The following is a 144,179-nucleotide window of genomic DNA, read 5'->3' as shown; positions in this document are numbered from 1 at the left end:
GTGGCACAGTGTAGAGGTATACTGTATATTGTGGGGCACATTGTAGCGGTATACTGTATATTGTGGGGCACAGTGTAGCGGTATACTGTATATTGTGTGGCACAGTGTAGAGGTATACTGTATATTGTGGGGCACAGTGTAGAGGTATACTGTATATTGTGGGGCACAGTGTAGAGGTATACTGTATATTGTGGGGCACAGTGTAGAGGTATACTGTATATTGTGTGGCACAGTGTAGCGGTATACTGTATATTGTGGGGCACAGTGTAGCGGCATACTGTATATTGTGTGGCACAGTGTAGCGGTATACTGTATATAGTGGGGCACAGTGTAGCGGTATACTGTATATTGTGGGGCACAGTGTAGAGGTATACTGTATATTGTGGGGCATAGTGTAGAGGTATACTGTATATTGTGTGGCACAGTGTAGAGGTATACTGTATATTGTGGGGCACAGTGTAGAGGTATACTGTATATTGTGGGGCACAGTGTAGAGGTATACTGTATATTGTGTGGCACAGTGTAGAGGTATACTGTATATTGTGGGGCACAGTGTAGAGGTATACTGTATATTGTGGGGCACAGTGTAGAGGTATACTGTATATTGTGTGGCACAGTGTAGAGGTATACTGTATATTGTGGGGCACAGTGTAGAGGTATACTGTATATTGTGTGGCACAGTGTAGAGGTATACTGTATATTGTGGGGCACAGTGTAGCGGTATACTGTATATAGTGTGGCACAGTGTAGCGGTATACTGTATATAGTGTGGCACAGTGTAGAGGTATACTGTATATTGTGGGGCACAGTGTAGAGGTATACTGTATATTGTGTGGCACAGTGTAGAGGTATACTGTATATTGTGGGGCACAGTGTAGAGGTATACTGTATATTGTGTGGCACAGTGTAGAGGTATACTGTATATTGTGTGGCACAGTGTAGAGGTATACTGTATATTGTGGGGCATAGTGTAGAGGTATACTGTATATTGTGTGGCACAGTGTAGAGGTATACTGTATATTGTGGGGCACAGTGTAGAGGTATACTGTATATTGTGTGGCACAGTGTAGCGGTATACTGTATATTGTGTGGCACAGTGTAGAGGTATACTGTATATTGTGTGGCACAGTGTAGAGGTATACTGTATATTGTGTGGCACAGTGTAGAGGTATTCTGTATATTGTGTGGCACAGTGTAGCGGTATACTGTATATTGTGGGGCACAGTGTAGCGGTATACTGTATATTGTCTGGCACAGTGTAGAGGTATACTGTATATTGTGGGGCACAGTGTAGAGGTATACTGTATATTGTGGGGCACAGTGTAGAGGTATGCTGTATATTGTGGGGCACAGTGTAGAGGTATACTGTATATTGTGTGGCACAGTGTAGAGGTATACTGTATATTGTGTGGCACAGTGTAGAGGTATACTGTATATTGTGGGGCACAGTGTAGAGGTATACTGTATATTGTGGGGCACAGTGTAGAGGTATACTGTATATTGTGTGGCACAGTGTAGCGGTATACTGTATATTGTGGGGCACAGTGTAGTGGTATACTGTATATTGTGTGGCACAGTGTAGCGGTATACTGTATATTGTGTGGCACAGTGTAGCGGTATACTGTATATTGTGGGGCACAGTGTAGAGGTATACTGTATATTGTGGGGCACAGTGTAGAGGTATACTGTATATTGTGTGGCACAGTGTAGCGGTATACTGTATATTGTGGGGCACAGTGTAGTGGTATACTGTATATTGTGTGGCACAGTGTAGCGGTATACTGTATATTGTGTGGCACAGTGTAGCGGTATACTGTATATTGTGGGGCACAGTGTAGAGGTATACTGTATATTGTGGGGCACAGTGTAGAGGTATACTGTATATTGTGGGGCACAGTGTAGAGGTATACTGTATATTGTGTGGCACAGTGTAGAGGTATACTGTATATTGTGGGGCACAGTGTAGAGGTATACTGTATATTGTGGGGCACAGTGTAGAGGTATACTGTATATCGTGGGGCACGGTGTAGAGGTATACTGTATATTGTGTGGCACAGTGTAGAGGTATACTGTATATTGTGGGGCACAGTGTAGAGGTATACTGTATATTGTGTGGCACAGTGTAGCGGTATACTGTATATTGTGGGGCACAGTTTAGTGGTATACTGTATATTGTGTGGCACAGTGTAGCGGTATACTGTATATTGTGTGGCACAGTGTAGCGGTATACTGTATATTGTGTGGCACAGTGTAGCGGTATACTGTATATTGTGTGGCACAGTGTAGCGGTATACTGTATATTGTGTGGCACAGTGGATGCTATATGTGTATAACAAAAAATTTTCATATGAAAACTTACAGTTACTTGGCTCGGCCCTTGGGGGTCTCGGACGCCACTTCCACACTTTGGCCGGGGGCTCGGCGGAGCTGATGTGTTTTATCCTAATGAGAAAGATTTCATAATAAGGATTTGGAGAAGGGGCAGAGGGATAGCGGAGCAGGGAGAGGCTGGTGCTGCTACTAGGGGGTCATACCATGGGGGAGTAATAAAGCCCACCATAATGCCCCCCCCCCCCCAAGTAGAAATAATTCTCCTTATAATGTGACAGTGCAAAAATACCCCCTTTTAATGCCCCCAGTTGAGCTAATGTCCCCATAGTGCCCCCATAATGTGCCAGTATAAAATGCCCCATATATAGTGCCCCAGTAGATGCCCTCAGTGTCCACCATAATTTGTAAGTATAAAATACCCCTTCTCAGTGCCCCCGTAGATGACCCCATAGTACTCCTCTCCCCCTTCCCCATAGTACCCACCATAATGTGTCCCAGTATAAAATGCCCCTATACAGAGCCCCCCATATAAACTAACCGTTCTTTGTGGCCTCAGTAGATGCCCCTATAGTGCCCATCAATAATGTGCAAGTAATAAGTGCCCCCAATGTGCCAGTAATAAGTGCCCCCACTAATGTGCCAGTAATAAGTACCCCCATAGATGTCCCCCAATAATGTGCCAGTTATAAGAGCCCCCCACCATCATGTGTCAGTAACAAGAGCCCCCCCATATCATGTGCCAGTAACCAGATGACCCCCCCTATCATGTGCCAGTAGCCAGAGCCCCCCTTATCATGTGCCAGTAGCCAGAGCCCCCTTATTATGTGCCAGTAGCCAGAGCCCCCCCTATCATGTGCCAGTAGCCAGAGCCCCCCCTATCATGTGCCAGTAGCCAGAGCCCCCCCCCATCATGTGCCAGTAGCCAGAGCCCTCCCCTATCATGTGCCAGTAGCCAGAGCCCCCATCATGTGCCAGTAGCCAGAGCCCCCCCTATCATGTGCCAGTAGCCAGAGCCCCCCCTATCATGTACCAGTAGCCAGAGCCCCCCCCTATCATGTGCCAGTAGCCAGAGCCCCCCTATCATGTGCCAGTAGCCAGAGCCACCCATCATGTGCCAGTAGCCAGAGCCCCATATGCCAGTAGACAGAGGCCCCCCCCATCATGTGCCAGTAGCCAGAGCCTCCCCTATATCATGTGCCAGTAGCCAGACCCCCTAATATCATGTGCCAGTAGCCAGAGGCCCCCTATATCATGTGCCAGTAGCCATAGTCCACCATATATCATGTGCCAGTAGCCAGAGCCCCCCCTATATCATGTGCCAGTGGCCTAGTGCCTGCAGCCTATCAGAGGAAGGGGAAGGGACACGCCTCTCCCTCCCCTGCCGCACAGCCATCTGTATGGTTGTCCTGAGGATGGCGATACAGATGACTATGGAGATGAGCGCTTCCACAATGGAAGTGCTCATCTCCGTGTGACTGTCCTGCCGCCGCTGCCCCCACGAAAATATAGTTAGTTACGGGCCGGCGCGGGGGGGGGGCCCCTAAGGACTCGGGGGCCTGGGGACAATTGCCCCCCTTGCCTATATGGAAGAGCCGGCCCTGGTTTTAGTCCCTAAGGGGGCTAATAGTTAGTAAAAAAAAATAAAAAATAAAAAAACACACCAAAATATTAATTATAAATGAAAAAGAAAGATTTACAAAAAAAAACTACACGTTAACAATAAACATATTCATTTTCATCAGATTTGTGTAGGAAATGTAATTATTTTTTTTAATGAAAATTCACAAAATATCGGTATAAATTATCGGCTATCGGCCTGAAAGTTCACAGATTATCGTTATCGGTATCGGCCCTAAAAGATCAATATCGGTCGATCCCTACCTAATAAGGGTACTGATTATAACTTGCATAGCCTTTTCACCACATTTAGTCCTCGGGGGGGGGGGGGGGGATTGGATGCCTCTAAGGCCTTTGACAGGGTGGAGTGGAGATCCCTCTGGAAGGTCTCAGGATGGGTTTTGGAACTAAGTTTATAAATATGGTTAAGCTTTTGTATAAATCTTCTCGGGCGAGGCTGAATATTAATAAGGTGCATTATATTGGGGAGGGGCACTCGTCAAGGATGTTCATTATCCCCATTATTATTTGATATTCACATTGAGCCCCTGGCCGTTAGAGTCAGGCAGGATCCTATGATTGAAGGTTTTGGGACATTGGGAACAGAGGATCGTATTTCCCTATATGCTGATGATGCTTTATTTTATATACAGCATACTGACTCTACACTCCTGAGGGTTATTCGAGTTGTTAATTTCTTTTGTGAGGTTTCGGGTCTAGATATTAATTGGTCTAAAACTATTCTTATGCCCCTGGATAGATGACAACCCTTTACTGAGGAGTTGCTTAGTAACATGAGGATCTCCGATTAGAATATTTGGGTATTATTATTCCTGCTAGGATCCAAGATTTCCTACAGTTGAATCTGATCCCATTGATAACTAAATTGAGATCTAAAATAAAGATATGGCTTCGTCTCCCGTTATTTAGAGCCGATAGAATATCTTTGGTGAAGACGGTGATTTTGCCCCAATTATATCCTCGGGAACTCCCCAGTATGGATTGAAGATACGTTTTTTAAACTGATTGAGAGAATTATCAATGATCTACTCTGGGGGAGAAAGCGAGTAAGGCTTAAACTGGAGCATTTTTATAAGCCGATGGAGGATTAAATCTTCCCTGTTTCAAAAGGCTACTTTATAGCATCACAGTTATGGTTGGGAGAAAAGTCCACTTTGTAGAACCTTGGTAAAGATGTTGCCACATGATAATATTTTAGCTTTATTGGAATCCGGTCAATTAATTAATCCCCAACAGGATTATAGAGCTGCTGCGAAGCTACTTATTAAGTCTTGGAGTACTATCAGAGTTTGGCTGGGGATAATGGGATCTCTTTGCTGTAGGCCCCTTTGGCATAATTATTATCTACAGGCTGTAGACGAACTGGTTGGGGATCAGTATTGGCAAAATAATAATATTTGAAAGTGGCGATTCCATTAATGGTAGAGTCCTGGAGTTTGAATGATCTTTCCAAGGTTGGGTGCCATAAACATAAAAGGATCCTTTTGCTAAAGATAATGTTTTTGGAAAGACTTTTGATTGCACAGGCTTGGTTCTCATCTAATGCTCCAAGCATAGATACACGGCTAAGCCTCGTTTATAAGATAAAAAGTTATGAAAAAATCTTATATAAGCAAAGAAACTCTGGGGATAAATGGCTTAAGATATGGGGAGAATGGAAATCTTAAAGGGATTCTGTCACCTCCCCTAAGGCAAAAAACGATTTAAAACCAGCCATGCAGCACAGCTTACCTGGATTAGGCTGTGCTGTTCAATCTTGAAATCCGTCCAGCAGTTAGTTCAAAAAACGAGTTTGATCAATGAGGAAATGCGTCCTGAAGGTGCCCAGAGGGGCGTTTTTTTCTTCTGAGAGAGCCCAGTCCCGCCCCTTTTTCAGTGCCCAGCCCGCCTTCCTTTTACTTCCTAACCGCCGCCCCCAGCCTGCCACAGCCTCTCCTCCCTCTCCTCCCCCTCCCTCTTGCCGAACGAAGTCTCGCACAGGCGCAGTACCCACTGAGGGCTGCGCCTGTGCGATCATCAGGAGACTGAGGGCGGCAGCTTCATCTTCGTCACTGGGCATGCGCCGAGCCCAGTGACGTCCGATGCTCGCTCTTCCCTGCTGAGGGAAGAGCGAGCATCGGACGTCACTGGGCTCGGCGCATGCCCAGTGACGAAGATGAAGCTGCCGCCCTCAGTCTCCTGATGATCGCACAGGCGCAGCCCTCAGTGGGTACTGCGCCTGTGCGAGACTTCGTTCGGCAAGAGGGAGGGGGAGGAGAGGAAGGGGAGGCTGTGGCAGGCTGGAGGCGGCAGTTAGGAAGTAAAAGGAAGGCGGGCTGGGCACTGAAAAAGGGGCGGGACCGGGCTCTCTCAGAAGAAAAAAACGCCCCTCTGGGCACCTTCAGGACGCATTTCCTCATTGATCAAACTCGTTTTTTGAACTAACTGCTGGACGGATTTCAAGATTGAACAGCACAGCCTAATCCAGGTAAGCTGTGCTGCATGGCTGGTTTTAAATCGTTTTTTGCCTTAGGGGAGGTGACAGAATCCCTTTAACGATTCCTGCCTCAACCTTTCCAATATCTCCGTTCCGCCTTGTTTGTCGGCGGGGATAGGAGACGCATCGCAAAGGCAGGGGGGGGGGGTTGAGAGGGAATTGGGGGGGGGGGTAAGGTATAAGGGGAAAAAATGGAAATGATTATTTTGATGTTTCATTTTGTATGGAAATATTATTCCTTAATAAAAAATATAATAATAAAAAAAAAAAGGTGTCACAAAGTTTTCTCATAGGCTTGTTTATAAACTCTTGGCCCTGATCCGTCTGAAGCTTCCTGGGGTTCCGTCCGCTTAACGTAAATATCTGCTCAAAAACAGCTGCCGCGGTCGCCCCAGATTTATTGGAAAGTCCAGACACCCAAGCATATTTTGAAAGAATATCAATGACTGTTATTAAGTTTTTTACACCATTATTTTTTTTACAAAAATCTATCATTGATACAAGATCGGCTTGCCATTGATCATCTATATGAGACACCATAACGTTGTTTCTTTTAAATGATTTTTTAACCGGTTTGTGTAATGTGTAAGTATCTGTCACGTCGGGGAGTGGGGAAAACCCCCCACCGTACAATGTCAGAGATATAAGGTAGCAACTAAGCCTGGATACTGGGAGAAGGTCACCTCCTAAAGCATCCCTAAATCTGGCCCTAGTCTCCTATCTGTATGAGCTGACCCTGATGGTAGGAGGGCCCATACGCCAGAACCTCAGAACCTTGAATTACCCTGAGGTAAGGAGAAAGGGACAAGAGACCAACTGGTTCATCCACAACACGGATGAACCAAAATCTCCCACAGGCCTAGCAACAAAGGACAACAACACCAAGGAAATGACAGGTAAGTAACCAGTGGCCAGAAACAACTGAACCAACAACAACAGTAAATCTGGTCACTTTCCTGCCGCAGCTGCTGGAAGACACCAAGGAAGAACACAGCTGAAGTAACCTGGAACCCAAACAGACACTCTGCCATCCAAACACCTTCCGGATGCAGTCCGTACTGACAGACAGGAACCAGGACTCCAGCAACTGCACATCCTAGGAAAATGGTTCCTTTCCGGAGGGACAACACACACAGGGAAACTTCTTACATACATGCAGGGACAAACACAAACAACATCCCAGACATGTAACAACAAACAAGACGTACAACAAACCCTGAACATAAACCCACACCGAACATACAAGGGAGGTTGGGTACATAGAGGATACAAGGGAGACGAAGGAATGACATTGCTAAGAGACCTCGATGTCCAACAAGGTGGCCCTCAATGACTGGGCAGATGGAATAGCCACAGAAAGGAGCATAGCTTCCAGCCCACAGCAAGGCTAGAGCACAACTCACCTCCAAGCTACAAGCAAAGGCTAAATAGCTAGAAGAGACCACACCCTGATCTAACTAAGTCAGGATATTAACCCCACGCACACCACACAGCAGGGAGACAGAACTTAAAGGGGAAGTGCACGTGCAAACCACAAACTACATGTTGCCACAAGCAATGAGTCTGCACGGCAACCGCATCACCGTCAAACACCAATATGACTGTGACAGTATCCTTGTTGTTTAACCAATTTTTTACAGAGTCTTTTCTTATTCAAAATTTTTGTACTTCTCTAAATAATGGTTCAACGCCGCCATAAGAACCAACAGCTTTTGGCGTGTAGTACTGTTTTCTCAATATTTTGTCGTTTGCAGTCATTTTAGCAAAGTTTTTAGGTACCGTCTATCCCCGGATGTGACCTCGCGTTCCCTACAGCTGAGGGTTTGGTTCAGTGTGTTATAGTCTTAAGTAAAGAAAATATGTCTGGGCACTCTAATATGAGGAGTCACATAGGATCCATTAAAACATTTATTAATAAAATAAAATAGATAATTATAGTAGTGGCCAGAATACACTAGGTAACTGTCACGGATGTAGTAGGGGAGAACACCAAAAGACAACAAGAAGGAAGGGAAAAGACACTAGGCCTCACCGCTAGGGAAGGAAAAGGGTCACCACCTATAAAACCCTGCTCCTGGCCCTAACTCCTATCCGTATGGGCACCTCTCGATGGTAGAGATGCCCATACACAGGAACCTAGAAAACCCTGATGGCCCTCGGATGCCCTAGACTTAATGACAGGGCAGAGACAACCCGCTCCTTCCCTGGTGAAGGAACCCGCGTCTCACTGAGGCCTAGTAAACAACAAGGGGGGGGGGGTGAATACAAAACACAACAAGCGAAACACTTAACTTCTAAGGATGATGGATGATCAGGACTTCAACTAGAACCACACTCCAGCTCTTCCAACACCAAATGAAGCTATCCAGAGCAAGGAGTGATGGGTGAAGTCAGACTAAATAGGGGGGAGGTAAAGGTCACATGATCAGGAGATGTGGACATACCAGCAACACACAAAGTGAAAACCAAAAGAGGCTGTCAGATCACTAATGTGCAGATAATCTTTCAGACCTTCTAAAACCTGTCACCGGTGTGACAGTAACACTCCAAATAAGCATATATAATAACTACATAAATGGATAAAAGTCTCTAGATATAAACAACTATAAGCCTTTAGTTGGTGTCCTTTAAGTAGACGCGACCTCGCTGTTGGGATTCGCTGGTGGTAGTGCGCTATAGGGTCGGCGTATAGGATACTACAACTAGAACGATCCTATACGCCGACCGTATAGCGCACTACCACCAGCGAGGTCGCCTCTACTTAAAAGATACCAACTAAATGCTTACAGTTGTTTATATCTAGGAACTTTTATCCATTTATGTAGTTATTATATATGCTTATTTGGAGTGTTACCCAGTGTATTCTGGCCACTACTATAATTATCTATTTTATTTTATTAATAAAGGTTTTTAATGGATCCTATGTGACTCCTCATATTAGAGTGCCCAGACATATTTTCTTTACTTAACGTATTACTTGTGATTAGGGTGTATCACTGGTTTGGAGCACCATGTTCCATCCACAGGAAAAGGAGAGCCATCCTTGACCCACTTTCTTTTGTTATAGTCTTAGGTACGTGGGCATGTGCATATCTACCATCGAGATATGCACATGGGCATAGCAGCTTAGGGAAAGTGTTTTAGGGATTGCTAGGAGGTAACCCCTTTGTTCCCTAGCATTTGGGGCCTAGTCAGTTGTTTTGTTTGCCTTGTCATGTTCTGTTTCCTTCTCTTATCTTACCTACCGTGATATTATAACCCGCTGCACTGTCATTTTTTCCCTTGCTGTTTTCAAAATGGAAACTGTTAATGCTTTGGTTGATCGCATGCAGGGATTGTCTTTGGAGGTGGCTGACCTCCGCAATTCGGTTGCACGGTGTCAGAGTACTTTGGCGTCTGGCGCCGCCAGGGGAAACCAGGTCTGCCAGGAACCTAAGGTCGCTCTCCCTGATAGGTTTTCCGGGGAAAGTGATAACTTTGTCCGGTTCAGGGAGTCCTGTAAATTGTATTTTCGTCTGTGTCCAATCTCATCTGGAGACGAAAACCAAAGAATAGGGATGATTATTTCTCTGCTAAAAGGTGACACTCAGTCTTGGGCTTTTTCTCTGCCGACCGGTTCACAGCCCCTCCGGTCGGTGGATGAATTTTTCGGACCCCTGGGTCTGATTTATGATGACCCTGACCGGGTCTCAATGGCTGAATCTAAGTTGCGCAGCTTGTGCCAGGGAGAACGTACTGCTGAGTCGTATTGTGCTGAATTTAGAAGATGGGCGACTGACTCGGAGTGAAATAATCGTGCACTCCGTAGTCAGTTCTGTCAGAGGCTATCTGAGAGATTGAGAGATGCCCTTGCATTTCATGAAAAACCTGATTCTTTGGAGGCGGCCATGTCTTTGGCCGTACGGATTGATAGACGTCTTAGGGAGAGGTGCAAGGTTCCCTTCGGGCAGGGGGTTCTGTCTGGTGGAGAATCAGTCCCTCCTGTCCCTCGGGTACTCTGACACCTGAATTAGGGGCTGGAGAGGAGCCTATGCAGTTGTGTCAGGTTACTTCTTCCTCTGGTAATAGGAATTTTAGGAAGCTGAATAGACTGTGTTACTTCTGTGGTAAAGATGGTCATTTCGTTAATGTGTGCCCTTTTATTAAACCTCGAAGTATTAATGAAAAACAAATAGGGGATTGCTTCAAAGGAAAAAAAACTCCCTTACTCTTGGTAGTGTGAATGGGAAGTCAGAGCAGGCATATTCGTATGCTACCTGCAGTACCCGATTCCTTCTGCCTGCCGTGGTGGCGCTAGACTCTGGAAATTTTGAGTTAAAGGTATTTGTTGACAGTGGCGCAGGGGTTAATCTTATTGATTTTCAATTTCTTCAAAGTCATGGTTTTAAAACTAGCGCATTGAGCAAAGGGATACCAGTGTTTGCTATAGATTCCGCCCCTCTCGCAAAGAAGTCTAACTCAAATAGTTCAGGATATTCATTTGAGGGTGGGTGATTCTCATGTTGAGTTCATTTCTTGCTTTGTTATGAAAGGCTAGCCTGCTCCGATGGTTCTGGGTTTACCATGGTTGATAAAACATAACCCTACCATTGACTGGAAACCAGACAAATCAGTAATTGGAGTGAATTTTGTATGAGCAACTGTCTTGGTGCCTCTATTTCGCGGGTGTCCACTAAGGTGTTGCCTCAGTTTCTTTCTGATTTTTCGGACGTATTCTCGGAGGGTGGAGCTCAGGAGTTGCCCCCTCACCAAGAGTATGATTGTCCAGTCAGTTTTATCCCCGGAGCAAAATTGCCAAAATCTCGGTTATATAATCTTTCTCAACCTGAAAGAGTAGCTATGCGGAAGTATATTGCCGAGAGTTTGGCAAAGGGACATATTAGACTATCTAAGTCTCCTTTGGCCGCTGGCTTCTTTTTCATAAAGAAGAAGGACGGATCCCTTAGACCGTGCCTAGATTTCCGGGAACTGAATCTCATTACTGTCCATGATCCTTATTCCCTTCCCTTTATTCCGGATCTATTTGATCAGAATGTTGGTACCAAGGTGTTTTCTAAATTGGATTTAAGATGAGCTTATAATCTTATCAGAATCAGGGAAGGAGATGAATGGAAAACGGCCTTCAATACCCCCGAGGGTCACTTCAAGAACCTAGTCATGCTCTTTGGTTTAGCTAATGCTCCAGCAGTCTTTCAGCGCTTTATCAATAAAAATTTTCATCATTTGGTGGGGAGGTTCGTTGTTATTTACCTCGATGACATACTAATTTACTCACCCGGATCATTTGAGACAAGTGTTATTGATCCTTCGGGAGAATAAATTGTATGCTAAGTTGGAAAAATGTGTGTTTGCGGTTCAGGAGCTGCCATTTTTGGGGTAGTTGCTTTTTGCCTCCGGTTTTCGTATGGATCCCGAAAAGGTCCATGCGGTACTGGAATGGGGCCGGCCGGAGAATCAGAAAGCCCTGATGCGGTTTTTAGGATTTACTAATTACTACAGAAAACGTATCCTGAATTATTCCACCATTGTCAAACCTTTGACAGATATGACTAGGAAGGGCGCTGACTTCTCTGTCTGGTCGGAGGAGGCATTACAGGCTTTTTCTGCTATTAAGAAATGTTTTGCTTCTGCTCCCATTCTGATGCAACCAGATGTGTCTCAACCCTTCATTGTGGAGGTTGACGCATCAGAAGTGGGAGTCGGAGCAAATGGCGCCCGTGTGCTTTTTTCTCCAAGAAACTCTCGGCCGCCGAAAGAAATTATGATGTTGGGAATAGAGAGTTGTTGGCCATCAAATTGGCCTTTGAAGAGTGGCGTCATTGGCTAAAAGGGGCTACCCATCCGATTATGGTATTTACTGACCATAAGAATCTGGCTTACTTGCAATCTGCAAAGCGTTTAAATCCTAGGCAGGCTAGATGGTCATTGTTTTTTACCAGGTTCAATTTTGTGTTCACCTATCACCCTGGGATTAAAAACATCAAAGCAGATGCGTTGTCACGTAGCTTTCCAGGGGGGATTCGAAGGATCCCGCTCCAATTTTGGCTGATTGGGTGGTGGTTTCCACTCTTTAACCCGAGCTGGAGCCGGAAGTGTTGGGGGTTCAAGAGGAGGCACCTGATTCTTGTCCTCCAGTCAAGTTGTTTGTTCCTTGCGGGACATCCTGGAAGTAGATCCACTGTAGATCTTATTTCCCGGAGATTCTGGTGGCCAGGGTTGCGTAAAAGTGTTAAGGGTTATGTAGCAGCTTGTGAGACCTGTGCAAAGTGAAAGTGGCTCACACTCGGCCATCAGGATCTCTTCTTCCTTTGTCCATCCCATCTCGTCCTTGGACGCATTTATACATGGACTTCATTACTGATTTGCCGAGTTCCTCTGGGAAAACTATGATTTTGGTGGTAGTGGACCGCTTCAGCAAGATGGCTCACTTTTTCAGGTTTGCCCAATGCGAAAACTCTCGCTCAGGTTTTTATTAATAACATTGTGAAATTACATGGCATTCCCTCTGATGTGGTGTCTGATAGGGGGACGCAATTTGTTTCCAGGTTTGGGAGGGCGTTTTGTTCACGTCTGGGTATTCAGTTGTCTTTCTCTTCGGCTTTTCATCCTCAGTCGAATGGTCAAACTGAGCGCACTAACCAAAACCTGGAGACCTATTTGAGGTGTTTTGTCACTGAGATTTAGGATGAGTGGTCCTCGTTCTTGTCTTTAGCTGAGTTTGCCTTGAATAACTGTAGGCAGGAGTCAACTGATAAGTCACCATTTTTTGGCGCATATGGTTTTCACCCTCAGTTTGGTACTTTTTCTGGGACCGAATCTTCTGGGATACCGGAAGAGGAGAGATTCTCTTCCTCTTTGTCATCTGTCTGGTGGAAGATTCAAATTCATTTGAAAAAAATGGGTGAAAGATATAAACGGATGGCTGGCAAGAGACGTATGACTGGTCCGGACCTGTGTGTGGGTGATTTGGTGTGGTTGTCCACTAAAAACATTAAGCTGAAGGTACCCTCTTGGAAATTGGGTCCAAAATGTATTGGCCCTTACAAAATCTAAGCCATTGTCAATCCCGTGGCGTTTCGTCTGGAACTTCCGCAGGCTTGGAAGATCCATAATGTGTTTCACAGGTCCTTGTTGAAGAAATATGTGGAACCTGCGGAACCATCTCCTTTGCCTCCTCCTCCTGTTTTGGTTGATGGTAATCTAGAGTTTCAGATCTCTAGATTTCTTAACTCATGTGTTCTGCGGGGTTCCCTTCAGTACCTTGTGCATTGGAGGGGATATGGTCCCGAGGAAAGAATGTGGGCTCCGGCTACCGATATTAATGCTAGTCGCCTTGTCAGTGCCATTCACAGGGCACACCCGGATAAAGTTGGGCCTGGGTGTCCGGAGGTCACCTATAGAGGGGGAGGTACTGTCACGCCCTGCCCTGTGGGTGTTCTGAGGATATCTGTCAGAGTTGCTGCACGTGACTCGATCTGACAGTTTGTTTTGTTGTGGGTTAGAACTGAATCCCACCTCCTCCCAGGTGTTGTTCTTTAGGTAATTGGTGAGGCTATTTATTCCTTCCTCTCCCTATAGCCTTTGCGGGTTATAGTTCTGCCTTGTGTGAGCTCTGGAAGTTTGGTGGATCGTCTGCTCCAACACATCTCTAGATAAGTCCTTTTCCGTTTTTCCTTCTGTGTCTGTTTTTACTAGGCCTCTAGGGTGACGCTAGCTCCTTCGGTTGTTGACGGAGCTTGGTGTCTCTTTACCTCTTCCCTACAGCTGAGGGTTTGGTTCAGTGTGTTATAGTCCATGTTCCATCCACAGGACAAGGAGAGCCATCCTTGACCCACTTTCTTTTGTTATAGTCTTAGGTACGTGGGCATGTGCATATCTACCATCGAGATATGCACATGGGTATAGCAGCTTAGGTAAAGTGTTTTAGGGATTGCTAGGAGGTAACCCCTTTGTTCCCTAGCATTTGGGGCCTAGTCAGTTGTTCTGTTTGCTTTGTCGTGTTCTGTTTCCTTCCCTTATCTTACCTACCGTGACAATATCACTTGGCGTCACAAACGGGATCTCTTACAACATCTTAAAGGAACCCGTGGCAGCACACCGTTGCACATATGTGAATAAACTTTCCATAGCGGGTATAAAATTTACAAATTTGTAAGTCACTTAATAATTTTTATTTATTTTTGCTTTGAGAATCATTTTATATTCTGTTTTATATTGTGTGCAGTTAATTTTTTATTTTTTTTGTCTGTATATGTTGGTCTTAGGCTACATGCACACGACAGAAAAAAATGGACATCACACGTCTGTTTTAAGACCAATGGTAGTCTATGGGGTTATTCACTTGGCAGTTTTTTTGACGGCCGGTGAATAATGGACGTCAAAAAATAGAATATGGTCTATCTTGTCCGTTTCTCATTGAATGGGTTTTTAAAGTCTATTTCTCAGAAAGTCATGAATGAAAAAAACGTCTGTTAAAAATGGACAGTTTATCAGTTTATCCGTTTATCCGTGTGCATGTCGCCTTAATGTCAGCTTCATTAATTAACGTTTGCTTCACCTCGGCCCAATTTATCTTACTGACGGCCCTATTGTAATTTATGTGACAGTTTTCTGCACCTCTAAGGACATTATATTTGGCTCCTTTATCAGTTCGGAGGGGCGTCCCTAGTCTCCTCCTGCTCCCCGCTCTGTCTTTTCCCGCCAAATTATCTGTTTAAACTGAAGCTCTCTGTGTTTATAGTGTATTGTACCTGACGAAGGAATCGGTACGATCCTGAAACGCGGTTTGTCGCACCAATAAAGTTCTCCTGTACCGTTCCTGGAGCTGTGACCTCAGCAGTGTTGCGATCAGCCTGGATTTATTCTACTAGTCTTCTATCCTTACTGTAAGAGCAGTGAGACTATGGAGCTCTCCACCAGAGGAGGTGGTGATGGTCCATTCATCCTACAGGTTCTAGAGGGACCTCAATGTCTTTCCTGAAAAATCTAATATCACAAGTTACCTCTGCTAGGACTTGATGGACCTGTGTCTATGTAAAGTTGATGATCTGGATTTGGATCTTATGCCGATCTATAAACTATATAAAAAGTGGGGAAATTTTTTTGGGGGGCAGCGCTAGATGATATTATAAAGAAAACACTCCTCATCCATGTGCTGCCCCCCTGGACTCAGGGAGCGTCTAATAACCTGCAAGGACATAGGCGACATTTCATCCCCTAATCTTTGTACGGACAGAACTTTATTGTACTGCAGTTTTGTAGGTGATTTCTCCTCTTCTCCTTACTGGTTCTGGAGGAGGATTCTCTCTATGGACAGGAGGAGTCACTACAACTACTCCACCAGGATCCTCACCAGATCCCGTCAGTGATCACTCATCATTGTCTTCCTCAGTATGAATCAGCAGTAAACACAATCTCTGAGCTGCAGGGGTTAATTCCTCTACAGGAGCTCTCCGCCCTCTTATGAAAAGAGACTTTTCCACTTTCCTGCTCCTCCGTACCACAATGGCGTCTGCTGATCTGAAGGCCGAGCTGGACTGCTCCATCTGCCTGAGCCTTTATACAGATCCTGTATCCCTGAGATGTGGACACAACTTCTGCCGCTCGTGTATTGTGAGTGCGCTGGATGCGCAGGAGGCAGCTGGAGTGTATTCCTGTCCTGACTGCAGAGCAGAATATCCGGAGCGTCCGGCCCTGGAGAAGAACAGGAAGCTGGGGAACATAGTGGAGCGTTTCTTATCTGCTCAGCCTGATATGGAGGAGACCAGGATTTTCTGTACTTACTGTACTAAGTCTCCTGTCCCGGCTGTGAGGACATGTCTGCAGTGTGAGACCTCCATGTGCCATAAACATCTCGGAGCCCATAACAAGTCAGTGGATCATATATTAACAGAACCCACCAGATCCTTGGGCATCAAAAAATGTTCCCTCCACAAGAAGGTTCTGGAGTTATACTGCCCGCAGGAGGCAGCTTGTGTGTGTGTGTTTTGCTGTCTGGTCGGCGAGCACAGGGGACACCAGGTGGAACTTCTAGATGAGGCGTCTGAGAAGAAGAAGAAGAAACTGAGGACATATCTGGAGGAACTAAACCCACAAAAAGCAAAAATTCAGACTAAACTTCAGAATCTGCAGGATCGTCAGAGGAATATCCAGGAGAAGGCCTCTGATAAGAGGAAGAAGGTCAGGAAGTTATTTATGGACATTAAGGAGCAACTGGAAATGGCAGAAAAGAAAGCGCTGAGCGAGATCTCCAGGCAGGAGGAGAAGATTGTGTCCCAGATATCTGATCTGATCAAGAAGCTGGAAATAGAGAAGGACGAGCTGTCCAGGAAGATGCGTCACGTGGAGGAGATGTGTCATGTCACCGACCCAATAAGACTCCTACAAGAAAGTGACATTACAGTATGTGGTCATGGAGATGATGAGGACACAGGGGGAGATGGTGGAGAGGGCAGGTCTGAGGATGGTCTGGATGAGGTTCTGATCTCACTGACCTTACACCGATCTATGAGGGATATTGTCACCAATGTCACATCAGAGCTCGGGCTCCATGTTCCAGACATATTGCTGGATGAGGACACTGCTCATAGACGTGTGAAGATATCAGAAGATCTGAAAACAGCAACAAGAACAGAAGAAGAACAGAACAGACCAGAATCACCAGGAAGGTTCCTGGATCGGTCCCAGGTGTTGAGCAGATGTGGCCTCTCCTCAGGAAGACATTACTGGGAGGTAGAGTGGGACCTGATAGGAGGATGTAACATCGGACTGTCCTATCCCAGTATAGAAAGGAAAGGACAGCAGTCTAGTATTAGATGTAATGATAAATCTTGGTCTCTGGTCATGTCTGGTGCAGGATGTGAAGTGTATCACCGCTCAGTCGGATCCCCCCTCAGTGTAGATAGAACATGTCCTAGACTTGGGGTCTTCTTAGACTATGAGGCCGGGCGTCTGTCCTTCTATCAGCTGTGTGACCCCATCAGACACTTACACACCTTCACCGCCTCCTTCTCTGAACCCCTACATGTTGTCTTCTCTGTGTGGGATGGAGCCTCTGTTAGAATAATAAGCTGAGGCCGATGCGTCCACGTCCGTTATAATCTCCGCCTATAAGTCACTATATAGCGCTGTATGGGCGGAGCCTCCGATCACACAATGTATATGGCGGCTCTATGGGGGGGGGGGTTACTGTACGATTATTTTATGTTCTGTTAAAGTTGTGTGAATTTTATTCTATATTTTGTATATCTAGGACTGTAATGAGTTAACTTCTTCTTTTCCAAGTGCCTTCCTCCCACACCTCTCTCTTTGTCTCAAGCTGGAGAGGAGAGAGAGGGGGGCAAAGAGCTGTGCTGTGAGAAGTGTCTGATTTCTCATCTTTCTACAGGTGTCCCATAGACTGTGGTGGAATGCGTAAGCCAATCATATGGCTTGATGATATATATATGTTATTCACTGCCTATAGAGAAGCACCTCTTTGAAGTGTCACATATGACGTAGGCAGTATTCTTGTTAGAATAAACTCCATTACAAAATGGCGACGATAACCAGATGTTTACATTAGTTCACATTCCAAAGTAGGACCCAGTGCGCAGGAGCCAGGGTGCTATCTCCTCTCTCTTATCGCTTCTTCCTTTTTGACCAATGAAACAAAGTTTTAAGCCTCAGTGAGGACTGCCCTCTTCTGAAGATGTATATACAGCTTAGGCCTCATGCACACGACCGTTGTTTCGTTCCGTGTCCGTTGTTCCGTTTTTCGTGATTTTCAGCAGACCCATTGACTTTCAATGGTTCCGTTAAAAAATCGGCTAAAGGCACTGTTTGGCATCCGCGTCCGTGATCCGTGGTTCCAGTCTGTCAAAAAAATATGACCTGTCCTATTTTTTACGCGGACAACGGTTCGTGGACCCATTCAAATCAATGGGTCCGCGAAAATCGCGGATGCACAACCGTTTGTCATCCGCGTCCGCGTCCATTTTATTAATCTTTTTCATGGCAAAACTGTCTGCCAGATTTGAGCCCAATAAAAAAAAATATATAATAATTTCAATACAGGAAGGAAGCTTCTGGTCATAGGTTATCACATTGCAGTTTACTACTGACCTGTGGTGATTGTTGTTTGGTGTAGTTTGCTGGTGATTTGATTGCCCAAAATTGTGACCATGCCAAAGTGGAACGTTGAAAAGCTGATAACTTTGGTGCAGGAGAGGCCTGAATTATGGGACAGCAGGCTCAACGTCTATCAGGACAGAGTCAGAAAGGATGTCTCCTGGGAGAAAGTGGCCAGGTCCATGAGGCGCGTGGAATGGCAAAAAGCCGATGCCAGAGGCCGGGCAGATTTAGGTAAGTGCCAGCAATGTCATTGCACTGTCCTGGTCCCTGTCTTGTCACTATTGAACTTGCTATTAATTACATGATGTGTTTAAAAACTGCATACGAGCGTGGAACACGGAGGTGAGCGTTCCGCGGTATCCCAGCCTGGCATCCTCTTTTGTTGCTATGATGTGGTGTGCTTTTTGTCGACCCTGAAGTACAGTCAGACCCTGGTATAGTTCATACGAGTGTATTACGGTACTGCAGTGGCGGCACTAGGTGCACGGCGTCCTAGCAACCAATAATGACATGAACTCCTGTTCTCACCAGGATGCTAGGCCGTGATACTGCCGAACGCTTAGCTCCATGTTCCTAAACTGTTTGTTTTTTACATTCACCTCCCTTATATTATATATGCCTATATATGGATTTTACATTTTAATTAATTCGATAAAATATACCCTACTCCTACTATGGGGTGTTTTTGAAATGCCTGGCCCTAGCTATGATACTGTAAACTGTAGTAATGGATACTATGCATGTGCACCTGCTAGTTGGTGGCACTTGTTCTAGTTGCGTATGCAATAGTTGACACTTAACGCATATTGTGCATTATTTTACGTACCAATGCCTAGCACGATTATTCCCTGGCTTCATGAACGTTTTTAATTAGTATGTCCAAACTGGCAGTACTGTAGCATGTGTTCTATTTTTATTCATTATGGCCGAATTATCCTCCGGTTGTTGCTATTTTTTGGATCATTTTTTATATTGAATTGTAAAAAAGGTCAATTTTATAAACCAGACAAAGTTTAAACTTGAAATTATTTTTTTTCACAATAGTGAAACAAACAAAGACTCGGTGGAACAGCTGCCGGGATCAGTTCCGCCGGGAACTGAATGAGCGGGGATGAAGTGGCGATGGGGGTGCCTGAAAAAGGCCATATATATACACCGCGCAATTGGAGTTTCTGAAGCCGGTGATGGATTTGAGGCCGTAAGTATATTTATAATATGTTATTTGACTATTGATCACCTCTTACCTCGGTGTATGTGCTTTTTTTTGATCCAAACTAAAAATGGGTAAAAAACCACACTCTTTCAGCAGTATGACGAGACAACACAAGCACATCGCACATGCCCTGCCCTCTGCCGTCTCTCTTTATCCTGTGTGCCACTTTATGTTTAATATATAGTCTTTTAGATATCTGATGGGATAGAGCGCTATCAGTGCTTGAAATTAGAAGGGAGATGACACTTGTGCATTGCACGTTTTTTATCATCATACTGCTGATTGACATCCATTTTGCCTGTTGTTTGGCGATCGTTAATATGAGAATGTGTACCTTTACATTGGATATGTTCGAAATATGCTAACGATTGGCCCAGGCCTTACCAGTCATAGGTGCGTGAATAGTGTTCCCATTTTTTTTTTATTTATATTTTTTTGTTTTTACCTTATATTTTATTATCAGGAACTCGTGACTATGAAAATTTCCTTTAACATTATTCTCTAGTTGTATTTCAATTTCCGAAAATGTTTGGCATCAGTTATTATTAAAAATGCTCAATACTTTGTACTATTATACATTGACTAATGATGCACCTTCTGCATTCCTGGTGCAGTATTTGAAGATAAACTTCCACCCTGACCTTATGAAGCATTCGAAATGTTCTGGAAGTAGTATTTTGGAAGCTTTAATAAACCAAAACGAGTGTGAGAGTGTACAAACTCGGCCACAATGCCGATGTGGAGAATTTCAGCACTTGGTTAGCTCCTAGAATGTGTTCACCATTTTTCGCACAGGACATCCACAAACCTCTATCAGTGTTCTGTTTTTTTTATGTTAAAAAAAGAGTACTTGCTCACAATAGGATTCATCAGTGATTATTTAGTGTTTATATGGATATGTTAAGTTTTCATCTCACGAGGATATTCCTCTTTTTCCAAAGTTTGGGCTTGCACAAACGAGTAGACAACTTTTTTATATATTTTTTATTTTTAAAAACCTATTGAAAATCCTGAATGTACAACATAAATTTAATATATGATTATCTATAATGTTTCCATACAGTACTGTGGACAGCTTGGAAGACGATCCGGAGGATTCGGATGCTGGTGGGAGTGAAACTCCGGCAGTTTTCTCACCGGAAAGCAGCCCCACCCATCCCCAGGCTGAGGAGCCACAACAACCACCTCTGGAGCCGCCAACCCTTTTACAGGGGACCCAGGAAACAACCCAGCAGCCTCATCCAAGGCGGAGACGCAATGTCCCTCAGGCTTCCTCGGCACCAGATACGAGGGAACAAATAGACGCCAGAGTGATAGAATTCCTGGCCAAGAGGAGGAGTGAGGGCCCGGAAGAAGCCGTGGTGAGGGGGCTGGGTCCTTTACTCAGGGGCGTCCCTGCCCACCGATTGAGCCCTTGCGTGGCGGGGATTGCCATGTTAATAGAGCTGTTCTCCTCCCCCTACGAGGAAGATATTGTCTCCGAGATCTACCACGTGAGACGCCGGATACTTGCGGCACGCGCTCAACATGTTTCCGGCCAAAGTCAACCCCAACCCTATGGCCCACCTGTACCTGGCCCATCTTACCAGGTGGCCCCAGAATCCAGCCGGCCAGCTTCACAATACTTTCCACAGGCTGCCACCTATGCCACTGCCCCACTGCCACAGCAACAGCAGAGGCCTGGCAGTTCTTTCCAGCCTGGTCCCTTCACCAGGGATTTGTTCGACCTGTAATTTGGTCTTCTAATGTTTTTATTTTATATTTATTGAATATTTTCTTTGGCTAATTTGTGCCAGCATACTTTTGGTAAAATGTTTTGGGAGACCTTTGGTTTCCTTCATTTAAAAAATAGTCAAAAAGAATGTGTCTTGTATTTATTTATAAAGCCTAACAAAATGTGATGGTATCCAAAACCTATAAAACTATGGGATGATGCTTTACAAACTACTCAACCATTTGTGGATGGAGAAGTAGCAATACAAATTAGATAGGGCAGTGATGGCTAACCTTTGCACTCCAGCTGGGAACGAATTTCAACTCCCAGCATGCTCCATTTATTTCTATGGTGTTTTTTTAACAAATCAACGAAGCAAGGGGGGCATCTTGGGAGTTGGAGTTTTACCCAGCTGCAGTGCCAAGGTTAGTCATCACTGATCTTGCTCTTTTTACTAGGTGTTGGGACCAACATCTATTTGTACGTGGAGCAATGGCAAAAAATAATAGATGAGAGTAGAATGCACAAATGGCCAAACACACCTTTTCTAAAATATTTTGTTGGGGAGAAATATAAGATTATCCTAATGTTTGAACTGAAAACCTATTGGCTATGTGCATTTTCAACCATCAACACTTACAATTGTTTCTTTTGGGTTGCAAAAAAGCATATCATGTTTGAGGACGACATGTAGAATGTGACAGTGTAAATTTCTAATTTTCAACTAGTTTTCAAATATATATCATTCATATTTCTAAAGACACTTCAAAAAGACACAAACAATACTTGTAGTAGTAAAACAAGTTTATTTTACATGGTGACGGCCACTTATTAAAAAACATTTTTAGAGGTATTAGAAGGTTTTTGGAAACATACAGGGAGTGCAGAATTATTAGGCAAATGAGTATTTTGACCACATCATCCTCTTTATGCATGTTGTCTTACTCCAAGCTGTATAGGCTCGAAAGCCTACTACCAATTAAGCATATTAGGTGATGTGCATCTCTGTAATGAGAAGGGGTGTGGTCTAATGACATCAACACCCTATATCAGGTGTGTATAATTATTAGGCAACTTCCTTTCCTTTGGCAAAATGGGTCAAAAGAAGGACTTGACAGGCTCAGAAAAGTCAAAAATAGTGAGATATCTTGCAGAGGGATGCAGCACTCTTAAAATTGCAAAGCTTCTGAAGCGTTATCATCGAACAATCAAGCGTTTCATTCAAAATAGTCAACAGGGTCGCAAGAAGCGTGTGGAAAAACCAAGGCGCAAAATAACTGCCCATGAACTGAGAAAAGTCAAGCGTGCAGCTGCCAAGATGCCACTTGCCACCAGTTTGGCCATATTTCAGAGCTGCAACATCACTGGAGTGCCCAAAAGCACAAGGTGTGCAATACTCAGAGACATGGCCAAGGTAAGAAAGGCTGAAAGATGACCACCACTGAACAAGACACACAAGCTGAAACGTCAAGACTGGGCCAAGAAATATCTCAAGACTGATTTTTCAAAGGTTTTATGGACTGATGAAATGAGAGTGAGTCTTGATGGGCCAGATGGATGGATTGGTAAAGGGCAGAGAGCTCCAGTCCGACTCAGACGCCAGCAAGGTGGAGGTGGAGTATTGGTTTGGGCTGGTATCATCAAAGATAAGCTTGTGGGGCCTTTTCGGGTTGAGGATGGAGTCAAGCTCAACTCCCAGTCCTACTGCCAGTTTCTGGAAGACACCTTCTTCAAGCAGTGGTACAGGAAGAAGTCTGCATCCTTCAAGAAAAACATGATTTTCATGCAGGACAATGCTCCATCACACGCGTCCAAGTACTCCACAGCGTGGCTGGCAAGAAAGGGTATAAAAGAAGAAAATCTAATGACATGGCCTCCTTGTTCACCTGATCTGAACCCCATTGAGAACCTGTGGTCCATCATCAAATGTGAGATTTACAAGGAGGGAAAACAGTCCACCTCTCTGAACAGTGTCTGGGAGGCTGTGGTTGCTGCTGCACGCAATGTTGATGGTGAACAGATCAAAACACTGACAGAATCCATGGATGGCAGGCTTGTGAGTGTCCTTGCAAAGAAAGGTGGCTATATTGGTCACTGATTTGTTTTTGTTTTGTTTTTGAATGTCAGAAATGTATATTTGTGAATGTTGAGATGTTATATTGGTTTCACTGGTAAAAATAAATAATTGAAATGGGTATATATTTGTTTTTTGTTAAGTTGCCTAATAATTATGCACAGTAATAGTCACCTGCACACACAGATATCCCCCTAAAATAGCTAAAACTAAAAGCAAACTAAAAACTACTTCCAAAAATATTCAGCTTTGATATTAATGAGTTTTTTGGGTTCATTGAGAACATGGTTGTTGTTCAATAATAAAATTAATCCTCAAAAATACAACTTGCCTAATAATTCTGCACTCCCTGTATAGCAAATCCATTAATGATGTTTCTAAAATTGGAAAACCAAACATCTTGTTTTGGTCCAAAAAGATTGATTAGCTTTTAGTTCCAAAAAACCTCAGCCCGCAAGCCCACGTCAAGGGTCCTCATTGTCTTGCGAGTCCCTACACTCAACTATGTCTAAAATTACATAAGCTATCTGGAAAACAAAAAACAAAACTAACGAGCACAGAAGAAATCAAACACTACCACGAATTGCGTCTCTCTGCCATGGCAAGGACCCCTCTGGGCTTAAAAAGTAGTCTGCATAGAGTTCTCGAACTGCAATGCCTGCAGTCCCAGGTCGTCTATGCAGGGTCCAATCCAAGCCCAAACCTGCTGACGCGGGCAAATCTTCCATGTCAACAGAAGAGGAAGCCTCGTGAATCCTGGTGAAGTTGTGTAGAACAACACAAGCTTGAATCACCAGGGTCGCATTCTCCGGATCCATCTGTATGGATGACAAAAACACCCTCCATTTGCTAGAGAGTATCCCGAAAGTGCACTCAACATACCGACGGGCACGAGTCAACCGGTAGTTGAAAATACGCCTCCTGACATCCAAACCACGCTTTGGAAAGGGCCGCAAAACATGGTGAGTTAATGCAAACCCTTCATCCGCCACGATGACAAATGAAGCCGGCGGACCTGCATATCCGGGCAGTCTTCTGGACTCGGGCAGGGCAAGCTGGTTGGCACGAAGCCGATCACCCATTCTAGAAGAACTAAAGATGCGAGCATCCGCAGTGCTTCTATAGGCCCCGATATCAACCATTATAAACCGGTAGTTACTGTCAGCAACAGCCATCAGCACTACCGAAAAATATTGCTTATAATTGAAGAAACGGCTCCCTGAGTGTGGCGGCTTCTTCACACGGATGTGCTTGCCATCCATTGCCCCGATGCAGTTTGGAAACTGCGCAGAATTTTGGAAGCCCTCAGCGATCCGAAGCCAATCATCCACCTTGGGCTGCGGCATCACCGTCTCTCGGAGTTGCTGCCAGATGACCTGGCAAGTGTGACGTACAATCCGAGATATCGTCGAGGTTCCTAACAGAAACTCAAAATGCAGGGATGCAAATGAGTTCCCCGTTGCAAGGAATCTGTGGAAAAATGGAAAGAAAAAAAATCAAACAGCGGCAAATCAAAGGGAACATCAGATACATCAATGACATATAATTTTGTACACCAGATAAGATTTAAAAGACCCTATGTCCATTGTGGCCAAAACCAAAAAATTAAGGCAAACACTAGGGGCTACGAGCAAAACACTACCAGCTATTGGGGTGTGGGCAGTACGACCAGAACTAAGTTACAAGTACTGTCTTTAGCCCCTTTGAAATGTACGTTATTGGCGACTTAAAACTTATGTGAACATTAAGGCATGATGAGGACGAAAGATGAAAATAACAGGGTTTGGCAACAACCTCAAACACACAAAAGAGGGTACAGACTGTCATATAGGCTTCAAGCAGGGTGGTGCACGCAGCTAGGCATCCTGACTGAGGGTCCAAAAGCTTAAAGACACTACAATATAAATCTGATGCAGTCCCCAATAAAGTTTGAAAAAAAATTGTGATTTAGTCACTCACACGGCCAGGATACAAACTGCTGTAACCTGGTGCCTGACTGAGCCAAAAATCCATTTTGTCACAAACTATTCTGGCGAGTGCTGCGGAGTATTGTAGTGTCTTGAGGACGTTTGCGGAACCAAAGTTTGAAACTTGCACATACGAATAGACAACCTTCAATATTTGGGTGTTATGTGTCAGGGATTAACGGTTAGTACAAGAAAAAGCTAACAATAAAATTAAACCAAACATTATGGCAAAAGAAAGGTTACTTCAGCAAACAGAAGCACATGTCTAACAGCAGCCATTTTAAAACACATGTTCCTCCTGACAGAGGCCGTGCACATTACTGTTGAAGCTTGATAAATTATATATTGCTTACCGCAACGTGACGATGAGCCTTTCCTCAGGAGTAATGCTGCGCCTCATATTGGTGTCCTTAAAGGTAAGGACAGTACGTAGAGACGACAGCAAGCGATCAAATGTATTGACTGACATCCTGCAGAAGGAGAAAACTTCTCTGGATGCAGCCGCAGATCTTGGTATAGGGTATGGAAGTGTCCTTTCCGGTAACGTTGTGAAACAATCGGATGGACCCAAAATCTACGCCTTCTACTAGGTTCCTCAGGCAACAAAGGAGTGCGCGGTCCCCATCGCCGAGAAACAAGCCACTGCATTAAGACCTCTTCCTCAGATGCATCATCCATGGTGAAATTGCAAAGAAAAGCAACCAAAATCCCCTCTGTACTCTGTGCAGACTACAGAAAATGGCCACAAAACCAAACTCAGGTGCACTTCATTTATACCAGTATCCTGGGTGGAGTTATAAAAATTTCAATTTTTTAACCATTCCTTCTTTAAAGACGGTCCGCAAAAAAAACCCGGAAACACGGACACACGGAAACACAACGGAAGGAAAAACGGACACGGATCACGGAACAACGGAACCCCCTTTTGCGGACCGAGAAAAAATACTGTCGTGTGCATGAGGCCTAACTCTGTGTAATAAAAGTTAGAGATTGCTTTCTGTGTCTTCTGTGTCAGTGTCTAGTCTCTCAGCCACGCGTGGATATTAACCCCGGGGGGGGGGGTACATTGATTTGGAGCACCAGAGTGTATCTTAAATGCCCTAATTTAGGGCGGTTTCAACATTCCTTGAAGATCAGATCCAGAATCGATGCTTGAGACAAATGAAAAGTTACGTCGTCTGCACACGAGTTCGGGTGAACGCACATCAGACCCGCAGCGTATCCGCACCAATACCTGCAATGTGTGATTACGGTTTTTGGTGCGGATAAGATGCGGTTTTCCACTGAAAAGGGTGAAATCCGCAGCTAAAACCACAAACATAACTGACGGGCCGCAGATCTGGGAATCCGCACGGAAATAATCGGCGAAGTGTACGTGATCGGGGTAATCTCATACACTTTGCTGGTGCTGTAATTCGTTACGGTTTTTTCACATGGGAATTCGCGTGGAAAGACTGAGCGTATTCCGCACCGTGCGCAGATGGCCTTCGGGTACAAGCGCACGGTGCGTATTACCTGCTGGTTTTCCAGAGTGAAATAATACCGCCTAAGCAGATGGGATTCCCAGTATCTCATCTACACGGAGCGGAAGTTTCCTGCGCCAGGAGTGACCTGCGGAGCAGATCCGGAGATCTGCGGCCGGTGGATTGTCCGTGTGGATTTCTCCCTTTACAATGCAGAGGGGGAGATCTGGGGAAATCCGTGTCAGGATCTGCAGGTAACAGGTGTGGATCCTGGAGCGGAGATACACCGCCGAGTGCACGTACCTCATGGGGGCATCATTAACCCTTCCCCGTCCTCCACTGAGGTCGCTGTAGGGGCTTCTTTATGTTTCGGGGACACATTTGGGGAACATATAATTATTAATCAGCTTTTCCTATTTCTGTAGAGATGTGACAATGTGGCGCTTCTTTCCGCACTATACGCGGCATTTGTTGTGTTTTTCCCTTTTTATGGAATAAATGTCTGACTACTTCTAATCAGCAGTGGCCACAGTGTCCCCTCTCTCCTCCTCAGTGGCAGTTCTAGGTGAAAGGGGGCCCTGGGGCGAAAAACAATAAGGGCCACCCCCCATGACACATTGTGGGGCACAGTGTAGGCTATATGTGTATAACAAACATTTTTCATATGAAAACTTACAATTACTTGGCCCTTGGGGATCTCGGACACCACTTCCACAGGAAAAAATGCGTATAGCAGCACAACGAAAAATGTAAGTCTTATCTTGTGGTGGTGCCAGCCGTGTTGGGAGCCAGTCAGAAGTTCCCCCTTGGATGCGTCGTATAGAAGAAACCGCAGCACTCTCCTGTCTTCAATTCAGTGGAATTTATTTCACCAGCAAAAAAAAATGCGACGTTTTGACCGTAAAGGTCTTTCTCAAGCAGAAGCTTGTTGCTTGAGAAAGACCTTTACGGTCGAAACGTTGCATTTTTTTTGCTGGTGAAATAAATTCCACTGAATTGAAGACAGGAGAGTGCTGCGGTTTCTTCTATACGGGACACCACTTCCACACTTTGGCCGGGGGCTCGGCGGAGCTGATGTGTTTTATCCTAATGAGAAAGATTTCATAATAAGGATTTGGAGAAGGGGCAGAGGTATAGTGTAAGAGATGTAAAAAATAGGCACCCCATAAGAATAAACTAATATCTATATAATTTTTAGCTTCAACAATCCACAAGTATGACTGTATTATATTAACTTCATGACATTGCTATTAACCACCAGTAGATGGCAGCAGAGCGAAAGCTTGAATAGCAGAGCTACAAACAGCAAAGGGGAACTGAATAACGCAGATCTTGGTTTATGGGAGGACAGGATTTACTGCTACATTTCCTGTATCCCCCATATACTGAAGGTGATGTGTTTGTTCATTCCAGGTAAGGGAACACAGATTCAGAGCCATAAATAGGCTAAAATGATGTAAAACACATTCCTATAATCAGCTAAGGCTGCTGGTGATGCAGTGTGAGTATATACAATATGCACCAGTGCTAGTGAAGGACAATGAGGTCTCACATGGTACTAATATGTAGTGACTATGATTACTATAGAAGCCGATGTCCCTCTGTGATATTATACTGCACTATTGGTTTACTGTGATGCAGATTAAATAATCCGAGAGCAACTCTCATGTTAATGGTTTAATATCTCTTATAGGAAAGTTTTACCTGTTATTGAGAATGTATTATTGAATATAGAGATGTGTATTAATGTAGGAGGACAGGATTTACTGCTACATTTCCTGTATCTCCATACTGAAGTTGATGTGTTTGTTCTTTCCAGAACATGTTCAATAAAATCACTTCTGTCTTCACCCAACCGCTCCCTTTGCAGATTGGAATTATTGACCATACTTTCAGCATATGTGCAACAATAGCAGAGCAGGGAGAGGCCGGTGCTGCTACTAGGGGGTCATACCATGGGGCAGTAATAAAGCCCACCATAATGCCCCCCCCCCCAATAGAAATAATTCTCCTTATAATGTCCCCATAGTGCTCCTATAATGTGCCAGTATAAAATACCCCTATATAGTGCCCCCAGTAAATGCCCCAAGAGTGCTCCTCTCCCCCTCCCTTCTAGTGCCCCCCATAATATACCAGTATAAAAGGCCCCATATATAGTGCCCCAGTAGTTGCCCTCAGTGTCCACCATAATTTGTAAGTATAAAATACCCCTTCTCAGTGCCTTCGTAGATGACCCCATAGTGCTCCTCTCCCCCCTTCCCCATAGTACCAACCATAATGTGTCCTAGTATAAAATGCCCCTATACAGAGCCCCCATATAAAATAACCGTTCTTTGTGGCCTCAGTAGATGCCCCTATAGTGCCCACCAATAATGTGCCAGTAAGAAGTGCCCCCAATGTGCCAGTAAGAAGTGCCCCCACTAATGTGCCAGTAATAAGTGCCCCCATAGATGTCCCCAAATAATGTGCCAGTAATAAGAGCCCCCCCACCATCATGTGCCAGTAACCAGAGGACCCCCCCTATTATGTGCCAGTAGCCAGAGCCTCCCCTATCATGTGCCAGTAGCCAGAGCCTCCCCTATCATGTGCCAGTAGCCAGAGCCCCCCCTATATCATGTGCCAGTAGCCAGAGCCCCCCCATATCATGTGCCAGTAGCCAGAGCCCCCCCATATCATGTGCTAGTAGGCAGAGCCCCCCCATATCATGTTCCAGTAGCCAGAGCCCCCCCATATCATGTGCCAGTAGCCAGAGCCCCCCCTATATCATGTGCCAGTAGCCAGAGCCCCCCCATATCATGTGCCAGTAGCCAGAGCCCCCCATCATGTGCCAGTAGCCAGAGCCCCCCATCATGTGCCAGTAGCCAGAGCCCCCCCATATCATGTGCCAGTAGCCAGAGCCCCCCATCATGTACCAGTAGCCACCAGTATTGTACACAAAAAAAAAAAAACACTTATACTTACCTTAGTGTCAGCGATGCGATGCAGCCTCTTCCGGCCTGTGTCCCGTGCTGTACGGCTCCGGCCTAGTGCCTGCATCCTATCAGAGGAAGGGGAAGGGACACGCCTCTCCCTCCCCTGCCGCACAGCCATCTGTATGGTTGTCCTGAGGATGGCGATACAGATGACTATGGAGATGAGCGCTTCCACAATGGAAGTGCTCATCTCCGTGTGACTGTCCTGCCGCCGCTGCCCCCACGAAAATATAGTTAGTTACGGGTCGGCGCGGGGGGGGGGCCCCTAAGGACTTGCCTATATGGGCCCCCCTTGCCTATATGGAAGCGCCGGCCCTGGTTTTAGTCCCTAAGGGGGCTAATAGTTAGTAAAAAAAAATAAAAAATAAAAAAACACACCAAAATATTAATTATAAATGAAAAAGAAAGATTTACAAAAAAAACTACACGTTAACAATAAACATATTCATTTTCATCAGATTTGTGTAGGAAATTTAATATTTTTTTTCATAAATGAAAATTCACAAAATATCGGTATAAATTATCGGCTATCGGCCTGAAAGTTCACAGATTATCGTTATCGGTATCGGCCCTAAAAGATCAATATCGGTCGATCCCTACCTAATAAGGGTACTGATTATAACTTGCATAGCCTTTTCACCACATTTAGTCCTCGGGGGGGGGGGGGGGGATTGGATGCCTCTAAGGCCTTTGACAGGGTGGAGTGGAGATCCCTCTGGAAGGTCTCAGGATGGGTTTTGGAACTAAGTTTATAAATATGGTTAAGCTTTTGTATAAATCTTCTCGGGCGAGGCTGAATATTAATAAGGTGCATTATATTGGGGAGGGGCACTCGTCAAGGATGTTCATTATCCCCATTATTATTTGATATTCACATTGAGCCCCTGGCCGTTAGAGTCAGGCAGGATCCTATGATTGAAGGTTTTGGGACATTGGGAACAGAGGATCGTATTTCCCTATATGCTGATTTTATATACAACATACTGACTCTACACTCCTGAGGGTTATTCGAGTTGTTAATTTCTTTTGTGAGGTTTCGGGTCTAGATATTAATTGGTCTAAAACTATTCTTATGCCCCTGGATAGATGACAACCCTTTACTGAGGAGTTGCTTAGTAACATGAGGATCTCCGATTAGAATATTTGGGTATTATTATTCCTGCTAGGATCCAAGATTTCCTACAGTTGAATCTGATCCCATTGATAACTAAATTGAGATCTAAAATAAAGATATGGCTTCGTCTCCCGTTATTTAGAGCAGATAGAATATCTTTGGTGAAGACGGTGATTTTGCCCCAATTATATCCTCGGGAACTCCCCAGTATTGGGCAGACTAGATGGGCCAAATGGTTCTTATCTGCCGACACATTCTATGTTTCTAGTATGGATTGAAGATACGTTTTTTAAACTGATTGAGAGAATTATTAATGATCTACTCTGGGGGAGAAAGCGAGTAAGGCTTAAATTGGAGCTTTTTTATAAGCCGATGGAGGATTAAATCTTCCCTGTTTCAAAGGCTACTTTATAGCAGCACAGTTATGGTTGGGAGAAAAGTCCACTTTGTAGAACCTTGATAAAGAAGTTGCCACATGATAATATTTTAACTTGAATCCGGTCAATTAATTAATCCCCAACAGGATTATAGAGCTGCTGCGAAGCTACTTATTAAGTCTTGGAGTACTATCAGAGATTGGCTGGGGATAATGGGATCTCTTTGCTGTAGGCCCCTTTGGCATAAACATTATCTACAGGCTGTAGACGAACTGGTTGGGGATCAGTATTGGCAAAATAATAATATTTGGTATCTTTCACAGGTGGTTGGAAATGGTCATATTTTCTCCTTTTTGGAGTTAGCACAAAAGAGAAAACATTTCTAATTTATCTTGGTTTTCGGTATTTTCAGTTACGTTCGGCACTTTCTAGTATAAAGGAAAAATTGTTTTTTGATATTGATACTTCTCGATTCTTGCATGATTTGATAGTAAAGCTTAAGATTTCTCAATGTTATAAATATTTACTTAAATCACGATTTATTAATTTACAGTTCCCTGGGCAAAAAGCTTGGAGAAGGGATTGCTCAATGATTCAATTGGATGATTGGGATTATATATTGGGGAATGTGGTATTGGTTTCTCACAATTTTAATAATATACTGGTTTAATGTAATATTTTACACAGAATTTATATGACACCTTTTTGGCTTAATAAATGGGGTTTCAGAAGCACTTCTAATTGCCCACGATGTAATACACCTGAGGCCGATCATTTACATATGTTTTGGACCTGCACAGGGTAATACACAATTATACCACTCAAAAATTGAAAGTGGCGGGGGGGCGTGGTCTGGCTGCCTAGGCGGATGGGTGTGTAGAGCCTGAGCTCCTGTTCCAGCACCGTCTAAAGCGACAAAAAGCGGACTTCTCATCTAACACTGAGACCCAATTGCACTTTCTAGCAGGGTGAAACACCCCCAGACATGACGGGGCGAAGAAAGAAGGTGGCTAAGCAGCCTAAACTCACGAAGTTTTACTTTTCTAGAGACAACGGAGAAATCCAAGATGGCGCCGGAAATGACACAGGCCCTCCCGGTAAGCGCGCAGTGACTACAGACGCGCCGCTGACTTCCCCTGCACCGAGCCTGCGGAGATCACTTTCAGACTCGGCGCTTCATACCCAGCTGGGTCTGGGGGACGGAGAAACGGACGCAGGCGGGGGTCCAGACGAAGCCGCAAATCGGACCGAAGCATATGGCCAGGATGGCAGAGTCCACTCACCTGGCGGGGCTTTGCGGGACCTCGCCTCGGGCCATCAGGACACTACATGGTCACAGACCAGTTGGGGGACAGTTTCTACACCTCCGGGGGGGACCACTAAGCCTGCCCAGACAACCCCAAATGATGAGGGGGAAGCGGCGCTGCAAGCGTTACCGGTGACTAATACTGCCCTCACAGACACTGCCATGAGGGACATGCTGATCCTACAGAGGCGCTCAATGTTGTTGGACATAAAGTCCATAATAGCTCCGATACGCTCAGACATTGCTGATCTGGGGGCCCGGACGGACCACCTGGAAAATAAGTTTGGGGACTTTGCGGCCTCGCATAATGCGTTGATTGACGCGCACGCAGATTTGGAAGCAGAGGTGGAGAGCATTAAAGCCAAAATGGCCGACCTGGAAGACAGAAGCAGGCGAAATAATATCAAGCTGAGAGGGATCCCAGAGTCGGTGTCCCCCAAGGATATCCCTGATTACGTGCGGTCTCTCCTGAAAGCGGTGTTACCGGACTGTCACGAGAGAGATCTGGAAATAGACAGGGCGCACCGTGTACCGCGCCCACGCCACCTGGATGAGTCGGTACCCCGAGATGTACTAGCTAGGGTGCATTTCTTCAAAATCAAAGAACAGCTGCTGGCGTCTGCGAGGAAAAACGGAGGCCTTCCTGCGCCTTTCCACAAGGTGCTCATATATGCGGATCTGTCTGCGGCTACCCTGCGACTGAGAAGAGCCTTTTTACCAGTCACGGCGTCCCTTAGAAGCGCGGACATACCTTATAGGTGGGGTTTCCCGGTACGCCTGTTGATTCATCGTGGGGGAGAGATCCATGCTGTTAAGGCTTTGGAAGAGGGGCTGAAGCTACTGCAAAGATGGAACATCCCTGTCCACGCAGCTGAGGAAGCTTCACACCAGGCCCCTGCTAAAGTCAGGAAAGACTGGTCGAGAGTTCGCTGAATACAGCTTCTTTCAGGGCGAGTGTACCTTGCCAATCAGGTGCTGTACGTCAGTACAGGTTTTTGTCATCCTTGCATGCCTTTTTGTCCTAGGTTGCAGACAGGACATTTGCCCTACACTTGGTAAGGAGTCTTATTAGGCTCTATATGTTTTATGTTGAGATGTTATTGCTGTCGTACCTCCTCTGTTTTGGGGGGCTGCAGTTGTTGAGTATTAACGATTTGCCTGTATCTTCGAGTGCTACCTTTGTCAGGAAGGCGCGGACGTCCTCGCTGGGAGTCGTTCCGTGTCTGATTTCAACTTTATTACCTACTACTATGCAATTGCTGTTTATTCTGATATATAATGGTAATAACCTTTGCTAGTCTGAATGCCTATGGCGTAAACAGTCCTATGCGTAGGTCCCATCTGTGGAGGGAAGCTAAACTGTTGAAATGTGACATTTTGGGAATTCAGGAAACACACTTGATTCAAAGTGATGCGTTTAGATTAAAGCACCCTCTGTTCCCCCACATATTTCAGTCACACTTTCATACGAAATCTAGGGGGGTCATGATAGCAGTTAAGAATACAGTTGCGTTTAAGCATATAGCGGACCATGCGGATGCTATGGGGAAATATGTTATACTGATATGTACACTGAACAACGTGTTGTTCACAATAGTAGCATTATATGCACCCAATAAGGGTCAATTACATTTCCTCCGCAAGGTTTTGAAGGTGGTTAGAAAAAGGCAACAGGGAAAATTAGTGGTTTGTGGGGACTTCAACGTAACCTCCGACCCTATGGTTGATACCTCTTCGCCCACAACAAGGGCCACCCCCTCCCTAGCAGATACTTTCTGGAGAGAAGAACTTTATGACGTCTGGCGTATACACCATCCGTCCGCCAGGGACTACTCTTTCCACTCGGGAGTTCACAATACGTACTCCAGACTGGACATGTTTCTGGTGGACAGAGCACTTCTCCCACACGCGCAAGCCTCCTCCCTAGAAACTATCAAATGGTCGGACCACGCGGCTATAACTCTGGAAATCTCAGAAAAGGTTAGTTCCCCTCAAACATATATGTGGAGAAGTAGTCCATTCCTATTAGCTGATCCCCAATATAGGTCCAAAATAGAGGCAGATGTGAAGGAGTTTTTCCAACTAAATGATCCCTCGCAAACAGACCCCGTAACTCTGTGGAACGCCCATAAGGCATTCGTTAGGGGCTCCTTTATACAGCAGGGGGCGATTAGGAAAAAACGCATGGAAGCCAAAATGACAGACATATTGGCCAGATTGCGACTGGTGGAAACTAACAACAAAGCGAGACCTTCTCCACTTCTGGCTGAGGAAATAAAAGGCCTCAGACAGGAGTTGAGAGGATATATGCTTTCCACCTTTGAAAAAATGCACAGAAAATCGAAGGCGTCCTATTATTCACAAGATAATAAGGCGGGGAAGTTGTTAGCCTCGCGTTTTAAGGCCCGGTGTACTAAAAGTAGAATACCTCATATTATTCATCCACATACGCAGGAGAGGATCTATTCCACAATAGATATTGCCAATGGCTTTAAGGCGTATTATGCTGATTTGTACAACTTGCGTAATACCCAACCTACGCCAGATGAGATCAATGCTCAAGTTAACCACTATCTTAGGTCCCTGGAGTTGCCCACATTGGATAGCTCCCAGCTTCTAGGTCTTAATTCTCCGATTGAGGCCGGGGAGGTGGAAGCAGTGATCACGTCCCTTCCAAGAGACAAGGCGCCTGGCCCAGATGGCTTTGCCAGTCACTACTATAAGGAACTAAAACAGATCATTAGCCCCTTTCTAAAAGAGTTCTGTCAGTCAGCTATGAATCGTGGTTCCCTGCCAGCGGAGAATCTGCAAGCTCTAATAATAACTCTCCCCAAGCCTGGCAAAGAACCGGACAGGCCCCAGAATTTTCGGCCAATTTCCCTGCTGAACCAGGATGTAAAGATCTACGCGAAATTACTGGCCACTCGTTTAGCTAAAATTCTCCCAACACTCATTCATGTGGACCAAGCAGGATTCGTTCCGACCAGGCAGACTTATTACAATACAAGACGCCTCCTAGGTATTTTGCACCACGTCCAGAGATATAAGATCCCTACATTGGCTCTTGCTCTAGATGCGGAGAAGGCCTTTGATAGGCTACGCTGGGCCTTTGCCTTCTCAGTACTGGAAACTATGGGGATAACGGGACACATACTCACAGCCATTAAGGCACTTTATAGCAATCCTACGGCTAGGACATATGTGAATGGTGCCTTATCTGATTTATTTGAGCTCACAAATGGGACGCGTCAGGGGTGCCCCCTTTCGCCCCTTATATTTATAATAGCCATGGAGCCATTGGCTCAGGCGATAAGAAGAGACCACGACATAACAGGGGTTACTATAGGTGGGTGTTCTCATGTCATATCCCTGTATGCAGATGACGTCTGCTTGACCCTAACCAACCCTCTAGTGTCTCTAAAGGAAGCAATGGCTCAAATTTCCCAATATGGGGTCCTTTCATATTATCACTTGAATGCCTCCAAAACGCAGGCCTTGCCTTTTAATATGCCGGGTCACCAGGTAGGAACTTTGCACAACTTATGGAAATTCGACTGGAGATTGGATAGCATTAAGTATCTAGGGGTGAATGTGTCCTCATCCCAAAGCCTGCTGTATACCCAGAATTATGAGGCTTTATTGCAATCCACGGAAAGGGAACTCTCAGATTTTGCCAAATATGACACCTCGTGGTTGGGGAAGATTGCCACGTTCAAAATGTTTGTCCTGCCCAAGTTCTTATACTTGTACCGCACTCTACCAATTTCCATCCCTGATAAGTTTTTCTCTAAAGCACATTCATTGTTATCTAAATATATATGGAACAAGAAGCACCCTAGGATAGCTCGAGAAATAATGATAAGGGAACGCAATAGGGGGGGCCTAGCACTACCTGATTTAAAAATGTATTACATTACTTCGCTAGTCTCCATGTTAAAGGGGTGGACTAAACCTTCTCAAGATCTACCGTGGGTCCAGCTCGAGGCTTCCCAGGCTGCTCCGTATTCCTTGGAGGGTCTGTTAAACCTGCCATTTTGGACAATACCCACTCCCACACAGTTAGGCCCGGTGGTGTCAGCATCCTTAAAGGCGTGGTCCAGGTATCACGTCCTAGCAGACGCAGATAGTCCCCCTACAATTGCTTCTCTCCCCTTTTCAACTGTATGCGCATTGCTTCCCCAAACAGATCTGTCGCTTTGGGCGTCAGCGGGTATACTAACTGTAGGAGATTTATTGGTGCAAGAGGTGTTGCAGCCATTTCAGTGGATCAGGGACAAGTTCTCTATTCCTAACCAGGAGTTCTTCAAGTATCTCCAGCTGCGTCACTTTCTGCAGGGCCTGCGGCCATCCGGAGTAAAAATGGACAGATTGGCTAGGTTATATCTTACCAGTGGTCTGAAAGGCCTGAAATCCCTTTACAACACCATTCTTCATTCAGAGTCCTTTAAACGTTCGCATTTGATGGTGGCGTGGGAGAAGGACATGAATCTGTCTATTTCTGAAACGGACTGGCTGCAGGCCCTTGGAATGATACACAAACATTTAAAGTGCGTATCCCATGTGGAATCTGCTATTAAGACGGTTCTACGGTGGTATTATACCCCGGATAAACTAGCAATAATGTATGACTCGGTCTCAGATAGATGTTGGAGAGGCTGCGGAGGTAGAGGTACTTTGTACCACATTTTGTGGCAATGCCCTGAGATACAAGCATATTGGTCGCAATGTAAAGGGTTATTGGCTGAACTTATACCACGAGGAGTGGTTTGGTCACCGCAAATGGTCTTACTATTAGTAGGTCTTGACGCTTTACCGGTCCGCTTAAGGGCCATTCACTGTATCTTTTGTGTAACAGCGAAGCTACTATTGTTACGTAAGTGGAAGTCCCAAGATATACCAGATATCGCTGAATTGACAGCTGAAATTAACACTTCTTATACGTATGAGAGAATTATAGCTATGGGAGGAGCGGGGTATTGTAAATTCCTCCTAAATTGGAAACCATGGGCAGATTCTAGTTACAGTGTCCAATTTTAACATTACGGACGAGATATAGGGAGGCCCCCTTTGCAAGCAGGCGAGCCTGCAATTGTCTTGGGCTGGGAAAGGATTGTTGGAAGTTGGGAAGGTTGGCCATTGGCTTTGGAAATAGTAGACTTAGGTAGCCACTTACTCCTAATCAATGCTAACTTCGCTGATAACAGGCATTTATTGTATTAATGTGATGCATTATATTGTTTGCCAATCGGGAATGCCCGAGGCTTGTATGTTCCTTTATACCTTGATAAACTTAATAAAAAAATTATTGAATCAAAAAAAAATTGAAAGTGGCGATTCCATTAATGGTAGAGTCCTGGAGTTTGAATGATCTTTCCAAGGTTGGGTGCCATAAACATAAAAGGATCCTTTTGCTAAAGATAATGTTTTTGGAAAGACTTTTGATTGCACGGGCTTGGTTTTCATCTAATGCTCCAAGCATAGATACGCGGCTAAACCTCGTTAATAAGATTAAAAGTTATGAAAAAATCTTATATAAGCAAAGAAACTCTGGGGATAAATGGCTTAAGATATGGGGAGAATAGAAATCTTAACGATTCCTGCCTCAACCTTTCCAATATCTCCGTTCCGCCTTGTTTGCCGGCGGGGATAGGAGACGCATCGCAAGGGGGGGGGGGGGTAAGAGGGAATTAGGGGGGGGTAAGGTATGAGGGAAAAAAATGGAAATTATTATTTTGATGTTTCATTTTGTATGGAAATATTATTCCTTAATGAAAAATACAATAAAAAAAAAAAAAAAAAGGTGTCACAAAGTTTTCTCATAGGCTTGTTTATAAATTCTCGGCCCCGATCCGTCTGAAGCTTCCTGGGGTTCCATCCGCTTAACGTAAATATCTGCTCAAAAACAGCTGCCGCGGTCGCCCCAGATTTATTGGAAAGTCCAGACACCCAAGCATATTTCGAAAGAATATCAATGACTGTTATTAAGTTTTTTACACCATTATGTTTTTTAGAAAAATCTATCATTGACACAAGATCGGCCATTGATCATCTATATGAGACACCATGACGTTGTTTCTTTTAAATTATTTTTTAACCGGTTTGTGTAATGTGTAAGTATCTGTCACGTCGGAGGTGGGGGGAGTGCACGTGCAAACCACAAACTACACGATGCCACAAGCAATAAATCTGCACGGCAATCGCATCACCGTCAAATACCAATATGACTGTGACAGTATCCTCGTTGTTTAACCAATTTTTTACAGTCTTTTCTTATTCCAAATTTTTCGTACTTCTCTGAATAAGGGTTCAACGCCGCCATAAGAACCAACAGCTTTTGGCGTGTAGTACTGTTTTCTCAATATTTTGTCGTTTGCAGTCATTTTAGCAAAGTTTTCAGGTACCGTCTATCCCCGGATGTGACCTCGCGTTCCCTACAGCTGAGGGTTTGGTTCAGTGTGTTATAGTCTTAAGTAAAGAAAATATGTCTGGGCACTCTAATATGAGGAGTCACATAGGATCCATTAAAAACATTTATTAATAAAATAAAATAGATAATTATAGTAGTGGCCAGAATACACTAGGTAACTGTCACGGATGTAGTAGGGGAGAACACCAAAAGACAAGAAGAAGGAAGGGAAAAGACACTAGGCCTCACCGCTAGGGAAGGAAAAGAGTCACCACCTATAAAACCCTGCTCCTCGCCCTAACTCCTATCCGTATGGGCACCTCTCGATGGTAGAGATGCCCATACACAGGAACCTAGAAAACCCTGGTGGCCCTCGGATGCCCTAGACTTAATGACAGGGCAGAGACAACCCGCTCCTTCCCTGGTGAAGGAACCCGCGTCTCACTGAGGCCTAGTAAACAACAAGGGGGGGGGGGTAATACAAAACACAACAAGCGAAACACTTAACTTCTAAGGATGATGGATGATCAGGACTTCAACTAGAACCACACTCCAGCTCTTCCAACACCAAATGAAGCTATCCAGAGCAAGGAGTGATGGATGACGTCAGACTAAATAGGGGGGAGGTAAAGGTCACATGATCCACACCTGAACAGGAGATGTGGACATACCAGCAACACACAAAGTGAAACCAAAAGATCACTAATGTGCAGATAATCTTTCAGACCTTCTAAAATCTATCACCGGTGTGACAGTAACACTCCAAATAAGCATATATAATAACTACATAAATGGATAAAAGTCTCTAGATATAAACAACTGTAAGCCTTTTGTTGGTATCCTTTAAGTAGACGCGACCTCGCTGTTGGGATGCGCTGGTGGTAGTGCGCTATAGGGTCGGCATATAGGATACTACAACTAGAACGATCCTATACGCCGACCGTATAGCGCACTACCACCAGCGAGGTCGCCTCTACTTAAAAGATACCAACTAAATGCTTACAGTTGTTTATATCTAGGGACTTTTATCCATTTATGTAGTTATTATATATGCTTATTTGGAGTGTTACCCAGTGTATTCTGGCCACTACTATAATTATCTATTTTATTTTATTAATAAAGGTTTTTAATGGATCCTTTGTAACTCCTCATATTAGAGTGCCCAGACATATTTTCTTTACTTAACGTGTTACTTGTGATTAGGGTGTATCACTGGTTTGGAGCACCTTGTTCCATCCACAGGAAAAGCAGAGCCGTCCTTGACCCACTTTCTTTTGTTATAGTCCTAGGTACATGGGCACGTGCATATCTACCATCGAGATAGGCACATGGGCATAGCAACTTAGGGAAAGTGTTTTAGGGATTGCTAGGAGGTAACCCCTTTGTTCCCTAGCATTTGGGGCCTAGTCAGTTGTTTTGTTTGCCTTGTCATGTTCTGTTTCCTTCCCTTATCTTACCTACCTTGACATTATAACCCGCTGCACTGTCATTTTTTCCCTTGCTGTTTGCAAAATGGAAACTGTTAATGCTTTGGTTGATCGCATGCAGGGATTGTCTTTGGAGGTAGCTGACCTCTGCAATTCGGTTGCACGGTGTCAGAGTACTTTGGCGTCTAGCGCCGCCAGGGGAAACCAGGTCTGCCAGGAACCTAAGGTCGCTCTCCCTGATAGGTTTTCCGGGGAAAGTGATAACTTTGTCCGGTTCAGGGAGTCCTGTAAATTGTATTTTCGTCTGTGTCCGATTTAATCTGGAGATGAAAACCAAAGAATAGGGATGATTATGTCTCTGCTAAAAGGTGACGCTCAGTCTTGGGCTTTTTCTCTGCCGACCGATTTACAGTCCCTCCGGTCGGTGGATGAATTTTTTGGAGCCCTGGATCTGATTTATGATGACCCTGACCGGGTCTCTTTGGCTGAATCTAAGTTGCGCAGCTTGTGCCAGGGAGAAAGTACTGTTGAGTCGTATTGTGCTGAATTTAGAAGATGGGCGACTGACTCGGAGTGGAATAATCGTGCACTCCGTAGTCAGTTCTGTCAGAGGCTATCTGAGAGATTGAGAGATGCCCTTGCATTTCATGAAAAACCTGATTCTTTGGAGGCGGCCATGTCTTTGGCCGTACGGATTGATAGACGTCTTAGGGAGAGGTGCAAGGTTCCCTTCGGGCAGGGGGTTCTGTCTGGTGGAGAATCAGTCCCTCCTGTCCCTCGGGTACTCTGACACCTGAATTAGGGGCTGGAGAGGAGCCTATGCAGTTGTGTCAGGTTACTTCTGCAGCATACGGGTAGGCTACCCGACACTGCTAGGTTGAAATGTGTATTTCCCTTTAAGCCAGTCAGGCCGGTTACTGGCAATTCTTGTCACAGCCAGCAGAGGGAGCCCCCAGTTCAGTATAAATAGGCTAGGGCCTAGCTCAGGAAGGCAGAAGTTTCTAGACTCAGTGCTGAGAGGATAGAGAAAGCCCTGTAACTGGATTCCAGTTCTGAGGAGAAGGTTCCCCTCCTGAGTCCGTATTCATAGAAGCAAGAAGGGCATAGTTAAACAGCCTGAAGATACAGAATACAACCGAGGCCAATCTGATAAAGCAAGAGGTACTCAAGATAACAGAGGAGGTACTAGATAAGGACAGCTTCAAGGATACGCCAGATATAGGGCATTAGACCTTGGAGAATAAGTCACATGTTTCAGGACCAGTCAGGAATAGTGTGCAAGCCGCCTGTACTGCATCTCCTGTAATTAACACTCTGTAAAGAACATTGCTATAACCGGCCAGTCTGTACTTCTAAGAACCACCTGTATTCAAATAGAAACCAACTGTCTTCCATGGAACGGCGCTTCCAACTGCGTCCATGTATGATTATCACTGCCATTCAGTAAAGTTCCAGTTTTTGGTTGGCTATCCTGTGGTTGCTTCATTCTTCTACATTACTATACACGGCGTGTCACCGTTTAATTGACACTGGCGTCACGAACTTTTAATCACCTGCCTGTTCCAGTCGCTGCCCAGAATTGAAGACGACAGTGGATCCCAGGTTAGTGGGTTAATCTGCACTACCAAGCCCAGCATGCACTACTGACCCCCTGGGACACTGCATCGCTCTTTTTGGCGTCACGAACAGGATCCGCATGCTTCTGAAGTGCAGAGAAGTGTGAACTGTGTGCTTTAACTATTCCACCACCGTATTGCAAAGACTGTAACCTTTATTCCCAAATCTGTGGATTACAATTGTGCCTGGGAGGAATTGGAGGCGCTGTACTGTGTTGCGCTACCCCCAGAGAGAATGGTGATCAAGATGGCCACCGGCCGCCTGGAGTAAAGTTTCCCGCGCTACTGAGGACCTTCGTGGGCGGATCCCTTCAAGGACACCGAAAAGCCCGCCCCTCTTCATCATCGCACCGCCACGGCCCTGTTTCCTCTACGTCACCGCGGTCGCAGGAAGTCCGGAGTATCTCGAGATTTGGCCTGCGCACACCCGGCGATACCGGTAAGAACTTGTATCCGGAGGGAAGGGGATTGTTCCGGCCCCTTTAGTCACCAGCGGCCACCTCGTAATAAGTTAACATGTCAGATCCGGGAGTTGCCGAGCGGCCGGACCCGGGAGAGCTTGCGGCTCCTAATCATCCTATAGCCCCCAGCATGATGCCCTTTACCATGCCTTACTATTTTGGGGCCCCATGGTTTCCCCGCTATAACGGAGAGGCCCATACCCTAAGAGACTTTAAAGAAAGGTTGCTGGCCTTATTCAAACTGTACCCCATAAATGCCGATCAGCAAATGGAAATCTTGCTAGCGCAACTGGAGGGGGCTGCCCGCAGAGAGGTATTATCCTGGCCTGCTGCTGAAAGGAGTACTCTGGAGCAGATATTCACCCGCCTCAGGGCCACTTTTGAAACGAGGACTGCCTCAGAGGTAAAGATGCACTTCTTTGGCAAGAAACAAAAGTCCGGTGAGTCCCTCCGTGACTATGCCCTATCACTTCAGGAGGCTTTGGGGGCTGTAATCCAGATAGATCCCAGGGAGGCTGATAGTCAGGACCAGACCCTGAGGGAACAATTTATCACAGGGGTGTCTAGTGAGCAAATAAGGACTCAATTAAAATGCTGTCAGCCCAACACCCCAGCAGTACCTTTCTGGATTTTAAAGAACTGGCTATAAAAATTCTGGGGTCAGCAGTATCCACAGAGTTGAGCACACCACCTGAGTTATCAGCCTGCAGGTCAAAACCGCTTATCATTAACCGAGCTGAGGCCGGTCAAGTTGTTCAAGCTACAGCTACCGATACTATCGCCATGCTGACAGAGCAAGTAAATCACCTCACTAAAAGCCTAGAGAGAGTGTGCAGAAAAATGGAGGAATGGGAAAAACCCATGGTGTCAGAAGAAGAGTTCCTGTCACCTCCCAAGCCGTTCCCACCTCCATACCAAGAGACTCACCCCAGGGATCCTGGGAGGCGCAATAGGGATCGCAAGCGGCCCGTGTGTACATACTGCAAAAAGGCGGGACACACAGAATCCACTTGCTGGCAGTTAAACGGGCAACCCCTGAGGCTGAGGACCACCCCTCGGGAGGTAGAACACTAGGTCCAAAGGATCCAAATTGGATGCCACGGTATGTAGGATCCCATCCTAAAATCAATATAGAGATCAACGGGGTCTCCTTTGAAGCCCTATTAGATACTGGGTCTCAGGTCACTACTATTCAGCTGCCCGCCTTTGAAAGATTCTGGGACACCAACCAATTGACCCAGCCGCCTGAATCCTGGGTAGAGATAATCGCCAGCAATGGCAAACCAGTAAAGATTCATGGATACTGGGAACCCACCCTGCAGGTGGGAGAAGTAACCTTACCTCAACAGGGGGTGATAGTAGTACAGGCCGGCGACAGAGGAGGACATCCTGTCATTCTAGGCACCAATGTCTTCAAAAACTGTTATGCAGAAATACTTGCCGTATTACACCAGACTCTACCCACTGCTTCCTCTGCATCCAAGAGGGTGATTCAAAAGACTATCACTGTGCTAAGTGCCCAGCAGAGGTTTGCTAACGGGAAAGGAGAGATTTGTACTGCCAAGATTCGTGATAATAAGCCTGTGACTTTACCTCCTAATTCCCAAACTCTCTTATGGTGTCGTGCTGTCCTGGGAGTCCAAGGCCAAGATTATCCAGCCCTGGTGGAACCAATCCAGATGGAGAACTACCCTTATGTGAGAGCTGCCAAGTGCCTGGTGAACGTCTCCCAAGGTAAAGTACCTGTCCGTCTGATTAACCTGAGTGATCATCCTGTTGCGCTTACTAAGCATTACCCTGTTAACAGCCCAGCTTTCTCAGGTGTTCTTCCAAGACATCATCCGTTTTCCAGTGGCAGAAAAGCCGCCAGCTGCAGTCAGCGGATGTCCGCCAGTGCCCCAGTCACAAGTGCCCTGGTGGGAAGAGCTCCATGTCGGGGACGAGACTACCCCCCAACGTCAACAAGAAGGGATACTACAGCTTGTCAAAGAGCACCACCAGGCCTTCAGTAAACATGCTACTGATTATGGAGAGGTTAGTGCCATACAACACACCATACCTACTGGCTCTCATCCTCCTATCAAGGAGAGATACAGACCCTTACCGCCTACTTCCTATCAGACTGTAAAGGAAATGATCCAAGAGATGAAAGACTCTAATGTAATCCGGGACAGTCGTAGCCCGTGGGCAGCACCCCTGGTCCTTGTAAAGAAGAAGGATGGTGGTATCCGTTTCTGCGTGGACTATAGAAAAATTAATCAAATAACCCACAAAGACGCGTACCCACTGCCCCGCATTGAGGAGTCACTAACTGCTCTGGGCTCCGCTGCCTATTTCTCCACGTTGGACTTGACCAGTGGCTACTGGCAAGTACCCATGGCCCCGGCAGATAGGGAAAAGACTGCTTTCACCACTCCCATGGGCCTGTTCGAATTCAATTGTATGCCGTTCGGGTTATGTAATGCCCCAGGAACTTTCCAGAGACTAATGGAGCGGTGCTTGGGTCACAAAAACTTCGAAACAGTGCTGCTGTATCTAGATGACGTCATTGTGTACTCAAAAACATATGAAGACCATCTGAAACACTTAGCAGAGGTCTTTGAAATCCTTATCAAATATGGCCTGAAGGTAAAGCCATCCAAGTGCCACTTGCTCAAACCTGCGGTAAAATACCTGGGGCATGTGGTAAGTGGAGAGGGCGTACAACCTGACCCTGATAAGTTAGCGGCTGTCCGTAACTGGCCGGTCCCCACTACCGTCAAAGAGGTGAGGGGTTTCCTTGGTTTTGCGGGCTACTATAGACGTTTTATCCCCCATTTTGCTCAAATAGCCTGATCCTATCCAGGAACTCTTGAGGGGGCAGCCCAAGAAGAGTCCTAGAACTCCATGTGCCCAGTCGAGTGGAATGAAGAAAGAGAGATAGCGTTCCAGTTGTTAAAAAAAAAACTGACCGAGCCTCCCGTGTTAGGTTATCCAGACTACAGCAAGCCCTTCCATCTGTATACTGATGCTAGCAAGCGAGGCCTGGGGGCTGTGTTAGCCCAGATCCAAGAGGGAAAAGAAAGAGTGATAGCTTATGCAAGCCGCTCCCTGAAAGGAGCTGAGAAAAATGACCAGAATTATAGTTCCTTCAAACTAGAGTTCCTGGCATTAGTGTGGGCAGTGACGGAGAAATTCAAAGATTATCTAGCCGCTACCCCCTTCATTGCATTCACTGATAATAACCCTCTGGCACATCTAAATACAGCTAAATTGGGGGCTTTGGAGCAAAGATGGGCCTCTCGCCTCGCCAACTATGATTTCTCTGTAAAATATCGTGCTGGACGTACTAATGACAATGCTGATGCTTTATCCAGGCTTCCCACAGAGACAGCTCCTGATGATGTGCGAGATGCTTGGGAAGATGTAGAAATGCCGGCCTTCTACCATAAATTTGCTCAACAGGATCAGGCTCGGGCTACCAGTGACAGAGCTGCAGATCCTTCACCCTCCAGTAGGCCTGAACTCAAAGAAGAAAGGTGGGTGAAACTACAGTCTGAAAGTAGAGTGCTGGGTGAATTGTTGGACTTCATTACCAGTGGCAGAGCCCCTGAGAGGATTCGGCGTAAGAGTACAGATTCCTGAGCTCATCAAACTGTGGAGACAGCGCCATCAGCTCTTCATACAAAAGGGCCTGTTGCTACGGAGAAGCCTAGACCCAGTGTCCAACGAAAGAGTGCATCAGATTCTCATACCCCGACGAGATGCAGGTATGGTGTTGGAGATGTACCACAATCAATCCGGTCACTTTGGGGTCCAAAAGACTGAGGCAAATATCCGCCAGCGGTTTTACTGGGTGGGCATGAGAGAAGACATGGAGAAGTGGTGTCGAGAGTGTGTAGCCTGTACCTTGAAACGAGGTGAACACCATGATCAGAGGGCACCACTGAGACCCATTGTAAGTACTCGTCCTCTTGAACTTGTCGCCATCGACCATGTGAAACTGGAACCTAATCGCTCAGGGTATGTGTACGCTATGACTATTATTGACCATTTCACTAAGTTTGTTGTAGCGGTGCCTGTGAGAGACCAGACGGCCAAGACTACAGCCGAACTGTTCTGGAAACACTTCCTCCTGCCCTACGGTTGTCCAGAAAAGATCCTCACCGATCAAGGTCCTGCTTTTGAGTCCCATCTGTTCCATGAACTGTGCCGCCTGCACAACTGTAAGAAGATCCGGACGACGGCCTACCATCCGCAAGGTAATGGATTGTGTGAAAAAATGAATCAGACCTTGATAGAGATGCTGAGGACCGTGCCTCCTGAAACCAGGGGAGATTGGCCTAATCTGTTGCCACAGCTCATGTTCACGTATAATCATACCATACACTGTTCCACCGGGTATACCCCCTTTTATTTGATGTTTGGGCGCCAAGGGTTGTTGCCTGCTGATCACTCCTTGGACGTACTCGTACCTGATTGCATCAACCCATTACCTAATACCGACTGGGTTGCTGAACACCAAAGGCGATTGAATACGGCCCAAGCTATTGTTCAGGAACGTATGGACTATGCTAGAGACCGGCAGCAAAGAGACTATGACCAAGCAGCCCATGCAGAACCCTTGACAATAGGGGCTGTGGTATGGTTAAAAAATAACCGCCGTACCAGTAAACTGGACAGTAAATGGGAGCAAAGTCCCTATGTTGTCACTGCAATCCCAAATGTTGGAACTCACACTTATGAGATCACCCGGGAAGGCAGGGGATCCCAAATTGTACACCGAAACCGGTTAAAGCTCTGCCTGACACCAGAACCCAGTGCCGAGAGTTCTATATCTGAACCCCCTGTGTCAGAGTCATCAATACAGCCCGAGGATCCTATGCAGGCTGTCCGTAATCTAAGGTATGACGCTGATCCCATGCATTGGCTTCTGACACCATGGTTGAACTTGTTGGTGCCCGCTCCGGCACCTACTGTACCTTTACTTCCAGAAGAGCCGGTTCAAGATGCCCCGGATCCAGTTCCCCCTCTAGTGGATCCTGTTGTTCCTGTTGTTCCTGTTGTTCCTGACCAAGGTCTCACGGATGGAGATCCTCCTGTTGCTCCTCTCTCTTCTACCTCGTTGCTAAGGGAAGAGGAGACCCCTGTGTTGAGAAGGTCCACCCGGATGACCAGGGGACGTCCGCCAGTCCATTTAGGAGACTTTGACTATGCTGGTGGTGTCTCCCCCCGAACAGTTGTTACTAGAAATAGCCTGCTTGACGTTTGTGCGCAAGAATGGACTCCTCCACGTGAGCCCTTGCCTGTTCTACACCCACGGGGAAACCCTGTGTAGTTCCTTATTATACTTCAGTCAAGAAAAATAGACTAACCTGGTTCACCTTAAGTCCGCTGTGCCAGGTCAGCGGCCGTGCCTAGGAAGAAAGAAGACGCCCTTTTTCTTGCGTCATTTGTTCATCAAGTCGCAAATGTTATATTTTTGTGTGAAATAGTTGTTTCTTATATTTATAATGTAATGTTTAAATTATGCATCAGCTTCTGTTGGTTCAGGCATGTGTGTGAGTACGAGGCCTTACTCACGTTAAAGTCTGGGGGTGTGCAGCATACGGGTAGGCTACCCGACACTGCTAGGTTGAAATGTGTATTTCCCTTTAAGCCAGTCAGGCCGGTTACCGGCAATTCTTGTCACAGCCAGCAGAGGGAGCCCCCAGTTCAGTATAAATAGGCTAGGGCCTAGCTCAGGAAGGCAGAAGTTTCTAGACTCGGTGCTGAGAGGATAGAGAAAGCCCTGTAACCGGATTCCAGTTCTGAGGAGAAGGTTCCCCTCCTGAGTCCGTATTCATAGAAGCAAGAAGGGCATAGTTAAACAGCCTGAAGATACAGAATACAACCGAGGCCAATCTGATAAAGCAAGAGGTACTCAAGATAACAGAGGAGGTACTAGATAAGGACAGCTTCAAGGATACGCCAGATATAGGGCATTAGACCTTGGAGAATAAGTCACATGTTTCAGGACCAGTCAGGAATAGTGTGCAAGCCGCCTGTACTGCATCTCCTGTAATTAACACTCTGTAAAGAACATTGCTATAACCGGCCAGTCTGTACTTCTAAGAACCACCTGTATTCAAATAGAAACCAACTGTCTTCCAAGGAACGGCGCTTTCCAACTGCGTCCATGTATAATTATCACTGCTATTCAGTAAAGTTCCAGGTTTATGGTTGGCTATCCTGTGGTTGCTTCATTCTTCTACATTACTATACACGGCGTGTCACCGTTTAATTGACACTGGCGTCACGAACTTTTAATCACCTGCCTGTTCCAGTCGCTGCCCAGAATTGAAGACGACAGTGGATCCCAGGTTAGTGGCTTAATCTGCACTACCAAGCCCAGCATACACTACTGACCCCCTGGGACACTGCACTTCTTCCTCTGGTAATAGGAATTTTAGGAAGCTGAATAGACTGTGTTACTTCTGTGGTAAAGATGGTCATTTCGTTAATGTGTGCCCTTTTATTAAACCTCGAAGTATTAATGAAAAACAAATAGGGGATTCCTTCAAAGGAAAAAAAACTCCCTTACTCTTGGTAGTGTGAATGGGGAGTCAGAGCAGGCATATTCGTATCCTACCTGCAGTACCCGATTCCTCCTGCCTGCCGTGGTGGCGGTAGACTCTGGAAATTTTGAGTTAAAGGTATTTGTTGACAGTGGCGCAGGGGTTAATCTTATTGATTTTCAATTTCTTCAGAGTCATGGTTTTAAAACTAGCGCATTAAGCAAAGGGATACCAGTGTTTGCTATAGATTCCGCCCCTCTCGCAAAGAAGTCTAACTCATATAGTTCAGGATATTCATTTGAGGGTGGGTGATTCTCATGTTGAGTTCATTTCTTGCTTTGTTATGAAAGGCTAGCCTGCTCCGATGGTTCTGGGTTTACCATGGTTGATAAAACATAACCCTACCATTGACTGGCAAACCAGACAAATCAGTAATTGGAGTGAATTTTGTATGAGCAACTGTCTTGGTGCCTCTATTTCGGGGGTGTCCACTAAGGTGTTGCCTCAGTTTCTTTCCGATTTTTCGGACGTATTCTCGGAGGGTGGAGCTCAGAAGTTGCTCCCTCACCAAGAGTATGATTGTCCGGTCAGTTTCATCCCCGGAGCAAAATTGCCAAAATCTCGGTTATATAATCTTTCTCAACCTGAAAGAATTGCTATGCGGGAGTATATTGCCGTGAGTTTGGCAAAGGGACATATTAGACTATCTAAGTCTCCTTTGGCCGCTGGCTTCTTTTTCATAAAGAAGAAGGACGGATCCCTTAGACCGTGCCTAGATTTCCAGGAACTGAATCTCATTACTGTCCATGAACCTTATTCCCTTCCCTTGATTCCGGATCTATTTGATCAGATTGTTGGTACCAAGGTGTTTTCTAAGTTGGATTTAAGATGAGTTTATAATCTTATCAGAATCAGGGAAGGAGATGAATGGAAAACGGCCTTCAATACCCCCCGAGGGTCACTTTGAGAACCTAGTCATGCCCTTTGGTTTAGCTAATGCTCCAGCAGTCTTTCAGTGCTTTATCAATGAAATTTTTCATCATTTGGTGGGGAGGTTTGTTGTTATTTACCTCGATAACATACAAATTTACTCACCCGATATGAAGACTCATCAGGATCATTTGAGACACGTGTTATTTATCCTTCGGGAGAATAAATTGTATGCTAAGTTGGAAAAATCTGTGTTTGCGGTTCAGGAGCTGCCATTTTTGGGGTACTTGCTTTCTGCCTCCGGTTTTCGTATGGATCCCGAAAAGGTCCAGGCGGTACTGCAATGGGGCCGGCCGGAGAATCAGAAAGCCCTGATGCGGTCTTTAGGATTTACTAATTACTACAGAAAACGTATCCTGAATTATTCCACCATTGTCAAACCTTTGACAGATATGACTAGGAAGGGCGCTGACTTCTCTGTCTGGTCGGATGAGGCATTACAGGCTTTTTCTGCTGTTAAGAAATGTTTTGCTTCTGCTCCCATTCTGATGCAACCAGATGTGTCTTAACCCTTCATTGTGGAGGTTGACGCATCAGAAGTGGGAGTCGGAGCAAATGGCGCCCGTGTGCTTTTTTCTCCAAGAAACTCTCGGGCGCCGAAAGAAATTATGATGTTGGGAATAGAGAGTTGTTGGCCATCAAATTGGCCTTTGAAGAGTGGCGTCATTGGCTAAAAGGGGCTACCCATCCGATTATAGTATTTACTGACCATAAGAATCTGGCTTACCTGCAATCTGCAAAGCGTTTAAATCCTAGGCAGGCTAGATGGTCATTGTTTTTTACCAGGTTCAATTTTGTGTTCACCTATCGCCCTGGGATTAAAAACATCAAAGCAGATGCGTTGTCACGTAGCTTTCCAGGGGGGATTCGGAGGACCCCGCTCCGATTTTGGCTGATTGGGTGGTGGTTTCCGCTCTTTAACCCGAGCTGGAGCCGGAAGTGTTGGGGGCTCAAAAGGAGGCACCTGATTTTTGTCCTCCACTCAAGTTGTTTGTTCCTTGCGGGACTTCCTGGAAGTAGATCCACTGTAGATCTTATTTCCCGGAGATTCTGGTGGCCAGGGTTGCGTAAAAGTGTTGAGGGTTATGTAGCAGCTTGTCAGACCTGTGCAAAGTGAAAGTGGCTCACACTCAGCCATCAGGATCGCTTCTTCCTTTGTCCATCCCATCTCATTCTTGGACGCATTTGTACATGGACTTCATTACTGATTTGCCGAGTTCCTCTGGGAAAACTATGATTTTGGTGGTAGTGGACCGCTTCAGCAAGATGGCTCACTTTTTCAGGTTTGCCCAATGCGAAAACTCTCGCTCAGGTTTTTATTAATAACATTGTGAATCTACATGGCATTCTCTCTGATGTGGTGTCTGATAGGGGGACACAATTTGTTTCCAGGTTTGGGAGGGCGTTTTTTTCTTGTCTGGGTATTCAGTTGTCTTTCTCTTCGGCTTTTCATCCTCAGTCGAATGGTCAAACTGAGCGCACTAACCAAAACCTGGAGACCTATTTAAGGTGTTTTGTCACTGAGAATCAGGATGAGTGGTCCTCGTTCTTGTCTTTAGCTGAGTTTGCCTTGAATAACTGTAGGCAGGAGTCAACTGATAAGTCACCATTTTTTGGCGCATATGGTTTTCACCCTCAGTTTGGTATTTTTTCTAGGACCGAATCTTCTGGGATACCGGAAGAGGAGAGATTCTCTTCCTCTTTGTCATCTGTCTGGCGGAAGATTCAAATTCATTTGAAAAAAATGGGTGAAAGATATAAACGGATGGCTGGCAAGAGACGTATGACTGGTCCAGACCTGTGTGTGGGTGATTTGGTGGGGTTGTCCACTAAAAACATTAAGATGAAGGTACCCTCTTGGAAATTGGGTCCAAAATGTATTGGCCCTTACAAAATCTAGGCCATTGTCAATCCCGTGGCGTTTCGTCTGGAACTTCCGCAGGCTTGGAAGATCCATAATGTGTTTCACAGGTCCTTGTTGAAGAAATATGTGGAACCTGCGGAATCATCTTCTTTGCCTCCTCCTCCTGTTTTGGTTGATGGTAATCTAGAGTTTCAGATCTCTAGATTTCTTTACTCACGTGTTCTTCAGGGTTCCCTTCAGTACCTTGTGCATTGGAGGGGATATGGTCCCGAGGAAAGAATGTGGGCTCCGGCTACCGATATTAATGCTAGTCGCCTTGTCAATGCCATTCACAGGGCACACCCGGATAAAGTTGGGCCTGGGTGTCCGGAGGTCACCTATAGAGGGGGAGGTACTGTCACGCCCCTGCCCTGTGGGTGTTCTGAGGAGATCTGTCAGAGTTGCTGCACGTGACTCGATCTGACAGTTTGTTTTGTTGTGGGTTAGAACTGAATCCCACCTCCTCCCAGGTGTTGTTCTTTAGGTAATTGGTGAGGCTATTTATTCCTTCCTCTCCTTATAGCCTTTGCGGGTTATAGTTCTGCCTTGTGTGAGCTCTGGAAGTTTGGTGGATCGTCTGCTCCAACACATCTCTAGATAAGTCCTTTTCCGTTTTTCCTTCTGTGTCTGTTTTTACTAGGCCTCTAGGGTGACGCTAGCTCCTTCGGTTGTTGACGGAGCTGGGTGTCTCTTTACCTCTTCCCTACAGCTGAGGGTTTGGTTCAGTGTGTTATAGTCTTAGGTACGTGGGCATGTGCATATCTACCATTGAGATATGCACATGGGTATAGTAGCTTAGGGAAAGTGTTTTAGGGATTGCTAGGAGGTAACCCCTTTGTTCCCTAGCATTTAGGGCCTAGTCAGTTGTTCTGTTTGCCTTGTCATGTTCTGTTTCCTTCCCTTATCTTACCTACCGTGACAATATCACTTGGCGTCACAAACGGGATCTCTTACAACATCTTAAAGGAACCCGTGGCAGCACACCGTTGCACATATGTGAATAAACTTTCCATAGCGGGTATCAAATTTACTAATCTTTAAGTCACTTAATAATTTTTATTTATTTTTGCTTTGAGAATCATTTTATATTCTGTTTTATATTGTGTGCAGTTAATTTATTATTTTTTTTGTCTATATATGTTGGTCTTAGGCTACATGCACACGACAGAAAAAACTGACATCACACGTCTGTTTTAAGACCAATGGTAGTCTATGGGGTTATTCACTTGGCAGTTTTTTTGACGGCCGGTGAGTAATGGACGTAAAAAAATAGAATATGGTCTATCTTGTCTTATTGAATGGGTTTTTAAAGTCTATTTCTCAGAAAGTCATCAATGAAAAAAACGTCTGTTAAAAATGAACAGTTTATCCGTTTATCCGTGTGCATGTCGCCTTAATTTCAGCTTCATTAATTATTGTTTGCTTCACCTCGACCCAATTTATCTTACTGACGGCCCTATTGTAATTTATGTGACAGTTTTCTGCACCTCTAAGGACATTATAATTGGCTCCTTGTCTCTCAGTTCGAAGGGGCGTCCCTAGTCTCCTCCTGCTCCCCGCTCTGTCTTTTCCCGCCAAATTGTCTTTTTAAACTGAAGCTCTCTGTGTTTATAGTGTATTGTACCTGACGAAGGGATCGGTACGGTCCTGAAACGCGGTTTGTCGCACCAATAAAGCTTTCCTGTACCGCTCCTGCAGCTGTGACCTCAGCAGTGTTGCGATCAGCCTGGATTTATTCTACTAGTCTGCTATCCTTACTGTAAGAGCAGTGAGACTATGGAGCTCTCCACCAGAGGAGGTGGTGATGGTCCATTCATCCTACAGGTTCTAGAGGGACCTCAATGTCTTTCCTGAAAAATATCACAAGTTACCTCTGCTAGGACTTGATGGACCTGTGTCTATGTAAAGTTGATGATCTGGGTTTGGATCTTATGCCGATCTATAAACTATATAAAAAGTGGAATTTTTTTTTTGGGGGGGCAGCGCTAGATGATATTATAAAGTAAAACGCTCCTCATCTATGTGCTGCCCCCCTGGACTCAGGGAGCGTCTAGTAACCTGCAAGGACATAGGCGACATTTCATCTCCCATTCTTTGTACGGACAGAACTTTATTGTACTGCAGTTTTGTAGGTGATTTCTCCTCTTCTTCTTACTGGTTCTGGAGGAGGATTCTCTCTATTTACAGGAGGAATCACTACAACTACTCCACCAGGATCCGCACCAGATCCCGTCAGTGATCACTCATCATTGTCTTCCTCAGTATGAATCAGCAGTAAACACAATCTCTGAGCTGCAGGGGTTAATTCTTCTACAGGAGCTCTCCGCCCTCTTTAGGGGAAGAGACTTTTCCACTTTCGGTTCCTGCTCCTCATACCACAATGGCTTCTGCTGATCTGAGGGCCGAGCTGGACTGCTCCATCTGCCTGAGCCTCTATACAGATCCTGTATCCCTGAGATGTGGACACTACTTCTGCCGCTCGTGTATTGTGAGTGCGCTGGATGCACAGGAGGCAGCTGGAGTGTATTCCTGTCCTGACTGCAGAGCAGAATATCCGGAGCGTCCGGCCCTGGAGAAGAACAGGAAGCTGGGGAACATAGTGGAGCGTTTCTTATCTGCTCGGCCTGATATGGAGGAGACCGGGATCTTCTGTATATACTGCACTAAGTCTCCTGTACCAGCTGTGAGGACATGTCTGCAGTGTGAGAACTCTCTATGTGATGACCACCTGACAGCCCACAACAAGACAATGGATCATATATTAACAGAACCCACCAGATCCTTGGGCATCAAAAAATGTTCCCTCCACAAGAAGGTTCTGGAGTTATACTGCCCGCAGGACGCAGCTTGTGTGTGTGTGTTTTGCTGTCTGGTCGGCGAGCACAGGGGACACCAGGTGGAACTTCTAGATGAGGCGTCTGAGAAGAAGAAGAAGAAGCTGAGGACATATCTGGAGGAACTAAACCCACAAAAAGCAAAAATTCTGACTAAACTTCAGAATCTGCAGGATCGTCAGAGGAATATCCAGGAGAAGGCCTCTGATAAGAGGAAGAACGTCAGGAAGTTATTTATGGACATTAAGGAGCAACTGGAAATGGCAGAAAAGAAAGCGCTGAGCGAGATCTCCAGGCAGGAGGAGAAGATTGTGTCCCAGATATCTGATCTGATCAAGAAGCTGGAAATAGAGAAGGACGAGCTGTCCAGGAAGATGCGTCACGTGGAGGAGATGTGTCATGTCACCGACCCAATAAGACTCCTACAAGAAAGTGACATTACAGTATGTGGTCATGGAGATGATGAGGACACAGAGGGAGATGGTGGAGAGGGCAGGTCTGAGGATGATCTGGATGAGGTTCTGATCTCACTGACCTTACACCGATCTATGGGGGATATTGTCACCAATGTCACATCAGAGCTCGGGCTCCATGTTCCAGACATATTGCTGGATAAGGACACTGCTCATAGACATGTGAAGATATCAGAAGATCTGAAAACAGCAACAAGTACAGAAGAAGAACAGAACAGACCAGAATCACCAGGAAGGTTCCTGAATCGGTCCCAGTTGTTAAGCAGATATGGCCTCTCCTCAGGAAGACATTACTGGGAGGTAGAGTGGGACCAGATAGGAGGATGTAACATCGGACTGTCCTATCCCAGTATAGTAAGGAAAGGACAGCAGTCTAGTATTAGATGTAATGATAAATCTTGGTGTTTGTATATGTTTGGTGCAGTATGTACAGCGTATCACCGCTCAGTCGGATCCCCCCTCAGTGTAGATACAACATGTCCTAGACTTGGGGTCTTCTTAGACTATGAGGCCGGGCGTCTGTCCTTCTATCAGATGTGTGACCCCATCAGACACTTACACACCTTCACCGCCTCCTTCTCAGAACCCCTACATGTTGTCTTCTGTGTGTGGGATGGAGCCTCTGTTCGAATAATAAGCTGAGGCCGATGCGTCCACGTCCCGTTATAATCTCCGCCTATAAGTCACTATATAGCGCTGTATGGGCGGAGCCTCCGATCACACAATGTATATGGCGGCTCTATGGTGGGGGGGTTACTGTACGATTATTTTATATTCCTTGGAGATCAGATCCAGAATCGATGCTTGAGACAAATGAAAAGTTACGTCGTCTGCACACGAGTTCGGGTGAACGCACATCAGATCCGCAGCGTATCCGCACCAGTACCTGCAATGTGTGATTACGGTTTTTGGTGCGGATAAGATGCGGTTTTCCACTGAAAAGGGTGAAATCCGCAGACATAACTGACAGGCCGCAGATCTGGGAATCCGCACGGAAATAGTCGGCGAAGTGTACATGATCGGGGGAATCTCATACACTTTGCTGTAATTCGTTACGGTTTTTCCACATGGTAATTTGCGTGGAAAGACTGAGCGTATTCCGCAACGTGCGCAGATGGCCTTCGGGTACAAGCGCACGGTGCGTATTACCTGCTGGTTTTCCAGAGTGAAATAATACCGCCTAAGCAGATGGGATTCCCAGTATCTCATCTACACGGAGCGGAAGTTTCCTGCGTCAGGAGTGACCTGCGGAGCGGATCCGGAGATCTGCGGCCGGTGGATTGTCCGTGCGGATTTCTCCCTTTACAATGCAGAGGGGGAGATCTGGGGAAATCCGTGTCAGGATCTGCAGGTAACAGGTGTGGATCCTGGAGCGGAGATACACCGCCGAGTGCACGTACCTCATGGGGGCATCATTAACCCTTCCCCGTCCTCCACTGATGTCGCTGTAGGGGCTTCTTTATGTTTCTGGGACACATTTGGGGAACATATAATTATTAATCAGCTTTTCCTATTTCTGTAGAGATGTGACAATGTGACGCTTCTTTCCGCACTATACGCGGCATTTGTTGTGTTTTTTCCCTTTTTATGGAATAAATGTCTGACTACTTCTGTCCATCAGAGTTGTCGGTCCTGTCATCTGGGTGTCTGTGGTCTCCTCCGCCATCATGTCTGTTATAACCGCAGGTAATGAGTTCTGCAATACACTGGATCTGTACAGCGCCACCTGCTGTTCTTGTCCTTATTTTTGGCCGGTCGTGCTGAGCTGGTCGCACGCGCTCAGTTTAAGGCGACGTCTACACGACGAGGTGTCTTGGTCCCAACTCTATACATTGTTAGTGTGAGAACATACCGCGCGCTCCGTATTGTGCCGCCTATAGAGCTTCCATTGTTGTGCTCGCCGCCTGGACTCAGAGCTTTTCTAACTATCCCTTGTAATGGTCGCCTTCCCTGCGGTGCAGCATGTCGGACGGCGCCCGCGCTACGTTACTGTCGGCCGCACTTCGCCATGTCCAGTGATTAATACTGTACGGTTTTCATGCACATTCTGTTCTGTTGTTAGCAGCATTATATGGCGGTGTATGGGGCTTGGGGTGCGGCTTTCTAATACTTCCCTCTCTGTGTCGCTGAACTATTGTAGAGCAGCCGCGCAGCGACCGCCTCCAGCAACATGCCGGCCAATGACACATTGATGGTTTTTGGGCTTCAGGGCAAAGTTAGTTCTATATATTTTTTGGCTGAAAATGGTTCATTTTTGTTTTTGTTTTATGCTTTGGTTTTATTTTTTAACTCCTTCCCGACATCTGCTGTACAATAGATGCAGTGTGTACAGATATATAGTATATACAGCAGTGTACTGATATGTGAGGTACGAGATATAATAGATGCAGTGTGTACAGATATATAGTATATACAGCAGTGTACTGATATGTGAGGTACGAGGTATAATAGATGCAGTGTGTGCAGATATATAGTATATACAGCAGTGTACTTATATGTGAGGTACGAGGTATAATAGATGCAGTGTGTACAAATATATAGTATATACTGCAGTGTACTGATATGTGAGGTACGAGGTATAATAGATGCAGTGTGTACAGATATATAGTATATACAGCAGTGTACTGATATGTGAGGTACGAGGTATAATAGATGCAGTGTGTACAGATACAGTCATGTGAAAAAATTAGGACACCCTTTGAAAGCATGTGGTTTTTTGTAACATTTTTAATAAAAGGTTATTTCATCTCCGTTTCAACAATACAGAGAGATTAAAGTAATCCGACTAAACAAAGAAAACTGAAGAAAAGTCTTTTCAAGATCTTCTGTAAATGTCATTCTACAAAAATGCCTATTCTAACTGAGGAAAAAGATAGGACACCCTTGCCCCTAATAGCGAGTGTTACCTCCTTTGGCTGAAATAACTGCAGTGAGACGGTTCTTGTAGCCATCTACCAGTCTTCGACATCGGTCTGAGGAAATTTTACCCCACTCCTCAATGCAGAACTTTTTCAGCTGTGAGATGTTTGAGGGGTTTCTTGCACGTACAGCCCTTTTCAAGTCACCCCACAGCATCTCAATGGGATTCAAATCTGGACTTTGACTTGGCCATTCCAGGACTCTCCATTTCTTCTTTTTCAGCCAATCTTTGGTTGATTTACTAGTATGTTTTGGGTCATTGTCATGTTGCATGGTCCAGTTCCGCTTCAGCTTTAATTTTCTAACTGATGGTCTCACATGTTCTTCAAGCACCTTCTGATACACAGTAGAATTCATTGTGGATTCTATGATGGTGAGCTGACCAGGTCCTGCTGCAGCAAAGCAGCCCCAAACCATGACACTTCCACCTCCATGCTTCACAGTTGGTATGAGGTTCTTTTCTTGGAATGCTGTGTTTGGTTTACGCCAAACATGTCCTCTGCTGTTGTGTCCAAATAATTCAATTTTGGACTCATCTGTCCAAAGAACATTATTCCAGAAGTCCTGGTCTTTGTCAACTTTATCTCTGGCAAATGTCAGTCTGGCCTCGATGTTTCTCAAGGAAAGCAAAGGTTTCCTCCTTGCACACCTCCCATGCAAGTTAAACTTGTACAGTCTCTTTCTGATTGTAGAGGCATGTACTTCTACATCAACAGTAGCCAGAGCCTGCTGTAGTTCTCGAGATGACACTTTAGGGTTTTTGGAGACCTCTTTTAGCATCTTGCGGTCTGCTCTTGGGGTGAACTTGCTGGGGCGACCAGTCCTGGGCATGTTGGCAGTTGTTTTGAAAGCCCTCCACTTGTAGACTATCTTCCGGACAGTGGAATGGCTGATTTCAAAATCTTTTGAGATCTTTTTAAATCCCTTCCCAGACTCATAGGCTGCTACAATCTTTTTTCTGAAGTCCTCTGACAGCTCTTTTGCTCTCACCATGGTGCTCACTCTCACTTCAACAGTCAGGAGCACACCAAACTAAATGTCTGAGGTTTAAATAGGGCAAGCCTCATTCAACATGCAGAGTAACGATCTACTAATTATGTGCACCTGGTGTGATATACCTGTGTGAGATCTGAGCCAATTTAAGAGGGAATACATGTGAGGGTGTCCTATCTTTTTCCTCAGTTAGAATAGGCATTTTTGTAGAATGACATTTACAGAAGATCTTGAAAAGACTTTTCTTCAGTTTTCTTTGTTTAGTTGGATTACTTTAATCTCTCTGTATTGTTGAAACGGAGATGAAATAACCTTTTATTAAAAATGTTACAAAAAACCACATGCTTTCAAAGGGTGTCCTAATTTTTTCACATGACTGTATATAGTATATACAGCAGTGTACTGATATGTGAGGTACGAGGTATAATAGATGCAGTGTGTGCAGATATATAGTATATACAGCAGTGTACTGATATGTAAGGTACGAGGTATAATAGATGCAGTGTGTACAGATATATAGTATATACAGCAGTGTACTGATATGTGAGGTACGAGGTATAATAGATGCACTGTGTACAGATATATAGTATATACAGCAGTGTACTGATATGTGAGGTACGAGGTATAATAGATGCAGTGTGTACAGATATATAGTATATACAGCAGTGTACTGATATGTAAGGTACGAGGTATAATAGATGCAGTGTGTACAGATATATAGTATATACAGCAGTGTACTGATATGTGAGGTACGAGGTATAATAGATGCACTGTGTACAGATATATAGTATATACAGCAGTGTACTGATATGTGAGGTACGAGGTATAATAGATGCAGTGTGCACAGATATATAGTATATACAGTAGTGTACTGATATGTGAGGTACGAGGTATAATAGATGCAGTGTGTACAGGTATATAGTATATACAGCAGTGTACTGATATGTGAGGTACGAGGTATAATAGATGCAGGGTGTACAGATATACAGTATATACAGCAGTGTACTGATATGTGAGGTACGAGGTATAATAGATGCAGTGTGTACAGATATATAGTATATACAGCAGTGTACTGATATGTGAGGTACGAGGTATAATAGATGCAGTGTGTACAGATATATAGTATATACAGCAGTGTACTGATATGTGAGGTACGAGGTATAATAGATGCACTGTGTACAGATATACAGTATATACAGCAGTGTACTGATATGTGAGGTACAAGGTATAATAGATGCAGTGTGTACAGATATATAGTATATACAGCAGTGTACTGATATGTGAGGTACGAGGTATAATAGATGCAGTGTGTACAGATAGATAGTATATACAGCAGTGTACGGATATGTGAGGTACGAGGTATAATAGATGCAGTGTGTACAGATATATAGTATATACAGCAGTGTACGGATATGTGAGGTATGAGGTATAATAGATGCAGTGTGTACAGATATATAGTATATACAGCAGTGTACTGATATGTGAGGTACGAGGTATAATAGATGCAGTGTGTACAGATATATAGTATATACAGCAGTGTACTGATATGTGAGGTACGAGGTATAATAGATGCAGTGTGTACAGATATATAGTATATACTGCAGTGTACTGATATGTGAGGTATGAGGTATAATAGATGCAGTGTGTACAGATATATAGTATATACAGCAGTGTACTGATATGTGAGGTATGAGGTATAATAGATGCAGTGTGTACAGATATATAGTATATACAGCAGTGTACTGATATGTGAGGTACGAGGTATAATAGATGCAGTGTGTACAGATATATAGTATATACAGCAGTGTACTGATATGTGAGGTACGAGGTATAATAGATGCAGTGTACAGATACAGTATATAGTCTATACAGCAGTGTACTGATATGTGAGGTACGAGGTACAATAGATGCAGTGTGTACAGATATATAGTATATACAGCAGTGTACTGATATGTGAGGTACGAGGTATAATAGATGCAGTGTGTACAGATATATAGTATATACAGCAGTGTACTGATATGAGGTACGAGGTATAATAGATGCAGTGTGTACAGATATATAGTATATACAGCAGTGTACTGATATGTGAGGTACGAGGTATAATAGATGCAGTGTGTACAGATATATAGTATATACAGCAGTGTACTGATATGAGGTACGAGGTATAATAGATGCAGTGTACAGATATATAGTATATACAGCAGTGTACTGATATGTGAGGTACGAGGTATAATAGATGCAGTGTGTACAGATATATAGTATATACAGCAGTGTACTGATATGAGGTACGAGGTATAATAGATGCAGTGTGTACAGATATATAGTATATACAGCAGTGTACTGATATGTGAGGTACGAGGTAAAATAGATGCAGTGTGTACAGATATATAGTATATACAGCAGTGTACTGATATGTGAGGAACGAGGTATAATAGATGCAGTGTGTACAGATATATAGTATATACAGCAGTGTACTGATATGTAAGGTACGAGGTATAATAGATGCAGTGTGTACAGATATAGAAGAAAATTAGTACCTGTAATTTTACTTTCCTTGAGTCCGAAGGCAGCACAGAATGGGTTAAATGTTGGCCTCCTCAGTCTGTAGGACCGCCCAACTTGCTGATTAACATGGCTATAAATAGGTACTACAGGGAGTGCAGAATTATTAGGCAAGTTGTATTTTTGAGGATTAATTTTATTATTGAACAACAACCATGTTCTCAATGAACCCAAAAAACTCATTAATATCAAAGCTGAATATTTTTGGAAGTAGTTTTTAGTTTGTTTTTAGTTTTAGCTATTTTAGGGGGATATCTGTGTGTGCAGGTGACTATTACTGTGCATAATTATTAGGCAACTTAACAAAAAACAAATATATACCCATTTCAATTATTTATTTTTACCAGTGAAACCAATATAACATCTCAGCATTCACAAATATACATTTCTGACATTCAAAAACAAAACAAAAACAAATCAGTGACCAATATAGCCACCTTTCTTTGCAAGGACACTCAAAAGCCTGCCATCCATGGATTCTGTCAGTGTTTTGATCTGTTCACCATCAACATTGCGTGCAGCAGCAACCACAGCCTCCCAGACACTGTTCAGAGAGGTGTACTGTTTTCCCTCCTTGTAAATCTCACATTTGATGATGGACCACAGGTTCTCAATGGGGTTCAGATCAGGTGAACAAGGAGGCCATGTCATTAGATTTTCTTCTTTTATACCCTTTCTTGCCAGCCACGCTGTGGAGTACTTGGACGCATGGGATGGAGCATTGTCCTGCATGAAAATCATGTTTTTCTTACCTTGCAGACTTCTTCCTGTACCACTGCTTGAAGAAGGTGTCTTCCAGAAACTGTCAGTAGGACTGGGAGTTGAGCTTGACTCCATCCTCAACCCAGAAAGGCCCCACAAGCTCATCTTTGATGATACCAGCCCAAACCAGTACTCCACCTCCACCTTGCTGGCGTCTGAGTCGGACTGGAGCTCTCTGCCCTTTACCAATCCAGCCACGGGCCCATCCATCTGGCCCATCAAGACTCACTCTCATTTCATCAGTCCATAAAACCTTAGAAAAATCAGTCTTGAGATATTTCTTGGCCCAGTCTTGACGTTTCAGCTTGTGTGTCTTGTTCAGTGGTGGTCGTCTTTCAGCCTTTCTTACCTTGGCCATGTCTCTGAGTATTGCACACCTTGTGCTTTTGGGCACTCCAGTGATGTTGCAGCTCTGAAATATGGCCAAACTGGTGGCAAGTGGCATCTTGGCAGCTGCACGCTTGACTTTTCTCAGTTCATGGGCAGTTATTTTGCGCCTTGGTTTTTCCACACGCTTCTTGCGACCCTGTTGACTATTTTGAATGAAACGCTTGATTGTTCGATGATCACGCTTCAGAAGCTTTGCAATTTTAAGAGTGCTGCATCCCTCTGCAAGATATCTCACTATTTATGACTTTTCTGAGCCTGTCAAGTCCTTCTTTTGACCTATTTTGCCAAAGGAAAGGAAGTTGCCTAATAATTATGCACACCTGATATAGGGTGTTGATGTCATTAGACCACACCCCTTCTCATTACAGAGATGCACATCACCTAATATCCTTAATTGGTAGTAGGCTTTCGAGCCTATACAGCTTGGAGTAAGACAACATGCATAAAGAGGATGATGTGGTCAAAATACTCATTTGCCTAATAATTCTGCACGTAGTGTAGATGCAACTGCTCCTTGTATTAAAGAATAGATTCACACAGTTGCAGCAATTAATAATGAAGACATTTATTAGGGAGGGTATGCCTGTGCTGCCTTCGGACTCAAGGAAAGTAAAATTCCAGGTACTAACTTTCTTCTTTCCCTTATCGTCCTCGGCAGCACAGAATGGGATTTTTATAGATTCCAAAGGGGGGGTGATTTAGACCAGTACCGAATTCAGAACGCCTGAGCCAAAGGCTGAGCCCCTGGAGTCGATGTCCAGACAATAATGTTTTGCAAAGGTCAATGGAGTGGACCACGACGCTCCGTTGCAGATTTCTTGTATGGACACTTGAGCGTATTCTGCCCAGGAGGCCGCTGCAGATCTCGTGGAATGCACCTTGATGGACAGGGGTTGAGTCTCTCCTAGCAAGTAGGTTTCCATGATTGTAGTTTTTTTCCATCGGGCGAGTGAATCCTTGGATGGTGTTTGACCCTTTCTTGGTCCAAAATATATCAGGAATAGATTCTCGGCTGTTCGGAATTCCTCTGTTCTTTGCAAATAGGTTTCTACCGCTCTTTTCACATCAAGCGTATGAAACTGGTCTTCCTCTTCAGTCGTCGGATTCGGAAAGAACACCGGAAGAAAAGTCTCCTTATTGATGTTTGTAGTGGAAGGGACCTTTGGCAGAAAGGATGACATGGTCCTAATCAGTATTCCATCGGGAAGCATCCGTAAATATGGATATCTGGATGAGAGGGCCCGCAGCAATTCCTAACCTTTTTGCTGAGGTTATTGCCACCAGGAATAAGACTTTGCAGGAAAGGAACCTGAGGTCCACTTGCTCCGATGATTTAAAGGGCAGCTTGGTAAGCCCTCTCAGCACTAAGGATAAATCCCATACTGGAAATGGTTCGTGTACCACAGGTCTTAATCTTCTTAAGGCTTTGAAGAACCTGGATATCAGGGGATGAGAGATGAATTTGTTCTCTGTCATGATATTGATCGCAGTCATCTGGGATTTCAAGGTATTTGGTTTCAAGCCCTTGTCAAATCCTTCCTGAAGGAACTGAAGAATTATAGATATATCGACTTCATCATAATTATTTTCAGACAGCCATGCTCTAATTTTTTTTTAAACTTTGGCATATCTTAAATTGGTAGAGTGCTTGTAGGAATTCAGTAGCGTATTAATAACTGAATCTGGAAAACCCCTTCCTTCTAATCTGGTTCTCTCAACATCCTAGGCCGTGAGATGAAGCCTGTCCAGATTCTGATGAAATAGTCCCCGCTGGAGGAGCAAATCAGGGGCTTTCGGAAGTTTTCAAAAATTCCCTCTGGATAGCTGAAGAAGAAGAGGAAACCATAACCTCCGGGGCCAAAATGGTGCGATCAGTATTGCTCTCGGCTTCTCTACTACAATCTTTTGTAGGACCTTCAAGATGAGAGGAACTGGTGGAAATATGTACACAAACTGGTGACTCCAAGACATTGAAAATGCATCCACCACTGTCAGCCTGTCGAACCTGTTCAAGGAACAGAACTTCTGCAGCTTCCTGTTTTGTCTGGATGCCATCAAGTCCCAGGATGGAGAGCCCCATCTGGTTATTACTTGATTGAAGTAGAGTGGATTTAATTCCCATTCTGCTGGATTCATCGTTGTCCGACTCAGAAGATCCGCTTGTGTATTGTAACAGCCTCTTATATGAATCGCTCTCAACTCCAAAAGTTGTGATTCGGCCCAGATGAATATTTGCTTGCATAATCTTATGCGTTCCTCCTTGTTTGTTCAGATAAAACACAGTGGCGAGATTGTCTGACCGGATTAATACAGATTTCCCCTCTAGGAGAGGTTGAAAATGGAACAGCGACTTCAGTACTGTCTTCATTTCTTTGAAGTTTGAAGACTGATGCAGATCCTGGTGCGACCACTTCCCTTGGATCCATTTATTCTGCACATAGGCCCCCCAGCCTTTGGCTGACGCATCGGTTGTTATCATTATTGGGGGAACATATTGAAATGACCTTCCTTTGGTCAGATTTTTGGTTTGTAACCACCAGTTCAGACTGAGGATTACTGCCGGTTTCAGGCTGAATCTTCCCTCCAGGTTGTGATGATTGGCACGCTTCACTTGAATCATACTTAACTGGAGGTCTCGCAAGAGGTTTTTTGCCCATGGAACTGCATCTATAGTAGAAGTCAGATAGCCCATGGTCTTCATTACTCTGCGGACAGATGGCTTGTGTATGGACATTAAAGTCTACCCTTTCATGACCAAGGGTCATTGATGCCCCAGTGTCCAGGTCAAAATTTACAAATCTGACATGCGTCACTTTATGTTGTAATAGCTATGGAACACTTTTATTTATCCAAGCCATTCTGAAATTGTTTTCTCGTGACATATTGTACTTCATGAATAAAAATTTGAGTCAATATATTTCACCTTTATTTATGAAAAAATCCCAAATTTACCAAAAAATAGAAAAATACACAATTTTCTAAATTTACATTTCTCTGCTTCTAAAACAGAAAGTCATACCTAATAAAATATTTATTACTTAATATTTCCCATATGTCTACTTTATGTTGGCATCATTTTGGAAATGTCATTTTATTTTTTTAGGATGTTAGAAGGCTTAGAAGTTTAGAAGCAGTTCTTAAAATTTTTAAGAAAATTTCCAAAACCCACTTTTTAAGGACCAGTTCAGGTCTAAAGTCACTTTGTGGGGCTTAAAAAGTGGAAACCACCCATAAATGACCCCATTGTAGAAACTACACCCCTCAAGTAACTCAAAACCGATTTTACAAGCTTTGTTAACCATTTAGGTGTTCCACAAGAATTAAAGGAAAATGGAGATAAATTTCTAAATTTCACTTTTTTGGCAGATTTTCCATTTTATAAATTTTTTTTCTTTAACACATTGAGGGTTAACAGCCAAACAAAACTCAATATTTTTACCCTGATTCTGCGGTTTACAGAAACACCCCCCATGTGGTCGTAAACTGATGTAAGGGCGCACAGCAGGGCGCAGAAGGAAAGGAACGCTGTATGGTTTTTGGAAGGCAGATTTTGCTGGACTGGTTTTAGATGCCTTGTCCCATTTAAAGCCCCCCTGATGCACCCATACAGTAGAACTCCCAAAAAGTGACCCTATTTTGGAAACTAGGGGATAAGGTGCCAGTTTTATTGGTACTATTTTGGGGTACATATGATTTTTAATTGCTCTATATTAAGTTTTTTGTGAGGCAAGGTAACTGAAAAAAGGCTGTTTTGGCACCTTTTTTTAATTTTTTTTACAAGATTCATCTGGCAGGGTAGATCATGTGCTATTTTATAGAGCAGGTTGTTACGGACGCAATGATATCAAATATGTCTACATTCTTTGTTTCAGTTTTACATAATGAAGCATTTTTGAAAAAGAAATTATGCTTTTGTGTGTCCATTTTCTGAACGCCATATGGTTTTTTATTTTTCTGCCGATCGTCTTGTGCAGGGGCTCATTTTTTGCAGAAAGAGTTGAGGTTTTTATTGGTACCATTTTTGGGTACATAGGATTTTTTGATCATTCATTATTACACTTTATGGGGCAAGGTGAACAAAAAATTGGCTGTTTTGGAACAGTTTTTATTTATTTATTTTTACAGCGTTTATCAGAGGGGTTGGGTCATGTGACAGTTTTATAGAACAGATCGTTACGGACGTGGCAATACCTAATATGTATACTTTTTTTATTTATTTAAGTTTTACACAATAATAACTTTTCTGAAACAAAAAAAATTATGTTTTAGTGTCTCCATAGTCTGAAAGCCATAGCTTTTTTATTTTTTGGGCGATTGTCTTAAATAGGGTATCATTTTTTGCGGGATGAGGTGACGATTTGATTGGTACTATTTTGGGGGTCATAAGCCCTTTTGATCGCTTGCTGTTGCACTTTTTGTGATGTAAAGTGACAAAAATGGCTTTTTTTGCACAGTTTTTATTTGATTTTTTTATGGTGTTTATCGGACGGGGTCTATCATGTGATATATTTATAGAGACGGTCGTTACGGACGCGGTGATACCTAATATGTGTATTTTTTGTTATATAGGAAAAGGCAATTAATTTTTTTAATTTTACATTTAAAAAAAAAAAAATTTTAACTTTTAGTTTCACTTTTTTTTTTATCAAGTCCCTCTTGGATCTTGAAGATCCAGTGGGGCTCATGGCTGTACTATACTTTGCAATGCTCTTGCATTGCAAAGTATAATACTATCAGATGCCCTGTAGGTGGCAACAGCGGATGCTTTTGCAAAGCGTTCGGTTGCCATGGCAACCATCGGGCGCTGCCATCACAGCGCAGCAGCCCCCATGATGGAGAGAGGGAGCCCCGCGGCATCTATGGGGTTACAGCTGACACTCTCTGCTGATGGCGGCGGCTTCACACACAGCAGGGGGACCGGGGGCAGCGCTGGAAAGGAGGGGGGGGTCTCTTGCCCCTGGTCCCTTGCCGGCATTACGGAACTGTATGCTGTCCATGACAGCAGCAGGGCAGGGGCAGAAGCTTTAATCCAAGCGCTTTGCAGCGCTTGGATTAAAGAACTGGCTTGATCTTCTGACCTCGCAAACCGCCACAACCTTCTAGCAACCACTTCACACCAAACTACCAACAAATCAGGAAATTCACCCAGCAACCGCAACAAATCCAGTTTGATGTCGCGTATCACATCCCTAGAGCGACAAACATCTAAGGCTACTTTCACACTAGCGTTCGTCGGTCCGTTCGTGAGCTCCGTTTGAAGGAGCTCACGAGCGGACCCGAATGCCTCCGTCCAGCCCTGATGCAGTCTGAATGGAGCGGATCCGCTCAGACTGCATCAGTCTGGCGGCGTTCAGCCTCCGCACCGCTCGCCTCCGCACGGACAGGCGGACAGCTGAACGCTGCTTGCAGCGTTCGGGTGTCCGCCTGGCCGTGCGGAGGCGAGCGGATCCGTTCAGACTTACAATGTTAGTCAATGGGAACGGATCCGCTTGAAGATGTCACCATATGGCTCAATCTTCAAGCGGATCCGTCCCCCATTGACTTTACATTGATTATTACAAGTTATTAATGCAGACGGATCCATACTGAACGGAGCCTCCGTCTGCATTAATATGATCGGATCCGTTCAGAACGGATCCGATCGAACGCTAGTGTGAAAGTAGCCTAAATCGTTCCCCCCAACGTGCAAAACTAAAATGTCTGGGGGCCTATCCAACCCCGCAAAAGCATGAAACTCCGGCAACACCCGACCCCGCAACATCCCTCTCACGCCAATCCACAACACTTGCAACTCCTCTGGCCGAAAACCCAATTGCCTTCCGTTCCTCCGCACGTCGGCTCTCAGCGCTCCTCAGTGAACGTAGGAATGACCCAGAATCCACGCCAAACATGAAGATGACCCTAAAAAACAAACACAATGAGACTTAACCCGAACATGCAAACTCCAACAAACCTCCTTCCCCTCTACAACATATGAGGGTGAATATATCCCCGAAATCAATCCGATTCCCACCGTCCAATCCGCTTGATAACTACATCACTGAGACCCCATCTTGCTTCTTCAGTTGCCGCCCCGATCCTGAAAGAATGCGACGTAAAACTCCATGGCCGGATGACCCGCAGCCGCCAGACACCGCCTGAAGATCGCCACAAACTGGAAACGAGACATCACCGAACCATCTTGTTGCACCAAAAAAGAACCCGCCACACCCGGCCGTAATAACAAAAACACTTCCACACACTGAACAGGGCACAGCACAGACCCAGCTAATGGGCGCAACAAAATACAAACCCCCTTACCGACTTGATCAGTTTTCGACTTACGCAACACACATCGCAAACCTTCATCACCGAAACGAATGTCATCCATCAACAATCCACCGCCACGCGCCCTACTACTCGCCACCAGCTCCGAGAACCTAAAGGCCCCAAAGAAAGCCAAAGAAAACGCGGCCCTAAACAAATACACCTCATACTCAGAATTGCACACCACACCAACCTGCTCCCACAACTGTTGTAACACCGAAAAAGAAACCGGAGGACTAGCATTCTTCCTAACCACACTGCGCCTATATCCCTTCAGAGCCTGGCGCACCAAAAAACTCTGGGACACATCAGCTATAACACGCAAACGCAACCAAAAAGCCACAGCCTCCACCCTTTTAGAAGCCACCGAGAAAGACAATACTGAACTATAAGATAGCCCCACGAAATAAACCAACAACACATGAAAATCCTCCACTACCTCGCAACCCCCCACCTGATCCACCAGTCGCTCCCAATGAAACCACACTGAAGAATAAGCTGACCACGTACTCCTACTCACGGACTGCCAAATCAGATCTGATGAGACCCCAAGGTCACGCTTCCGCGCTGGGCACCAAACTGCAAAAACGGTCCCACTGAAAACGAGAAAGGGAATCAGCGATAGAATTATCAACACCAGGAACATGCACCGCCACAAAACAAGCATTCAAACGTAACCCTTTGAGGACCAGGTGCCGAAGCAAACGCACAACAGGAGGTGAAGTAGCTGACTGACTATTAACCGCTTGCACCACACCCAAATTATCACAACAAAAACGCACCTGCTTATTCCGTAACAATTCCCCCCACAGTCGCCAAGACAATCGGGAACAACGTTAACAGCGCTAGATTACCAAGCAAGCCGGCCCCTCTCCACTCCTCCGGCCAAGGCCCCGCACTCCAATGCCCTTGACAATTTGCGCCATACCCGCAAGAACCTGACGCATCCGTAAACAATTCCAAATCTGCACTAGAAATGGGCGCCTCCATCCAAATCGAACAGCCGTTATAATCCCCCAAAAAACGCTCCCAAACACCTAAATCCTCCCGCACCTCCGCAGACAACCTCAAAAAATGGAAAGGTACCTTAACTCCCGCAGTAGCCATGGCCAATCGCCTACAAAACACCCGACCCATGGGCAAAATTCTGCAAGCAAAATTCAATTTACCCAAAACCGACTGTACGCGACGTAACTGCACTTTCTTCGCCCTACGCAGAAACGCTACCTCACCTCGCAAATCTACCACCTTATCTTCTGGCAACCTGCATTCCATTGCCACGCTATCAATTACTATGCCCAAAAACTTGACTGATGTAGCCGGTCCCTCTATTTTTTCCACCGCTAACGGCACCCCGTACCTGGCTGCCACCCGCTCCATGGTGCGCAACAACACCGAACAAGCCAGCGAACCAGCAGGACCAAGAAACAAAATATCGTCCAGATAGTGTAACACCGAGTTCCAACCCGCTTCTTGCTTCACCACCCATTCTAAAAATGAACTAAACATTTCGAACAAAGAACAAGAAATAGTACAACCCATAGGTAAACAATCAACATAAAATTGCCCCTCCCATCTAAAACCAAGTAAGTGAAAACTATCTGGATGAATGGGCAACAAACGAAAAGCGGCCTCAATGTCCGTTTGCGCAAACAACGCCCCATACCCGAAACGTCTCACCCGCCGCACAGCCTCGTCAAACGACGTGTACGACACTGAACATAACTCGTCATCAATACCATCGTTAACAGAACTCCCCACAGGAAACGACAAATTGTGAATAAGACAAAACTTGTTCGGCTCCTTTTTTGGTACCAATCCCAATGGCGAAACACACAAACTCCGCAACGGACACTTTGCAAACGGGCCCGCTATCCTCCGAGCCAACGCGGAGGACAAGTTGCGATCGGCAACCGCAACTCCCTCCGAAACACACGGGATCTTAAAACCGTCCCTGAAACCCGATAACAACAACTCCGCCGCCTCCCTATTTGGATAAATCCTTAAGAAAGGCTTCATCTCGACCACCTTCACCGGAGTCACCCCTCTTCTGCACAGCCTCAAATCCCTTGCCTTTTCGCGCTCAGTAAAGTACCTTATTTCCTGCAGTCTTCTTCTTACTTTATTTTGTTTTGTCCTTTTGATAAAAAAGCCCTTTTTATGATACGCTAATGAAGCTCCAAGGTGCCCAGAGGGGTGTTTCCCCCCCACCTCTCCAGTGCCCAGTGACGCCCCCCTGCAGTGCCCAGCCCGCCTTAATTTGAATCCCAAGAACGCCTCCTGATCCTCAAATAACCTCCCACAGCCCCGGCAAACGGTTCCGCCCCCTCCCCACGTCATCGTCTACCTTCTAGAAATACCGTCCTTCTTCCTGTCGGCGGCCAGAAATCTCGCGCAGGCGCAGTCCCGCATCGACACTCAGAATGCATTAGGGCTGGACGGAAGCGTTCGGGGCCGCTTGTGAGAGCCTTAAAACGGAACTCACAAGCGGAGCCCCGAACGCTAATGTGAAAGCAGCCTAAAATGGTAAAAGCAGGTGACAGATTCCCGTTAATGTCAGCTTCATTAATTAAGGTTTGCTTCACCTCGACCCAATTTATCTTACTGACGGCCCTATTGTAATTTATGTGACAGTTTTCTGCACCTCTAAGGACATTATATTTGGCTCCTTGTCTATCAGTTCGGAGGGGCGTCCCTAGTCTGTCTTTTACCGCCAAATTGTCTTTTTAAACTGAAGCTCTGTGTTTATAGTGTATTGTACCTGACAAAGGGATCAGGTACGGTCCTGAAACGCGTTGTTTGTCGCACCAATAAAGCTCTCTTGTACCGTTCCTGGAGCTGTGACCTCAGCAGTGTTGCGATCAGCCTGGTTTTATTCTACTAGTCTGCTATCCTTACTGTAAGAGCAGTGAGACTATGTGCAGTAAGCTGGATTGGGACTGATGCACACTGGCGCAATATTAATAGTTTTTGTTTGTGACGCCAATTGCAATATGCGCAGGGTATAGTCTCAGGGCCCTTTAAAATGTTATAACTCACGTACCAGGTGAGGAATGCCAGAGTGGGGATAATGTCTCTGTGTAGTGTCAACGGTGTCTCCTACCTGGTTACGGCTGGACTCCTGGATCCTGACTCTCTTGCAATAAATGAGTGTTGTTAGTAGGAGTAATGGAGGAACCTTGATAGTAAGAAATGAGATCCAGACTTGAAATATCATCCAACTGGTCTTTACTTAATGGCAGCATGAATCCATACGAGTTACAGCATAAGTCTTGGGTCCCAGCAGGAATTGGCAATATGTGGCAGGAATCAATATATATTCTGCTTCTTGTCATATGCCTAGTGAATCTGGCAGGTATTTATCTTCTGCTCTGTCTATCTTCTGCTTGGTATGGGCCTGACTAGCTGAGGAGGAATTTAGCTTCTCCTGGTCTCTGGATCTGTACTCACAGGACTGCTCGCAGGGAATGGTTCTTCCTGTAGTTCTGGAGGTGCTGCTTTCTTGTCCACAGTCGAGGCTGAAGGGCTCAGACTGGAAAGAGGGATCTTTGGCCTCAGCCGAGGCTTGATCCTAGGTTGGGATCCCTGTAACTGGGAGCTCCTACCAACACAGCCTTCCCCTGGCAGGGGGGCTTGTACACTACACTAACTTCCTCTCTTCCTCATGAGACAGGACATGGGACCAGCCCACTTCTGCTCACAGAGGGGGGCTAGACTGGAATGAACTATTCCAGTATAGATATACTAAACTGGCTAAGATCTGCTACATACTGCTGCCACCTGCTGGTGTACATAGAAAACTACAGCATATATAAATAACAGGCTTAGGAAATACACATCATGGAAAATGCATTGTTAGATTACACAGGATGACAATAAATATACACCTAGCATGATGTAGCAGGGAACTAGAGTTTGATAACATACTCCGAGATGTTACACTATGGAGCTCTCCACCAGAGGAGGTGGTGATGGTCCATTCATTCTACAGGTTCTAGAGGGACCTCAATGTCTTCCCTGAAAAATCTAATATCACAAGTTACCTCTGCTAGGACTTGATGGACCTGTGTCTATGTAGAGTTGATGATCTGGATTTGGATCTTATGCCGATCTATAAACTATATAAAAAGTAGAAAAAAATATTTTTGGCCAGCGCTAGATGATATTATAAAGTACAACGCTCCTCGTCCATGTGCTGCCCCCCTGTACTCAGGGAGCGTCTAGTAACCTGCAAGGACATAGGCGACATTTCATCTCCTAATCTTTGTACGGACAGAACTTTATTGTACTGCAGTTTTGTAGGTGATTTCTCCTCTTCTTACTGGTTCTGGAGGAGGATTCTCTCTATGGACAGGTGGAGTCACTACAACTACTCCACCAGGATCCGCACCAGATCCCATCAGTGATCACTCATCATTGTCTTCCTCAGTATGAATCAGCAGTAAACACAATCTCTGAGCTGCAGGGGTTAATTCTTCTACAGGAGCTCTCCGCCCTCTTAGGGGAAGAGACTTTTCCACTTTCAGTTCCTGCTCCTCCGTACCACAATGGCTTCTGGTGATCTGAGGGCCGAGCTGGACTGCTCCATCTGCCTGAGCCTCTATACAGATCCTGTATACCTGAGATGTGGACACAACTTCTGCCGCTCGTGTATTGTGAGTGCGCTGGATGCGCAGGAGGCAGCTGGAGTGTATTCCTGTCCTGACTGCAGAGCAGAATATCTGGAGCGTCCGGCCCTGGAGAAGAACAGGAAGCTGGGGAACATAGTGGAGCGTTTCGTATCTGCTCAGCCTGATATGGAGGAGACCGGGATCTTCTGTACTTACTGTACAAGGTCTCCTGTACCGGCTGTGAGGACATGTCTGCACTGTGAGACCTCCATGTGCCATAAACATCTCGGAGCCCATAACAAGTCAGTGGATCATATATTAACAGAACCTACCAGATCCTTGGGCATCAAAAAATGTTCCCTCCACAAAAAGGTTCTGGAGTATTACTGCCCACAGGACACGGTTTGTCTGTGTGTGTCCTGCTGTCTGGTCGGCGAACACAGGGGACACCAGGTGGAACTTCTAGATGAGGCGTCTGAGAAAAAGAAGAAGAAGCTGAGGAAATATCTGGAGAAACTAAACCCACAAAAAGCAAAAATTCTGACTAAACTTCAGAATCTGCAGGATCGTCAGAGGAATATCCAGGAGAAAGCCTCTGATAAGAGGAAGAACGTCAGGAAGTTATTTATGGACATTAAGGAGCAACTGGAAATGGCAGAAAAGAAAGCGCTGAGCGAGATCTCCAGGCAGGACGAGAAGATTGTGTCCCAGATATCTGATCTGATCAAGAAGCTGGAAATAGAGGAGGACGAGCTGTCCAGGAAGATGCGTCACGTGGAGGAGATGTGTCATGTCACCGACCCAATAAGACTCCTACAAGAAAGTGACATTACAGTATGTGGTCATGGAGATGATGAGGTCACAGGAGGAGATGGTGGAGAGGGCAGGTCTGAGGATGATCTGGATGAGGTTCTGATCTCACTGACCTTACACCGATCTATGAGGGATATTGTCACCAATGTCACATCAGAGCTTGGGCTCCATGTTCCAGACATATTGCTGGATGAGGACACTGCTAATGAATATGTGAATATATCAGAAGATCTGAAAACAGCAACAGAAACAGAAGAACAGAACAGACCAAAATCACCAGGAAGGTTCCAGGATGATGCCGAGGTGTTAAGCAGATGTGGCCTCTCCTCAGGAAGACATTACTGGGAGGTAGAGTGGGACCAGAAAGGAAGATGTGGCATCGGAATGTCCTATCCTAGTATAGAAAGGGAAGGAGATGAGTCTGGTATTGGATATAATGGTAAATCTTGGTGTCTGGATATGTTTGATGCAGGATGTGAAGTGTATCACCGCTCAGTCGGATCCCCCCTCAGTGTAGATACAACATGTCCTAGACTTGGGGTCTTCTTAGACTGTGAGGCCGGGCGTCTGTCCTTCTATCAGCTGTGTGACCCCATCAGACACTTACACACCTTCACCGCCTCCTTCTCTGAACCCCTACATGTTCTCTTATATGTGCGGGATGGAGCCTCTGTTAGAATAATAAGCTGAGGCCGATGCGTCCACGTCCCGTTATAATCTCTGCCTATAAGTTACTATATAGGTAACAGGTGTGGATCCTGGAGCGGAGATACACCGCCGAGTGCACGTACCTCATGGGGGGCATCATTAACCCTTCCCCGTCCTCCACTGATGTCGCTGTAGGGGCTTCTTTATGTTTCGGGGACACATTTGGGGAACATATAATTATTAATCAGCTTTTCCTATTTCTGTAGAGATGTGACAATGTGACGCTTCTTTCCGCACTATACGCGGCATTTGTTGTGTTTTTTCCCTTTTTATGGAATAAATGTCTGACTACTTCTGTCCATCAGAGTTGTCGGTCCTATCATCTGGGTGTCTGTGGTCTCCTCCGCCATCATGTCTGTTATAACCGCAGGTAATGAGTTCTGCAATACACTGGATCTGTACAGCGCCACCTGCTGTTCTTTTTCTTATTTTTGGCCGGTCGCGCTGAGCTGGTCGCACGCGCTCAGTTTAACCCCTTAAGTACACAGCCTTATTTCACCTTAACCGCCTCCGGACCGCCTAACGCAGGATTGCGTTCCGGTGGCGGTCGATTTATTCGTTCCTCACGCTTCGGCACGTCATCTCGCGAGACGCGAGACTACGCGCATAGCCGGCCCGCACATGCGCAGTGATGGCCGGGAAAAGTCGCAGGAGAAGTTCGTCACCAACCTGCCAGCCAATGATCAGCGCTGGCAAGTTGGTGATTTTCAAAAAATTGAATCACAAGCCATTTAACACATTATATTTATAAATATAATGTGTTAAATGGCTTCTGTGCTCTCTGTTGGTTCCTTTTCGTCAGTTAGTTAGTCCGGACGAGGAGCGCAGCGGTGGGGGAGGACGTCCATGAAGAGGCTTGGCTGGGCAGGACTGGTGAGGAAAGGGTTAGTGGGGAGTGGGGGCGGGAGCGGTGGTGGGGCGCGAGTTGCTTGGGGCGACGGGGGGCGTGGCCAGTGGAGAGAGGAACGAACGAGGAGGAAGTGTGAGCAGTCTGGCCAGGAGACGGAATCGCCCACCCGCCCGACCCTATTGGAGGAGGTGGTTGTGAGGTGGGGGTTGTTGTATGTCGCGGCAGTCGTGGAGGCGGGGGAGGTCCTTGAAGTGGTGAAATATGGTGGTACTTGAGGATGGGAGGGCCCCGCGGGAGTGGCTGGACTCTCATTGAGGAGCTGATAGGAACTAAGTACGCGTCCATCAGTTGCTGCCTCCGAGCTCGGTTCAACGGCTGGGGGCAAGATGGAGACGCAGGTGTTCCAGTGTTTATAAAGTTATTGGGGCTTCTAGGACCTCCCTCGTCAGGGGTTAACTCATGTTATATTTATGTTGTATTTATTTAATAAACGGCTGCTGTGGCCGATTAAATCCAAGCAGTGGTGTGGCGTGTTTTATTTATATGGGGCAGGGGAGGGGTGGAGGTTATGGGATGGGTAGGCTTATAGGACTGAACGAATAGCCAATGCCTGCTTCAGGTCCCAGCAGAGAGCACAGATCCCAGTGAGTACACCAAGCACAACACATTTAGCCCCAGATCGCCCCTGTCAATCACTAGTGAAAGGGAAAAAAGTGATCAGTGTAAACTGTCACATTTTTTTGACCAGTATTGACTGTTAGGTTTTAGGATAGTTTAGGCCCCTTGGTTAGGTAGTTAGCGTCGGTTAGCGCCCAGCCCACCGCACCGCAGTCACTTATAAGCATTGGTACTTTTATAGTATCTGTAAGTGATCAGAACTGATCACAGTCAGATCTATAATAGTATTAGTGTCACCTTAGCTCGCCCTCCACCTAAAACGCAGTGTTTGCCCGATCAGGCCTGATCGGTCGCCCACACGTGCGTTTACCCACGCCCCCGCCCCGCCGCAGTGACAAATTTTTTTATTTATTTTTATCACTGCACAATCACTTCACAAGCGCTGCGGCGATAAAAAAATCTGTTTTGATATTTTTTATCAATCGCAGCGGCCTCCGGTACTTCGCTAGCCTCCCATTTGTAAGACAAGCTTGCTTTTTTTCTTGGGTAGTCTCAGGGAATACCCCCTAAATTTAGTTGACCAAATGGCAAGGAAGGGGTATTCTTCTGAAGAGGCCTACAGGATTCTGACCCAGTCGGATGAGGAATGGGAACCCTCATCTGACGAATCCAGCGGGTCAGAATACGAACCTGTAGAAAGCAGTGGCTCTCTGACCCAAAGTTCGGACGAGGAGGCTGAGGTCCCTGATAGCACCAGGCGTACCCGGCCCCGTGTTGCTAGACCACAGGTTGTGCAGGATCCTCTTCAAGGGCAGCAGAGTGGGGCTGGCGCTGTCGGATTACGTGGTGAGGCATACACCAGCAGCGCAGCCCATCCTGGACCTAGTACCAGCACTGCCGTACAACATGGTGAAGTGGCGAGCACCAGAAGGGCAGTTGAAGCTGGTATGGTGGCACGTGCATTAGTTCCCCCGTCGCAGCCACCGCACAGAAAGGCCCGAAGAGCCCCTAGAGTCCCTGAGGTGCTGGCAAACCCTGATTGGTAGCCCCCAACTTCAGCCGCACCAGTAGTTCCCCCTTTCACCGCCCAGTCTGGATTTCGGGTTGAGACAGCTCAGATCGGTTCAGCCCTGGGATTTTTTTTAGCTGTTCTTGACTGCGGAGCTCGTGGCAGAAACAAATCGATATGCCACTCAATTTATATCCGCCAACCCGGGAAGCTTTTATGCCCAGTCTTTCCGGTGGAAACCCGTCCAAGTTTCCGAATTTAAAACTTTTCTGGGCCTTCTCCTCAACATGGACCTGACAAAAAAAAAAAAAAGAATTGCGGTCATATTGGTCCACGAACCCAATTCATCACATGCCCATGTTCTCTGCTGCCATGTCCAGGGCACGATTTGAGGCCATCCTGCGTTTCCTGCACTTTAGCGATAACGTCACTTCCCGTCCCAGAGGCCACCCAGCTTTTGACCGGCTCCACAAAATTCGGCCCCTCATAGACCACCTTAACACCAAATTTGCAGATTTGTATACCCCTGAGCAAAACATCTGCATAGACGAGTCCCTGATACATTTTACCGGGCGCCTTGGCTTCAAACAATACATCCTAAGCAAGCGCGCCCGGTATGGGGTCAAATTGTATAAGCTCTGTTAAAAGGGCCACAGGCTATACGCACAGTTTTCGAGTCTATGAGGGTAAAGATCAGACCCTGGAGCCGGTCGGTTGCCCTGACTACCTGGGAAGCAGTGGGAAGACAGTCTAGGATGGTGTCACCCTTATTTGGCAAGGGGTACCATCTTTATGTGGACAATTTCTACACAAGTGTGCCCCTCTTCAGGCATTTGTTTCTAGAACAGATTGGCTGCTGTGGCACTGCGCGACCTAGTCACCGGGGCTTCCCCCAACAGCTCGTTAGCACCCGTCTTGCAAGGGGGGAGAGGGCCACACTGTGTAACCAAGAACTGCTCGTGGTGAAAGGGAGAGACAAGCGTGACGTTTGCATGCTCTCCTCCATTCACGCAGACACGACAATCCAAATTGAACGAGCAACCAGTGTCATTGAAAAGCCCCTCTCGGTCCATGACTATAATTTGCTCATGGGAGGGGTGGACTTCAATTACCAGATGTTGGCTCCTTATTTAGTGTCCCGCCGCACCAGACGCTGGTATAAGAAGGTGTCTGTATATTTATTTCAATTGGCACTGTATAATAGTTTTGTTCTCTACAGTAAGGCTCAAATTTCAGGAAGAGATCATCGAGAACCTCCTGTATCCAGGTGGTTCCGTGGCCCCATCCACCAGTGTAGTGAGCCGTCTACACGAGCGACATTTCCCCAATGTCGTTGCTGGTAACTCAACCCAACCGTCACCCCGAAAAAGATGTTGTGTCTGTAGCAGGAGTGGAATAAGGTGTGACACCTGCTATTTCTGTCCTGACTGCCCTGACCACCCTGCCCTATGCTTAGGGGAGTGTTTCCGCAAGTACCACACACAGGTACACTTAGCATAGGGATTGCATCTCACAGGACAGGCACACAGGGCTATTAGGGCCCATTCACACAGAGATGCTGCAAACCTCTCCTTTCACCTGGAACAAAGTGCATAACGCACTTCGCCACATCTCACTGCACATTGTCCCATGGGGAAGGAGAGGTTTGCAGTTAATGTTAATAAATTGATTGCATTGCGGCCTATTTGAATTTTTTTTTTTACGTTCTAGGTGGACCAACCGATGAACCAGCTGTAGCACTGGTTCATTGCGCTGCTGTCAGATTACACAAAAGTCGGTGTATGCGGCGCTGCAAGACGAGATTTCTCCTCTGCAGTAAAAAAGATACGTTTGCCGAGGCTTATGAGCAAAGTGTTTGCTTTGGCAAACACTTTGTATATAAAAAAAATCCCGGCAATGATTTATTCATCCACATCGATTGATGTGAATGGAGAAATCGGGTATACGAGCTGAGTGGGTTTGGATGTTGGGCGGAGCTCCTATGTTCTGGCAAACGCCTTTCCCCTCCTTTTTTTTCCCTGTAAATTGACAACTTTGTATAAAAAAAATGGGAAAAGTTGTCATTTACAGAGATATTTCTCTCACCCAGCATGGGTATATGTAAAAATACACCCCAAAACACATTGCCCTACTTCTCCTGAGTACGGCGATACCACATGTGTGACACTTTTTTGCAGCCTAGGTGCGTAAAGGGGCCAAAAGTCCAACGAGTACCTTTAGGCTTTACAGGGTTGCTCACAATTTAGCACCGCCCAAAATGCCAGAACAGTAAACACACCCCACAAATGACCCCATTTCAGAAAGTAGACACCCCAAGGTATTCACTGAGGGGCATAGTGACTCCGTGGGAACTTTATTTAAATTTTATTTTATGTTCTCAGAAAGTGTCATTTTCCGCTAACTTGTGAAAAAAAATAAAAATCATACATGAACTCACTATGCCCCTCCGCGAATACTTTGGAGTGTCTTCTTTCTAAAATGGGGTCATTTGGTGGGTATTTATACTATCCTGGCATTCTAGCAGCTCAAGAAACATGACAGGTGCTCAGAAAGTCAGAGCTGCTTCAAAATGCAGAAATTCAAATTTTTGTACCATAGTTTGTAAACGCTATAGCTTTTGCGCGAACCAATAAATATACACTTATTGCATTTTTTTTATATCAAAGACATGTAGCACAATAAATTCTGACACAAACTTGTATAGAAATGTAATTATATTTGAACAATTTAACCAGAGAAAGTTAAAAATACACTTTTTTGAGAAAATTGCAGCCTATTTTGATTAATATCGGAAAAACGAAAAATCTTAGCAGCAATCAAATACCACCAAAAGAAAGCTGTATTTGTGAGAAGAAAAGGAGGTAAAATTCATTTGGGTGCCAAGTTGCATGACCGAGCAATAAACCATTAAAGTTGTGTAGTGCTAATTTGTAAAAAAGGGCCTGGTCACTAGGGGGGTATAAACCTGTGGTCCTTAAGTGGTTAAGGTGAAGAATGGCCTGGTCATTAAGGGGTTAAAAGGTTTTACCCATCTCAGACACTGGTGGTATATCTCTGGGGTGTGGCACTAATGTCGGGGGTGGGTGCCACCTCCGGGATCTCCTCCTATCTCCTGAATATCCTCTCTCAGGGGCAGACCGCGGTCCAGCCCCCTGCATGCCCCACATTCAGCTGTATCTGCCCCCTCAGGACGCAGTGGTGAAGCAGGGAGCCTGTAGTTCAGTGCAAGCCCCGCGTAGTGACATCATCACTAGTGACGTCCAGCGACGCCTATTACAGCGTGACGGTTTTGGGTGTTAACCATAAACACTCATTTCCCTGCAGGTTTAATTCCGGCAGAGATACGATGACCTGTTACTAGCGGATATTCTGTAGTCCGTTCATGTTTAGAACGCGGTACACTGCGGTTTAGGCTTTTTACTATTTTCCTGCTTCCGGTCACTTTTATTATGTTTGTATTGTCACTTACTGAGCGGCGATGCTGTGTGTGGGGTCGCCCATCCCTCCCAGTAATGAGCCCTGTGCTGATGGTGGGCACACTATGGGGAGCCGGCTTACCCCATATATAATCCGGGGATGCGGATGTCTATTCTAGGAGTAAGATCGCTTGTCGGTCAAAACGCGTCAGCTGAGAGCACGGACATGCAGGGTTTTTTATGCGATTTATTACAATAAAGGATTGATTTTCACTTACAATACGCTGGATAACTTATCTACCTTCAGGTGACACCATCGCCCCTGCTGCGCTCAGACAACAGAGCAGAGCGGTGTGAAAAACGGACAAGAATAGGACATGTTACTTCAATTTTTTGTGGAACAGATACAACGATGTGGACAGGACGCAGTGCGCTGTCCGCTTCTTTTGGGGTCCCATTGAAATGATTGGGTCCGCATCAATCCACAAAATGAGGTCCAAACATATGGCTGTGTGAGTGACTCCTAAATGGGGCATCACTATGAGGGAGGCATAAATGTGGGGGAGCCATCTAGGCGGCGGAACTGTGTGGTTTTTGTTATTCCCTTTTTTATTTTATTTTTTTGCGGCTCAGACCCTCACCCTCCGGCAGACCCAGGTGAACCTTTACAACAACTACCCGAGTACCCCTGTCCTAGTGATATGTCATTACTATCTGAGATGGGGGCCACTCTGGAGATCGCTGTGGTTCCCACCTTTGGGACCGGCTCCTATCTGACACTGGTTGCATATCCCAGCGAGATGAGTCGGCCGCTCTCAGATGAGAGCAGTGGCGTGCCTAGTGTGTTTGCCACCCGGGCCGGGTCTTTTCCTCTGCCCCCCCCCCCCTAAATACTTGACCACATACCTCTTACTTCCAGGGACATCTCCTGTCATGTAGACCTTCTCTTTCCTCTTCTCCTCCGATAAACCGCCATGACAAATTCTTTCAGCCGCATCTCGTCTCTACAGAGTTTGTAACACAGATACGTTAGATTTCTCCGCTTTTCCATCACCCCTTCATCCTGGTGTCCCCAATACTGTGCCCGTTGTGCCCCCAATGCCCCAGGTACTATACTGCAGAAAAAATAGTGACATACTGTAATTGGGGTAATTTATCAAACTGGTGAAAAGTAGAACTGGATTTCCAAAAGAGCTGTCAAAAATGAAAGGTGGAATCTGATTGGCTGCTATGGGCAACTAACCCAGTTCTGCTTTACACCAGTTTGATAAATTACCCCAAATGTCCCTATAGTGTCCACAGCAGCTATAATGTCCCCTAGAGTGCCTACAGATAACACAGGGATAACTCTGAGTACAGATAATGACCTCAGCCGTGTTAGCCCCCCATATCAAAATTTTTGAACAAAACATATGCAGTTGGTTAGATCTTTGTTAGATCAGGTTAGATTTGCGTTAGATCTCACACAAAAGTAGAGATATTAACAGTTATTTGCAGGGGGGGCTAACCCGTCATCAGCCCCCCGTATCAAAAAATGTACCAAACAATTAGCTATTTTGAAAGATATTTGTTATATCCGGTATGATCAACTAGTTGTTTTGTTAGATCTCACATAATTACAGACTTAGGCCTCATGCACACGACCGTTGTTTTATTCCGTGTCCGTTGTATCGTCTTTCGTGATTTTCTGCGGACCTATTGACTTGCAATGTTGTTAAACAAAACATGCAATGCAACAGCTCACTGCAAACCAAATAAAGTACAAGTACAGTGAGCTGTTGCATTGCATGTTTTGTTTAACAGTCTTGTTCTCAGCCATAGCAACGTGCCCCTGCGCTTTGGGATGTGCTGACTGACCCCCTTTTTTCTTTGCAGCTTGTGCTAGAGGTGTGGCTGCCTCCTTGGTCGTGCACTCCTGATCAGCTCGTCTGCCCCATTGGCTGATTTTAATTAGTGTTAGTATATAGCTTGGCCTGCTCCCCCCCCCTTCCCCACTCACTGAAGCCATATGGCACCAGGAGAGAGATAGTGTGTGGACTCTCATTGCAGTTCCTGGTGGCTGTGTGGCGCCGGGAGTGGTGTGGAGTAGGCCCGGCATGCATGCTGGTAACTGCTTTCCGTGGATATAATAGAGGCCATTTTGGCACCAAAAATGACAGAAATTCAGGCGGATCCAGCATGCATGTGGAACCTGCACTTTCTGAATTATATGGTAGCCGTCATGGCACATAACAGGTAAAATTTTGTGTTAGGAACCCGTCTAACTAGAGATCACCTTGACGTGTGGCAGACGGGCTCAAATAATTTTGTACAAAACGATTTGCCAAGCATCTCTAACTTATTAGTATAGCATTTGCAATTATGATGCAATTTTGTACTTTATTTGGTTTGCAGTGAGCTGTTGCATTGCATGTTTTGTTTAACAGTCTTGTTCTGCGCTTTGGGATGTGCTGACTGACCCCCTTTTTTATTGACTTGCAATGGGTCCGTTGAAAACTCGGCTAATGCACCGTTTGTCATCCGCGTCTGTGATCCGTGGTTCCAGTCCGTCAAAAAAATATAACCTGTCCTATTTTTTTCACGGAATCAATGGGACCGTGAAAAAACGCGGAGGCACACAAGATTCATCCGCGTCCGTTTTTTTCCTATCATTTGCATGGCAAACTTGACTTTTTTTTACTTTCCTTTATGTCTGGTGGTCCTCCCAAAATAAAGGAAGACACACGGAAACAGAAACGGATCACGGAACAACGGAACTCCATTTTGCGGAACGGAACACAACAACGGTCGTGTGCATGAGACCTTATTAAGTGATTAATAAGGAGGGGGGGGCTAGCCCCCACACATGCAATTTTCTGGTAAAATTTGATGCAGACTAATAGGCCTTCGTTAGATCCGGTAACATCAAGTGGTTTTAACGTTAGATCTGATATAATTACAGAGACATTATGGATATTTGGTATTACACACATGTGAAATATCTCTGCAATTATATGAGATCTAACGTTGAAACCACTTGATGTTACCGGATCTAACGAAGGCCTATTAGTCTGCAGCTAGCCCCCCCCCCCCCCCTCATTAATCACTTAATAAGTCTGTAATTATGTGAGATCTAACAAAACAACTAGTTGATCATAGCGGATCTAACAAATATCTTCCAAAATAGCTAACTGTTTGATAAGGGGGTCTGATGACGGGTTAGCCCCCCTGCAAATAACTGTTAATATCTCTACTTCTGTATGAGATCTAACGCAAACAACAGTTGATCTAACCTGATCTAACAAAGATCTAAACAACTGCATATGTTTTGTTCAAAAATTGGGGGGCTAATGTAGTAGATGGATGTGAGGCCCCAGAATTCAGAACACGCACAGTGTGACCTGAAGTCTGGGGCCAGGCGTTGGCAGTGTGGCCCAAATTCTATATCCACCCCCCCCCCCCCCCCCCTACTCAAACAGATATTTGTATGGACATAACATACATTGCTATGAAATATACAGGAGAATACTGCACCATACCTGTTACATCCAGTGACGTCTCCTGTGATGTAGACTTTCCTCAGCATCTTCATTCGGAGATAGGACCGCCATGACACCTTCTTTCAGCCGCGTCTCGTCTCTGTAGAGTTTCACAGATTTTTGGGGGATTTCTCACTTTACTATCATCCTCAGATAACAGACCTCCCCTCCCCCGTAGTGCCCATAACTATAATGCCCTCTGTATAATTATAATATATACTGGCCCCTCTGTATTACTATTTCCTCCTCTGTATTATTATTATTAATATTATAATGGCCCCCTCTGCAGTATTATAGTAATAATTATGCCCCCCCCTTCAGCCCCTCCAGCATACAGTCCCATGTAAGATACAACCTTCCCCCTGCCTTCAGCCCCTCCAGCATACAGTCCCATGTAAGGTACATCACTCTCCTGCCTTAGCCCCTCCAGCATACAGTCCCATAAGATACATCAGTCCCCCTGCCTTCCAGCCCTTCTTGCAAACAGTCCCATGTAAAATTCAGCACTCTTCCTGCCTTCAGCTCCTCCAGCATACAGTCCCATGTAAAATAATATCACCCCCCTGCCTTTAGCCTCTCCAGCATACAGTCCTATGTAAATAATATCACCCCCACTACCCTCTCTTCAGACCCCTCTAACATACTGTCTCCAGTACAAAGATTATTCCTTCTCCCATCAGCCCCTGCAAAAAGCCACCAAAGTAAAAATACCAGTCACTATTCTCCTCCACATACTGACCGGCTGCAGACTCTGTTCCTTTCTCCAACATGCTGCTCTGTAGAATCTCCTGCACATCTTTAGACCCCGCCCTCTGGATGATGAGACTCCGCCTCTTCCCCTGACATTATACCTCCTAGGAGCAACTCCATTCTAGACACTACGGTCGCTCTACTGCCTCATAGGCTTCAGGCCACTAGCCTGAAGCCTATGAGGAAGAACTGAGGGGACGGGAGCCGTAGGCTCCCATGACCCTCATTGAAGTGTTTGCTGCCTGGCGCCCCCTGCAATTTTGCGCACGGGGCAACGCGCCCCCCCCCCCCCACGCTACACCCCTGCCCCACAGTGCCCCCTCACAGTAATTTCCCCCACACTGCCCCCACACAGTAATTTCCCCCACACTGCCCCCTCACAGTAATTTCCCCCACACTGCCCCCACACAGTAATTTCCCCCACACTGCCCCCACACAGTAATTTCCCCCACACAGTAATTTCCCCCACACTGCCCCCACACAGTAATTTCCCCCACACTGCCCCCACACAGTAATTTCCCCCACACTGCCCCCACACAGTAATTTCCCCCACACTGCCCCCACACAGTTATTTCCCCCACACTGCCCCATATAGTAATTTTCCCCACACTGCCCCCACACAGTAATTTGCCCCATACAGTAGTTTCCCCCACACAGTAATTTCCCCCACACTGCCCCCATATAGTAATTTCCCCGACACAGTAATTTCCCCCACACTGCTCCCACAGTAATTCCCCCCACACTGCCCCATATAGTAATTCCCCCCACACTGCCCCCTACAGTAATTTCCCTAACACTGCCCCCATATAGTAATTTCCCCCACACAGTAATTTCCCCCACACTGCTCCCACAGTAATTCCCCCCACACTGCCCCACATAGTAATTCCCCCCACACTGCCCCATATAGTAATTCCCCCCACACTGCCCCATATAGTAATTTCCCTAACACTGCCCCATATAGTAATTTCCCCCCACACTGCCCCCTACAGTAATTTCCCTAACACTGCCCCCATATAGTAATTTCCCCCACACAGTAATTTCCCCCCACACTGCTCCCACAGTAATTTTCCCCACACATTAGTTCCCCCACACAGTAATTCCCCCCACACTGCCCCACACAGTAGTGTCCCCCACACTGCCCCCATACTGTAGTTTCCCTCACACTGCCCCATACAGTAGTTTCCCCCACATTGCCCATATATTAATTTGCCCGCCACACAGTATCCCACCACATTTTCCCCCCACATGTCCTCCTGTGTGCACCCCCCTTATGTCCCCCAAAGTTGCACATAAAATAAAAATAAAAACCCTAAAAGCTAAATACTCATACCCGGCACAGGGGCGCGCGATGACGTCATTGCGCGCTTCACCCGGATTTCCCTACTGTGGTGATGGTGGTGTATTAATATAGTAAACAATAGCACAGCGCCATGATGTGTCACACCCACACACAGCCATCTAAATTCAGCCGCATTTCAGGGACAGGGACGTACACTTGCCCCTTGGGAGTTTTAATCTATTTCTAATCTGCTAATTTTCTGTTAGAAATTACTGAACTGGCAGCCATTTCAGTAAGAGGTTGGTTACCTAGGCAACCTGTCAGAGTCTGTGTGAGGTGGATGCAGGAAGCCATTTTGGAGTTCAGTTGAGAGCAGCAGCAGATGAGAGAGCCGTGTGGTAACCGCTCTGACAGGACACCAAATGTGTGCAGGACTCTAGACATAACCTAAGAGACGAGATAAGACTGCAGACAACTGACACACCTCACACAAACTCCTGTCTCTCTGCCTGGAAAAACGACACTAACAGCCAAATTTTTGTGGGTGGAAGGTCGGTCACAGCTTTATTCTTATTCATTATTTTAGACTCAATCCTTTGAGAATAACCATCAACTATAAACTGCCCGGCCCAAAGCCGGTCCCCGGAGTGCGAGAAGCGCTATGCCACACCAAACATTGGTGCGCAAGTCCGCCTTCCCCTCCGTTGTAACTCTTGTAATCCTCCGACCTCCTGCTGTGACTTAAATCAGATCTGAAAATAAACATGCAAAACATCGGAAAAATAACCAAAGGGAGGGAGGGGGGGGGAAGCTTCCTTCCAGAGGTGCCGGAGACTAAGAGGCAAGACACAGGGATGACCCTCCTTTTTATTAACTCTAAGGGTGGTATCTTCACCCATTACCCCGCCCCCACAAGGGAGGGGGGGGGAGCGAACACCAACAACCAGCTATGTAGCTTTAGCAGGAAGACAGTGGGATTTTAACTCCCAAACTGCCAGCAGTGTCTGCAGTCCGGCGCGCCTGCGTTATACACTGTGGCGCTAGTATACTCATTTATGAAAGGTATTTTTTCTATGTTAAACCCCTTTTGTTTACATTTCCTGCCCTATGTCTTGTCTACCATATTTTCTGTAAATCTTTGAAAACGCATCTTGCTGTGACTGACTTTGTTCCATTAAAAAGAACTATTTCTTTCCTTTCGCTCTGAAATATTAACAGCTCCAGAATCCAACTTCCTTCAGGAGAGAATTAGTATATTTCAGTGTTATGGTTAAGATTTAATTGTATGACGATTGTATGTGTATGGGGACTGTCCAATCAGATGTGGGTCATCTGAGAGAAGATTATTGTGTCCAGGGAAGTGACACATAGCACCCACGTGTGACAGGGCAATAGGTCATAGGCGATCGATAAGATATCGATCGGCAGGGAGCAAGTTGATGCTTAATTGATGGTAGATTGGCAATTACAGTATCAAAATCTCTGATCCTCAGGTTTAGTGTGGTTCTCTTTACGAACCTGGTGGCAGCAAATATAGGGTGTGGGGAGGTAATGCTTGAGTGATTCTCGGCACCTATATATTGTCACAGCCGTGTTACGCGGACAGGCTCTTTCTGGCAGGCGCCTGTGTTACCAGTAGCAACTGGAGGTGGTTGCACCGGGCTTAGCTTGGCTGTGGGCGCGGTTCGTGACATATTTTGGTGGCAGCGGTGGGATTGCTGTTTAATTGTTTCAGAGTCTCAGTCGTATGTTTTTAACACCATACAACTGAAAAAACGAGAATTGTATTTTTTTCTCTTAAACAATGCGTTTATTTTATTAATACATAGCGGCTGAAGTGTTCCCTTCCTTTTCTCTGTTATTCTGTCTATCTTTAATTTGGCTCTTGGTGAAAGCACACTGTATAGCTGATGGATGCTGATATCACAGCTGGAGACCAGGGAGATGGTGCTCGCATTGCTGGGTATAGTAGTCCACTGACTCTCCACAATCCTGGCCCTTTGTTACACCAGGAAGCTATGCAGCAGTGGGCGCTGAACAACCCTAAGGCCTCATGCACACGACCGTTGTTGTGTTCCGTGTCCGTTGTTCCGTTTTCCGTGATTTTCTGCGGACCCATTGACTTTCAATGGGTCCGTTGAAAACTCGGATAATGCACCGTTTGTCATCCGCGTCCGTGATCCGTGTTTCCAGTCCGTCAAAAAAATATGACCTGTCCTATTTTTTTCACGGACAACAGTTCGCGGACCCATTCAAGTCAATGAGTCAGTGAAAAAACACGGAGGCACACAAGATTGTCATCCGCGTCTGCGCGTCCGCGTTTTGCGGACCGTGAAAAAATACTGTCGTGTGCATGAGGCCTAAGGAATATAGTGATTGGCTGAGGGAGGAGTGCGCTCCTGAACGCGCTGAACGTATTGCTGCTGAGGAGCGCGCTCAACGAGCTGTGGCTCGCCAACATGAGCTTAACATGGAGCAAATCAGATTGCAACTCTTGAACCAGACGGCTGTTCCGGCAGCTATCCAGCCGATTATTAGGCCAAGGTTACCAGAAATGGACAAGGATGATGAAGATATTAAACTATGCAAAATTATGCAATCCCAGAAGTATAGTGGGCTGGTCACCTTATGTCCGCCCTGAAAGGCAGAGCCAGAGACGCACTGCTAGAGCTGCCGCTGGAGCAACGCGGTACATTCTTAGAAATCAGGACTGCTGTGCTCACAAAATTCATGTTGACACCAGAGTCATACAGGCAGAAGTTCAGTTCGCTTCAGCGAGGCCTTGAGGAGACCTTTATGGATTTTGCCATGAACAGTGGTACACCCTTCTAACTGAAAATACACGTCAGTCTTTAGCCGACTTGATCCAGAGAGAGCAGTTTATTTGCCACTGTCTGCCAAAAGTGAAAAGGTATGTCTGTGAGCACAAGCCAAAGAATCTGCGGGAGGCTGCTGCTTTGGCAGATAAAAACCTTGCCTTGCCAAGCACCAGAGAATGGAGCGAACCACATGTGCATAACTTGAGGGGAGCTATGATGTCATGGCAACCTTCAAAATATGGTCTTCACTATAACTCTACTTACCTGATAATAAGCCTTTGGATTGATCCCAGGCACCTGCTTGACCTCGGGGTCTTCTTGACTGCTGATTGGAGATTCTTCAACGGACATCCAGAACCTATTTAAACAGAAAACATTGTCACTGGCGCATTCTCGTAAGGACCTGCTCTGCAATTCACCATGGAGGATCTTCTTAAACAGTTAATTTTGAAGGCTGAAAACGAAGGAGGTGAAGCCTGGCTACGTCGCTGTCTTCTGCTTCCATCCGGACAAGAAGAACTCATTCAACCCACTTTTTCCCCTGATCCAGTCTGCCCAGGACGCAGCGCGAGCCCTCATCCAATCGATGTAATCTCCGTCACTGGCGCGCGCATACGCAGTGAATCGGAGGTTACGTCTCCAGCCAGGAAGCGCAATAGAAAGGTAAAGAGGGCATACTCTCCATCCCAATATGTGCCTCCTCCTTCCAACAAGAAAACCAGCTTGCAGCCTACTTCGGTTAACAGGGGGGCCAGTAATTCTCATCGTAGACGGATCAACTCTCCAACTGCCACTCTACAGTCCGCCCGTGCAGCAACTACCAACCGCCTGCCTGATCAACAGCTGAGTGGTGAAATACCTGTTGATCTTTTTATAAGTGACTGCGCCTTGCAGGGCACTTCTTCTCTGGACAATTCTACTCTGGTTTTAGACTCTTCTCTAAAGATTCGATTATTTAATGAATTTATTCAATTCTTACACAAGCAATCTGTTACACCTGGCAATGTTTGGTCTGAACCTGCAATTTGTAGCCAGTCCAACATTGACATTAATGTGACAGATGCTACTCCAGTTTTACCTATTTCTCCTGCCATTAATACATCAGAGCTCTTTGTCCTGGAGCTTGAAAACAGTTTCGGGATCAGAGAGACGGTAGTAAAAGAAGTTATGGCTTGTCAAGTTTCCCCTTTAGGTTTTCACCTCTCTTAAACTATTAAGGAAAAAATTTGGAGGAAAGATTATATCGAAATTTTTTCCTTATTACCTTCCTCTAATTAAATCGTTAAAAACAATTCCTCTAAAGATAAAAAATTAGAGTCTGATGATAAGAAGAAACTGCTACAAAAAACATTTCTCAAATTGGATTCAGGCATTTTGCATCTACGCTGCTGTATTAGGGGAAAACACCCCTCTTTGTGTACCGGTCTCTTTTTATCACATTGACTCTATACTAGAAGCTTACAGAAACTTTGGAGGCATGGGATGGTGTTCTTATGACGAATCCTTTCGCCAAAAGATTGCGGTTTATCCTAATTTAAGCTGGGGTAGCAAAGACGTAGGCCTGTGGTTGAGCCTTATGCTTCCCAATAAAAACGATATTTTTCGCCAACAATCTAATCCCAATAATCTCAAAAAAGGTATCTGTTTTGCCTTCAACGAGGCTTACTGTAGATGGCAATCCAATTGCAGATACCGCCATGAATGTTCCTACTGTGCCGGTCCTCACCCAGCTAACAAATGCTTAAAAAAACAGGGAATTCATTTTCCAAATTCCAGCAGAGACATTTATTCAAATAAGTCGGGTGACGCCACAGAATTTACAAAGATTACTCCAGTGGTTAAAGTTTTATCCAAACATTCAGATGGCTAAATTTCTATATCATAGTTTTTCCAGGGGTTTTTACGTACCTCAATTCGTTGGTCCAGGTTGCGTTTCTGTTGAAAACGCAGCTTCTGTTAAGAAAAATTTAGATATTGTCAAAGATAAGATACTGTCTGAAATTTCTGCAGGCAGAATAGCGGGTCCATTTGATTCTCTTCCCTTTCTTAATTTCCGTGTTTCCCCATTAGCTATTGTTCCCAAAAAAGAGCCTAATTCTTACCGCCTTATACACAATCTATCTTTTCCAAAACAATTTTCTCTTAATGATGAAATCAACAAGAATAAAGCTAGTGTTAAATATTCTTTGTTTGATCAAGCTTTGAATCTTCTTCAAAAAGCTGGTCGTCATGCTCTTCTAGCTAAAGCAGACTAAATCCGAATGGTTATAATTCTCTTGGTTTTAAATTACTTGATAAGTTATTTTATGATATGGCCCTCCCCATGGGTTTTACTTTATCTTGCTTCTATTTCGAAGCCTTTTCCACATTTTTGCATTGGATAGCAGAAGTTCATTCAGATTCTGGATTTATCCTACATTACCTTGATGACTTTTTATTTATAGGTTGTAGGGATACTCCAGAATGTATGAATCTCCTTCACAAGTTCATCGGTATTGCTGATTATTTTAATATCCCGCTAGCTATGGAAAAAACAGTTTTTCCTACTACATCTTAAAATTTTGTAGGTATTAACATCAATACAGATGCTATGGAGTTCAGTATACCGAGGGAAAAAAAATTCTGAAACTATACAACTCCTATCCTCGATTGCTTGCAAGGAGAAAATTACTCTTAAACATCTACAGTCTTTACTCGGTTCTTTAAATTTCATTACTAGAGTGATTCCCATGGGAAATGTCTTTTCTAAAAGACTTTATGCAGCCACAGCAGGTAAGTCTACTCCTTTCTCTCATATAAGAATAACCAGAGAATTAAAATTCGATATTACTATATGGTTCCAATTTTTGAACAACTTTAATGGGCACACAATTTGGCAAGAAGAACTTGTCGACTCTTACACTTTATCTTTTTACACTGATGCATCAGATGCTATCGGTTATGGAGCCTTCTTCAACAATAGTTGGTCTGCTGAAAAATGGCCTCAAGTTTGGGTCGAGAACAAAAAGTATTCTAAAAATTTAGTTTTTCTTGAACTATTCCCTGTTTTGGTCTCGCTATTAATTTTTAATTAATTCCAAAACAGGCGAATTTTATTATGTTCGGACAATATGGGTGTTTTTTTGCATAAATTGTCTGTCATCCAAGTCACCTTTGGTATCGTCGTTATTAAGAAAATTAGTTTTACATTGTCTTAAGTTCAATATATGGTTAAAAGCTAAATTTATCCCAGGAGACAATAACAATCTTGCTGATGCTTTATCTCGTCAGCAGCTTTCGAAATGTTTTGCAATGGCACCTCAAGCATCCCTGAAAGGAATTCCATGTCCAGATCACTTGTGGAGTATTACGGAAGATTGACAAAGAAAATTTTGGCTTTTTCGTTAGCCAAAAGTACATGGGCAGCATATTCTGCCGCATGGCTCGAATGGAAGGAGTTCTGTGAAATAAGTAATTTATCAGTTACCGAATTTGTGATAGAGAATTTTAATTCTTTTATAATTCAGTTAAGGAAAAAAGGTTTATCAGCTGAATCCATTTCAAAAGTGATCTGCTATTTCCTTCTTTTTCAGATTAAATGGTCACAACTCCATTTTGAATAACTTCAAAATCAAACAGATTATAAAGGGTATTAAAAGATCTTCTATTCCAAGAGGAAGAACCAATCCGTTATCCATCCAACAATTATCTGGAATTTTAAATCAATTACCAGGTGTATGCTCCTCTGTTTACGAGACATGTTTGTTTTCTGCAGCTTATTCTTTAGCATTTTTTGCCGCACTTCGAATTGGTGAAATTGCGGCAGAAAATAAACATTCTGGTTCCCCTCTACTCATCTCCGACATAATAAGTGAAAAAGAGCCATTTTAAATATTCATTAAAAGATCTAAGACTGATCAAATGGGTAAAGGTGTTTGGCTTACGCTGAACAAATTTTCTGACAAATTTATATGTCCTTTTGAAAATATTTCAAATTGGATAAGTTTGAGAGATAAAAAAAAGAATCTTGACTTTATTCTCGCACATTGATGGCTCCTACTTAACAAAAAAACTATTTAATTTTGTTCTTCATAATTGTTTACAGAGGTTAGGTTACATAAATCAAAAAACTTCTGCGCATTCTTTTCATATAGGCGCAGCAACATTTGCAGCAAAAATTGGTTTAGATAATTCCATTATAAAACGCATAGGTAGATGGAAGTCCAATTGTTTTAAATTGTATATCAGACCTAACCTTCTTATTCATTAATTTCAGGAGCAAAATGGAACATATGGATTTTAGGTGACGATCTCATTAGACAACTTAGGTTTCTTCGAAGAATTTTCTATTGAATGGAGAGCAATTTCTAACCTCAGAATCTCTGATATTCTTCGTGAAGTTGATTATTTGTTATCTAAATCCCACATTCCTGATTTAGTCATTCTACACATTGGGTCTTTCGATGTAGGAAAAATAAAAACTCATTTATTGGTCTACGAACTTCAGGAATTAATGTTCAAAATAAGACACTTACTTCATAACCGTGTTCTAGTATTTTCGGACATTGTTCCCAAATTTGCATGGTCCTGTTCTGAGTTGTCCTTCTTGGAAAAAAATAAGAAAAAGAATTAATAAGAAAATGGAAATTTTTATGCAAAACATCGGTCATTTCTCCTACAGGCACATTGAACTCGAAGGTTTCTTAAGGGGGCTTTATTGTCCTGAGCTTGATCAATTATCTGAAATAGGATGCAATATTTTTATTTCTGATCTTCAGAACATTATTGAGAGGCATATTACCTAATTGGTTGCAGTTGGCGCTTTAGGGGTTAAGTCACTGATGGTTATTGTTTAGATTAATTTGTACGGTTAATGGTTAATGTTTATTTGGTTAATACCTCAAAATCAATTTGAAATCGTAATAAGCATTGCGGCCATTTAAGTGCCCAAAAATGAAATAAAGTCTGATTTGTTATTTATCTATGTGTATTGGTCTTCTATAGTTTTAATGGTTGCCTATGACATCATGGAGCGAACTACATGTGCATAACTTGAGGGGAGCCATGATGTCATGGCAACCTTCAAGTTATGGTATTCACTATAACTCTACTTACCTGATAATAAGCCTTTGGATTGATCCCAGGCATCTGCTTGATCTCGGGGTCTTCTTGACTGCTGATTGGAGATTCTTCAACGGACATCCAGAACCTATATAAACAGAAAACATCGTCACTGGCGCATTCTCGTAAGTGAAACATTCATATCCCTCCCTCCCCTTTTTAATTTGTCGCTTTGCTTATTCACTGGGGTTAAAGAGGACCTTTCACTAGTATACAAACTAAAAACTAACTATACCTGTGGGCAGAGCGGCGCCCAGGGGTCCCCCTGCACTTACCAGTATGCCTGGGCGCCGCTCCGTTCATCCGGTATAGGCTTCGGTGTCTCAGCTCCGTCTGTTGTACTGGACTGATTTTTTGTAGGAGGCGTGTCCCTTGCTGCAGTGCTGGCCAATCGCAGCACACAACTCATAGACTGGCTATGAGCTGTGCGCTGCGATTGGCCAGTGCTGCAGCAAGGGACACGCCTCCTGCAAAAAATCAGTCAGAGGGAGCGCAGACACCGGAGCCTATACCGGGCGAACGGAGCGGCGCCCAGACATACTAGTAAGTGCAGGGGGACCCCTGGGCGCCGCTCTGCCCACAGGTATAGTTAGTTTTTAGTTTGTATACTAGTGAAAGGTCCTCTTTAAGTCACTCTGAGTGGACTGATGGTTATTGTTTAGATTAATTTGTACGGTTAATGGTTAACGTTTATTTGTTTGGTTAATACCTCAAAATCAATTTGAAATCGTAATAAGCATCGCGGCCATTTAAGTGCCAAAACAATTAAATAAAGTCCGATTTGTTATTTATCTATGTGTATTGGTCTTCTTCTATAGTTTAATGGTTGCCTATGACATCATTGAAGGACATCTTGTTCCAGATTGGGGAAGGGGTTTCTTCCAGTGCTTCTTCTCCCAGACCAGCAGTTGCACAAGTGAAACGGCAGTTTCAGAAGCAGGCACCACGACCAGCTGAAGCACGGCCTGCTGCTGCTGCCATAGCTGCGACCCGCGGCTGTTACATTTGTGGTGAATTGGATCATATCGGACATAATTGTCCGGAAAGAGTGGGACCGTTGTCCCTGGTAACAGAGAAGTCCTCCAGCGACCATGCCCGAGTTCCACCTGTCAGCCACCAACCAAGGGTAGCTCTCGTGGGTAAACAGACCCATAGCACAGATGACAACTTTTTCCGGGACACAAGAGCCCAAGTAACTCTTGTCCATCCCGAGATGGTGGAGAAGAAGGACATCATCCCGAATAAAACACTTGTCACGAACGTACCTGTAAGCAGACGGATACCACACGTGACAAGGGGTGGTTAACTTCCAGTTAACCCTTTATAGATACAAAAGGTGAGATGTCTGGCGGTATTTGCTTTCACCTACCTGCTCCAGACGTCCCTCTAGCTCACTCAGATCATCTGGCAAAGTTTGTTCTGTAGATGAAACTTCCCTCTTTAAGCTTTTAAAATAATTGTTTCCAAGAACGTCATCCCTCTTTTTCTGTGGCCTTCTTCCTCTTCCTCTCCACCACTCTTAAATCAATGTTTCAAAGGCCAAAATGACAATCACAGAAACTATAGATCTCACTTCAAAATGAATATGAAAGTCGGTTAACCCCATAGAGGTAAAAAGAAAAAACGATATGGTAACATAGTGTACAACCGCCTCTGTGTGACTTGTATAGCTTCAGGACCTGATACAATGACCACTTTCAAGGCTTTAGATGGTGGTTCTTCAATCATGTCCTCTTACTATTAAAGGGGTATCCCACTATTAGTATTACTGTACAATGAATACAGCACTGCAGATACAGTATTATTACAATATACATGCATTTGTATTGTTAGATTCCTGCCGTACATTACGTTTCATCTCTGGTAGCGCCCCCTGCTGTCTATCCTTCTGGTCCATTTTCTCCTACAGTAAGAGGTGGACGCACATGCTCAGTAGCTTCCCTGCTCCCTCCTCCTCACAGTAGCGGCATATTGATCTCATAGTTAAGAGGCCCAGATATCTTTCATCCCTACTATACCGCTATATCTCTCTCTAGACAGTGGAGACATTCCATATGTATCTCTGGGGCTATAAGTGAGAGACTATGTTCTATGCAGGGGAGGAATGGGTTAACACAGCGCTGTCGGCCAGTCCGAAACCTCAAACCTGAATATTGAAAGAAGTAAAAGTGAGGTTTTGGCTTTCTTAGGCTGCGTTCACATTTTTACCCGTCCACTCTCCTTAATGCTCCTTATTATCCTGTGTCATCTTGTGTATTCATTTCTATGTCCTGCAAAATGTGTATGATTTCCTAAGCAACAGTTATGTTAAGATGTAATTTCCTGGTTCACCAGCAGATGGCAGCAAACTTGGCAGTGCTAGTTTTCCTGGAGAGAAACCTTCTAGTTCCATTCCAGCCTTCTCTAGAGAGGAGGAGTTAGTTAGTGAAGGTCTGTCTAGTCTTCCCCTCCTAGGGGAGAGGTTGTGTGCCCAGCTCATACCCTGCTGGGGAGTGAAGCAGGCCTTGTCCTGTCTGGACAGGCCCTGCCTGTGAGTCCTAGTGGTTGCATGTCCCCTCCTGGGCTTGCATTGCCTAAAGCCAAGCTAAGAGAGCTTGAAGTCGGGAAGAAGCATTCTCTGAATGAGGACAGATAAAGACAAAGCTACAGAAAAAGATAAAGAAAGAGTCAGACTACAGAAAGCAAAGTTATAGCAGAAAAGGAAAAGTTTCCTATTTAATCCAGCCAGCATAGCAGAGCTGAGAGAGTTCATATGTAGCAGAGCTGATTGTGTTTGCCTGCCAAAAGTTAAGCGAAAATCTGCTAATGACCAAGATAAAGCCTGAAGATTGTCTGTGAAACAAGTTTAGTCAAGTAAAGTTACTGTTCAACATTGTACAAAGTCTGGACTCAATTGTTTCTTTATCATCCAAGTACCCATTTTGCACTGCTTTGGACGACCAAGTCTGGGATCCAAGGATATCCAGGTAGGAGCACCGTGACACGTGCCTATCACATCTACAGGGACATTGTAGGTCACCCTACACCACTCTGGCAATCCTGTGTCTGGGTACGGCCATCATTATACTTAAAGGGGCCTCCATGTCCTCGTTGCTTCAATGCAACTGGCGTCATGACAACTTGCTCTATCAGAGGGACATATATCGTATAAACCTCTTAAGCGGCAAGGGATACCCCAGACGCTGGCAACTGCCCCCTGCATATCACTTGGCGTCACGAATGGGATAACATCTTAAAGGGACCCCTGGCAGCACACCGTTACTCATATGTGAATAAACTTTCCATAGCGGGTATGAATATTTATACATTTTTAAGTCACTTAATCATTTTTATTAGTTTTTGCTTTGAGAATCATTTTATATTCTGTTTTATATTGTGTGCGGTTAATTGTTTAATCATTTCTTTTTTTTTCTCTATATATGTTGGTCTTAGGCTACATGCACACGACAGAAAAAAACGGACATCACACGTCTGTTTTTAGACCAATGGTAGTCTATGGGGTTATTCACATGGCAGTTTTTTTTTTTTACGGAATAACGGACGTAAAAAAAGTCAGTTTCTCATTGAATGAGTTTTTAACGTCCATTTCTCAGAAAGGCATCAATGAAAAAAACGTCTGTTAAAATTGGACAGTTTATCCGTTTATCCGTGTGCATGTCGCCCTAATGTCAGCTTCATTATTAAGGTTTGCTTCACCTCGGCCCAATTTATCTTACTGACGGCCCTATTGTAATTTATGTGACCGTTTTCTGCACCTCCAAGGACATTATATTTGGCTCCTTGTCTATCAGTTCGGAGGGGCGTCCCTAGTCTCCTCCGCTCTGTCTTTTACCGCCAAATTGTCTTTTTAAACTGAAGCTCTCTGTGTTTATAGTGTATTGTACCTGACGAAGGGATCGGTACGGTCCTGAAACGCGTTGTTTGTCGCACCTATAAAGCTCTCCTGTACCGTTCCTGGAGCTGTGACCTCAGCAGTGTTACGATCAGCCTGGATTTATTCTGCTAGTCTGCTATCCTTACTGTAAGAGCAGTGAGACTATGGAGCTCTCCACCAGAGGAGGTGGTGATGGTCCATTCATCCTACAGGTTCTAGAGGGACCTCAATGTCTTTCTTGAAAATCTAATATCACAAGTTACCTCTGCTAGGACTTGATGGACCTGTGTCTATGTAAAGTTGATGATCTGGATTAGGATCTTATGCCGATCTATAAACTATATAAAAAGTGGAAAAAAATATTTTTGGCCAGCGCTAGATGATATTATAAAGTAAAACGCTCCTCATCTATGTGCTGCCCCCCTGGACTCAGGGAGCGTCTAGTAACCTGCAAGGACATAGGCGACATTTCATCCCCCAATCTTTGTACGGACAGAACTTTATTGTTCTGCAGTTTTGTAGGTGATTTCTCCTCTTCTCCTTACTGGTTCTGGAGGAGGATTCTCTCTATGGACAGGTGGAGTCACTACAACTACTCCACCAGGATCCTCACCAGATCCCGTCAGTGATCACTCATCATTGTCTTCCTCAGTATGAATGAGCAGTAAACACAATCTCTGAGCTGCAGGGGTTAATTCCTCTACAGGAGCTCTCCGCCCTCTTATATGAAGAGACTTTTGCACTTTCGGTTCCTGCTCCTCGTACTACAATGGCGTCTGCTGACCTGAGGGCCGAGCTGGACTGCTCCATCTGCCTGAGCCTCTATACAGACCCCGTATCCCTGAGATGTGGACACTACTTCTGCCGCTCGTGTATTGTGAGTGCGCTGGATGCACAGGAGGCAGCTGGAGTGTATTCCTGTCCTGACTGCAGAGCAGAATATCCGGAGCGTCCGGCCCTGGAGAAGAACAGGAAGCTGGGGAACATAGTGGAGCGTTTCTCATCTGCTCAGCCTGATATGGAGGAGACCGGGATCTTCTGTACTTACTGTACTAAGTCTCCTGTCCCGGCTGTGAGGACATGTCTGCAGTGTGAGAACTCTCTATGTGACGACCACCTGACAGCCCACAACAAGACAATGGATCATATATTAACAGAACCCACCAGATCCTTGGGCATCAAAAAATGTTCCCTCCACAAGAAGGTTCTGGAGTATTACTGCCCGCAGGACGCGGTTTGTTTGTGTGTGTCCTGCTGTCTGGTCGGCGAGCACAGGGGACACCAGGTGGAACTTCTAGATGAGGCGTCTGAGAAGAAGAAGAAGAAACTGAGGAAATATCTGGAGGAACTAAACCCACAAAAAGCAAAAATTCAGACGAAACTTCAGAATCTGCAGGATCGTCAGAGGAATATCCAGGAGAAGGCCTCTGATAAGAGGAGGAACGTCAGGAAGTTATTTATGGACATTACGGAGCAACTGGAAATGGCAGAAAAGAAAGCGCTGAGCGAGATCTCCAGGCAGGAGGAGAAGATTGTGTCCCAGATATCTGATCTGATCAAGAAGCTGGAAATAGAGGAGGACGAGCTGTCCAGGAAGATGCGTCACGTGGAGGAGATGTGTCATGTCACCGACCCAATAAGACTCCTACAAGAAAGTGACATTACAGTACGTGGTCATGGAGATGATGAGGACAAAGGGGGAGATGGTGGAGAGGGCAGGTCTGAGGATGATCTGGATGAGGTTCTGATCTCACTGACCTTACACCGATCTATGAGGGATATTGTCACCAATGTCACATCAGAGCTCGGGCTCCATGTTCCAGACATATTGCTGGATGAGGACACTGCTCATAGACGTGTGAAGATATCAGAAGATCTGAAAACAGCAACAACAACAGAAGAAGAACAGAACAGACCAGAATCACCGGGAAGGTTCCTGTATTATGCCCAGGTGTTAAGCAGATGTGGCCTCTCCTCAGGAAGACATTACTGGGAGGTAGAGTGGAACCAGAAAGGGAGATGTGAGATTGGACTGTCCTATCCCAGTATAGAAAGGAAAGGATGGCGGTCTGGTATTGGATGTAATGATAAATCTTGGTGTCTGGCTATGTCTGGTGCAGGATGTACAGTGCGTCACCGCTCAGTCAGATCCCCCCTCAGTGTAGATACAACATGTCCTAGACTTGGGGTCTTCTTAGACTATAAGGCCGGGCGTCTGTCCTTCTATCAGCTGTGTGACCCCATCAGTCACTTACACACCTTCACCGCCTCCTTCTCTCAACCCCTACATGTTGTCTTCTGTGTGCAGGATGGAGCCTCTGTTAGAATAATAAGCTGAGGCCGATGCGTCCACGTCCCGTTATAATCTCCGCCTATAAGTCACTATATAGCGCTGTATGGGCGGAGCCTCCGATCACACAATGTATATGGCGGTTCTATGGGGGCGGTTACTGTACGATTATTTTATATTCCTTGGAGATCAGATCCAGAATCGATGCTTGAGACAAATGAAAAGTTACGTCGTCTGCACACGAGTTCGGGTGAACGCACATCAGATCCGCAGCGTATGCGCACCAATACCTGCAATGTGTGGTTACGGTTTTTGGTGCGGATAAGATGCGTTTTTCCACTGAAAAGGGTGAAATCCGCAGCTAAAACCACAAACATAACTGACGGGCCGCAGATCTGGGAATCCGCACGGAAATAATCGGCGAAGTGTACGTGATCGGGGTAATCTCATACACTTTGCTGGTGCTGTAATTCGCTACGGTTTTTCCACATGGGAATTCGCGTGGAAAGACTGAGCGTATTCCGCAACGTGCGCAGATGGCCTTCGGGTACAAGCGCACGCTGCGTATTACCTGCTGGTTTTCCAGAGTGAAATAATACCGCCTAAGCAGATGGGATTCCCAGTATCTCATCTACACGGAGCGGAAGTTTCCTGCGTCCGGAGTGACCTGCGGAGCGGATCCGGAGATCTGCGGCCGGTGGATCGTCCGTGCGGATTTCTCCCTTTACAATGCAGAGGGGGAGATCTGGGGAAATCCGTGTCAGGATCTGCAGGTAACAGGTGTGGATCCTGGAGCGGAGATACACCGCCGAGTGCACGTACCTCATGGGGGCATCATTAACCCTTCCCCGTCCTCCACTGATGTCGCTGTAGGGGCTTCTTTATGTTTCTGGGACACATTTGGGGAACATATAATTATTAATCAGCTTTTCCTATTTCTGTAGAGATGTGACAATGTGGCGCTTCTTTCCGCACTATACGCGGCATTTGTTGTGTTTTTTCCCTTTTTATGGAATAAATGTCTGACTACTTCTGTCCATCAGAGTTGTCGGTCCTGTCATCTGGGTGTCCGTGGTCTCCTCCGCCATCATGTCTGTTATAACCGCAGGTAATGAGTTCTGCAATACACTGGATCTGTACAGCGCCACCTGCTGTTCTCTTCCTTATCTTTGGTCACAGAGCTGTATGTCTGTGTAGTTGAGCAGTGTATGCAGCAGAGCTGTATGTCTGGTTAGTTGAGCAGTGTATGCAGCAGAGCTTAATGTCTGTGTAGTTGAGCAGAGCTGTATGTCTGTGTAGTTGAGCAGTGTATGTAGCAGAGCTGTATGTCTGTGTAGTTGAGCAGTGTATGCAGCAGAGCTGTATGTCTGTGTAGCTGAGCAGTGTATGCAGCAGAGCTGTATGTCTGTGTAGCTGAGCAGTGTATGCAGCAGAGCTGTATGTCTGTGTAGCTGAGCAGTGTATGCAGCAGAGCTGTATGTCTGTGTAGTTGTGCAGTGTATGCAGCAGAGCTGTATGTCTGTGTAGTTGAGCAGTGTATGCAGCAGAGCTGTATGTCTGCGTAGTTGAGCAGTATATGTAGCAGAGCTGTATGTCTGTGTAAGTGAGCAGTGTATGCAGCAGAGCTGTATGTCTGGTTAGTTGAGCAGTGTATGTAGCAGAGCTGTATGTCTGTGTAGCTGAGCAGAGCTGTATGTCTGTGTAGTTGAGCAGTGTATGGAGCAGAGCTGTATGTCTGTGTAGTTGAGCAGTGTATGCAGCAGAGCTGTATGTCTGTGTAGTTGAGCAGTGTATGCAGCAGAGCTGTATGTCTGTGTAGTTGAGCAGTGTATGCAGCAGAGCTGTATGTCTGCGTAGTTGAGCAGTATATGTAGCAGAGCTGTATGTCTGTGTAAGTGAGCAGTGTATGCAGCAGAGCTGTATGTCTGGTTAGTTGAGCAGTGTATGTAGCAGAGCTGTATGTCTGGTTAGTTGAGCAGTGTATGCAGCAGAGCTGTGTGTCTGTGTAGCTGAGCAGTGTATGCAGCAGAGCTTAATGTCTGTGTAGTTGAGCAGAGCTGTATGTCTGTGTAGTTGAGCAGTGTATGCAGCAGAGCTGTATGTCTGTGTAGTTGAGCAGTGTATGCAGCAGAGCTGTATGTCTGTGTAGTTGAGCAGTGTATGCAGCAGAGCTGTATGTCTGTGTAGTTGAGCAGTGTATGCAGCAGAGTTGTATGTCTGTGTATGTGAGCAGTGTATGCAGCAGAGCTGTATGTCTGGTTAGTTGAGCAGTGTATGCAGCAGAGCTGTATGTCTGTGTAGTTGAGCAGTGTATGCAGCAGAGCTGTATGTCTGTGTAGTTGAGCAGTGCATGTAGCAGAGCTGTATGTCTGTGTAGTTGAGCAGTGTATGCAGCAGAGCTGTATGTCTGTGTAGTTGAGCAGTGTATGCAGCAGAGCTGTATGTCTGGTTAGTTGAGGCATGTATGCAGCAGAGGTGTATGTCTGTGTAGTTGAGCAGTGTATGCAGCAGAGCTTAATGTCTGTGTAGTTGAGCAGTGTAGTTGAGCAGAGCTGTATGTCTGTGTAGTTGAGCAGTGTAGTTGAGCAGAGCTTTATGTCTGTGTAGTTGAGCAGTGTATGCAGCAGAGCTGTATGTCTGTGTAAGTGAGCAGTGTATGCAGCAGAGCTGTATGTCTGTGTAGCTGAGCAGTGTTTGCAGCAGAGCTTAATGTCTGTGTAGTTGAGCAGTGTAGTTGAGCAGAGCTGTATGTCTGTGTAGTTGAGCAGTGTATTGAGCAGAGCTGTATGTCTGTGTAGTTGAGCAGTGTATTGAGCAGAGCTGTATGTCTGTTTAGTTGAGCAGTGTATGCAGCAGAGCTGTATGTCTGTGTATGTGAGCAGTGTATGCAGCAGAGCTTAATGTCTGTGTAGTTGAGCAGTGTAGTTGAGCAGAGCTGTATGTCTGTGTAGTTGAGCAGTGTATGCAGCAGAGCTGTATGTCTGTGTAGTTGAGCAGTGTATGCAGCAGAGCTTAATGTCTGTGTAGTTGAGCAGTGTAGTTGAGCAGAGCTGTATGTCTGTGTAGTTGAGCAGTGTATGCAGCAGAGCTGTATGTCTGTGTAGTTGAGCAGTGTATGTAGCAGAGCTGTATGTCTGGTTAGTTGAGCCATGTATGCAGCAGAGGTGTATGTCTGTGTAGTTGAGCAGTGTATGCAGCAGAGCTTAATGTCTGTGTAGTTGAGCAGTGTAGTTGAGCAGAGCTGTATGTCTGTGTAGTTGAGCAGTGTAGTTGAGCAGAGCTTTATGTCTGTGTAGTTGAGCAGTGTATGCAGCAGAGCTGTATGTCTGTTTAAGTGAGCAGTGTATGCAGCAGAGCTGTATGTCTGTGTAGCTGAGCAGTGTTTGCAGCAGAGCTTAATGTCTGTGTAGTTGAGCAGTGTATGCAGCAGAGCTGTGTGTCTGTGTAGTTGAGCAGTGTATTGAGCAGAGCTGTATGTCTGTGTAGTTGAGCAGTGTATGCAGCAGAGTTGTATGTCTGTGTATGTGAGCAGTGTATGCAGCAGAGCTGTATGTCTGGTTAGTTGAGCAGTGTATGCAGCAGAGCTGTATGTCTGTGTAGTTGAGCAGTGTATGCAGCAGAGCTGTATGTCTGTGTAGTTGAGCAGTGCATGTAGCAGTGCTGTATGTCTGTGTAGTTGAGCAGTGTATGCAGCAGAGCTGTATGTCTGTGTAGTTGAGCAGTGTATGCAGCAGAGCTGTATGTCTGTGTAAGTGAGCAGTGTATGCAGCAGAGCTGTATGTCTGGTTAGTTGAGCAGTGTATGCAGCAGAGCTGTATGTCTGGTTAGTTGAGCAGTGTATGCAGCAGAGCTGTATGTCTGTGTAGTTGAGCAGTGTATGCAGCAGAGCTGTATGTCTGTGTAGTTGAGCAGTGTATGCAGCAGAGCTGTTTGTGTAGTTGAGCAGTGTATGCAGCAGAGCTGTATGTCTGTGTAGTTGAGCAGTGTAGTTGAGCAGAGCTGTATGTCTGTGTAGTTGAGCAGTGTAGTTGAGCAGAGCTGTATGTCTGTGTAGTTGAGCAGTGTATTGAGCAGAGCTGTATGTCTGTGTAGATGAGCAGTGTATGCAGCAGAGCTGTATGTCTGTGTAGATGAGCAGTGTATGCAGCAGAGCTGTATGTCTGTGTAGTTGAGCAGTGTATGTAGCAGAGCTGTATGTCTGTGTAGTTGAGCAGTGTATGTAGCAGAGCTGTATGTCTGTGTAGTTGAGCGGTGTATGCAGCAGAGCTGTATGTCTGTGTAGTTGAGCAGTGTATGCAGCAGAGCTGTATGTCTGTGTAGTTGAGCAGTGTATGCAGCAGAGCTGTATGACTGTGTAGTTGAGCAGTGTATGTAGCAGAGCTGTATGTCTGTGTAGTTGAGCAGTGTATGCAGCAGAGCTGTATGTCTGTGTAGTTGAGCAGTGTAGTTGAGCAGAGCTGTATGTCTGTGTAGTTGAGCAGTGTAGTTGAGCAGAGCTGTATGTCTGTGTAGTTGAGCAGTGTAGTTGAGCAGAGCTGTATGTCTGTGTAGTTGAGCAGTGTATTGAGCAGAGCTGTATGTCTGTGTAGATGAGCAGTGTATGCAGCAGAGCTGTATGTCTGTGTAGATGAGCAGTGTATGCAGCAGAGCTGTATGTCTGTGTAGTTGAGCAGTGTATGTAGCAGAGCTGTATGTCTGTGTAGTTGAGCAGTGTATGTAGCAGAGCTGTATGTCTGTGTAGTTGAGCGGGGTATGCAGCAGAGCTGTATGTCTGTGTAGTTGAGCAGTGTATGCAGCAGAGCTGTATGTCTGTGTAGTTGAGCAGTGTATGCAGCAGAGCTGTATGACTGTGTAGTTGAGCAGTGTATGTAGCAGAGCTGTATGTCTGTGTAGTTGAGCAGTGTATGCAGCAGAGCTGTATGTCTGTGTAGTTGAGCAGTGTATGCAGCAGAGCTAGTATATACAGCAGTGTACTGATATGTGAGGTACAAGGTATAATAGATGCGGTGTGTACAGATATATAGTATATACAGCAGTGTACTGATATGTGAGGTACGAGGTATAATAGATGCAGTGTGCACAGATATATAGTATATACAGTAGTGTACTGATATGTGAGGTACGAGGTATAATAGATGCAGTGTGTACAGATATATAGTATATACAGCAGTGTACTGATATGTGAGGTACGAGGTATAATAGAAGCAGTGTGCACAGATATATAGTATATACAGTAGTGTACTGATATGTGAGGTACGAGGTATAATAGATGCAGTGTGTACAGATATACAGTATATACAGCAGTGTACTGATATGTGAGGTACGAGGTATAATAGATGCAGTGTGTACAGATATATAGTATATACAGCAGAGTACTGATATGTGAGGTACGAGGTATAATAGATGCAGTGTGTACAGATATATAGTATATACAGCAGTGTACTGATATGTGAGGTACGAGGTATAATAGATGCAGTGTGTGCAGATATATAGTATATACTGCAGTGTACTGATATGTAAGGGACGAGGTATAATAGATGCAGTGTGTACAGATATATAGTATATACAGCAGAGTACTGATATGTGAGGTACGAGGTATAATAGATGCAGTGTGTACAGATATATAGTATATACAGCAGTGTACTGATATGTGAGGTACGAGGTATAATAGATGCAGTGTGTGCAGATATATAGTATATACAGCAGTGTACAGATATGTGAGGTACGAAGTATAATAGATGCAGTGTACAGATATATAGTATATACAGCAGAGTACTGATATGTGAGGTACGAGGTATAATAGATGCAGTGTGTACAGATATATAGTATATACAGCAGTGTACTGATATGTGAGGTACGAGGTATAATAGATGCAGTGTACAGATATATAGTATATACAGCAGAGTACTGATATGTGAGGTACGAGGTATAATAGATGCAGTGTACAGATATATAGTATATACAGCAGTGTACTGATATGTGAGGTACGAGGTATAATAGATGCAGTGTACAGATATATAGTATATACAGCAGTGTACTGATATGTGAGGTACGAGGTATAATAGATGCAGTGTACAGATATATAGTATATACAGCAGTGTACTGATATGTGAGGTACGAGGTATAATAGATGCAGTGTGTGCAGATATATAGTATATACAGCAGTGTACAGATATGTGAGGTACGAGGTATAATAGATGCAGTGTACAGATATATAGTATATACAGCAGTGTACTGATATGTGAGGTACGAGGTATAATAGATGCAGTGTACAGATATATAGTATATACAGCAGTGTACTGATATGTGAGGTACGAGGTATAATAGATGCAGTGTGTACAGATATATAGTATATACAGCAGTGTACTGATATGTGAGGTACGAGGTATAATAGATGCAGTGTACAGATATATAGTATATACAGCAGTGTACTGATATGTGAGGTACGAGGTATAATAGATGCAGTGTGTACAGATATATAGTATATACAGCAGTGTACTGATATGTGAGGTACGAGGTATAATAGATGCAGTGTACAGATATATAGTATATACAGCAGTGTACTGATATGTGAGGTACGAGGTATAATAGATGCAGTGTGTACAGATATATAGTATATACAGCAGTGCACTGATATGTGAGGTACGAGGTATAATAGATGCAGTGTGTACAGATATATAGTATATACAGCAGTGTACTGATATGTGAGGTGCGAGGTATAATAGATGCAGTGTGTACAGATATATAGTATATACAGCAGTGTACTGATATGTGAGGTACGAGGTATAATAGATGCAGTGTACAGATATATAGTATATACAGCAGTGTACTGATATGTGAGGTACGAGGTATAATAGATGCAGTGTGCACAGATATATAGTATATACAGTAGTGTACTGATATGTGAGGTACGAGGTATAATAGATGCAGTGTGTACAGATATATAGTATATACAGCAGAGTACTGATATGTGAGGTACGAGGTATAATAGATGCAGTGTACAGATATATAGTATATACAGCAGTGTACTGATATGTGAGGTACGAGGTATAATAGATGCAGTGTGTACAGATATATAGTATATACAGCAGTGTACTGATATGTGAGGTGTGAGGTAAAACGCGTAAGTGACGTTTTACACAACCGCAATCCCCTCCGCGGTCCGGGGACAGGCGACATATACAGCGATTACCTCTCCCCATAGAAAATCATTGTCTCAGCGCAGCAGATCACTCTTTATACACCAGGATCGCCTGCGCAGGAGCCATGATTTTCCGGGCCGGCAGAACGGCGATCCCCTGATGAACGAGCCGCCATCTTTCATGAAGGCAGATTATCAGGAAGGAGCATTTCTACAAACACGTATCCCGGATAATCGCTCCCTGTAAAAGACCTTTAGTCCTGGGGGCGGCTTTCAATGCGTCTCATGTAAACGGGGAGCGGCCGGGGGGTTGTATGTGCCATTCAGGATCCATGGAAAGCTGGGAAACCGGAAATACTTACTGGGAGGAAACCAGTGCCTGTACTGGGCAATGAGGTACAGCTGACTCCTGGGAGCAAGAGCTGGAGAGTGAGGACTACAACTCCCATGATCCCTCAGAATGTGTCAGGTGAGTGTAATTGACGGATCAGGGCTTAAAGGCAGAGTCATATGTTACTGACTAAACTGCATCAGGTAAGAGATGAGCTGTGTATCTAATCCCATGTGATACTGTCTGCTGAGCTGTGTATCTAATCCTCTCCTGTGTGATACTGTCTGCTGAGCTGTGTATCTAATCCTCTCCTGTGTGATTCTGTCTGCTGAGCTGTGTATCTAATCCTATCCTGTGTGATACTGTCTGCTGAGCTGTGTATCTAATCCTCTCCTGTGTGATACAGTCTGCTGAGCTGTGTATCTAATCCTATCCTGTGTGATACTGTCTGCTGAGCTGTGTATCTAATCCTCTCCTGTGTGATACAGTCTGCTGAGCTGTGTATCTAATCCTATCCTGTGTGATACTGTCTGCTGAGCGGTGTATCTAATCCTGTCCTGTGTGATACTGTCTGCTGAGCGGTGTATCTAATCCTGTCCTGTGTGATACTGTCTGCTGAGCGGTGTATCTAATCCTGTCCTGTGTGATACTGTCTGCTGATCGGTGTATCTAATCCTGTCCTGTGTGATACTGTCTGCTGAGCTTTGTATCTAATCCTATCCTGTGTGATACTGTCTGCTGAGCTGTGTATCTAATCCTATCCTGTGTGATACGGTCTGCTGAGCTGTGTATCTAATCCTATCCTGTGTGATACGGTCTGCTGAGCTGTGTATCTAATCCTGTCCTGTGTGATACTGTCTGCTGAGCTGTGTATCTAATCCTATCCTGTGCAGTGGCGTACCGCCCATAGAGGCAGACCACGCCACTGCTATGGGGCCCGCGGCACTGGGGGGCCCGTAGCGCAGATAAGGCCCCGCCCACTGATGACCAGCAGCCGGCTATGCGGCTGCTTTTCTCCCCAGGGCCCCCCCCCCCATGTTTAGCTGAATCGCCTCCCAGAGGCGCGGCTAAGTCCTAGACACCCGCCCCCCTCCTCAGCGCTGCGCTCTGAAACACCCGATCCTCCTCTCGTCGGCGTCCCAAATCCCGCGCAGGCGCAGTGCCGGCGATTGCCTGCGCTATGATAAGATGACTGACGGCACTGCGCCTGCGCGGGATTTGGGATGCCGGCGAGAGGAGGATCGGGGTGTTTGCCGCAGAGCGCGGCACTGAGGAGGGGGGTGTTGAGCACTTAGCCGTGCCTCTGGGAGGCGATTTAGATGAACTTGGAGGCGTTATTAGTTTTCAAACTTAGCCGGGCACGGCACTTCAGAGGGGCGTTCCTGGGCACCGTGGAGAAAGAATAACGCCCCTCTGGGCTCCTTACAGCTTCATTTACATATCATAAGAATCGATTTTTTGAAGACATGACAAGACTCACAATCAAAAGAACAAGACAGATGGAAAACAGGTACTCTGTTAAACATGGATTCATGAAAAAAAAATTGGGGGTAAATTGCTAGTGACAGATTCCCTTTAAGGCTACTTTCACGCTTGCGTTCAGAGCGGATCCGTCTGGTGTCTGCACAGACGGATCCGCACCTATAATGCAAACGCTTAGATCCGTTCAGAACAGATCCGTTTGCATTAACATGAACAAAAAAAAAAACATATTTTTTTTTTTGTTCATGATAGTGCAAACGGATCCGTTTTGACTTTACATTGAAAGTCAATGGGGGACGGATCAGTTTGAAAATTGAGCCATACTGTGTCAACTTCAAACGGATCCGTCCCCATTGACTTACATTGTAAGTCTGGACGGATCCGTTTGCCTCCGCACGGCCAGGCGGACACCCGAACACTGCAAGCAGCGTTCAAGTGTCCGCCTGCTGAGCGGAGGACAGACGGAGCCATACTGATGCATTCTGAGCGGATCCGCATCCACTCAGAATGCATTAGGGCTGGACGGATCCGTTCGGTGCCGCTTGTGAGAGCCTTTAAACAGAACTCACAAGCGGAGACCCGAACGCAAGTGTGAAAGTAGCCTAACATGGCACCCCAAATAAGGAGACCTGCAGGCTGCAGCAGATATCCCATGTGACAGGTCACCCCCAGGAAACCCCTAACAGTTTCTGTAGGTCATGTATAAATTTATTTAATGGGGGCGTGGCATGGGAGGAGCAAAGTCAGGAAGTGGGAGGGGCCATGGTGGGTAGTGGGCGGGGTTAAGGGGCCCAATTCAGATTTTTGCTATGGGGCCCAGTGATTCCTATGTACGCCTCTGATCCTGTGTGATACTGTGTGCTGAGCTGTGTATCTAATCCTTTGTGATACTGTCTGCTGAGCTGTGTATCTAATCCTATCCTGTGTGATACTGTCTGCTGAGCTGTGTATCTAATCCACTCCTGTGTGATACTGTCTGCTGAGCTGTGTATCTAATCCTCTCCTGTGTGATACTGTCTGCTGAGCTGTGTATCTAATCCTCTCCTGTGTGATACTGTCTGCTGAGCTGTGTATCTAATCCTCTCCTGTGTGATACTGTCTGCTGAGCTGTGTATCTAATCCTGCCCTGTGTGATACTGTCTGCTGAGCTGTGTATCTAATCCTGCCCTGTGTGATACTGTCTGCTGAGCTGTGTATCTAATCCTATCCTGTGTGATACTGCCTGCTGAGCTGTGTATCTAATCCTATCCTGTGTGATACTGTCTGCTGAGCTGTGTATCTAATCCTCTCCTGTGTGATACTGTCTGCTGAGCTGTGTATCTAATCCTGCCCTGTGTGATACTGTCTGCTGAGCTGTGTATCTAATCCTGCCCTGTGTGATACTGTCTGCTGAGCTGTGTATCTAATCCTGCCCTGTGTGATACTGTCTGCTGAGCTGTGTATCTAATCCAATCCTGTGTGATACTGTCTGCTGAGCTGTGTATCTAATCCTATCCTGTGTAATACTGTCTGCTGAGCTGTGTATCTAATCCTGCCCTGTGTGATACTGACTGCTGAGCTGTGTATCTAATCCTCTCCTGTGTGATACAGTCTCGGTGATTCCAGCACCTTTCCCCTGCTATAGAATATTATTATTACTGATCCCTATGATATGAAGCAGAGGTGATCGGACATATCGACTACGCGATTCTTCAGCCCCACCCGGCCGCTCGGCTTCGGTGCAGTGCTTGGTGTCTGGATCCCCCTTGTGGACGCTCCCGGTTCCTGCTTCTCGGAGGTTGTACCCATGGGATGGGCAGGAGCCGACAGATCTGAGAAGAAGCCCCATAGCCATAACGCCAGTGCCCCTTTAGGCTAGGTCTACACGATGACATTTGTCGCGTGACAGATAGGGCACAAGTACACTGCAACATTTGTTGCACCAATATCGCGCGACAATTTTTAGAATAGTCGTCTATGGTGTCGCACTGCAACATGCCGCGATGCGGGAACGCAGAAAGATCCATTTTGCAGTCGCAGCGTGTTGCAGTGCGACACCATAGACGACCATTATAAAAATTGTCGCGAGACAAATGTCGTTGTGTAGACCTTGCCTTACTCTGCATTGTCTCCTCAGCTCTCCACCCACCGGGGACACAAGGGCCCGCTGCTTGTCGGGGCCAATTACTACTGAGCGTGGGAGAAATCCGACACACACATAATGCAATCACCCTGAGCTGGGCCCTCTCTCCCTAGGGGCCCCATAGCAGAGGCCTTCACTACATCTGTACTAGATCCTTCCATGGAGATGGCCAACAGTCCTACAATATGAATATAAAAATTGTCTTCTGCACTGAATAACATTTTTAAAGGGTTCGTCCAAAAAGGGTTGAAAAGGGGGCTCGTCCTTGTTTTTCTGTAAAAATAGCCTCCTGGTCCTTTTTGTTTGGTATTGCAGCTTTGTACTTTCAAGTGAATTTAGATGAAATACCAGACATGACCATCTAGAAGGGAGGCGCTGCTTCTTGAAAACAAAAACGGATGCCCTGTATCCAGATTCAAGACAATCCCTCTAAGTTCCAGCCAATGTAACAGCATGCAGAGAGTTAACTCTTCCAGAATATGGCGTCCACTGATCGGAGGGACGAGCTTGCAAAATATCCAGAGAGTCGGGCCCCGGAGAAGACCAGGAAGCCGGGGAATATAGCCAAGCGTTTTGTATCTACTTATCTAGAGCAAGATGAGGTCAAGATCTTCTGCACTTACTGTGAGTTTCGCCTTCCAGCCACTAAAACCGGTCTTCAGCGCGAGGCGTCTGTGCTGAACATTTAAAGAGGACCTTTCAGCAGGATACATGTATTGGAATAGTTATATTACCTTACAGTGCGGCCCCCAGTGATGTCTCCGTTATAAAAGGTTGAACTGAAGGACAATAAAATTAGAGTGAATTTGAACAGACCCGTGTTTGTGTTGTATCTGACAAGTTCATTCTCCTGGCGCCAGATAAGACTTAACCCAAGCTGACCACCGAAGTCCGGTATCAGGGGTATCTAGTGAAGAGACAAATTTCCTTACAGACCCCACTTTCATCCGCTGTGGTTTCCGTTTGTTTATGCTAATGAGGCGATTTGGTTCAACTAGGCGGGGACTTGAATTTGTCCAGGGCGCGGTTATCTTCTCCCTGGCTGCGAGCGCATCCAATCAGATCGCCCCGCTCTTACCCAGGGAGAAGGAGCTCAAGTTCTCGTGAGATTCGCGAGAACTTGAGCTTTTACACATCCCAAGCTGTGCGCCATCTTGGAGTCCCTTAGGGGGTGGTAAATTTGTAAAACTAAGATCGTGCTCGTTTGCCCGGGGAAAGTATTAGTAAAGGTTGAACAAGTTGCTCGTTTTCTAGGGTTGTTTTTCATACTTACCCACAGGATGCTGCTGCCGCCTATGCTGCCACCACTGCGATGCTCTCCGCCAGGGACTCACACAATGACTATATGTATGATGGAGATAAAAATGAAGAAAGAGATGAGAAGCTCATCTATGCCATGGCTGATCTAGATGTAGGTCTGATCTCCAAGGCTCTACACCAAGGCGTGGCAGAGATTGTGACGGGCAATAAGACTTCCATCTATGTAACCAGAGTCTTGCCAATCATTATGGATGTAAACACGGCTCATAATAAGATGAAGATCTCAGATGACTGGAAGACCGTATCGGATTCTGAAGTAAACCATGGTCGTCCGAAGCTTCCATCAAGTTTTACTATTTACAATCAAGTCTTGAGCACCAACAGCTTCCCGTGTGGACAGCACTAATGGGAAGTTGAAACCAGTCTCCAAGAAATATGGCATATTGGTTTGGCTTACTCCAGTATCTCCAGAGACGGCAAATGTTCTGGGATTGGGGACAACAACAGGTCCTGGTGTTTGCGGAGATACACAACAAAGTACATGTCTGCCCATAACTCGAAGGCTCAGTCACTGCTTTTTGAACAATGCTCCCAGTTAATAGGAATTTATCTAAATTATGAGGCCGGACGTCTGACGTTCTATGAACTGTGTGACCAGGACCGACACTTATTCCGACATTTACATACTTTTAATGCCAAGTTCCAGGAACCTTTTACATGTGGCCTTCTATATAGATGATCGAGCTTGGATTAAGGTCCTTCCATAGAAATGTTATGGTTTGTTCCCTTTGGTGTTTCTTACTAAATGCCTTGGGTTTTGTATACTAATATTGTTTTGTTGGGCTCACTGTTCTTTTTTTGAAAAATAAAACTTTCACAAAAATCATAATGTCTTCCATGTTCTATTTTGGTTTGGCCAAGTTCCCTTAATATACTTTGCAATAAATGTAATGTAGAATAAAGGCCACACAAATGGGGTTCAAGGCCACATGTATTCTGATGAGCCTCGAAATACATTGCAGACATTATGTTTGGTAGCAGCCGCATCCTCCGATCCTAATGACGCCCCCTCCGCTGTGTGATTGACAGGGCCAGGGAACGGAATAGTTCTCTGCTGGCCCTGCCTGTTTGCATTCAAAATCTGGCGCCTGCGCCGCGGCCGTACCTGTCTTCAATTGGCGCAGGCGCACTGAGAGACGGCAGCTCGCTCGGCCGCTCCATCCTCAATGAGCCTGCGCCGGGTGTAGATGTGACGTCATCGGTGCAGGCGCATTGAGGATGGAGCGGCCGTCTCTCAGTGCGCCTGCGCCGATTGAAGACGGGTACGGCCGCGGCGCAGGCGCCAGATTTTTAATGCAAACAGGCAGGGCCAGCAGAGAACGATTCTGTTCCCTGGCCCTGTCAATCACACAGCGGAGGGGGCGTCTTTAGGATCGGAGGATACTGCTGCTACCAGCAAGTAGCCGCCCTACTTGCTGGTAGCAAGGTAATTTGCATATTTTAAAAGCATGTTTTTAACAAAATCTACAGGACCAAAATGATTAATTAGATTATGTAGCCACATAGTGGGGTGACAGAAGCCCTTTAATGCTCACCACAGGTCCTGTTCAGCAAAGGAGACAGAAGGAGATGCCGGGCTACGCGAACAAGTGGACTAAGGTGAGTTAAATATTTTTTAATTTTTTTTAACCCCTCCAGCGCTATTATACTAAGCATTCTGTATTCAGAATGCTATTATTTTCCCTTATAACCATGTTATAAGGGAAAATAATAATGATCGGGTCTCCATCCCGATCGTCTCCTAGCAACCATGCATGAAAATCGCATTGCATCCGCACTTGCTTGCGGATGCTTGCGATTTTCACGCAACCCCATTCACTTCTATGGGGCCTGCGTTGCGTGGATTATCGCACCGCAACACACAAAGAGGAGCATGCTGCGATTTTCACGCAACGCATAAGTGATGCGTGAAAATCACCACTCATGTGAACAGCCCTGTAGAAATGAATGGGTCGGTATTCAGTGCGGGTGCAATGCGTTCAACTCACGCATCGCATCCGCGCGGAATACTCGCCCGTGTGAAAGGGGCCTTACAGCCAATGCTTTACAATACAAAATATTGTAAAGCATTGTAAACGGGATCAGACCCCCAGAAGTTGAATTTCCAGAGTGGGACAAAAAATAAAGTGGAAAAAGAAGTTAAAAAAAAAAATTACGTTTTACAAAAAATTTATTAAAAGTTTAAAGTAAAAAAAAAGCGTCTTTTTCCCAAAATAAATAAAATTGAAAAAAAATATAGGGAAAAAAAACCTAAAGTAGACATATTGGGTATCGCTGTGTCCGTAAGGACCTGCTCTATAAAAATATCACATGACCTAACCCCCTTAGGTGAACACCGTAAACAAAATAAAGTAAGGTGTGTCCAAAAAGCCATTTTTTTTTGTCACCTTAAATCACAAAAAGTGTAATACCAAGCAATCAAAAAGTCATATGCACCCTAAAATAGTGCCAATTAAACCGTCATCTCATACCAAAGAAAATGAGCCCCTACACAAGACAGTCACCCAACAAATAAAAACTATGGCTTTCAGAATATGGAGACACTAAAATTTTTTATTTTTTCAAAAATTCTTTATTCTGTAAAACTGAAACAAACCTTTATTTGGTATTGTCGCGTCCGTAACAACTTGCTGTATAAAAATACCACATGATCTAACCTGTTAGATGAACATTGTAAATAGCAAAAAATAAAAACTGTGCCAAAACAGTAATTTTTTTTGTTACCTTGATTCACAAAAAGTGTAATATAGAGCAACCACAAAATCTCATGTACCCTAAAATACTAACAATAAAACTGCCACCTTATCCAATAGTTTCCAAAATGAGGTCACTTTTTTGGGAGTTTCTACTCTAGGGGTGCATCAGGGCGTCTTGAAATGTGACATGGCAACTTAAAATTATCCCAGTAAAATCTGCCATCCAAAAATCATATGGCGTTCCTTTCCTTCTGCGCCTTGCCGTGTGCCCGTACAGCGGTGTACGACCACATATGGGGTGTTTTTGTAAACCGCAGAATCGGGCCTCTTGCACACAAATGTTTTTTTTCAGTTTACGTTCAGTTTTTCTGTGTTCCATATACGGAACCATTCATTTCAATGGATCCACCAAAAAACGGAAGGTACTCCGTATGCCTTCCGTTTCCATATTTCCGTTTCGTTCTGTAGAGGGAAGTCACGGGGGTGTATATATAGATATATCTGCCCCTTTATTGATATGTGTGTATATATATGGGCCCCTTTATATGGCCAATAGGGATACATATTGGCCCTGTTTGGCCAGTGGGGACATATGTATGTCCCCTGTACGTGATGCCCCAGGTATATGTGAGTATGTATATATAGATATGTGTGCATGCCCCTGTATTTGCACACGTCTATATATACACTTATGTCAGCATGATATATCTATATATGTATATATTCCCCAAGCATCTATATGGATATATATATACTTATAAAGTGGCCAGAATATCCCCCATTTCGGGTGCCCCCTCTGGAATGCGCCTGCAGGAAGGGAGGCCAACAACTGGACAATTATGTCCAGTTTCGGCCACTTCAAAGGACAGAGAATCAATTTAGATCCTCTGTCCTTTGACATCTCCGGCAAGGTCCGAGATGTTCTGCACTACAAAGGCGGGTAACAAAGAGCTTCCCCGCCCCTGTAGGTGGCATACCTCTGATGCTGTAATTAGAGCACCAGGAGGTATGCGGGTGTTTCACAGGCGGGAGATTCGAATCATCCTCCGCCTGGAAACGCGCTCCAGGACGCTCGGGCTGGCGCGGTGACATCATATCTTCGCGCCGGCCCACGTGGACTTGGCTGAAGGCGTGCGTGTGCATGCCTGCAGCGCGGGAAGGCGGGAGCGAGTGCGCTGGGTTTAAATATCCCAGCAGCGCTCCGCTCAAACACATAACCCCCTACTCCCCGCCGAAGAAGAGGGCGCAGGCAGCGATGCACTGCGCTCAAGTCAGAAGACCGGGCCCCCCACTCGCGGGCAGCGCTGCACAGTACCCCTTGTACCCCGTAGAGACAGTGAGTAGCCAGGTGTGTGTGTGTGTGTAATGTATAGATAGTGTGTGGGGTGGAATTGTATTGTGTTTATTGTAGTGGTATTACTGTACTGTGGTGTGTGCGTCTATGTATATATACATTTATAACCATTGATCTATAAATATATATGGATATAACGTAATAGACTGTATACTTGTATTGTTTAATAAATATTTCTTTATTCGTAACATATAGTGACCGCCGTAGTATAGTGGTAGTAGTAGTAAGTCGCACATAGTTCAGGGAAAGTGTGAGGCAAGAGAGGTAGTTCCTTTTATAGTATTAATAGGCGGAGTCATCACTAGACGACTCACGCCTATTTATGAATATTAATTATTGAGATTACCCTAAATTTCAATAATTAATATTTCCCTTTACACGTTCAAAGATAGAACATGTCCTATTATTGTCCGCATTACGGACAAGGACAGTACTGTTCTATCAGGGGCCAGATGTTCCGTTCCGCTAAAAATGGAATGTACACGAATCTCATCCGTATCTTTTGTGGATATGTTTTATGCTGACCGCAAAATACTGAAAAAAACATACGGTCGTGTGCAAAAGACCGCAGGGTAATAAATATTGAGTTTTGTTTGGCTGTTAACCCTTGCTTTGTTACTGGAAAAAATTCATTAAAAAATCTGCCAAAAAAGTGAAATTCTGAAATTTCATCTACATTTTCCTTTAAGTCTTGTGAAATACCTAAAGGGTTAACAAAGTTTGTAAAATCAGTTTTGAGGGGTGTAGTATCTAAAAATAGGGCCATTTATGGGCGGTTTCTATTATGTAAGCCTCACAAAGTGACTTCAGACCTGAACTGGTCCTTAAAAAGTGGGTTTTGGAAATTTTCTGAAAAATTTCACGATTTTCTTCTAAATTTCTAAGCCTTGTAACGTCCCAAAAAAAGAAAATGTAATTTACAAACTGATCCAAACATGAAGTGGACATATGGGAAATGTAAAGTAATAACTATTTTAGGAGGTATCACTATCTGTTTTAAGGGGTTAAGTTATACTGAATCTTTTCCCATAAAACTATATATCAAACTGCTCAGCTCCTCCTGCTCTATAACCCGCTGCCCAGACACCATGACAAGTTTCCTTTAATGAGTGCCCACAGCCTGGTATCAGCTCTGCCAATTTGTTCCTCTCTTTAATGAAAGCTTGCATTCCATCTTTTATATTTTCCACACGTTGGCAGCTTTTTTTTTTATAGCATTGGCCCCCGACAGTCACGTATTTTACATAGTTACAAAGTTATTGCGGTTAAAAAAAGACATACGACATTTTTCACCCTATAAGACGCCCCTACCCATTAGACGCACCTAGGTTTTAATGCAGGAAAATAAGTAAAAGTGTGTTTGACCTTATATCAGACCCACAATATTAATTAGACTTCAAATTAGACTTCCTTCTCTCCGTCAGCTGCTCGATCCACTTCCTTCTCTCCTTCGGCTGCTCGGTCCGTTTCCTTTTCTCCTTCGGCTGCTCGGTCCGTTTCCTTTTCTCCTTCGGCTGCTCGGTCCGTTTCCTTTTCTCCTTCGGCTGCTCGGTCCGTTTCCTTTTCTCCTTCGGCTGCTCGGTCCGCTTCCTTCTCTCCTTCGGCTGCTCGGTCCGCTTCCTTCTCTCCGTCAGCTGCTCGGTCCGCTTCCTCCTCACCGTCAGCTGCTCGGTCCACTTCCTCCTCACCGTCAGCTGCTCGATCCACTTCCTTCTCTCCTTCGGCTGCTCGGTCCGCTTCCTTCTCTCCCTCGGCTGCTCGATCCACTTCCTCCTCACCGTCGGCTGCTCGATCCACTTCCTTCTCTCCTTCGGCTGCTCGGTCCGCTTCCTTCTCCGTCGGCTGCTCGGTCCGTTTCCTTTTCTCCTTCGGCTGCTCGATCCACTTCCTTCTCTCCTTCGGCTGCTCGGTCCGTTTCCTTTTCTCCTTCGGCTGCTCGGTCCGTTTCCTTTTCTCCTTCGGCTGCTCGGTCCGTTTCCTTTTCTCTTTCGGCTGCTCGGTCCGTTTCCTTTTCTCCTTCGCTGCTCGGTCCGTTTCCTTTTCTCCTTCGGCTGCTCGGTCCGTTTCCTTTTCTCCTTCGGCTGCTCGGTCCGTTTCCTTTTCTCCTTCGGCTGCTCGGTCCGTTTCCTTTTCTCCTTCGGCTGCTCGGTCCGTTTCCTTTTCTCCTTCGGCTGCTCGGTCCGTTTCCTTTTCTCCTTCGGCTGCTCGGTCTGCTTCCTTTTCTCCTTCGGCTGCTCGGTCTGCTTCCTTTTCTCCTTCGGCTGCTCGGTCTGCTTCCTTTTCTCCTTCGGCTGCTCGGTCCGCTTCCTTCTCTCCCTCGGCTGCTCGATCCACTTCCTTCTCTCCGTCAGCTGCTCGATCCACTTCCTTCTCTCCCTCAGCTGCTCGGTCTGCTTTTTCCCCTCCAGCTTTCCTTAGATGAACACACTTGTTAGTCTTATTTTTGGTGTTTCTCTTGTTCACCAGCAGCTTGTGGTTAAACAGTTTTCATCACCATCATCTAGCTAATGACTGACTTGAACCTTTGTTACCAGAAAATAAACCATGTGACTCGTTAAAAGGTGAGATGTCTGGCGGTATTTGCTCACTCACATCATCTGGCAAAGTTTGTTCTGTAGATGAAACTTCCCTCTTTAAGCTTTTAAAATAATTGTTTCCAAGAACGTCATCCCTCTTTTTCTGTGGCCTTCTTCCTCTTCCTCTTCCTCTCCACCACTCTGAAATCACAGAAACTATAGATCTCACTTCAAAATGAATATGAAAGTCGGTTAACCCCATAGAGGTAAAAAGAAAAAACTATATGGTAGCATAGTGTACAACCGCCTCTGTGTGACTTGTATAGCTTCAGGACCTGATACAATGACCACTTTCGAGGCTTTCAGATGGTGGTTCTTCAATCATGTCCTCTTACTATTAAAGGGGTATCCCACTAATAGTATTACTGTACAATGAATGCAGCACTGCAGATACAGTATTATTACACTCTTGCTTTCTGAGATGTGTTATCTAAACTAAGCAAACACCTTCAATTGCTTTTCAATGGCTTTTGTTTCAAGATAACACAATGATTTAAGAAATTTGAGTTAGGGCTGTTTCACACGAGCGGATGCCGTGCGTGACATCCGCTCCGTGAATGAGTGCCAAGACCCGATGCGGACTGCAGAAGCACGGGGCAGTAACATGACTGATGATGCTCCGTGCCTCTCAGTGACCTCTTTACTACGAAATCACAGTTGTCACTGAGAGGCACGGAGCATCATCAGTCATGTTACTGCTCCGTGCCTCTGCAGTCTGCATCGGGTCTTGGCACTCTTTCACGGAGCGGATGTCACGCACGGCATCCGCTCGTGTGAAACAGCCCTTAAAAGTTTAAGTGCTAACCCTGCTACATCTGTACATGCATTTGTATTGTTAGATTCCTGCCGTACATTACGTTTCATCTCTGGTAGCGCCCCCTGCTGTCTATCCTTCTGGTCCATTTTCTCCTGCAGTAAGAGGTGGACGCACATGCTCAGTAGCTTCCCTGCTCCCTCCTCCTCTCAGTACCGTCATATTAATTTCATAGTTAAGAGGCCCAGATATCTTTCATCCCTACTATACCGCTATATCTCTCTCTAGACAGTGGAGACATAGGGCGGAGAGGGGGGAGAGTTACATTCCATATGTATCTCTGCGGCTATAAGTGAGAGACTATGTTCTATGCAGGGGAGGAATGGGTTAACACAGCGCTGTCGGCCAGTCCGAAACCTCAAACCTGACTACTGAAAGAAGTAAAAGTGAGGTTTTGGCTTTCTTAGGCCGCGTTCACATCAGCATCAGCTTTTCTGTTCTGTTCCATTATAGGAGAAGGACAGATTCGGCAAATCACTGAGCTGAACGGAGCCCGTGGACGCCATTATAGTCTAAAGCCTTATGTGAAAGCAGGAGAATATCTGTCTGCAGGATTATTAGGGAACACTTTCCATCTCATCTGTGACAGTGAAAATATTAAGAAACAACTCAAAATGTCCAATGACCATTTCTTACATTTCCCCTCATGTGTATTTCAGGTATTCTACCGCCCCCCATGGCCTTTTTTGGTATTACACCTCTGGGCTATAGATTACTTTAGAGCTCAAGCTGAGAGGCCCCATATGTAACGCCCCGCTAGGGGGCATTACCACTCTTTTTACCCCTCCACTCTCCTTAATGGTGTATCCTGTATTATCCTGTGTCATCTTGTGTATTCATTTCTATGTTCTGCAAAATGTGTATGATTTCCTAAGCAACAGTTATGTTAATATGTAATTTCCTGGTTCACCAGCAGATGGCAGCAAACTTGGCAGTGCTAGTTTTCCTGGAGAAAAACCTTCTAGTTCCATTCCAGCCTTCTCTAGAGAGGAGGAGTTAGTTAGTGAAGGTCTGTCTAGTCTTCCCCTCCTAGGGGAGAGGTTGTGTGCCCAGCTCATACCCTGCTGGGGAGTGAAGCAGGCCTTGTCCTGTCTGGACAGGCCCTGCCTGTAAGTCCTAGTGGTTGCATGTCCCCTCCTGGGCTTGCATTGCCTAAAGCCAAGCTAAGAGAGCTTGAAGTCAGGAAGAAGCATTCCCTGAATGAGGACAGATAAAGACAAAGCTACAGATAAAGAAGGAGTCAGACTAGAGAAAGCTAAGTTGTAGCAGAAAAAGAAAAGTTTTCTTTTTAATCCAGCCAGCATAGCAGAGCTGAGAGAGTTCATATGTAGCAGAGCTGATTGTGTTTGCCTGCCAAAAGTTAAGCGAAAATCTGCTAAGGACCAAGATAAAGCCTGAAGATTGTCTCTGAAACAAGTTAAGTCAAGTAAAGTTACTGTTCAACATTATACAAAGTCTGGACTCAATTGTTCCTTCATCATCGAAGTACCCCTTTTGCACTGTTTCGGACGACCACGTCTGGGATCCAAGGATATCCAGGTAGGAGCACCGTGACACGTGCCTATCACATCTACAGGGACATTGTAGGTCACCCTACACCACTCTGGCAATCCTGTGTCTGGGTACGGCCATCATTATACTTAAAGGGGCCTCCATGTCCTCGCTGCTTCAATGCAACTGGCGTCACGACAACTTGCTCTATCAGAGGGACATATATCGTATAAACCTCTTAAGGGGCAAGGGATACCCCAGACGCTGGCAACTGCCCGCTGCATATCACTTGGCATCACGAATAGGATTTCTTATAACATCTTAAAGGGACCCCTGGCAGCACACCGTTACTCATATGTGAATAAACTTTCCATAGCGGGTATGAATATTTATACAATTTTAAGTCACTTAATCATTTTTATAAGTTTTTGCTTTGAGAATCATTTTATATTCTGTTTTATATTGTGTGCGGTTAATTATTTAATCATTTTTTTTTTTTGTCGGTATATGTTGGTCTTAGGCTACATGCACACGACAGAAACAAAACGGACATCACGCGTCTGTTTTAAGACCAATGGTAGTCTATGGGGTTATTCACATGGCAGTTGTTTCTTTTACGGCCGGTGAATAATGGACGTAAATAAAGTCAGTTTCTCATTGAATGAATTTTTAACGTCCATTTCTCAGAAAGGCATCAATGAAAAAAACGTGGGTTAAAAATGGACAGTTTATCCGTTTATCTGTGTGCATGTCGCCTTAATGTCAGCTTCATTAATTATTGTTTGCTTCACCTCGACCCAATTTATCTTACTGACGGCCCTATTGTAATTTATGTGACCGTTTTCTGCACCTCTAAGGACATTATATTTGGCTCCTTGTCTCTCAGTTCGGAGGGGCGTCCCTAGTCTCCTCCGCTCTGTCTTTTACCGCCAAATTGTCTTTTTAAACTGAAGCTCTCTGTGTTTATAGTGTATTATACCTGACGAAGGGATCGGTACGGTCCTGAAACGCGTTGTTTGTCGCACCTATAAAGCTCTCCTGTACCGCTCCTGGAGCTGTGACCTCAGCAGTGTTACGATCAGCCTGGATTTATTCTACTAGTCTGCTATCCTTACTGTAAGAGCCGTGAGACTATGGAGCTCTCCACCAGAGGAGGTGGTGATGGTCCATTCATCCTACAGGTTCTAGAGGGACCTCAATGTCTTTCCTGAAAAATCTAATATCACAAGTTACCTCTGCTAGGACTTGATGGACCTGTGTCTATGTAGAGTTGATGATCTGGATTAGGATCTTATGCCGATCTATAAACTATATAAAAAGTGGAAAAAAATATTTTTGGGGGGGCAGCGCTAGATGATATTATAAAGAAAACGCTCCTCATCCATGTGCTGCCCCCCTGGACTCAGGGAGCGTCTAGTAACCTGCAAGGACATAGGCGACATTTCATCCCCTAATCTTTGTACGGACAGAACTTTATTGTACTGCAGTTTTGTAGGTGATTTCTCCTCTTCTCCTTACTGGTTCTGGAGGAGGAATCTCTCTATGGACAGGAGGAATCACTACAACTACTCCACCAGGTCCGCACCAGATCCCGTCAGTGATCACTCATCATTGTCTTCCTCAGTATGAATCAGCAGTAAACACAATCTCTGAGCTGCAGGGGTTAATTCCTCTACAGGAGCTCTCCGCCCTCTTATGAGAAGAGACTTTTCCACTTTCGGTTCCTGCTCCTCGTACCACAATGGCGTCTGCTGACCTGAGGGCCGAGCTGGACTGCTCCATCTGCCTGAGCCTCTATACAGATCCCGTATCCCTGAGATGTGGACACAACTTCTGCCGCTCATGTATTGTGAGTGCGCTGGATGCGCAGGAGGCAGCTGGAGTGTATTCCTGTCCTGACTGCAGAGCAGAATATCCGGGGCGTCCGGCCCTGGAGAAGAACAGGAAGCTGGGGAACATAGTGGAGCGTTTCTTATCTGCTCGGCCTGATATGGAGGAGACCGGGATCTTCTGTACTTACTGTACTAAGTCTCCTGTACCGGCTGTGAGGACATGTCTGCAGTGTGAGACCTCCATGTGCCATGAACATCTCGGAGCCCATAACAAGTCAGTGGATCATATATTAACAGAACCCACCAGATCCTTGGGCATCAAAAAATGTTCCCTCCACAAAAAGGTTCTGGAGTATTACTGCCCGCAGGACACCGTTTGTCTGTGTGTGTCCTGCTGTCTGGTCGGCGAGCACAGGGGACACCAGGTGGAACTTCTAGATGAGGCGTCTGAGAAGAAGAAGAAGCAACTGAGGAAATATCTTGAGGAACTAAACCCACAAAAAGCAAAAATTCATACGAAACTTCAGAATCTGCAGGATCGTCAGAGGAATATCCAGGAGAAAGCCTCTGATAAGAGGAAGAACGTCAGGAAGTTATTTATGGACATTAAGGAGCAACTGGAAATGGCAGAAAAGAAAGCGCTGAGCGAGATCTCCAGGCAGGAGGAGAAGATTGTGTCCCCGATATCTGATCTGATCAAGAAGCTGGAAATGGAGGAGGACGAGCTGTCCAGGAAGATGCGTCACGTGGAGGAGATGTGTCATGTCACCGACCCAATAAGACTCCTACAAGAAAGTGACATTACAGTATGTGGTCATGGAGATGATGAGGACACAGGGGGAGATGGTGGAGAGGGCAGGTCTGAGGATGATCTGGATGAGGTTCTGATCTCACTGACCTTACACCGATCTATGAGGGATATTGTCACCAATGTCACATCAGAGCTCGGGCTCCATGTTCCAGACATATTGCTGGATGAGGACACTGCTCATAGATCTGTGAAGATATCAGAAGATCTGAAAACAGCAACAAGAACAGAAGAAGAACAGGACAGACCAGAATCACCGGGAAGATTCCTGTATTGTGCCCAGGTGTTAAGCAGATGTGGCCTCTCCTCAGGAAGACATTACTGGGAGGTAGAGTGGGACCTGAAAGGAGAATGTAACATCGGACTGTCCTATCCCAGTATAGAAAGGAAAGGATGGCGGTCTGGTATTGGATGTAATGATAATTCTTGGTGTTTGTATATGTTTGGTGCAGGATGTGCAGTGTATCACCGCTCAGTCGGATCCCCCCTCAGTGTAGATACAATATGTCCTAGACTTGGGGTCTTCTTAGACTATGAGGCCGGGCGTCTGTACTTCTATCAGCTGTGTGACCCCATCAGTCACTTACACACCTTCACCGCCTCCTTCTCTCAACCCCTACATGTTGTCTTCCATTTGTGCCGTAGAGCCTCTGTTAGAATAATAAGCTGAGGCCGATGCGTCCACGTCCCGTTATAATCTCCGCCTATAAGTCACTATATAGCGCTGTATGGGCGGAGCCTCCGATCACACAATGTATATGGCGGCTCTATGGGGGGGTTTACTGTACGATTATTTTATATTCCTTGGAGATCAGATCCAGAATCGATGCTTGAGACAAATGGAAAGTTACGTCGTCTGCACACGAGTTCGGGTGAACGCACATCAGACCCGCAGCGTATCCGCACCAATACCTGCAATGTGTGGTTACGGTTTTTGGTGCGGATAAGATGCGGTTTTCCACTGAAAAGGGTGAAATCCGCAGCTAAAACCACAAACATAACTGACGGGCCGCAGATCTGGGAATCCACACGGAAATAATCGGCGAAGTGTACGTGATCGGGGTAATCTCATACACTTTGCTGCTGCTGTAATTCGTTACGGTTTTTCCACATGGGAATTCGCGTGGAAAGACTGAGCGTATTCCGCAGCGTGCGCAGATGGCCTTCGGGTACAAGCGCACGGTGCGTATTACCTGCTGGTTTTCCAGAGTGAAATAATACCGCCTAAGCAGATGGGATTCCCAGTATCTCATCTACACGGAGCGGAAGTTTCCTGCGTCAGGAGTGACCTGCGGAGCGGATCCGGAGATCTGCGGCCGGTGGATTGTCCGTGCGGATTTCTCCCTTTTACAATGCAGAGGGGGAGATCTGGGGAAATCCGTGTCAGGATCTGCAGGTAACAGGTGTGGATCCTGGAGCGGAGATACACCGCCGAGTGCACGTACCTCATGGGGGCATCATTAACCCTTCCCCGTCCTCCACTGAGGTCGCTGTAGGGGCTTCTTTATGTTTCTGGGACACATTTGGGGAACATATAATTATTAATCAGCTTTTCCTATTTCTGTAGAGATGTGACAATGTGGCGCTTCTTTCCGCACTATACGCGGCATTTGTTGTGTTTTTTCCCTTTTTATGGAATAAATGTCTGACTACTTCTGTCCATCAGAGTTGTCGGTCCTGTCATCTGGGTGTCAGTGGTCTCCTCCGCCATCATGTCTGTTATAACCGCAGGTAGTGAGTTCTGCAATACACTGGATCTGTACAGCGCCACCTGCTGTTCTTTTCCTTATTTTTGAGCGGTCGCGCTGAGCTGGTCGCACGCGCTCAGTTTAAGGCGACGTCTTCACGACGAGGTGTCTTGGTCCCAACTCTATACATTGTTAGTGTGAGAACATACCGCGCGCTCCGTATTGTGCCGCCTATAGAGCTCCCATTGTTGTGCTCGCCGCCTGGACTCAGCACTTTTCTAACTATCCCTTGTAATGGTCGCCTTCCCTGCGGCGCAGCATGTCGGATGGCGCCCGCGCTACGTTACTGTCGGCCGCACTTCGCCATGTCTAGTGATTAATACTGTACGGTTTTCATGCACATTCTGTTCTGTTGCTAGCAGCATTATATGGCGGAGTATGTGGCTCGGGGTGCGGCTTTCTAATACTTCCCTCTCTGTGTCGCTGAACTATTGTAGAGCAGCCGCTCAGCGACCGCCTCACGTCCTGGAGGCACGAGGTTCCTGGCGCCTCTCAGTGTAACTGACGCTTTTCTTCCCTGGAGGGTTTTATTTTGTGCTTCTCATTTTCATTTTTCGTTTTTCTGTTTGTCGTCCTGCGGAAAAGTTTTAGGAATACACTATACCTGCTGTTACTTACTGTATGTAGCAGAGCTGTGTGTCTGTGTAGCTGAGCAGTGTATGCAGCAGAGCTGTATGTCTGTGTAGCTGAGCAGTGTATGCAGCAGAGCTGTTTGTCTGTGTAGTTGAGAAGTGTATACAGCAGAGCTGTATGTTTGTGTAGTTGAGCAGTGTATGCAGCAGAGCCGTATGTATGTGTAGATGAGCACTGTATGTAGCAGAGCTGTATGTCTGTGTAGCTGAGCAGTGTATGTAGCAGAGCTGTATGTCTGTATCTGAGCAGTGTATGCAGCAGAGCTGTATGTCTGTGTAGCTGAGCAGTGTATGCAGCAGAGCTGTATGTCTGCGTAGTTGAGCAGTGTATGCAGCAGAGCTGTATGTCTGCGTAGTTGAGCAGTGTATGCAGCAGAGCTGTATGTCTGTGTAGTTGAGCAGTGTATGGAGCAGAGCTGTATGTCTGTGTAGCTGAGCAGTGTATGTAGCAGAGCTGTATGTCTGTGTAGCTGAGCAGTGTATGGAGCAGAGCTGTATGTCTGCGTAGTTGAGCAGTGTATGCAGCAGAGTTTTATGTCTGTGTAGTTGAGCAGTGTACGCAGCAGAGCTGTATGTCTGTGTAGTTGAGCAGTGTATGTAGCAGAGCTGTATGTCTGTGTATCTGAGCAGTGTATGCAGCAGAGCTGTATGTCTGTGTAGCTGAGCAGTGTATGCAGCAGAGCTGTGTGTCTGTGTAGCTGAGCAGTGTATGGAGCAGAGCTGTATGTCTGTGTAATTGAGCAGTGTATGCAGCAGAGCTGTATGTCTGTGTAGCTGAGCAGTGTATGCAGCAGAGCTGTATGTCTGTGTAGTTGAGCAGTGTATGCAGCAGAGCTGTATGTCTGTGTAGCTGAGCAGTGTATGCAGCAGAGCTTTATGTCTGTGTAGTTGAGCAGTGTATGCAGCAGAGCTGTATGTCTGTGTAGTTGAGCAGTGTATGGAGCAGAGCTGTATGTCTGTGTAATTGAGCAGTGTATGCAGCAGAGCTGTATGTCTGTGTAGTTGAGCAGTGTATGCAGCAGAGCTGTATGTCTGTGTAGTTGAGCAGTGTATGGAGCAGAGCTGTATGTCTGTGTAATTGAGCAGTGTATGCAGCAGAGCTGTATGTCTGTGTAGTTGAGCAGTGTATGCAGCAGAGCTGTATGTCTGTGTAGCTGAGCAGTGTATGCAGCAGAGCTTTATGTCTGTGTAGTTGAGCAGTGTATGGAGCAGAGCTGTATGTCTGTGTAGTTGAGCAGTGTATGTAGCAGAGCTGTATGTCTGTAGTTGAGCAGTGTATGCAGCAGAGCTTTGTCTGTGTAGTTGAGCAGTGTATGCAGCAGAGCTTTATGTCTGTGTAGTTGAGCAGTGTATGCAGCAGAGCTGTATGTCTGTGTAGTTGAGCAGTGTATGCAGCAGAGCTGTATGTCTGTGTAGTTGAGCAGTGTATGGAGCAGAGCTGTATGTCTGTGTAGTTGAGCAGTGTATGCAGCAGAGCTGTATGTCTGTGTAGTTGAGCAGTGTATGCAGCAGAGCTGTATGTCTGTGTAGTTGAGCAGTGTATGCAGCAGAGCTGTATGTCTGTGTAGTTGAGCAGTGTATGGAGCAGAGCTGTATGTCTGTGTAGTTGAGCAGTGTTTGCAGCAGGGCTGTATGTCTGTGTAGTTGAGCAGTGTATGCAGCAGAGCTGGATGTCTGTGTAGTTGAGCCGTGTATGCAGCAGAGTTTAAAGTGTTTAAAGCATTCCGTTCTGTTTAGTTTTGTCACCATTGACAATGAATGGGGACAAAACTGAAGCGTTTTTTTCCGGTATTAAGCCCCTATGACGGATCTCAATCCCGGAAAACTTAAACGTTAGTGTGAAAGTACCTTAAACCAGCGGTCCCCAACCACCGGTCCGCAGCCCAGGACCGGGCCCTGGAAGATTTTTTGCCGGGCTGCGGCAATACAGAGGAGGGGAGACGTCAGGACAGGGGCGGGCAGGGGGGAGGGCCCGCTGCCCCACAATTGCTTTTTTTTTAGTGCGGCGGACGGGCCCTCATTATAGTTTAATGTGCGCCTGCGCTGCGCTTTATAACCTGTCATAATCCCACGAGACCCGTGACCTCCTGCGGCGGGTCTCACGGGATCACTGCTGGAATGACACGGCAGCGCGCCGCAGGCAGAGCCGCGGGATTGCGCACCGAACTGAAGTCCGCCACAGCCTGCAAGTACAGGGGGGGGGGGGGGCAGATGATGATCAGTGGTACTAATGTCTGAATTCAGAAAGGGGGGAGCCCGCACCGGCCATATGAGGGCAGGGACAGCAAATAATGAGGGGCAAAAACTGAAATATATAGAGAATGGGGGCTAAATGAAATATAGGTAGAGAGGGGCCTCTGAGAAACTGGGTTATTATGCCAAAGTTTTGTCAGTGGCCCCTCTCTACCTATATTTCATTTAGCCCCCATTCTCTATATATTTCCTTTTCATTTTGCCCCCTTATTATTTGCTGCCCCTGCCCTAATATCATATTATAATAACCGCCACTAATGTCTGAATTCAGAAAGGGGGGCCCACGCCGGCCATATGAGGGCAGGGGCAGCAAATAATGAGGGGGGGAAATGAAAATGAAATATATACAGAGAGGGGCAAAATGAAATATAGTGAGAAAGGGGGCGACTGACAAAACTTTGGCAATAATAACCATGAGCACCGCCGTGCCTTGTCAGCCACATGAGGGGCACGGTGGTGCTCATGGTTATTATTGCCACGGGGGGCCCAAATTCAAAGTTTGCCCTGTGGCCCATAGAATTCTACTTACGCCACTGCGCCAGATGCATGCATGCCCGACGCGCATATCACACACAGCGTGCGGCACGCGGAAAATGCTTTATATAAGAGAATTGATAATTTTCCCAGAATAGTGAGCAGGGGTCACCAGAAGCTCAGGGAACTCAGTGACTTGATAGAGGAACAGGTTGCTCAGGCGGAAGGAGATCTGCCGGGGCTAGCCTTCCTGGACACCGCCAGAGGTGTCAACCCGATTGTCCAAAAACTACCTTATGTTTAAAACTTTTTATTGAACAATAAAGTAATCCTCAGAAGAGGTATTAGTAATTCAAGCATACAAATGCAGGTGTGTATTACATAGGGCGTACAGTAGGAAAGATCAACTGTTCATAGTCACCAACATATGCTGCATAACATATACATTACTAGATAAATTGAAAAGAGAGGAAGAGAAAAAAAAAGTAAAAGAAGCGAGAAACAGACAGATCGGGAAACAGAGAGAGGACGAAGAAAGAGGGAGAGAGAGAAAGAAGGGGGGGGGGGGGGAGGGAATTGGGGAGGCTACATCATTCTCAGCCGGGGTAGCTCTCTAGGGCTAGAGTCTGCCCATGATGAACCACTGCACTCAAGCAGTAAGTAAGGAGTGAAAGTCCGGGGATTCCTGGAAGTTGACCCATTTCGACCAAACCTTATATTTGGAGGACTCATCAAGCGCTTCTGAAGAAATCTCTTCCATCCTAGCAATATACAACATTATCTGGAACCATTCCATCATAGTAGGGACGTGTGTCGTGCGCCCGTGTCGAGGTATTACCGATCTGACTGCGGAGATGCAGCAAAATCTCAGCAAGCTTTTCTTTTCAGACGCGATAGAGCCAGGCAGAATGGAGAGGACGCCACCTGGGGAGAATTGGAGAATTGCTATCTGTTTTCTGTGAGATGCTGGGATATACTTCAAAAACCTTGTCCCAGAAGGGTTTAACCAAGTCGCAGCCCCACCATATATGCAGCATTGTACCTCTCTCCTTACCACATCTCCGGCATGTCTCAGAGACAGAGGGGAAGATCCTGTGTAGTCTAACCGGATACCTGTACCAACGTGGCAGAATCTTATAGTTTTTTTCCTGGGCAGAACAGGCCATAGAGAGCTTGTGAGAAAATATAAAAGCTTTCTGCTGGTCTGGCGCTCTGTCAGTTCCCAATTCCTGCCTCCACACCGAGGTAGAATGTAGGAAATCTTTATAAGAGTCAGAAAGTAAGTTCTGATAAAGCAGAGAGACCATACGTGACGGCGGAGAGGATAGTAAGAACAATTTCTCGGTCTCAGATAAAGAGGTCCCAAAAGAGCTCCGCTCCCCCCTGGAAGAGACATAGGACTTCAGCTGTTCATACCCCAGCCATGAAATCCGTGTATTAGGATGTTCATAGTTATCTCAGAAAAAGAAGGCAGTGGAGCCCCTGAGAGGAGATGGTGGAAACGGGGATCATCTGCAGCCTGCATGCCAAGGAGAGAGTCTCTACCAACACTGGCGAGGAAGGCCGGGTTATGGAAAATCAGAGTAAGTGGACTGAGTCTTCTGGAACAGAGTCTCACAATTTAAGAGTCTGTCGCAGCAAGGCATTCAGTTTATCTAAGTGTGGTCGGGTTTGGGGTTCCAACCCTACCAATTGGCAATATCACGGAGCCTCAAAACAATCTAATAACCTAAAGAGGGACGCCGCCATATGATATAGTTTGAAATCAGGAAGGCAGATAAGGTAGAAAAGACTATCCGTGGGCTGAGGTGGCCCCACACAAATCGGATAATTGCTGTTTTCAATCTTTGAAAAAAAGAAGAGGGTGGAGTTAGGGGGACGGTCGGGAAGATATAAAGGAATTTGGGTAGGACGTCCATTTTTAGGACATTTACTCGACCGAACCAAGACAAGCCCTTTTTGTTAAAGGCAGCAAGGTCTCTCAATGTAATTTCCAGTAAGGGAAGATAATTCTAATTAAATAACATTAGATAAATGTATCCCCAAATATTTAATTGAAGATGATTGGTGCCTAAACGGGAATGAGGCAAGAAGTCTAGCAAAATCAGTCTGAGCGATGGACATATTGAGAATTTCAGACTTTGTATAACTAACTTTGAAGTTACTCAAATGGCTGAATCGTTCAAATTCACTTAGTATCGAGGTGAGAGATATGTGGGGTTGAGTGACTTATAGCAGGAGATCATCTGCGTATAATGCCGTTTTATACTGAGAACCCATAATCGTGAAACCATGTACCGATGGGCTATGTAGGAGAGCGTTGGACAGGTGTTCCATCACTAGGACACACAGCAGAGGGGACAATGGACACCCTTTCCTGGTGCCATTCCAAATCAATATGGAAGGGGATAAGAGCCCGTTTACCCGCATTTTGGCCGTAGGGTGAGAATATAAGGCGCAGATCCTGTCTAAGAACCTAGGCCCCAACCCAATTTGTCTCAGGGTAGAATCTAAAAAAGTCCAGTGAACCCGGTCAAACGCCTTTTCGGCATCTACTGACAACAGACATAAGGGAGAGGCATTGGACCGCGCTGCATTTGTAACCAGTAAGGTTTTAATCGTATTGTCCCGCGCTTCTCTCCCACGCACAAAGCCCACCTGGTCCGAGTGGATAATATGTGGAAGTAAAGGGGCCAACCTATCTGCAAGAATCTTAGAGTATAGTTTAATGTCAATATTGATTAGCGAGATAGGTCGATAGTTTAGGACAGGGAAGAATCCTTGCCAGGTTTGGGTAGTACGCTAATATCTGCCTGCAGGGACTGTGTAGTGAATGGGGACTCTGGGACAATACTATTAAAAACCCTGGTCAGAAAAGGGGATATAATGTCACCAAAGCATTTGTAAAAGGCAGGTGTGAAGCCATCAGGGCCAGGGCTCTTAATAATGGCCCTCACATCTGCGTCAGAGAAATCACTATCCAAAACATCCTTGTCCTGGACAGATATTGTAGGTAGTGCCGTCTCCGAGATGTATTCGTCTATACGGGCACCAAGGGAAGGAGACGCCATATCAGAAAATTGGCCTTTGATGTTATAAAGCTGGGAATAATAGGAATGAAACACCTCCACAATCTCTATAGGGTTGTGGGTAATAGCACCATTAGGTTTCTTGATATGAGAAATAAAGGTTTGTGACGATGTGGGATGCAAAAGACGGGCGAGCGGCCTTCCACATTTATTGGAGTATTCATAGAAAAAGCGTCTCCCCCGATCCCGATACCTTTTATACTGCTGGTCTACCAATGCTTTAATGGAATCCCTAACTTTAAGCAATTCAACATATACAGTAGGGGGAGTGTTCGTTTTCCAGATTATGGGCCTGGGTAAGGAGTTTGGGGATTTTATGAGCCCTCTCTCTTTTCAGTCGTGTGCCAGGTTTAATAAAAGTCCCCTGAAGGACACATTTAAGTGTCTCCCACTGTGTTGGTAGGGAAGTATTGTCAATGGCGTGTATCTGTAAATAATCACCTACTGTGTCCTGAACGTCGGCCACACAAACCACGTCTTTAAAGTTATCATTTAACCTCCAATTCCATGGCCTAGGAGCAGCATCGGGTAACTCTAACCCTAACCCTAACTCTACTGAAAAATAGATTGGAGCATGATCAGAAAACAACATATCTCCAATAGAGGCCTGAGGTCTCAACGCTAAAGTGCGGTGCCTGACGAGAAAAAGGTCGAAACGACTGTAGGACTTGTGGGGGGGGGGGGGGGGGTCGAAAAATGTGTAATCTTTACCTTGTGGATGAAGGATCCGCCAGACCTCTACCATCTGTAGGGAGTGGTGGTGAGAAAGTAAGAATCTCAGTGGCTGGCGGGGGGCAGCGCTCCGACCAGTAGTGGAGTCCAAGAGTGGATCTAGTGTGCAATTAAAATCTCGGCCGACTATCACCTGTCTCTCCGCGAAATCGGACAATTGGTCCCAACCCCCCCAACAGAAGACGTCAGACCCCAAAGGACAGGTCAATACGAGAGGGCCAGGTAAACAGGCCGTGAGCTGTGACTACCGGGAAACATTATTTCAAACAGGTCAAGACAAAGTGCCTCCAATAAGTATTACTTTCTGAGCTTATGACAGCTTCAAATCAGGGCATATTGAGCGATTCTCAAAAATGTCCTAATCTGGACATATTAGGCTAGGCTCACAGATGTCCTCACTCTGTGGAGGTCTAAACCAACAGGACCTGGCTTCTGGTGGTACGTCGAACCTTTCGGCGAGGTGGTCTGGATTCCCTCTGAGGCATTGGTGCTGCCTCCATCATGATGCCATCCGGTACGGAGGGCAAGTCAGAAATCTCCACTAGTGCAAGATCCAGTGCCGCAGAGAAGGATGGTAAATCTCTGGGGCGATGAAGGAACACAAGCCGTCCATCTAAGCGAACCTGCAGACGGAAGGGAAATCTCCAGGCAATTTTGCGCTGTTGCAGAAGGGACAGCCGGGGGCGCAGGGCCTTTCGTTTCAATAAAGTGAAGCGTGAAAGATCAGAAAGAAGGTGTATGGGGGAGCCCATGTATTGCACCTGACCGGCCTCCCTAGCCTTTTTCATGATGGCTTCCTTCTGTTGATAATGGTGTACTCGACAAATAACATCTCTAACCCTGTCAGAATCAGCCGGCCTAGGCCCCAATGCACGGTGAGCTCTGTCCAGCTCCAAAGGTGTGTCCCGAGGGACCCCTAAGAGATCATGAACGATACAGCGCAAAGTATTGTCTAAGTCTCCAGGCGCCACCGTTTCAGAAAGGCCCCGCACCCTGATATTATTTCACCTTCCTCTGTTTTCTGCGTCAACCAACATATCTGAAAGGTAATGAAGTTGAAAAGTGTGAGACGCTAAAAAGGATTCCTGTGCGTCTTGTTTCGTGGCCACTGCAGCCATAGATTGCTCCACTGACGACACCTTCGTCCCCAGAGAGAGCAGCTCGTTTTTTATAATATTGACCTCCGCCTTATAGACCATTTCCAGTCTGGAGATGTATGCCTCCATGTCATCTTTAGTAGGAATAGAAGTAATACGTGTATGAAGGTCGCTCAGTTCTGTAAGGGTGGAAGTCCCCATGTCGGGCTGCGTAGCAATGTGTGTCACGAGTGCCCGAGGGGGAGGCAAGGAAGATTATGGGTGTTGGAAGGATGACGATCATATATAGGAGAGTTCTCCCATTCCCCATCTCCCCACTCACTTGATGCTGCGGTGGTAATGGCGGTTTCCCGCGTTGCCAGCCATGGGCCGCATGGCGGTGGCTGCTACATGTCAGAATCGCCTCCTCAGTCACCTGTTCTGCGGTGCGGGGAGCCTCCAGATGCCTGGCTAGGTCGGCAGGGCTCCGGCTATCTGCCTCCAATGGAACGGAGGTCGCAGGAGCTTCTGTCTGTTCATCCACGTGGGCCTCCCATGAAGATGGCGCAACATCTCCAGACACTACAGGAGGCTGGACCCTCATGAGGTCTGTATCTGGTAGACATGCAGACTGGTGGTCTACCTCTTGCTACTTGCACAAAGCCGATATCAGTCTTGACGCTGTGTTGATGCCCTTCTATGACCCTGTCCAGATTCCCTCATGTCCTGGAATTATCGCCATACTTTTGAAATTGCCAGAAGACGCATAAAACCTTCATGGGATGACATGTATGGATGTAAATGGCAGGTCCGCAATATATGGGCACCGGCAGTGTGCAGTCCGTTTGCAGGTTTGGACTTGGATGGGTCCATGATCTGGACGATACGATCAAAGATAGGTCTTCACCCATCTTTTGTGGAGAGGAGGCACAGATCGGAAGCTCTACGAAGCACTTCCGTGGGCTTTTAGGTTTGTGCCTCTGCAGCGCAAAAGATAAGACATGTCCTACATTTTGCTGCATCTTACACAGAGCCACCAGTTCCCGAGTTTTGTGAACCCGCTATTTGCAGTCCGCAGTATGGTGCACACGCGCTCATCTGAATGACCCCTTATGAAGAAACCGAGGGGGGAAAAAACTGAAAGTGATGGTTTTTATTGGTGGCAATGGTGACGAGATAATGCGCTGAAGTGAGGGTCTCACAGGAGAATAGGATTCCAGGCTTTTGGAGAAGGAGCTCCAGCATGCGCTTCCTTCCTCCTCTCAGTCTACTCTAGAACTCCCCCTCCTGGCAGAAAGCACTAGCAAAGGGGGGGGGGGGTTAGCTCTATTCCTGCTGCTAACCATTCCCGCAAATTCCTCTTCTGTTGCTGCACATAGGAAACATCACATACAACAATAATAAAACCATCACAGATTCCCCCACTGAGGGAAGGGGGGCCAATTCTGATATTTTGCACTGGGGCCCCTGAGCCTTTAGCTACACCACAGGCTGCGACCATTAGAATCAATGGTGAAAATTCACAGAGCTGCAGTAAAGCAGACAGACAGGACATGACACATCTTGATAACCCTCAGAAACTTCCTGAAGGACAGACATTAGAGATGGTATTCCATCCTGCTCTTGAAGAATGCTGGTGACTGATCTTATGGTATCCACTTTACTCCATTGGACTCGCTTTCAATCTTCTAGTCTCCATCCAAAATTCCTTTATTTTAGGTTGAGGATGAGGCGCCTGGTTTTGGGAACTAGAAATATTTTAGGACGCTTCTCCTTTCCTGACTCTGAGTCCAAGAGAGAATTTCTCTTTCTTCTAGAAGATCTTATGCTTTAGATACCAAACTCTGGACAGGGGTCCTCATAAATTGGCCCACTGGAAATCCAGAAAGCTCGAAGCAATACTCCTGATGAATAATAGTCAGGATCCAGGCTTCCTAAATCATAGACTGCCAATAAGGGGAGAACCCTCCCCCCCCCCCAAAAAAAACAGGAGATAATTCTACATCAGCTCCGATACACAGGATCTAAGGATCTGGAATATCTCTGATGAAGGTTAAGATTTCCATTTCTTTCTATCATTAGATCTATCACTTGTTGACCAAAAAGTTTTAAGGGCTTGGATTTCTCAGAGCAGAGGGGTTTTGTGGCTACAGTACTGCAACCTGAGGACTCTGCCGACTGCCCGTCTACCTGCTGTAGATTTAGCAACAAGCCCAACATAGAATAATCATGGCCAAAAAACGCAGAACCTCTTCTGTTTTATACAGCCAGGAGCACTGGGGCTTGGAGACTTCCATGGCTTCTCCTGAATTTCACTTCGACCCATCAGACCCTTTAAGCCAGGCATGCTCAACCTGCAGCCCTCCAGCTGTTGCAAAACTAGAACTTCCAGCATGCCCGAACAGCCTACAGCAGGGCATGGTGGGAGTTGTAGTTTTACAACAGCTGGAGGACCGCAGGGTGAGCATGCCTGCTTTAAGCATTCCTGTATGTCGGTCATATCCACCAAGAGATTGGTTGCCTAATGCCTACTTGTTCTCCATCAAATTAAAACAACTTCAACATTTTACAGACTGCTGTAGCCTCGTCCGGGTTCCACCATCTGTGCTTGGGTGTCCACGTCTAATCTGAAGAGCAGTGGACTATTTAGGGCACTTTAGTTCCTGGCTCCTCAGAGTATGAAGACTGCACCTCGTAAAGGGTCAGGTATTCCTCCTCTGAATCCATTTCCACACCGATACATGTCTTCAGTCTTAGCTCTTGGTCCTTTGGACATGCTCCTCGGTTTCAGACATGAAGGCTTGGACAAGGGTCTTCATTCATGAAAACATAGCCCCAGAACTGAAATAGCTTCTAGGTGACTTGCATTCTCTAAACTCTGCGCCACCCGGCAAGGTGACCCAACATCGTCTACACATTAGGCGCCTTTACATCAGGATCTTTCCTGAGAATCTCTACTGGACATTTGGGGAAAAACATAAAATACCAGTAACACCATACCAATAAAAAATAAATAAATCTTAGAAGAAAGCAGCATCAACAGAGAACACTTAGGCCTCCTTCACACCTGTGAGTTTTCCGTCTAGGAGCATGAAGCAAACACACAGCACCCGGACTAAATCCTGATCCATTCATTTCATTTCTCGCATCATTTATGCGTTTAGGAAAAAATAAATAAATAATCGCAGCACGTTTTATAGTCTGAGTTTTTCACGCAGTTCTGGTTCCATAGAAGTGAATGGGGCCTCAGTGAAAAACTGAAGGCATCCGGATACAATGCGTTTTTCACTGATGGTTGCTAGGAGATGTAGATGGTTATTCTTCAGTTTTTTTTCCACACGTGAAAAATGCATCAAAAACTGATTGCACCCGCACGGAAAAAACTGAACACTGAACGCAATGGCACAAAACTGACTGAACTTGCTGCAAAACCTTTTACCTGAACAGATCGGACACAATCCGTATCGCTCGTGTGAAAGACGCCCTACATTCACACAAGTACCTTCCGTAGCCCCTTTTAGGGACCGCCGATCCCTGGATGGACCCTACTGCAGAGACTTTGTATGGACCTGTAAAGAGCAGTGACAAAACCTAGACCCGCGGAGGTCCTGATGATGATGGTGGTGGCCTGTGGGGCAGATGACCATTCCTCTAGGTGGCAGCGACCTCGCCTCCCACCAGCGGCTGCAGGAAATACGCTCCCCGCTCAAGAAATCTCCACCAATGTAAATAACTTATTTATTCTCTTGTACAAAACTGGAAGAATATGGATGAGATCAGATGGGGGGAGGGGATGTAACATGGAGTGCAGAGCGAGCGCCCCCTGCTGCTCGATACTGGCAGTGTAAGAGTCACAGTTCACATTTGTAACAATAAAAAAAAAGGCACCGAACAAAGCGCAAAAAACAGAGTCGGGCGCCGTTCCTCAGCTTATGTAAGAGCACCATGATCCGTCTACAGGAGCCAAGCATCAAGGGAGTATAAATCGACACATGATACAGCAAACTATACGGTACACAGATGTAGCAGAGCTGAATATGGACAGTGAATAGATAATGTAGTAGATGTCACCTGCAGTCCTATGTAACACTACAGAAAATACTTCATAACACTCAGCTCTGCTACATCTGGATTATACATATTACATCGAGCAGTTTCCGGCACTGCAAAGCCTCGTACATTTTGGGGAGTTCTGACCCCTGCAGGACACCAATGGGTGACGCAGATGTAAATCTATCCTCGGGGGTTTACTTCCTGCTCTAATCGGTCACGCAGTCAGACAGGTCCAGACATGGCGGGTGGGAGGGGTGCAGTTAGTATTAAAAAACGTATCCCCGTCCGTGATTTGTAATGAAAGAGGAAGGAGAGACGTCCTGATCAATAGTGATTGCTGGTGAGAGGCTTTGTCTTCAGGACGACGCTGTAAACTCCTCAGTGGCCGGTGCCGGTAACATGATCGGAGCAGGGATTGTGGGGGCTACTGCGGCTGATAGTGTTTTGTGTTTGTCCCCTGTGGCATGGTAGGGGTTAAAGCAGGGGCTCCTCAGATCATGTCGTGTTCGCCCACGCTCTGCTTCAGGTAATCCTCGTACAGCTGCTTCTACAGAGACAAGAAGGAGAATGGTGAGAAGCAGCGCCACGTGCTGCACGGCAGCCATGACCAGGACGAGCGCCCTACCCTCTTGTGCTCCACGACCTCGGTGACATAGGAGCGGCGGTCCATCAGATAGCGTCTTTCTTTCTTGGTAAGAGTCTGACGGGTTCTGGGGAGGAAAACGCAGGTCAGACAACAGGAAACAGCATAGAGTACGCACTGGGGTCCAGGAAGCTGAGATACGGGGGCTGTCGGCACTGAAGTGATGCCTTAGCAGCCTCCGCATATCCCCTTCCCATCACTCTGCATGAAGACTCAAACAGCTGCACGTATCTCAGCTTCCTAGGAGTACAACCCTCAGCGTCACATGTCTGGTACCTGAAACATCTCTGGGCCACGAACAGGAAGATCAGGCTGAGGAGCAGCAGCCCCAGGAAGGTGTAGAGCACGTAGTCATCTGGGACCATCGCCCACAGGGTCTGGAGGGGAGACTGGGGCGAGAATGGGAAGAAACCAGTTAGACAAACCAGCAGAACATGTCCACAGAGGGGCCCCTGGCTCATACTGTGGCCCCATACAGACAAAAATCTATGTACAACGGTTTAAAGGGACAGCGTCCAGTGACTGTATCATGAAAAGTTCTGCAACTTTGGATTTCAGCTGCCTCAGCAATATCTCTGCTTGCTGTTGGTGTCATGCAGAGGCTAAAATCCTATCCTGACCTAACATTTCTCAGGGCTGAGGGTTTGGTACAATGCTTCAGTCTCAACAATCACACGAGATGAACACAACACAAATCTCTCCTGCCCAGAAAGTTTGTTGCAATGTATCAGTCGAGGAGAAGATATTCCTTTACACTAGGACAGGCATGCTCAACCTGCGGCCCTCCAGCTGTTGCTAAACTACAACTCCCATCATTCCCAGACAGCCTACAGAAGGGCATGGTGGGAGTTGCAGTTTTACAACAGCTGGAGGGGTGCAGGTTGAGCATCCCTGCACTAGTACAATGTACCAAATACCAGCTCTGAACAGGATGTGCTTTACTCCAGTGTCAGCCTCTTCTGTAAACAAGAATGTTCCCGTTCACTGACAGCAAGCAGACATCAAGGTGAGGAAGCAAAAAAAAAAAAAAAAAAAAAAAACACAACACCAGAGTCTAGGGTCATCCTCACCAGGTAGATCTCGAGGGTCTCCACCCCTGACAACCCGAGAAGACTCAGCCAGAAGCTGTGGGGGATGGTACCAAACAATATGGAGGCGAAGAGGAAGACCGGAAGCAGGCAGGCTGTCAGCCCAAAGAGGCAGCCACGGACACGGGCACGTCGGTTACTCCACACGGTGTCACTGAGGGGGAGAGGACGAGAAGTTCAGCACCAGATACAACCAGCCGGATTACAGGATGGACCCCCCCCCCCCCCGCACTCACTCATCCTCCTTTAGTTTGCTCTCGATGCTCTCGCTCAGTCTCTGGCAGTCTCTCCCGAGAGAGTTGAGTGTGGTCTGCAACGTCTGGGTGATTGTTTTCTCAATAGCTTTACAAACATCTTCAATCTGATTGACGCAACGACTCGGCTGCAAAGAGGCGGACTATGAACCACAGCGGACACCAGAGGGCAGTATTGTACGGATGGGCATTATGGGTAATATTACCTTATTGGGGTTCTGGATGTAGATGGTCGGCATGTCAAACCCGCACTTGTTCAGCCCGGGCCTCTTACACAGCTCTTGGACGATCTGCATCAGAACTCTCTGAAGACAAAAAAATAAAAAATAAAATTAAAAAAAAACACAATGTTTAGACACAAGTCACACCCAGAGCTGCATTTATAATTCTGCTGGTTCAGTGTCCGGCTGATGCATTGCAGGAGATGTAGTGTAGAGAATTATGGCGTATCAGCAGCTCAGATGAAAGCTTCAGAATGGCAGACACCAGACCTATGAACGCAGCAGCTCGGGATGTGACTGGAGTATAAGCCGTGATGTCACCGGCTCCGCCTCCTCACCTGGCGGTCACTCTCGCTTCCGGCCTCGTCCGCTTTGCTCAGGTAGAAGCGCAGTTTGTCTCCGTGGCTTTCGTTGAGCTTCTCCACGATATCCAGGGTGCGTTTACACAGCGCCTGACCCATCGGGTCGAAGAAAACCAGCACCAGGTCGCAGAGCTCCCCTGAAAGACACGGCCCGTGATCAGCCCCGATCCCCCTCCGGTCATGGGGGAGAGGCTAACCCCAACTACGTCGGGTAAACTGGAATATTTCAGAATCTAGCCCATTAATGGGGTTACCAGCAATGATGGGGGTCCCACAGGTCAGGGAGGGGGAAATCACATTTTTGGGATGTTCCTGCTGTTGTTCTAGGTTATCGGCTATTTCGGACAGAGGGGGCGACCACTTTATGTAGTCGTTCCTCTGATGAAAAGTCACCTCTACCATATAACCACGGCGGTGACATTCGATAATCCAGAATACCTGACCCAACAGGTCCTACTGATGCCGGATTACAGGACACGTACCTCCCTGAAGCGGTCAGATCACAGGCCTTGGCGCTCCCTCCACCGATGAATGTGCAGTACACTCACCTAGCCACAGGAGGGCCCCGTTTACATTAAAGGGATACTTCATGTCGCCATCCACCAGCCCCGGGGTGTCCACGAAGGTCACGAGACTAAACTTCTTCTGTCGTGAGGTGGAGATCTCGGTGCACAGGTATTCGGACACGCCTAGAGGAGCGAGGACAGGGCTCAGAAGACGGACACCAGGGGGCGCCCTTCTCCCGGCAGGGGTGACTGACCTGCTGTATGGGGAAGGGGTTCGCCTTACCTTGGAAGGTCTGCAGCGGCTTGAAGTGAGGGTACAGGTGAAGGGTGGCATCGCCCTGCAGAAGAAGTCATCGTGAGACTGAGACACAAAGTATCTCCCCGACCCAAGAGCTCACAATCTACCCTGCCATCACTCCTGTAACTGTGCAATAATCCGGACCCCCATTACAATTATTACCTCCCACTACCCCCATCGTACGGACTTCCCCCGCTTACCGTCAGAGACTCTCTCTTGCGGCCGCTTGTAATGAATGCGAAGCCTTGAGTTTCTATGGCGACGCCGGTGCGCTGTATGTGCTCCTCTATGTACCTGCGCAGAGGAAGGGACACCGTGAGCGGCCAAGACAGCCCTGCAGAGCGCCAGCCAGGGGATGGGGGGACAGCACGCGAAAAGCCGCCCCCCCGGCACTGCTAAGGGAGCCGTTATTTCTGGGGTCAGGACAGGGTCACCCCAGTACTCACCAGTTGATGAAGCTGCTCTTCCCGGCGGAGTGGTTCCCCATTAACATCACCGTGATCTTCTTCCTCGGAGGTAAGAACGTGAGGCCGAGGTGAGAGGCGAGAGCGATGAGACCTGCGGAGGAGGCACATGACGTCACAAGGGTATCGAACCGGGAGGGGCCAGGGATATATACACAGGGATTGGGGGGCCAGGGATATATACACAGGGATTGGGGGAGGGGGGGGGCCCACTGACAGACACACACACACACACATACTGGGGGGCCACTGATAGAGACACACACACATACTGGGGGGCCACTGACAGACACACACACACACACACACACACACACACATACTGGGGGGCCACTGACAGACACACACACACATACTGGGGGGCCACTGACAGACACACACACACACATACTGGGGGGCCACTGACAGACAGACACACACACACACATACTGGGGGGCCACTGACAGACAGACACACACATACTGGGGGGCACTGACAGACACACACACACACATACTGGGGGGGGCAACTGACAGACACACACACACATACTGGGGGGGCACTGACAGATATACACACACACATACTGGGGGGGCACTGACAGATATACACACACACATACTGGGGGGGCACTGACAGATATACACACACACATACTGGGGGGGCACTGACAGATATACACACACACATACTGGGGGGGCACTGACAGATATATACACACATACTGGGGGGGCACTGACAGATATACACACACACATACTGGGGGGGCACTGACAGATATATACACACATACTGGGGGGGCACTGACAGATATATACACACATACTGGGGGGGCACTGACAGATATATACACACATACTGGGGGGGCACTGACAGATATATACACACATACTGGGGGGGCACTGACAGATATACACACACACATACTGGGGGGGCACTGACATACACACACATAGTGGGGGGCACTGACAGACACACACACACATACTGGGGGGGGCAACTGACAGATATACACACACACATACTGGGGGGGCACTGACAGATATACACACACACATACTGGGGGGGCACTGACAGATATATACACACACATACTGGGGGGGCACTGACAGATATATACACACATACTGGGGGGGCACTGACAGATATATACACACATACTGGGGGGGCACTGACAGATATATACACACATACTGGGGGGGCACTGACAGATATATACACACATACTGGGGGGGCACTGACAGATATATACACACATACTGGGGGGGCACTGACAGATATATACACACATACTGGGGGGGCACTGACAGATATATACACACATACTGGGGGGGCACTGACAGATATATAC

General features: G+C 45.7%; 7 protein-coding genes across 9 annotated transcripts in view; 5 read left to right on the top strand and 2 right to left on the bottom strand.

The window, feature by feature from the left end:
• The first annotated feature begins 15,645 nt into the window (after positions 1-15,645).
• Positions 15,646-21,540, top strand: LOC122944937 (E3 ubiquitin/ISG15 ligase TRIM25-like). 3 transcript variants are annotated; one of them, XR_006391073.1, is made up of 4 exons: positions 15,647-17,176; positions 18,573-18,787; positions 19,601-19,754; positions 20,833-21,540. XR_006391073.1 is itself a non-coding variant. In XM_044303686.1 (2 exons), exons 1-2 carry the CDS (start codon positions 15,908-15,910, stop codon positions 18,624-18,626), a joined length of 1,323 nt encoding a protein of 440 aa, XP_044159621.1. In that variant the 5' UTR covers positions 15,647-15,907; the 3' UTR covers positions 18,627-19,552. The 3 variants fall into 3 exon arrangements, 2 of the variants coding, with proteins under 2 accessions (XP_044159620.1, XP_044159621.1); XM_044303686.1 differs by lacking the exons at positions 19,601-19,754; positions 20,833-21,540 and having other exon boundaries at positions 18,573-19,552; XM_044303685.1 differs by lacking the exons at positions 18,573-18,787; positions 19,601-19,754; positions 20,833-21,540 and having other exon boundaries at positions 15,646-17,874.
• Positions 21,541-54,389: 32,849 nt separating this feature from the next.
• Positions 54,390-57,040, top strand: LOC122945649 (E3 ubiquitin/ISG15 ligase TRIM25-like). The gene has a single exon (XM_044304779.1). The coding sequence runs from the start codon at positions 54,476-54,478 to the stop codon at positions 56,042-56,044; it is 1,569 nt and encodes a 522-aa protein (XP_044160714.1). The 5' UTR covers positions 54,390-54,475; the 3' UTR covers positions 56,045-57,040.
• Positions 57,041-72,846: 15,806 nt separating this feature from the next.
• LOC122945650 (E3 ubiquitin/ISG15 ligase TRIM25-like) lies at positions 72,847-109,793 on the top strand. Its single transcript, XM_044304780.1, has 3 exons — positions 72,847-75,499; positions 101,089-102,160; positions 109,792-109,793. The coding sequence occupies exon 1, from the start codon at positions 73,882-73,884 to the stop codon at positions 75,445-75,447; it is 1,566 nt and encodes a 521-aa protein (XP_044160715.1). The 5' UTR covers positions 72,847-73,881; the 3' UTR covers positions 75,448-75,499; positions 101,089-102,160; positions 109,792-109,793.
• LOC122945647 (E3 ubiquitin/ISG15 ligase TRIM25-like) lies at positions 99,425-101,095 on the top strand. Its single transcript, XM_044304777.1, has one exon. It carries the CDS (start codon positions 99,468-99,470, stop codon positions 101,034-101,036), a length of 1,569 nt encoding a protein of 522 aa, XP_044160712.1. The 5' UTR covers positions 99,425-99,467; the 3' UTR covers positions 101,037-101,095.
• Positions 109,794-118,835: 9,042 nt separating the features above from the next.
• On the bottom strand, positions 118,836-120,943 carry LOC122945544 (zinc finger CCCH domain-containing protein 13-like). Its single transcript, XM_044304608.1, has 2 exons — positions 120,863-120,943; positions 118,836-119,903 (listed from the first exon to the last, which is right to left on the bottom strand). The coding sequence occupies exons 1-2, from the start codon at positions 120,941-120,943 to the stop codon at positions 118,836-118,838; spliced, it is 1,149 nt and encodes a 382-aa protein (XP_044160543.1).
• Positions 120,944-123,717: 2,774 nt separating this feature from the next.
• LOC122945648 (E3 ubiquitin/ISG15 ligase TRIM25-like) lies at positions 123,718-126,705 on the top strand. The gene has a single exon (XM_044304778.1). It carries the CDS (start codon positions 124,057-124,059, stop codon positions 125,623-125,625), a length of 1,569 nt encoding a protein of 522 aa, XP_044160713.1. The 5' UTR covers positions 123,718-124,056; the 3' UTR covers positions 125,626-126,705.
• Positions 126,706-138,675: 11,970 nt separating this feature from the next.
• LOC122944919 overlaps positions 138,676-144,179 on the bottom strand; it is a 7,545-nt gene continuing 2,041 nt past the window's right edge. The window contains exons 2-12 of the mRNA XM_044303647.1: positions 142,831-142,942; positions 142,585-142,678; positions 142,370-142,424; positions 142,129-142,269; positions 141,557-141,717; positions 141,204-141,302; positions 140,980-141,125; positions 140,726-140,897; positions 139,932-140,044; positions 139,638-139,722; positions 138,676-139,559 (exon numbers count right to left, since the gene is read on the bottom strand). Of these exons, the coding sequence (XP_044159582.1) occupies positions 139,503-139,559; positions 139,638-139,722; positions 139,932-140,044; positions 140,726-140,897; positions 140,980-141,125; positions 141,204-141,302; positions 141,557-141,717; positions 142,129-142,269; positions 142,370-142,424; positions 142,585-142,678; positions 142,831-142,942 (1,235 nt within the window). The 3' untranslated portion in view covers positions 138,676-139,502. The remainder of the gene's footprint in view (positions 139,560-139,637; positions 139,723-139,931; positions 140,045-140,725; positions 140,898-140,979; positions 141,126-141,203; positions 141,303-141,556; positions 141,718-142,128; positions 142,270-142,369; positions 142,425-142,584; positions 142,679-142,830; positions 142,943-144,179) is intronic.

The sequence above is a fragment of the Bufo gargarizans genome, chromosome 8 (genome assembly GCF_014858855.1).
Source record: "Bufo gargarizans isolate SCDJY-AF-19 chromosome 8, ASM1485885v1, whole genome shotgun sequence".
Lineage (NCBI taxonomy): Eukaryota > Metazoa > Chordata > Amphibia > Anura > Bufonidae > Bufo > Bufo gargarizans.
This window is presented reverse-complemented; position numbering and strand designations above follow the sequence as displayed.

Coding starts and splice junctions, on each gene's coding strand:
- LOC122944937 (XM_044303685.1), top strand. CDS start 15,908: ATGAAAAGAGACTTTTCCACTTTCCTGCTCCTCCGTACCACAATGGCG.
- LOC122945649 (XM_044304779.1), top strand. CDS start 54,476: ATGGCTTCTGCTGATCTGAGGGCCGAGCTGGACTGCTCCATCTGCCTG.
- LOC122945650 (XM_044304780.1), top strand. CDS start 73,882: ATGGCTTCTGGTGATCTGAGGGCCGAGCTGGACTGCTCCATCTGCCTG.
- LOC122945647 (XM_044304777.1), top strand. CDS start 99,468: ATGGCGTCTGCTGACCTGAGGGCCGAGCTGGACTGCTCCATCTGCCTG.
- LOC122945544 (XM_044304608.1), bottom strand. CDS start 120,943: ATGTGCGTCCACCTCTTACTGCAGGAGAAAATGGACCAGAAGGATAGA. Junction 119,904..120,862: donor TACCAGAGATGAAACGTAAT/GTACGGCAGGAA, acceptor TTTAACCACAAG/CTGCTGGTGAACAAGAGAAA.
- LOC122945648 (XM_044304778.1), top strand. CDS start 124,057: ATGGCGTCTGCTGACCTGAGGGCCGAGCTGGACTGCTCCATCTGCCTG.